This window comes from Lissotriton vulgaris, chromosome 3_2 (assembly GCF_964263255.1).
Source record: "Lissotriton vulgaris chromosome 3_2, aLisVul1.2, whole genome shotgun sequence".
In the NCBI taxonomy this organism is placed as follows: Eukaryota; Metazoa; Chordata; class Amphibia; order Caudata; family Salamandridae; genus Lissotriton; species Lissotriton vulgaris.
Genome location: NC_141690.1, coordinates 198,083,244 through 198,227,422, shown reverse-complemented (window position 1 = coordinate 198,227,422; position 144,179 = coordinate 198,083,244). Strand labels below are relative to the sequence as shown.

General features: G+C 44.6%; 1 protein-coding gene across 1 annotated transcript; it reads left to right on the top strand.

The window, feature by feature from the left end:
• The first annotated feature begins 73,749 nt into the window (after nucleotides 1-73,749).
• Nucleotides 73,750-143,355, top strand: LOC147725520 (uncharacterized). The gene is made up of 5 exons (XM_086964460.1): nucleotides 73,750-73,854; nucleotides 77,925-83,631; nucleotides 108,890-108,964; nucleotides 119,896-120,084; nucleotides 142,613-143,355. The coding sequence occupies exons 2-5, from the start codon at nucleotides 77,964-77,966 to the stop codon at nucleotides 143,353-143,355; spliced, it is 6,675 nt and encodes a 2,224-aa protein (XP_086820586.1). The 5' UTR covers nucleotides 73,750-73,854; nucleotides 77,925-77,963.
• Nucleotides 143,356-144,179: the final 824 nt, after the last annotated feature.

The window sequence follows — 144,179 nt, the reverse complement described above, 5'->3', positions numbered from 1 at the left end:
ATGTCATATTAATTTCTTCTATTGATACCCAAATATTTTGTGTAATTATAATTTTACTCAATGACAGTTAATGACATTCAAGAAGGTGTCAAGACAGGATGAGAAACATCTCCCATTCTCTTCTCAGTGCTGACGATATAAACTTTAAAGAGACAAACATTTGTTCACCTGATCATTTTTCTGGAATAGTTTTACAACTTCATAATTTGTGCTTTTGTAGGTGAACAGTTGTTTGCTTTTCCAACCTTTACGCTTTCTGCATTTTGCTCTTCTGCTATGGCAGAAAATGTCATCTGCAGTGCTGTAGATGGACCTCTTTTGTCTTTTCTCTATGCTGATATTTGGAGTTGACCAAGATCTGAAAACTGTGGGCCATATTTATGACCCGGGTTTGCTTCACTCTTGCAACACACAATGTGGTGCAAGAGCGACGCAAACCTTAAATCATATTTTTGTAGTCACGCAAAGTCAAATTTTGTGGCTTTTTTTTCATGTTTTTTATTAAGTTTCCAACTTGCATACAAGCAAAACATAAATCAATGTAGCACATAAATGCACAGTACGGACATTGAGCATATGTACATCTAGGTATCATGCTACGATGTAATGTCTACAGCAGGTCACAACAACATATTTACAGGTGTTTGTTAGATAAACACAGAGCTCCTCTATAACGTGGGTACATCATTGTGGCAGGCAGCCAACTGTAATACACATATTGTGGTTTCCTCCCCACCCACAGGGGCCAACGTCCAAATGTCCGGCCCGTTTACCCGAGCCAACACACACAGGTTTAGATCGGATGTTCCCCCAAATATTCCACCAGGGGCTCCCAGATGTCTTTGGGCGAGACGAGGCAGGCAGGAGTTCCGCATAGGTCGTTAACTGGTCCTTACAATAAATGAAGTCTGTTAGCCATTCCTTGAATTTGGGGGCACGCCCTCTGCCCCATCTGCACGCCACCCTCCGCTTAGCCAACAATAGACCCATTGCTGAAAGTTTTCTATATGGTTTTTGTATTTCAGTTGTGTTACCCAAGAGCGCCAGCAGGGGGGGACACAGGTAGGGAGTGCTGGTCATCTTGGGCAGTGCTGAGATCACCTCACGCCAGTAACCATGAACTTCGTGACATTGTCATGCAAGGTGTAAGAACCCCTTTCCCGCTTGTAGGTACCTTTCACATAAATCAACATTTCTTAATTTGTACTTGTAAAGCCGCACAGGTGTATAGTAGGTTCGGTGTATGAACTAAAGTGTATAATCTGTAAGCAACCGCTCGCTGTGATAGCTTCTGTCTGTGTGCAACAGTATGTCCAATGCCCATCTGCCAAAGGCAGCTCCAGATCCCAAGCCTCCCTAGCTCCATGTGTCGGCTGTGTCTTCTCCAATAGCGCGGCTCGGTATATGCTAGACACTGCGTGTGCTGGACCTGTCATTTTTAATAAGGGGTGTTCCTGAGGGAATGCCGGGACATTGGCCCTAAGTTCATGTTTCAATCTTATACATAGAAAAACCTCCAGGGGGGTGACATTATCCCAGTCAGGAGCTCCTGTCTCTCCATGTTTCTTCTGAGTTTAGGAGTAGTAGAGTTAGGACTCCTAACTTTAGGACTCCTAAATGCCTTCTGTGAATACCAAAAGTCTTAAAGTTAGGATTTTTCTCAGTTTAGGTGTCCTAACATTAGGAGTCCTAACTTTAAGACTTTTGGTATTCACAGAAGGCATTTAGGAGTCCTAAAGTTAGGAGCCCTAACTTCTGTGAATACCGAAATTAGTAAGTGCCCTATGTGAATACCATAATGGGTAAGTGCCTTCTGTGAATACCAAAATGGTAGTAAGTTTAGGATTTTGTCTTAAATTAGTTCTGTGAATCGGGCCTTAAGGCTGTATTTTCTCTCACGAGCTAGTTCCATATGTACCCAAATCCAACACATGGTTGTTTTGTATTTGTTTGCATCAATGTGTCATTGCTGGGGGCAGATCAGCACAAACACTGGTAGGTTTTGAATCAAAGTTCAAGTTACTGAGATAGCCTGACCAGGCTTTGCATCAAAAACGAATGCATATTGGAAGCAGGTGCAAACAAAAGGGATTCTGTTGACTTTTCCCAGACCCGGCTCATGGCATGTGTGCTGAAGATCACAGCACACATCCAGTGCAACGCGATCTTCTGAGTTTGAATGGTACTCTTCCAGTACAAATCAAATGCTAGACATCGCACACTCGCCTCTGAGCCATGGTGTGAGGCTTTGCATCACACAAGGCAGCCTGTTTGTGCACTAGTGCATGGGATGGTTGCAGCATACAGCCAATCTCTGTAGTTAAGTCACTATGCTGTTATTTCTGTGTCATGGAGCAAAGTTTAATGTTGTAGCAAATCCAAATAAACTCTGATGAAGGCATTACATAATATGAGCCAGGAACCAAACCAGAGCTAGTTCTAAATCACAATTAGGTGCAGATGTACTAAGGCTTTGCATTTTCCCTGTGTCGCCCAAGTTGATGCAAGACAATTCAAAGGTTTAAGATTTACAATGCCACAAAGGGGGTGTGATTTGCACCGCCTTGTATGACTTTTTAAAGAAATGTCATGCAACGCAGAGGCTTACATTGCATTGTGTTACTATTTGTAGTGAGAGGCTCTGCTTAATTGTAAAAGTGCTGGGGCTCTCGTCGAGAGACGACTGCAGCTTGCACCACACATTGCCCCTGCCAGCTGCCAATGACAGTACAAACGCAGCTACTAACCATCACACTCTTACAAGTGTGACAATTCGGACCATTCCAGGCCCCCAAAGCTGTAAGAATGACTTGTGAGGCAAATAAATGGCTGTTGTTGTGCTCCTGCCTAAATTAGTCAGACAGCGCCAACAGGTGGTAGACTGTCATAAGCCTATGTACTAACAATTAGGTGCAGAGAACTGGAAACTACAGGCTCAAATTAAGCACTGGTGGTAGGTGTTACATGCGTTGAGCATGGGGTTTCTGGTGCTCACACCCATGAAATTTGATGTAATCCCAAATTTAAGGTTATCAGTAAACCTGGAATTACGCCAAAATGGTACGCCAGTCTGACCATAGTTTAACAAGGAAAAATATGTTTATTTCTCCGTGTTACTGGCTCTTTGTATGCGTGATACATTCTGCATCGCACATAAGCATGGGCGGAAAATCCGTTACGCTCGCGGATTTTGCGGATTTTTGGGAAATTCGCAATCCGCGAGATTTGCGAATTTCCCGCAAAATCCGCAAATTCGCACACAGCGGATTTTTTTGGCGGCGCGCGGCGTTGGTGATACAATTTTTGCGGCGCGCGGCGTTTATCATCGTTTGCCGAGTTGTTTTTTCGATAGTTTGCGAGTGCTGCGCCATTTTGGATCTTGCTGTGTGATCCCGCGGGAATTGGCGAGCGCGATTACGTCATCGCAGCTTGCCAGCGATAGTTTGTCAACGCGAGTACGGCGAGATCACGTCTCGCGGTACTTCGCAATTGCGAGATTTGAGATGCGGCGAGCGAAAATATAAATTTGCAATTCTGCACAAGAAATCCACCAGCAAGCAGCATAAACCTTCTAGAAATGATGATTTTTATCTGAATAACTCCTTAGTTTGACATTTGCCTGCACTTTTTTAGCGAGGAGTCCATTTTGGGGAGGGGGGCAGGGGGGTGGGAGGAAGGAAGTGCCCCACAGTCTTCAACTTCCTGTTCCTGTTCAGCAGGCTCCTCCCAGTGCTTTGTCCATCTCCTGGTCACTTTTCATTTGGGTCTGGAGCTGGAAGGATTACTTTTTGTGGATGCTGCTGGATATTTGGATTTGAGGCCTTTTTGACTTTCTTTGGATCACTGTTGGATTAGAAATTTTACAAGTAAGTTTGTTTGGGGCATTACAGTTGCTGCAATTAAAATTTTGGAATTTTCGATTTTTGGGCTGTTTTGGGGCCTTTTGCCCAGGGGTACTCAGTGGTGGGTGGACTGAGTCTTTCTGTGGGTTGTCTTGAACTTAAACATCATGGAGGCCATGGATGAATTGGGATTGTGCTGATTTTTCAGTGATTTTCGTTTTTTGGGGCTGTACTTGTGGCCTTTTCACCAGGGGTATTTGAGTCTAGCATGGGCCTAGTCTTTCTGTAGGTTGTCTTGAATTTAAACATCATGGAGGGCACGGATGGAATGGGATTGTGCTGATTTTTCAGTGATTTTCGTTTTTTGGGCCTGTACTTGTGGCCTTTTCACCAGGGGTATTTGAGTCTAGCATGGGCCTAGTCTTTCTGTGGGCTGTCTTGAACTTAAACATCATGGAGGGCATGGATGGAATGGGATTGTACTGATTTTTCTGTGTTTTTCGATTTTTGACCTGTTGTTGGGGCCTTTTGACCAGGGGTAGTGAGTGGTGCATGGGCCTAGTCTTTCTGTGGGGTGTCTTGAATTTAAACATCATGGAGGGCATGGATGGCATGGGGATTGTGCTGATTTTTCTGTGTTTTTCGATTTTTTGGATTGCTCATGGGGACAGGCCATGTGGGTGGGGGCCATTTTGAGTGCTGGTACAGGCAGGCCCTGGCCATGTGCTAGGAGGCAAGTGGCCATTTTGAATGCAGGCTTTGTTGTTAGGCCTCCAACCATTTTGCCTACTTTTCAACCTTTATTTATGCCCAGGGGTAGTGAGTCTTGCATGGGCCTAGTCTTTCTGTGGGTTGTCTTGAATTTAAACATCATGGAGGCCATGGATGGAATGGGATTGTGCTGATTTTGCAGTGTTTTTCGATTTTTGGGGGTGTTCATGGGGAGGGACAGGCCATGTGGCTGGTGGCCATTTTGAGTGCAGCTACAGGCACTGGCCATGTGCTGGCAGGCAAGTGGCCATTTTGAATGCAGGCTTTGTTGTTAGGCCTCCAACCATTTTGCCTACTTTTCAACCTTTATTTATGCCCAGGGGTAGTGAGTCTTGCATGGGCCTAGTCTTTCTGTGGGTTGTCTTGAATTTAAACATCATGGAGGCCATGGATGGAATGGGATTGTGCAGATTTTTCAGTGATTTTCGTTTTTTGGGCCTGTACTTGTGGCCTTTTCACCAGGGGTATTTGAGTCTAGCATGGGCCTAGTCTTTCTGTGGGCTGTCTTGAACTTAAACATCATGGAGGGCATGGATGGAATGGGATTGTGCTGATTTTTCTGTGTTTTTCGATTTTTGACCTGTTGTTGGGGCCTTTTGACCAGGGGTAGTGAGTGGTGCATGGGCCTAGTCTTTCTGTGGGGTGTCTTGAATTTAAACATCATGGAGGGCATGGATGGCATGGGGATTGTGCTGATTTTTCTGTGTTTTTCGATTTTTTGGATTGTTCATGGGGACAGGCCATGTGGGTGGGGGCCATTTTGAGTGCTGGTACAGGCAGGCCCTGGCCATGTGCTAGGAGGCAAGTGGCCATTTTGAATGCAGGCTTTGTTGTTAGGCCTCCAACCATTTTGCCTACTTTTCAACCTTTATTTATGCCCAGGGGTAGTGAGTCTTGCATGGGCCTAGTCTTTCTGTGGGTTGTCTTGAATTTAAACATCATGGAGGCCATGGATGGAATGGGATTGTGCTGATTTTGCAGTGTTTTTCGATTTTTGGGGGTGTTCATGGGGAGGGACAGGCCATGTGGCTGGTGGCCATTTTGAGTGCAGCTACAGGCACTGGCCATGTGCTGGCAGGCAAGTGGCCATTTTGAATGCAGGCTTTGTTGTTAGGCCTCCAACCATTTTGCCTACTTTTCAACCTTTATTTATGCCCAGGGGTAGTGAGTCTTGCATGGGCCTAGTCTTTCTGTGGGTTGTCTTGAATTTAAACATCATGGAGGCCATGGATGGAATGGGATTGTGCAGATTTTTCAGTGATTTTCGTTTTTTGGGCCTGTACTTGTGGCCTTTTCACCAGGGGTATTTGAGTCTAGCATGGGCCTAGTCTTTCTGTGGGCTGTCTTGAACTTAAACATCATGGAGGGCATGGATGGAATGGGATTGTGCTGATTTTTCGGTGTTTTTCGATTTTTGACCTGTTGTTGGGGCCTTTTGACCAGGGGTAGTGAGTGGTGCATGGGCCTAGTCTTTCTGTGGGGTGTCTTGAATTTAAACATCATGGAGGGCATGGATGGCATGGGGATTGTGCTGATTTTTCTGTGTTTTTCGATTTTTTGGATTGTTCATGGGGACAGGCCATGTGGGTGGGGGCCATTTTGAGTGCTGGTACAGGCAGGCCCTGGCCATGTGCTAGGAGGCAAGTGGCCATTTTGAATGCAGGCTTTGTTGTTAGGCCTCCAACCATTTTGCCTACTTTCCAACCTTTATTTATGCCCAGGGGTAGTGAGTCTTGCATGGGCCTAGTCTTTCTGTGGTTTGTCTTGAATTTAAACATTATGGAGGGCATGGATGGATTGGGATTGGGCTGATTTTGCAGTGCTTTTCGATTTTTTTGTGCTCTATAACTGAACTGATGTTCCTCTGTCTTCCATTTTGTTTAGGTGCACAAGACTCAAGAGAACCACCAGTGCCAGGAAGAAGTCCTGCAGCGGTGTGTGTGTGCAGCATAACGTCACGCGACGTCACGTCTGGCCTCAGACAACTCTACAATTCGTGCAACTGCGGCCTGCTGTCTGACCTGCTCTGAAGAAGATGGCCCCAAAGAAAGGTCTCCGTAGCTCCTCTAGCAAGAAAGTTGCTAGTAAGGAGCAGAAGAAGCAAGTTACCAAGGAGGCTGGTGTGCCATCCGCCACGTTTTTTGGGAGAAAAAAAAAAAGTACGCCTGCAGCAGCAGGATCTGCTGGGGACCAAGCTGGGAGCAGCACCCCTGCTCCATTGGGTTCAGTGCCTCCACCACCATGCCAACTTAAGTCAAAGCCCTTGAGTGCTTCAGAGGCAGTCAGTGTACTTCTCCAATCACCATCGACCAGTGATGATGGCTCATCGCAAGAAAGTAGCAGCAATGTCCCTGAATCAACACAGGTTGTTGTAACTCATCTGACAAGTGTTGAACAACCACAGCCGCAACAACAACACCATGTGCAAGTACACGCCCAAGTACATGTGGAAGGAGAGGCAGCAAAAGGAGATGCGCAAGCAAAGGTGCATGGAGGTTCACAAGTGCCCACAATAGTTGTTCCTCCCGGAGTAGGGGCACATCAGGAAATCGACAATGAAGCCGAGGTATCATTGGAAGCCACTCCTCCTGATGATCATTCATTGTCTTCCACATCCCTAGCAAGGAAAAGATCAAGGGGGGTGTCTACATCTTCTTCAAGCCCACCTCGTTCTGATGCAAGTGATCTGTCTTGGGAACCACAACTGCGGTCTGACAGTGAGGCACACCATGATCTGACACCGGTACCTAAGCGTAAAAGGAAGGTCGTCCAAAAACTCAAACCTATGGAGTGTGATGAGGCTCAACAAGAAGTGACAGATACTGCTGGTGATGAAGCCTCTCACGATGACGACGAGCCAGTCATCACAAAGGTCACTGCAGCCCCACCGGGCATGCAGCAGAGAGACATTTTGACCCTATCCCGAGAAGCTGCTGAGCGTGATGATGATGTCGGCGAGGAGGCAATGGAAATGGAATCATTAGATTTGGAGTTAAGTAGTACACCAAAACCTACCGCTTCCATATTTCTTCCTCGCAAGAAGGTACCCACCTCGTCCTCGACCTCAATTCGTGGTGGTGAAAGTGCAAAACGTACTGAAGTTCGGCAATCCACATCCTCCACTTCATCTGGCATTAGCAGCAGGACCACCACCACCAGTATCGCCGCCTCCTCCGGCCCCCAAAGACATTTCAAGTCTCCAGTTTGGGACTTCTTTAGTGTTTGCCCAAAAAAGGAAAACGTAGCCATTTGTAGCATTTGTAAGCTTCGAGTTAGTCGTGGTAAGTTTGGTACCAACTATGGTACCGGAGGCCAGAGAGGTCATCTTAGGAGAACGCACGATGTCCAATGGTTTGCGCACCTACACGCGATCAAGGAAGCCCGAATTGCACGCAATGAAAGCGTTGATTTTTCATCTGATGATGACGAGGAGGAAGAAGACGATTCAAACACTTCACTTACACCCAGTTCCCCTGTCAGCAGCACACCCCATGGGAGCCACACTAAGAGTGTGGGAGAGAGTGAGACATCAATGCGGAAAAGTTCATCAGCGAGCGTAACTAGGTCGAAGAGATCATCATCATCCCGTAAATCCTTGGTCCAGGGCAACATTAAAAAGATGTTGTTTACAGAAGCGCAATATGAACGCAACCACCCAATGACCCGTCTGTATAACACTAAGCTGGCTAAAATGCTAGCTCTGGACCTTCTCCCTTTTTCTTTTGTAGAAGGGGTTGGTTTTCTAGAATTAGTGGCAGCGCTCTGCCCTAAATGGAAGGTTCCTAGCCGGTTCTATTTTGCCCGAGTTGCGGTTCCAGCACTACATGAAGATGTTCTGAAGGTGATTGGGGCAGCTTTGCAGAAGAGTGCTGTTCACACTATACATCTGACAACAGACATGTGGACCAGTGGCGCAGGCGCTGATTACATGTGCATCACTGCACACTGGGTCTCTTTTTCAGGGGCTAAAGCAAAGCTAAACACAGGTGTTGACACGAACATTGTTTTTAAAGCTGCTCGGAAACATGCAACACTAGCCATGTTTGGTTTGGAGAAACGTCACACAGCAGAAAACATTTTGGATGTCTTTAACACAAAGGTCCTTAACTGGCTGTCCCCACTAAAACGCAAGGTTGGTTATGTTTCCACGGACAATGGCGCCAATATAGTTAAGGCCATGAGGGACGGTTACTATTTCAGAGTGCCGTGTTTGGCGCACTGTATAAACCTGGTTGTCCAAAAATTCTTGGGTAATAAAGGCAGTGCAGCGTACAGTGTATTGGAGACCTGCCGAAAAATGTGCAAGCATTTCAGCCATTCTTTTAAGGCCCGGAAGCAGCTGAGGAGCCTGCTATATCAACGTCAAATGCCAGTGAAAGCACTCATCCAGGAGGTGGTAACACGTTGGAACTCAACCTTCTACATGCTTGAGCGTCTGTATGAGCAGTATACGGAACTCGATCAATATTTCCTTAAAGAGGGTACAGAGGAGCTGAGGATGGGTGGGCCGCAATGGAACATAGTTGAAAGCCTGACACGCATGCTTCGTCCTTTTGAGTTCTTCACGCGTGCAGTCAGCAAGGAGGACTCTAATTTGGGAAAAGCTATCCCATTGTTGTACATGCTGGAGGACCAACTGAAGGAGATGTGTTCTGTGTTTGGAAAAGATGACAAAAACCAAGACTCTTTGCTTCTGGCTGAGCAATTATTAGAGCTCCTACAAGGTGATGAACGTCTTAAAAAGATCCACTCAGAACAGCATTACATTTGTGCTACTATTCTGGATCCACGCTACAAAAAGGCGCTGGCAGGCCAAGCATTCTTTCCTTTTGATGATGAACATGTTCCAAAGTACAAACGTTGGCTAGCCTTGTCAGCCAAGAGGTTTGAAACAGAACGGCTGGAAATTGAAGGAAATGGCAGTACATCAGCAGGCCATCCCCAGTCAAAACAATCCACTTCTGCACCTGTGGCTGTGGCACAAGTGACCTCTCAGCCGTTAAAGACACCGGCAACCGGATCATCTGCACGAAACACAACAGAAACATTGGAGGCTGAAGAGGATTGGCTAGCTCTGCGTGGGTTTGGTTCTCAAAAGGTCAGAGGCACAGCAAGAGCTAAGCAAAGTGGAGGAACCTTGGATGAGGACCTTGAGTCGATGGTGAAGGACTATCTGAATGACTCAACAGAGGTCTATGTTAATTCTGACCCATTGGCGTATTGGCATGGGAAAAAAGAATTGTGGCCACAGCTCACCAACCTGGCTTTAAACTACTTGTCTTGCCCACTCGCAAGCGTGTCTTCTGAACGGGTTTTCAGTGCGGCTGGTGGGATTGTAACTCCCAAACGGAGCCGCCTCTCGCCCAAAAATGTGGAGAGGTTAACAATGATCAAGATGAATCAGCACCTCATACCACCAGATTTCAGAGTACGAGAGAGCGTGCCGGATGAAGAGGAGGTGGCCAGCAACATAGATGAGGGAATTTCTACTCTGTCAGGTGACACTGAGCTCACCCTGCCTGAATTCGCAGAGTATGATGACGAAGCCTTATTCTCATTCCTGGACCGTGATACCGAGCCCTGAAAATGAGACAACGAATCAATAACTTTCTTTTTCGTCCCTATTCACTTTTATTCCTGTGTGTCTGTCTTTCTTTGTTGTGCACAGTTAATATATTTCAAACTTTAATCAGATAATCACAAAATCAAGCCCATCAGCAGAACTGTCTTCGCTGGTTTGCTAATTGATTTGAAGTTGCCGCAGTCTGCATTCCTCAGGTTCACAAGTTCAGAAGAACATGCTCCTCTATCCTCCTCCTCCAGACTCCTATTTCCATCAAACCAGAGGGCTGGTTTACGCCCAATGAAGAAAGACTCAGCACTTGTGGGGGTGTTGTTGTACCTCTTTGCAGGTGAGTTGACGGCTCTGGGACCATTGTTGGGAAGCTCTAATACCGGATAAAAGTGGTTTGGACCAAATCCCAGGAAGAAATTTTTTTGTGTTTTTGATGACTTGCTTGCCTTTTAGGTGCTCTTAGGGAAAGTTCCGTCTGTTTGTGGGTGAGTTTGGTGGTCTGGGAGCATTGCTGGGACACTCTAATCTTGATTGCATTTGCTTTTCAGGAAATCCGTCGTGCCAACCCCGACTTATGGCCTAGCTACGCAGCGCGTTTGGACCGAAGGCCGAGAAATATTGCAAGTATGAGATTTTGCTTTTGGCCTGTTTGGGGGTGTTATGCTTCTTGGCGGGTGGGTTGGCGGGTCTTGGGGCATTCCTGGGAAGGTCTAATACCGGGTAGAAGTGGTTGGGACAAAATCCAGGCCGATTTTTTTTTGGCTATTTCTGACATTTTGCTCTATGTAGCGTTTTCGGGGGCCTGTTTGGGGGGCTTCCTGGTGTTTGTGGGTGAGTTTCGTGGTCTGGGAGCACTGCTGGGACACTCTAATCTTGATTGCATTTGCTTTTCAGGAAATCCGTCGTGGCAACCCCGACTTATGGCCTAGCTACGCAGTGCGTTTGGACCGAAGGCCCAGAAATATTGCAAGTATGAGATTTTGCTTTTGGCCTGTTTGGGGGTGTTATGCTTCTTGGCGGGTGGGTTGGCGGGTCTTGGGGCATTCCTGGGAAGGTCTAATACCGGGTAGAAGTGGTTGGGACAAAATCCAGGCCGATTTTTTTTTGGCTATTTCTGACATTTTGCTCTATGTAGCGTTTTCGGGGGCCTGTTTGGGGGGCTTCCTGGTGTTTGTGGGTGAGTTTCGTGGTCTGGGAGCACTGCTGGGACACTCTAATCTTGATTGCATTTGCTTTTCAGGAAATCCGTCGTGGCAACCCCGACTTATGGCCTAGCTAAGCAGTGCGTTTGGACCGAAGGCCCAGAAATATTGCAAGTATGAGATTTTGCTTTTGGCCTGTTTGGGGGTGTTATGCTTCTTGGCGGGTGGGTTGGCGGGTCTTGGGGCATTCCTGCGAAGGTCTAATACCGGGTAGAAGTGGTTGGGACAAAATCCTCGCGGAAAAGCCTTTTGGCACTTTTTGTAACTTAGCGTTCGTTAGGGTTAGCCCTAGCAGCAGGATTGCATGTGTTTCGGGGTGTTCTAGATTTTTCCAACTGAGTTCTGGGGTCTTAGAGCACTCGTGAGAATGTGCAATTTTGGTTGCAAGTCATTTGAAGAAAATCCATGGTGGGAAAGGGGGGATTTGGCATAGTTAAAGAAAGCCTTTGCCACTATTCTTAACTTAGGGTTCGTTAGGGTTAGCAGTATTTCTATTGCATGTGTTTGAGTGGGGGGGATTTCGAGTCTTGGAGCGATGCTGGCTATGGCTACTTTTGCTTGGTTGCTTGCAAGTGGTTTGAATGCAATCCACGGTGGGTAATGGGTAATTAGGAAGGGGGTACTTCGGCCTACTTTTACTTTCAAAGTAAGTTTTGTCACCAGTTTTCTGCTAGGCCTCGTTTTTTGAGATTTGATTGGGGGTCTTCTACATTTTTGCGACTGGCTTTAGTAAGGGTCTGGGTGGGAGCACTGCTAGGAAGATCTAATTTTGTTCTAAAACACAGTTTACAGTACACCTAGCTTGAGGGGCAAGATCCGCTACATTAATTTGCCCATACTTATTTATCCTTCAAAAGGTGACTCAGAGTACGCACTTTCAAAAATATTGTACTGTCTACTAGGAAAATCAAATTGTGACTTTTTGCACTCCACAGCCTACATACCTTATATTTATTTATCAGTGGTGTTGTAATATTATATCACTTCCTGTTTTTCGTTGAATAATTACAGGCCGGGTTTCAGTCTCTGCAATGGGGAAAAAAGGATGGAGTCAGGCTTCACAGTAGCGAGCCACAATTCAGCATCAGGCAGGCAGTGGACAGGGTGTCTTCTGGTGACCAACATCGATGGACGAAGCGTCGGCTGCAATGGAGGAGTGCCGCTAATAGGAGGATTTTTTTTCTGCAGGCAACTTACTTACCACTTCCAACAGGACCACTACAACCACATAGATACAGTATCCCTTGCCTTTTTCTCTGACTGTGACTGCATTTCTTGGATCTCTCTCTGCTTCTAAATTGATCCCTTAACACATCACTTAGTCCACTCCACTATCACATCTGCACCACACATAGTCATTTGTAAGTGCTCCTACGTAATTCGCAAGTCGCAGCACGCCCCAGGCCGTAGAGGACTGGGATGGCCCCAATGATGAAGCATGTCACCAAGGGGCAACCCTGGTGAGTGAGGGGACACCTAGAAAACAAGCAATTTCTCCTTTTCTATCTACTATACCTTCCAGACCAACCCCACTGAGTGTTGTTGTGAATGGATTTATAGTGACCAGCAAGGCTCTCGGATATCTGGCTAAGTACAGAGACCTTATGTTGAATATCGTTATCAATAATTCCACACAGGCCCTGTACTGTCGCATTCTTTCTTCCACAGTTGTCGAATGTACTACTTACTTTTCACTGACATGCATGCAGTAGTGCATGCACTTTCAAAGATTGATGGATAGGTTTGTACCCAAAGAATTGTTTATGTTCCATTGTTTGTCTATGCTGTGCTTTTTTTTACAGGGTGTCTTCTGGTGACCAACATCGATGGACGAAGCGTCGGCTGCAATGGAGGAGTGCCGCTAAAAGGAGGATTTTTTTTCTGCAGGCAACTTACTTACCACTTCCAACAGGACCACTACAACCACATAGATACAGTATCCCTTGCCTTTTTCTCTGACTGTGACTGCATTTCTTGGATCTCTCTCTGCTTCTAAATTGATCCCTTAACACATCACTTAGTCCACTCCACTATCACATCTGCACCACACATAGTCATTTGTAAGTGCTCCTACGTAATTCGCAAGTCGCAGCACGCCCCAGCCCGTAGAGGACTGGGATGGCCCCAATGATGAAGCATGTCACCAAGGGGCAACCCTGGTGAGTGAGGGGACACCTAGAAAAAAAGCAATTTCTCCTTTTCTATCTACTATACCTTCCAGACCAACCCCATTGAGTGTTGTTGTGAATGGATTTATAGTGACCAGCAAGGCTCTCAGGTATCTGGCTACAGAGACCTTATGTTGAATATAGTTATCAATATTTCCACCCACGCCCTGTACTGTCGCATTCTTTCTTCCACAGTTGTCGAAAGTACTACTTACTTTTAACTGACATGCATGCAGTAGTGTATGCACTTTCAAAGATTGATGGATAGGTTTGTACCCAAAGATTTGTTTATGTTCACATTTGTTTGTCCATGCTGTGCTACTTTTTCTTGTCTCCCAAAACCTTTCCCAAAAACCCCCGTACCCATCCATTTTTCAAACCCTAACCCTCTTCCCCCGGGCTGTGTGGTTTTGATTGATGTGTGACTAAATTACAGCAATAAATCCACACACTTGCTGGGGAGGATAAGGTGATAGCAACAGGCTGGTGAAGAAATCCGAGGATATATTCTTACTCTGCTTGACAAAGACCCATGGCTAATGTCAAAGAACTTCAACCGAATTAGTTATACTTTAACATTTGTTAGGCTACAATGTGGCACTGTTCTAGTGTACTTCTGTCACCTGCTATATTCTGTATTGTACCTTTGTATTGCTCAGGAGGACAAACCAGATTTCATTTTCTTTTTTTTCATAGGCAAGCAACTGCCACTGTGTCACACCACTAGTACCACCGCTATGAGGAAATTTTATCCGCCCAGGATTGCCAACCTTATTTGCTGTTTCCCGTGGAGCCAGCCCTGGGCCTAGCCCTACTTGCAAACAGAAATTACAGGTAAGATAGGCGTTTGGTTGGAGGTAGTATAATGGAGTATTAGGAGAGACGAGAGATTTGATTGACGGTAGTACTACTAAAGTCCTAGGACTTATCAGGAAAACAAACTTACTGTTATGTTAAACCCCCACCCACCAGACTCAAAAGCAGTAAAAAACAGGTATGGTCAGATAAAGTTTCAAAAAGTATATTTTTATAGCCCTAACAAAAGAATCTCCCGCAAGACCCTCCCTAACCCCAACGATTGTCCTTCAAAAGTCCCCAAAAATCACAACTCCCAATTCCCACCCCCCAAAAGTCTCTAAAAAAGGGGCAAGGGACACTATGGCAGGGTGCTGTTGGAATTAGCAGCCAGGGCATCATGCTCCTTGCGGAGGGTGGCAAGTTCGAAGCGGAGGCCCTCCACCACGTTCTTATAATTATGGACCTCCTGCTCCAGGTAGGACAGTCTGAGGGATAAGCGGCGCCGGTGTGCCTTGCAAATCCTGTGAGGGGCAGCTGCTTTCTTTGCTGCTGGGCGGTGGCGTTTGGCTTTGGTAGCCCGGCTCCGTACCGCTGGAGCACTGCGCTGGCTGGCAGCCCGCACGGAGGAGGATGCAGCTGTCCCAGTGGACGTTGTTGTTGTACCAGACTGCGTCTCCTCCTCCTCCAGGGCCACCAGCCGCCGATATTCAGCAACAGTGGCATCCAGCCTCCGTTGCCGGGCCATTCGAGCCAGCTCCTTCCTCCTTGATGGTGTCTTGGATTTGGAAGGAGCAACTACATGAAAAAAGAAAGACATAGTCTGTAACCAATGCTCCTTAAGATTAACACAAAATGCAGAAAGTTGTCACAGTACAAGTAGCAAATTGAAAGCACAGTGCATAACTATTGAGGACAGTATCTATGTAACCTCCGACTTCTTCATCCTTGCTCTAATATTAGTGGGAGTTTAAGGAACAAATTCTACGAGCACTATGGACTTCTATTACAGTCGACTATGACAGTACACCACTCTTATTCTTCTTCTTCTCTCTTGTTTAGGAAAATTGGTACGTTATCTTATGCAAGCCGGCATAATGCCAGCGCAGTGAACTTGCACCCGAGAAAAACAGACGCACACCATGGTGAGTGAGAGAGACTTGCATTACTGTACCGGTCCAGTACATGCAGGTGGTGAAGCTCTTACTTTTCTATTACGGGTGGCACTGAGAATACTCTGTTAAAAGGGCTACTGCTTAATTAATTTAGCTTTCACCCTACAGTGCAAATGAGCATTAGAAAAGGAAAATGAAGAAGCTAAATTATCTGATTATCTATCACTTCACATGGGATGTATTTGATGACATATGGGATGACTTTAGGTGCTTTGCTTATTATTGAGTGAACAGTGATACCCCCCACACATGAATGACGTACTACTACTAAACTAAAGTTATTAAGGGAGGTAGGGAGTGTCCACCGTAATAACTGGATATATGCTGTGCTTGCAGTTGCAATACAAACTACTGCTACTATTCATGGTAGTCTTTGGACAACGTTACAACTTCTTTTCCTTGCCTTTCCTACACTGGAACGGACGTGCGGTGCGGTGTTACATGCTCTTCAAAGTAACACTTAGTTCATCCAGTGACCGTCTACTCTCTCTAGATTCACATATGCTATCTAAGAGTCAGATAGTACCCTGAATGATCCAGGCATCCATCCATTCAAAGTATATTGCACACATACAGTTTCTGTCTCACCCACCCAGGCTGTTCTCCTTCCACCCATCCTTGCTTCATCATTCACCCAGCCATGCACCATACCATTTTCTTACCTTCCCAGCCACCTCGGGGACCAAGCAAACACATATCATTCTTCTTTGCCAGTCATCATTACATTTCTCGTGCTTCCACACTTACACCCTTCTTTCGCTTTTCGTTCATCCCATCCATCAAGTTCACCTCAGATCTGATTGGGATTCTTCTCGCCAAAAACTTCACAGCTAAGTCGAAGTACATTTAGAGGAGGCTACTACCTGCTTTTTTTATAATACACCCGTGCAGAAAGCACACTCTGCAGTCTTCAATCCCAATGACTAAGGAATGTATAGCTTACCTCTGCCCGCCACCACCGTGTGAACCCTCACAGGCATGTCCTTGTCCGGCACTTGCACCGCCTCCTCCCGAGAGTTGTCCTCCTCGTCCAATGCCACCACCACCTCCGCGCTGGCCCCGTCTCCAGATGTTCCACCTACAAAGTACATTTAATACTGTTAGAATACACCACTCACTATTATATAATATTTGGTCTAGGAGGAAGAAAGAAATGTGAAAAAAAGTGTACAATTTAATAATTTTTGACTGTGTACTCTAGAGTAAAAATGTCCCTTTTTCCAGGGAAGGCTGTTGTCTTGCTGCACTTTTTGGCACAACTGATGAATGTTTGCTTTTTACTTTTTAACACGCACCACTTTTTCTCCTAACAGACAGAACCTTGACTTCTAAGAACACGAGCAGGATCAAGTTCAAACCAGGTGAGAGCTCGGCTCGACCACAAGAAATGTGTCCAATTAATCGTCAGCACTAAGCACTTTTCCATTTTCAGTTACACGTTCACTTTTATGACAAACTTGAATTTAATAAATGTGTTTACTTTTAATAAAGCTTTTAAACTTAAATAGACTCTGTGGTTTTTGGTCCTCCAGACTAGAGTGGATGAGCTAAAGGTTTTCGAATTTTTGCAAGCATGAGTCCGTGCCTCTGCCATCGGTGACTTTGGGAGCTAAATTACTCTGCCACACTATCTAGTCAGTAAGGAGATTGGGGGTTCAACTACAAAGTCTGTTATCACTGAGGTATGTGGAAAGTCTAACAGTTACAGCACCTATTATAATTGATAAGCTAAGCGATGCATTATTTAGTGTCCATAGTTCTGTTTGTGCAGATTTGTCCCTGCAACAGTAGTAGAATGGATTGTCCTCCTATCCAAACCAAAAGTAAAGTAGTATCTTATTATTTCTTGGTGGTGGTCATTCACCTTTTTATTGTTGGCAATGGTCAAAGCATAAACATTTAGAATACTTGAAAAGACATTATGGACAATCCCAGAGGACTACACTCAGTGCATAGAGCTATTGCTGACTAGAATGGGAGTCCAATGGAAATGCCAAATGTGCAATCTTAGTTAGCTACACAAACAAACTAATAAGAATAATCTAGTAATACCACACGGAGTCATAGTCGAGGCAGGATAAGAATTTAGATCCTGTCTACAAGAAGATCAAAGACGATTTAGAAAAAATCGAATGAGGAACGCTAGGAAAAAATAAGTACTCTATATTAAAATTAAAACTTACTGGGGCCAGCAAAGGAGCCCTCGACTGCCCGGTCCTGGCCTGCATCGACAACAGCACCCTCCTCCTCCTCCTCCTGTGTCCTCCTCTTGCCCCTGGGGGAAGCTGATGTACAACATGAAAGAAAGAAAAACAGAAAACATGGATGATATTTCTCAACCAAATCAAACATTTAAAAAAGAACTAACAAAGTAACAAAATATTTTTGCGAAATAGCAAATAGGGAACGACTCCACGGGATATATTATTGACCAATCTCATGTGGTCGACTACGTCATTACTTTAGTATTGCTTGATTTGAGGACCGTCGAATTGGAAACTACCCTATGTAACTCACTAAACAAAGTACTAAAAAGGTTTGCCTAGGATTGGCAGGCAGCAGTCCGCAGCACGCAAAGTGACAGCCAAAGTCCATCGTGATTGAAGATCAGCGACAACACTAAAGTTTCCTACTACATTCACCAGTCATTAAAATACTCAAACTATTAATCCACCACCACTATTTCTTCTTATCGCCATGTGTACAAAGGAAGGACTGGACTTGAGTCTGTAGGGGCTGATTTAGATTTATTTTGCTCCATTGTTGCGTGACTTTTGTGACGCAGCGACAGCACAAAAGAGGCGCAATGGTGCGGCGTATATTAACAACGTGACGCATCTGGGAGATGCATCACGTTGTAAAGCCCTGCGCCAATAGGGGTGTTCCGGCGCAAGGGAGGGCGTTCCTGCGCAGGAACGCATCCTAAAACTGGCTGTGGGAAATCTACAAGATTTCAATCAGTCACTTTGAGGACAATGATGCGTGACTCAAACCCTGCGCCTGCTTGAAGCAGACGTACGGCTTGACGCAGCATTGGGGAGATAGGGCACCCCAGAGCATTGATGGAGCTGCACCATCGTTGCGACGCAACTCCAGCAATGCGCCGCCTTTACGGCACAGATGCGTAACGCTTTGGTGACGTTTTGGGCCCATGGCGCGCCGCATTGTAAATACGGCGCACCATGGGTGATGGTGGCGTGACGCACAATTACTGGCGCATCCCTGCAACTTTGCTGGGATGCGCCGGTAATTAAAAATCTGAACCTTAGTGTGTAGCATTACGCAGTTCTTTCAACTACACTCATACATAATTTCACAGGCCAATGAAATGAACACAAAATCTAAAACAAATAAGCATAGTAGCAACACTACTGAGAAGAAGGAGAGCAGTGTACCTGAAATGCACAGAAGATTTTGAAATAAAATGTACCTACAATGTAATGAGCAGCATTATTGCTCTTGGTAAAAAACAAAAATTTGCAATATAATAACACAGCAGGAGAAAACATAGTAGTAAAGACATAGCTACTACTACTCACCAAGCCCGGGGATCTCAAGGCCAAGGAGGTCGAGCAGATCTCGCTCACGGGTCAGGACATCCGTCCAGCGGTGGGTGGCCTGGTTGTAGGTGCGCCAGACCCGAGAGTGGTGGTAAATGGCCTGGCAGACCTTCTCCCACCGCTTCCGGCGCTCCCGGGCCCCGTACCCGGCACTGATCTTGCCGCCTCCCATGATGGTCCTGGGGAGGCGGCGCTGAACATAAAAAATGAGTTGGGCCACCTCCTCCGGGGTAAAGATCTCCCGTGGCATCACTAGCTCCCCCCTCAAACGCCCGCACGGGAGCCGGACACGGGGTGCGGGACCCTTCCCCTTCTCGGGATGCTTCCCGGCTCCCTTCACCATGGTCTGGGCGGAAAGGAATAAAGAAAATAGAATAGGGAAGAGAAGAAAAGAAAAGAGTTTACAAAAGTAGTTTAAAATTAACCAAAAGTAGCAGTAAACACAAAAATATAGGGCTAGAAAAATAGAGGGATAGATAATAAGTAAAATAGATAAAAAAAAACTTCAAACAAGCAAAGGATGGCAGAGATTGACAGAGGATACAAAGACCATGCCCAGAACCATAGCAATGAATGAGAAACAAGATGGCCGTGCCCGTTCACGACCGCGCGGGTAAGTTCGCGCGAGATTTTCCTTGCGAACACGCGCGAGACTGTACTGGCAAGCCGCGGACTTTGCGAGATTACACTTCGCGCCCGGAAACGGAAATACGTCAGGCAAACAAGATGGCTGCGCCCTTGAACGACCGCGAGGGTAACTTCGCGTCTTGCGCTACGAGCGGCTCGCAAAAACGCACAAAACCTTGCCAACTAACACGCCGCAAAAAAAACAAATTGCATATTCGCACGAATTTGCGGCTTCCGAATCCGATCTCGCGCGTGTTCGCACGCCGCGAACCCCGCGAAATTGCAGAAAAACGAGTTTTTCAAAACTGAAAGCACTCGGCAGGGGCAAGAGTTCAAACTCATCATTAGTAACAATTCCCGGTAGTGCTTCCTGACTGGGGCCCCTCCAGAATTCAGTTGCTAGTTGCAACAATTGTATGACCCTGCTCTGACCCTCACAGCAGGCTCATACAATAGCTACAAGTAGGCCACAAAGAAGGTCCTGGGGAAAAAAAATGCACTGCAACAGAAAGCAAAATTACAGATAAGGAAGCAGGTGCCAGACTGGAATTTTAAAACAGTGACACATTAATAAACTAACCCCAAATTAATTCATCTCAGTTGAAGCAGGGCTGGTGTGCTTGCTTTTCCCCCCCATAATCTACAGTAATGATGAACCAGAGGGTGGCATTGATGTAACAGAGGGTTGCAGTGGTGAAACAGAGGGTGCTGGGAACCTGTGATGATGAACCAGACGTAGAAACAACATAATTCGCGACCGTTGCGCGACGAAATGTAAGTTCGCAATTGCGAACTGGTACGAAACCCTCGCGAACTGGCAGAAATCCTTGCGAACACAAAAAAAAAAAATCTGCAAATTCGCAAGAATTCGCGGATTTTGCGGATTGCGAGTTCGCAAATCCGCAAAATTCGCGAACGCGAGATTCGCAAAATTCGCCCATGCTTAATCGCACACACAAAGGGGAAATTGACTCTTAAGACTGTTTTTGTGCAGGAAAGTATCCATTCCTGCATAGGAACAATCCTGCCCATAACACAGGCACCGCTACAAGGGTGCCTGCGTTTGCGCTATGCAACCTCAATGGGCCAGAGCAGGTAGAGAGCTGAATAACGCCATATCTTACTAGATAGGGTGCTCTAACACCCTCTCCTGTTTACGAGCATAGCGCATTACTTTGCTTTCTGCCCTGCGTTGCGTGAACATTTAGTAAATATGCCCACTTGTGTTCCACAGAGATGAGTAAACATCTTGAATGCCGCCTTTCAAGGACAAAATTTGCATTCCTCTTCAAAAAATATCTCTCTCTTGTGTAGCTTCCTCCTCACCCATTGTGTATGACTGCCCACTTCCAGAAGACCGCCATATCGCTCCAAACTCCTCCCCTTCTGTCCACTTCACTCCTCTGCATTAATACTCGCATGACCCACTTTTGTACAGCCTGCGTCTGGAATCCTGTCACCTCCTCTTCCGCAAAAGACTGAAAACTTTCCTTTTCCCCAAATAGCTACCCTCCCCCTCCCCTCCGGTCTCCACTAATTTCACAGCGCGGTGATGCCTCCGGGTCACCAGGCGCTCTATAAATCGCTAAATAAATAAATACAGCGGTTGACTGCTTTGTAGTTAGGCGTGCACTTTATAACTACCAATGGATACAAATATATGTGTCTTCACGCATAGATATATAAGGACATATTTATGTAGCTTTCATGCAGCACAGCAGGCCACCTTGTCACACTGCGCAATGTGAAAGGGCGGGAATGACCCGTATTTAACATACTATGATGCATTTCTGTCCTTTTCTTTCACCGGCGCCCTTTTAACTGCTAGTGCAAACACATAGCAGATGGATTATTTTTGTGCAGGAAGGGACACCTTCCTGCTCTAAAACAATTCTCCAAATAAACATATTTCTCCTCAGAGAAATAGAGATATTTCTCCTCCCCTGGGGAGGCCTAGCATGTTTAACCCCTTGCATGCTGGTGGCGGCTTCTGTCCGTCATGGCACACAGTGCTCGTGTGCTGATGACGGCCGGGGGCCGGGAGCCGTCAGGACCACGCCCGCGATCGGAATGAGCCGCACAGGAGCGGAATTCCGGCCGCGGGCAAGGTGTTAAACATTCCCAGGTTTACCAGTGTTAGTAAATATGTGACTGCACCAAAATACATTGGTGGTTGTGCTGGAACACCCACGCCCACCCATGGGACGCATCCCTGGGGCGGAGTAACGCAATGCAGTGATTTGCGCTGCGTTGCCTCACTCTGGATTTATCAAGCCATGCAGAGCCACGCAAGGCGGCCTTGCGTGGTGTGGTAAATCCAGTCTAGGTTTTGCATCGCCCTTGAGCCGCTTGCAGGGGCGACGCAAAACCTTCACGAATATGCCCCATCATGCATAATCTCTTCTATGTAGCCAGCAGGCGTGTAAATAGCAGTGGAGCCCAATATTTACCCAGCCGCTGTGTAAATGCAGCTCACTTTTTTTTTCTTTTTTTTGTTTTAAATCAAAAATGTATTAAAATGCGCAACTACTTGCACCAAAATCTTAGAACAGTGTGTTTAGTTATATTTTCATGTAGTCAATACATTTTGATCCTCAAAGGTCTGCTCGAACTCCAAATCCAGGATCCTTTGGTGGTTCAGTCAAAGAAGTTAGGCCTTTTTCAAAGGTGGTACCTTTGAAAAAGTGAGCTGCTGGCTTTAGGCAGCTCACTTTTTCAAAGGTACCACCTCTCTTCTATGTAAAGCACATTAATATCTTTCAAGTGCAGCAGGAATACTCTGAAAAAATGTTAAATAAATGAAACATACTCATGTCGGATTTTATGAGCAAGAGTAAATCATATGTTGGGTGTTTTATGCTGTGCACATAGATAATATGTTGTTGAGTGGTTAAAAAAATGGCAGGAATATTTTTGGGCCACGTGGTGAGGGGAGTCTATTTTATGGTTGTGGCAGCCTGTGACGCTGTCTGCAGGCACGGGCGACACTGTAGAATCTCTGTGGCTATAAAGTGTAAATATAGCGCTTTCCACATCAGACGGCAGCATCTTCCATCTAAGGGGTGAGCTGTGTCTCCAGAATTAGCCCTGGCAGAAGAAAGCGCCGCCTGCTCTCCCAGGAGTCGAGCTCTGGGTTCAAAGTGAGTTTAGCAGATGGGGTGGCTGCCAAGCGGGCCCTGATGCTGTTAGAGGGAGTGAAGGCGCTGCGGAGAGATTTATAGCTGGAACAGCAAACCTAATTCATCATTGTGTGTATTATATTTTACATCAAATGTACACTATTTGAGGCACTAACATTTTATGGGGAGAGAAGGCTTTGTAGACGTGAAGTAGGCAGCAATCACGTGGAAAAGACGGATCAAGTCTTCGTGTTGAACATGTGCCAACCTGTATGCGCATGTTTGCACTTCACATGACCACAGGAGGTGTGCCTAACTGGAGTACACGAGGGAATAAACACATCAACGTGGTCCTGGGTTAATTCAGTTGTATTGAAAAAAGAGAAGAAATAAACAAGCGCTGCAGTTATCTGTTCAGACAATTCACAACAAGCGTTGTCAATGCCAGTAGGTGTAAGCCAGACTTAATGTCGTTCCCAATATTGTTTTTAAACTATTCACAAAGGGGTGTTGGCTTTTGGAAAGTAGTAATCCTGGAGTGCCATTTTACATACCCTAACATGCTTGTGAATTGGCACCAAAACATGTAAAACGGGGAAAAACTATGAATATTTTCTGCTTTAAGTGGAAAAGTGGAATGTGTGATTTGTGTGGAACGATCTATTTTGCAGAATAAATCCGAATAGTTGGCTTAAACCAATAAAAAAGTGTCTCTGAAGGATTGGGCGCTTCCCAGTAGGCCTTCATTTAAAAAAGGATGACAGGGCATCTCTTTATAATTTGAAACACGCTGAAGACCAACGTATTTTGCAGCTATGCAAAATCTGACACATGTACTTGTTTCTCCTGACTCTAGACCAGAAGTCTTCAAACTTTTGTCAGCTGAGCCCCCACTTCTAAACCTTTGTACACATCGAGACCCCCCCACCACCACCACCTGACAAAAAAGGTCTGGAAGCTGGTACTCGGCATCATTAATGGCCATTCCCTCCTGTAGAGCCAAGGTCGTATAGGGTAGATAATATTAAAAAAGTAAGAGTCTTTAGTAAACTGAAGTTTTTCTAGTGCTTGTGCTTATTATAAAGTTCAACTGAAAAGTCCCCAAGAAAAAATTTGCACAGAAAATTACATTGGTGCTTTATTTTTCACATAAAACACAACATTTGGTATAGATTGGTGCACTTTTTATATTTCTTTAATTTACTGCTCTAAGATGGGTGTCTACGATAAAAAAAGATTCTTCATCATGACACATATATGTGCATACATTGTAACGCATACACACATATACGTCTCCATAGTGCAGAAGAGAAGATAAATCACGGGACAGAAGGATGAATGAATGGAGAGAAGGATAGATGGATTAATAGAATCTAAGAAAAAGAAAGACAAGATTTTTGGATGGAGAGAAAAATGAAAGCAAGGATGGGCCTAAGTTAAGAAGAATGTATGGATGGAGAGAATGGTGAATGGATATGTGGATGGATGGGTGCAATAACAGGAAGAAGGAAGGAAAGAAAGATGAAAAAAGATAAACATCAAGAGAAGGAAGGAAAGAAGAACCAAACACTGAAAGGAGGGAAAGGAGGCAATTTCATAATTCCCTCAGGTGGGTATAATCCCCTAAATGTTTGCCGCCTGACTTGCTTTCTCATTGCCATTGGAATTTAGTTCAAAGTGGGGAAGTATTATAATTTTTTTGCCTGCTCCCTTGGCTCATTGTATAGCCAGGTATCCATGAAACTCTATAATGCAAAATCAAATATGGTGAGAAAGGATAAGAATGAGCAGAGGATAGGAAGAGTTTAGGGAGGCTGACCTGGAATGATGTGTGCTTTTGAGGATATATTCCCATAGCTAGCATCTTCATTGAAAGAGACTATTTCGTTCAACTGTGTCCTGCCTTCTCAATCTACTCAGGACCATCTTCTTAATGGAACTGAAGGTCCACTCCAGTTCCAGTAAGGGATGAGGAAGTTATATTTTTCATTAACATTCATAATAGCGCTACTGGAGTCCCAAATAGCACCACTGATTCACAAAAAGCAGATTAAGAGCTCCAAACTGACTGCTATGGTTGCATGGACACAGCAGAAAAAGAATGCAATTCACAAACCTACAGCTTGGCACCCCTGACTCCACCTCTCCTATCCTTTCTGTGAGACGAGCTCCATCATTGTGGCAGAGATCCCTGTATGTATCAGTATACAAGATAGTAGTAGATGTGGGCGGAACCAGGGGGAGTTGTAGAAAAATGGCAAATAATGACTACTAAATAGAAGGGGTATAAGAAAATTTAAAGAGGGATTTGAGAGGAACATGCTATTGTAAAACACTTTGCCACAAATGAGTAAGACAATTGCAAGGCACAAAATACACTTCTAAAATGACTACAGCCCTAAAGGTGTCAAAACTTGGACCCCTGCCCCTCATGAAAGAAGGCACCTTAAAGACCATGAAGAGCATCCACTCCGGAGCACGCTCAGACCCCTGTACTCCCCCCCCCACAGATCTTCCACAGGGCCACCTCAGCCATCGTACTAAACTACGCCAGATGATCAACTGCTTCCTTAAGACCGCCACATTCCCCAATGACTGGACTCACGCGGAAGAAAACCCCCTCCTTAAGAAACCCTCTGCAGACTCGACTGACCTCAAGAACTTCAGGCCCATCTCACTGCTTCTATTCATAGCCAAAGTCATCGAAATGGCTGTCAACACCCAGCTAGCAAACTTCATCAAAGCTAACAAAATCCTGGAAATATCCCAATCCGGATTCCGCAGCAACCACAGCACCAAGACCACCCTTCTCACCGCCACCATCGACATCCATGCCCTCCTCGACCAGGGCCAAATGGCAGCCCTCATCCTCCTGGACCTTTCAGATGCCTTCAACACAGTCTTCCATCGCACACTAGCCACCAGACTACACAACATCGTATCCAAGGAAAGACCCTCGACTGGAAATCTTTCACCGGCAGAAAGCAGCGAGTCAGACTCTCACCCTACCTCTCAGCACAGACAGACACCATATGTGGAGTATCCCAGGGATCCTCCCTCAGCCCCATCCTCTTCAATATCTACAATGCACCCCCTCGCAAACATTGTCAGAATCCACGGGCTCAACATCGTCTCCTACGCCGATGACATGCAGCTCATCCTCTCCCTCACCAAGGAACCCAACATCACCAGGTACAACTGTAAAAAAGGGGTTCCAAAGACAACCAGTAACCAAAGACCCTTTTTATGTTGCCCGGCGGTATCGCCTCTATGACCCACCAATGTTAACCAATGAAGAAGCAGGCGCTGGAGACTGGAAGGCAGGAAACGAGGATTTTATTCTCTCCGGAGGAGAACACATCAATTCAGACAGCAAGTATCGTCACGAGGTGCTCTACCCACATCTCTGAGGCCTGGCCTCTTATACTAGGGTTTATGACCTTTATTGCACATAACACATTCTCGCAACACTTTAGTATTTGAAAGAACATCCTCGGAATCTCCCCTTCAGGCCCGTTCCCACATACATTTACAGTTGGATTCCCCACCCTGGTCACAACAGGTGATGGTTGTCGCACAGCAGGGCATTCCGCCGATTCACGGAATGCATGGGGTTGATCGGATCTCATAGGGTGGGGGCTTTGATCGGTTCGAGGGTCTTTTGATGGGGAGGGGAAGCTTCCTACTGTACGGGGTAATAAACAGTATCCGCAGGGCCAGGTGGCGGCCTGGGAACAAGGAAGACAAACGGGGACACAGGAAAAGGGGGTTTGCATCAAAAGGATCTGAGGCCATGAAAGGAATGAGGGGAGGTGTCGCGCTGGGAACAGGATGGGATTCCGTGATGAAGCTGCGCTGAAGAGGGGTTTATGACCCAAGGCATGAGAGAGCGGGGGTTGTCAGTGTGCGAGGGGATGCTTGCGAGGTTAAGGGAGAGAGAGACGCGCTGGCTATCAGCGAGGGGCAGGGAGGCCATGGTGCTCAAAATGGCTGCCGCTTACGCGCACGATTGGGCTCGAAAAGGGGGGGGCAAGATGGCGCCGATAATGTTCACCATGTTTGTATCAATTTTCCACAGTCCTCCCTTTAACATTTCCAAGACATCTTGCTGGCCTATTTCCTATCTATACCTATATGCAGCGATCATAAGTAAGGGAGAGGGGACTTAGGCAAAAGAACTGTACATAAACATCACATTATAAACATCATATTAAAAAATCTCATCATCTAGTAGGCGGGTTCATCGTTAAGCTGGTTGCAGAAAAAAGTCATCGTAATGCAATATCAGACTAGAATTACGTAGCGAGGGTGTTGGGTACAGATCATAGATACTTATAGTCATTTGGAATAAGAACTGGTAAGTTATTATATAAGTAAGTCCTTTTTGTATTCGGCGGGTGCATAGTTAGTCCAATGGTGATTGGGAGAGAAAGGAGATACAGTAAAAATATCAGAGTTCTCGTTGTCTTTTGTCGTCTTCGGTTGGCACTGTTAAGTACCTGGATTACAACTCGGTCTGTCAACAGAAATGTTCATGTGGGTCGAGTCGTTGGAGGTCTGCGGGCAGGGGTACATTTCGTTTTGTTTCGCCAGACCTCATAGGAGAAATGCGTTATGGTTTTGGAGCAGGTGCACCTTCTTCCGTAATGCAGAGCATAGATTTGCAATGGAAAATGCAATTGTTCCAGAATTGTGAGATCTGTTTGTTTCTTGAGTCTGTGTGGTGGGCATTTCCTGTCGCTTCCATCATCTTCGAGGCGTTCAGCAACGGGTAGAACCACATACTTCGTTCATCTTTTCTGTAGAGGCGACCCTTGGTGGAGTTCTAGGTCACCGTTCTAAGATTAACATAGTTCGTGGTCTACTTAGTCGGAGCTCCCTCCCTTCTGACGCAGGGAGTACTCTTCTCTGGGTAGCTCAGTAGGATTTTGGAGGAACTTGGGAGTTCGGGTGGAAAGGTGCGGGTGTGAACAGTCCTTATGGTAGGTCGGAGGAGGAGGGGATGGAGCAAGGCCAAGTCGGGAACAGATCAGGGGGGGGCGGAGAGTTTGCGACAGGTGGGTCCGTAACCACGTTCAGAGAGCGGGGACTTTTTGGCACACGTTGATCATAGAGCAGGGGCTTCAGGTCGGCCCTTTCCTTAGCTTTGTCTGAAACAGTGCCCCGTCCTGCGACTCCTCACTGCTGTGGTCTCGCCTCGGCCTCCGTCGTTGATGTCCCACAATCCGCAGTCAGGCCGCGTGCTCCCACATCCGGTCTCTTTCTCCTCCGACAGTGATACCCTTAAATGAGTTTTGAAAAGACAGTCTTTAGAGATATTGCAGAAGAAGGTAATTACATAAGTCTATTTCTCTCCCAACACCAAGCAACTGGGGTAAGCACTCGCTACATTCGAGATTTTTGCGGCTAACGTATAAACAATTGATGATGGGTTTGCCGGATTCCTTACAACCTCCTTTTGTTGGCTAATTCTTTGGCGCTTTGATGATTATTACGTTCATTTGTAATAGGTACGAGGTCTGGTACTCATTTATTGCATACGTCTATTATAGTAGATGTCAGTTCTTCTGGTAGAGACCCATTTCCCTAGTACGAGTCTTGCAAGGCTAGGCTGGTCTTCAGGGCCTTGTATTTTACAAAAAAGTGCAACGTGCTATTCACCACAGTCTGATAGGCATCCTTCTGAGGGGTGAACATAGGCTAAACAAGTCTGCATTACATAAAAACATCTTATTTTCAACAAGGCTTACTGCAACAAGTTCTTTCGATTTTCGATCTAATTTTCAACTTCGCACACACCTTTCTAACTTTCTATATAAATCCTCGCAACCTGGTTACTACAAAAACTCGGGGGGTTTGCGATAATTAGTAAACTTATCCTCGGGGAAGGTGGGATCTTATGGAAAACAATTGGGAACACAGTGAATTAGAGCAGGGGGCGTTTTTCAGGCTCTCGTTCAGGGCAGCTGACACCAAACTGGGGGCATTTTGGGAAGACAGGGGTGTCTTGATCATATCTTACTGTTTGGGGTATGGGGACAATTTGGAATGGGGATGGTCGCATTACTACAGACATATTTTATCATAGAAGCCACTGACAAATAGTTCCCTGGCTGTGGGTCAAATTTAGGGAACCTCAGTCGTCTTACCTGTCCCTTTCCTATTGGCCAATTTAAATTTCATTCATATTTAGCAGAAAAGGAGAGGTAGTAACGTGGTACCGATACAATTTCATTTAGGACAAATTTGTGCAAATACTTGTGGTATTTGGGGCCAATCGAGAGGTGCACCAGGTTCGTCAATTAGGTGCCAGTCGCTAGGACGAGGGAAAGTGTGGAGGGGTGAAAGAGTGAGAGAGAGAGAGAGAGAGAGAGAGAGAGAGAGAGAGAGAGAGAGAGAGAGAGAGAGAGAGAGAGAGAGAGAGAGAGAGACAATAGGCCAAACAGTACACGTGGGACATGGAGAATGACCGTGTATTGTTTGGGCTATTCAGTGCGTTACCCAACGTTAGACGTTTCGGGTCTGTGTTAGGACGTAGAAAGCATGCAGTTTTGGGACAGAAGAGCATTAGATCAGGTACAAAAAGGTCGTGCATTGGGTAGGGCGTCCTTTTTTTGTGTCGTCTTGCAGCAGTAGTCTGTTTTCATGCATCGGGCGTGACGTGGTTCCAGATCCCTTACGATACTCTAATCGGGATTCTAATGTAACCTGCAGAGGGAAAAAAAGGAGGGAAAGGGGGAGGTGGGGGGACAACATTCGGACACATCAAATGTACGGGCACGAAAGTCCTTTACTTACCGCATACTCGTACTTATCTCTTCGGGATATAATCCCTCAGGGCTTTGGTTTCCGTAAGTCAAGGGGGCGGGCAATGTGATAGGTGGTTCATGGGGAGGTTCGAGGATGGCATTAAGGATCGTGTGTAGAGAAACGCTTAAAAAAGGAATCAGAGGTGTCTAGCGTGAGGTACCCGGTTTTGTAGATGTATCCGGCCTTCGGGATCCTTAAATCATTCCCAAAGCTGTGAGGTTCTAAGGCATATCAGTTCTTCGTTTAACCCGGTACCTTAGTACCTTCGACCACCATATCTTAATAACATTTTATCAATCACCCCGCTTTACTTTACCCATTCTCAGAAGTCGAGGTCCTTCTTCATATGTTAGTCCCTGAGCTTAGTTGCATATTTTGGAGGCAACGTATCATACCTGGGATCCGATCATCAATCCGGGGCCGAACAACCATTTCTCGGATAACCTTGAAAAAAGAGCAGAACGGTTGCGCACAGAAAAACCCTCCCTCCGATACCCGCATTTACAAAAGTATGCGATGCCTATTCATAGTTTTTAAGACCTTTATTTGTATAATCATCCAGTACGTAAAATGTGAGAGCACAATCATACTTTGGCCTGACATGTCGTCGATGGAAGCACATACAGTAGGGGGTTATTTTGTAGCACAAGAACATGTAATAAGGCCTAATCTATTATTTGCAAGTAACTGAAAACATTTCATTGCGTGACAAGGGAATCAGGGGCATTTCAGTTCATAAATGGAAACACAGTCAAGCTCATCGGAATCACATTTCCTAGATGTAAACTGTGGGTGTGCGTCATAAGCGACGTTATGTACCAGTTACAATAAATATCCAAAATAAATCATTCATTGAAATCAACATTTTTACGGAACCCCTTCTCAAACGTTCGCCAAGTGAACCCTCCTCCCTTTCCCATCGAGTGCCCAATGGTTCGTATATATATCTTAGTACATCAAGTTTCATTAGTTAAGGAACACCACGAGGCGTCCGTTAGTTTCCATTGATACCGGCGCCATTTTGGGCGAGGCCGGTTTAGTCCGGAAGTAGCACCAGAGGAAAAAATATCCTCGACGATTGGCGGTTGGACCAGGGTCCCTTTCGGCAGTTCAAAAGAAACTGTGCTAACAGAGGGGCTGGTGGCGTGGACCGTCAATCAAGAGAGGGAGGGGGTAGAGTCTTTCTTACCGGGTCATGTTGATGTTCAGCCGGAACTTACTCGAGTTCGTTAGCCCATAATGTTCCTGGGTGGTTCAGACGGAAGCTGATGCAGGCACGAGAGCACCGCCATCTTGTTGCTGTGCCGTGGTTATTTCATTTGAGATCAATGCAGCTGTTCCTCACCGGAAGCCTGAAGGGGCCGAGGGTTCTCGGGACTTTGGTAGAATCTTCAAAGTCGAGGGGATGTTTGTCGATGGCGGGGGCTTGCGCCCAGGTGGGCAAGTGCCCGAGTTGCAATTTCGGACAAAGTTACTCCAGCGGCCTAGACCCGCCTTTCGAGGGCCCAGACGCCATTTTGAGACCCTGTGGCAGCCACCTTTGCCGTATCCATCGGGAGTGGAAGAAACTTCTTGTGATGGCGAAGGACAGAGCATCATGCTGCTGGAGCAGGACATTTTGGTTCGGGGCGCCAGAGTGTAGCGGTGGAGCCTTCATCTGGGGAGGTGAGGGAGGTTCGTCCGTGCCGCCTTCCTCTCCCGGCGCATCCTACACCGTCCCTTTGAATCAGGGGCGCACATGATGACCACCCTACACCCCTGATTCCGACTCTTGGGGGACCATTGTACATCCGGTGCTCCGTAAATATGCCCTTCGGACATTGTATGTCCTGTACTATGCAAGTATACCAGTCGGGCATTGTATGTCCTGTGTTGCGGAAATATACCAGCCGGGCATTATATTTCCTGTGCAGCGTAGGTATATGGCCGTCGCCCGGCTGGAGGACGTCGGCGCCGGACCAGGGCAGGGAAGCCTCCTACCTGTGGAGGTGGAAGAGGCTCGTCCGCGTCGCCTCTTCCTCCCTGCCCACCCTGCATCCGTTCGATGGAGGAATTCGTGATGGCCGGACCAGGAGATACAAGGGAGGGGGTCATTTTCATCCGCCCCCTCCCTACTCGCGGCCCGGGGGACGCCATCCCTGGAAGGGTAGTATGGAAAGACCATTTCATTGCCTGCTTGGTGGAGCCTCCAGGACCTTCTCGCCAGCGATCTCTTTTTGGCCCATGGTTGCTGGCAGGCCCCGCCCCACACGTGCTATGTGTTTCGGATGGGCGGGACCATCGAACTGTTACATTGGAGGACTTCCGGAGTGAGCATAATATGTTTTGTATTTTTCCTATTAGTAAAGTTTGTTTTAGAGAGAGTTCTACTAGTTATTCTATTTACCGTTAGTTGTGTGTTTTCTTTACCGTAATTAAATCCTAAGTTATATAATAGATGCTTGGCTTCCTTGAGTCTTTCTTCTGACGGGGGGTTGTTTACACTGGTCTGTAATTGTGTTTGCTTTTCAGAGTGGGGGAGCAACAGAGAGCAATCAGTCCCAGAACTCTAACATGTCGTTAAAATTGGTCTGACGAAATCTGTGCCATCGAGCATAATCAAACGGGGTGGTTCTATCTGTCCTGTCCGCACTAGTCTGATTGGTTTTTATTTCGCGTCTTTTCCCTTTCTGTCGGCCTGTCCTTTCTGTCGACCCTCCGTTCTTACCTATGCTCTGCAAAGTCGGGCATTGGGCTTTCCAGTGCCCGAGGCATTTACAGAAAGCACATTGGTTCTGTTTTAAATCTATTCGTCCTGTGCGCAGTGTCGGGGGATTACCTTCGGGTCGTTGTGTCCCGGGGTTGACTTGTCGGCACATCCCTCTACACCGTTCTCTTTCCAAGTCTACTCCTCGGGGCTGTGCCATCGCTGGCCCTTCCCTTTGCCTACTAGACGTTTGGAGGGTTGTCCGTCGTGTCCCTTCACCTTTTCTGAATTCGTCACCTTCCCTTCGTCGCGTGGCTTCTTTGCGCCACATACCGAGACTATCGAGCATAATAGGTGTTGTTTCATTCCTACGAAGGGCTATTTCTACCGTTTCTATTTTGTCAAGATCGAAGGATCCTCTCAGTGGCCACTGACTTTCTCGATCCTTTTTCGTATATTTATGCCACAGCTCACTATAGGCTATAGCGATCAATCCATGCTTCATGAACATGTCCTTATTAGGGGTGCCTTCCAGCGGAGCCGGATGGTTCATCTCTAATAAGCGGTCCGGGTTAAACAGGCTACTAACCAGTGGGGAGAAGACAGGCATGACGGATCACAATGGGATAATAGTCAGCACTACCTATCTTATCACTGCGTGCAAAGACTAGACAGAATATTTCTATTCTACGTTGTTTGCACGTAGTGAATACCTCATGAACCAATCTTGAGCAATCAATGTTAGGTCAAAAATAAAAAATCAATATGGTCAATGGGGAGAATGAGTAGGCTCGCAAAGGTTCGCGTCACCTACCCTTTCACTATCTGTAAAGAGGGGACCTATTTTTCCCTGTTTGCAGACAGAGAATCTCCAGAAAACAATCTATAACAGTTAATCAATGGGGGGAAGGGGCAATTGTTCAGTGGGGGAGAAAGATAGGTCCGACGGGTGCGTACCTATCCTTCGCTGTTTATAAAGGGAGAGCCTGTTGTTTCTCCGTTTGCAGACAGCGAATCTCCAATAAATTAACAAAAAGTAATACTAGTATTTTCTCAACAATTATCAATCAATTTCAATTATCTATCACTTTCGCAATTCGTCGTGTTTACACGACCTTACCCGGACCGCATGGACAGTTTCTTGTCTTCCGAATCCAGCGCCCGATCGTCCTCTTCTCTTCGTACTTCTCGTGGCACTCCTGATGGTTCCCAGTCAGGACCGCAGATCACTCGAGAGAGGTCTGTTCGGAACCAGTGAAGTTCGGATGATCGGCTGTCAGATGAGGGTCTATCGGACAGGGTACATTCCGATCGTTGCAGTCGTTCACTCTGTCGTCAGGACCTCTCCCACTGGATCCACGAGTCGCTGATGGGCCCCACGTTTGGGACGCCAATTGTAAAAAAGGGGTTCCAAAGACAACCAGTAACCAAAGACCCTTTTTATGTTGCCCGGCGGTATCGCCTCTATGACCCACCAATGTTAACCAATGAAGAAGCAGGCGCTGGAGACTGGAAGGCAGGAAACGAGGATTTTATTCTCTCCGGAGGAGAACACATCAATTCAGACAGCAAGTATCGTCACGAGGTGCTCTACCCACATCTCTGAGGCCTGGCCTCTTATACTAGGGTTTATGACCTTTATTGCACATAACACATTCTCGCAACACTTTAGTATTTGAAAGAACATCCTCGGAATCTCCCCTTCAGGCCCGTTCCCACATACATTTACAGTTGGATTCCCCACCCTGGTCACAACAGGTGATGGTTGTCGCACAGCAGGGCATTCCGCCGATTCACGGAATGCATGGGGTTGATCGGATCTCATAGGGTGGGGGCTTTGATCGGTTCGAGGGTCTTTTGATGGGGAGGGGAAGCTTCCTACTGTACGGGGTAATAAACAGTATCCGCAGGGCCAGGTGGCGGCCTGGGAACAAGGAAGACAAACGGGGACACAGGAAAAGGGGGTTTGCATCAAAAGGATCTGAGGCCATGAAAGGAATGAGGGGAGGTGTCGCGCTGGGAACAGGATGGGATTCCGTGATGAAGCTGCGCTGAAGAGGGGTTTATGACCCAAGGCATGAGAGAGCGGGGGTTGTCAGTGTGCGAGGGGATGCTTGCGAGGTTAAGGGAGAGAGAGACGCGCTGGCTATCAGCGAGGGGCAGGGAGGCCATGGTACTCAAAATGGCTGCCGCTTACGCGCACGAATGGGCTCGAAAAGGGGGGGGCAAGATGGCGCCGATAATGTTCACCATGTTTGTATCAATTTTCCACACAACTTCCAAGAAGGGATGAAAGCCGTTGCAACCTGAATGAAGAAGAGCTGCCTGAAACTCAACTCAGAGAAAAAAAGGAGTTCTCATCCTTATCACCCCCCCTCAGCATGGGACGACACATGGTGGCCCCCCGCCCTTGATACCCCCCACCCAGGCAGACCATGCACGAAACCGTGTCATCATGCTGGACTCAACGCTCAAAACGAACCGCCAGATTAATGCCGTATCCTCGGCCTGCTTCAACACCCTCCGCAAACTCGGAAAACATTCAAATGGATCCCATCCGAATCCAGAAAATGGTCACGCATGCCCGCATCACTAACAGAGTGGACTACGGCAACGCCCTCTACACCGGAATCAACAAAAAACTCCTCCGCAAGCTCCAGACAGTCCAGAATGCCGCAGCCAGGCTGATCCTAAACATCCCTCATCACAACCACATCAACCAACACCTGCGTGCTCTCCACTGGCTCCCCATCGAAAGAAGAATAACCTTCAAGCTCCTCATGCACACATACAAGGCACTCCACAACACCGGACCAGCATTCCTAAACAACTGCCTCTCCTTCCAAGTCCCCAAGAGAAACCTCAGATCAGCCAACCTCTCCCTGGCCACAATCCCACGCATCTACAAGACCAGAACGGGTGGAAAGTCCTTCTCCTACCTCGCAGCCAAGACCTGGAACAACATCCCCCTCCACCTCTGACAAAGCCCTACACTGCTCCAGTTCAGAAAGGACCTCAAGACCTGACTCTTCAGATGATTGCAGCACCAAACGGAGCTGCCCCCTCCCAGCACCTTGAGACCCTCACAGCTGAGCAGTTGTGCTTTACAAACCCCTGATTGATTGAATGATTGATTGATTGATTGATTGATTGATTTACTCAAAACAGGCTGAAATGTACTTCAGCCCAGCCTTGCAGTAAGTCAAGCACCATACTTGGCCAATCACCAATACTGCAACACACTATCATAGAAAACAATTGAGGACTTGAATTAAAATAATGCCCCATAAGAACTAAGGTTTTTTTGAAGTTTCATACAGTGAGAACTTGGCCCTAGGGCAATGGAGCACTTTAGAAGAGAACTAGATTACGTTACAATTTTTTTAGGCATGGGGAGAGTAAGGGATTTGCACAGAATTACATGATTTTGATTTGAACCAAGTTTCCGAGTTCCAAAGCTGGCAGCTCTAGTCACAAGGGAGCAGTAAATTACTTAAATTAGTTTAACTTTTAAGTTTATAAATATTGTGCATTGATTGATAAAATATATATGTAATCATTGAGTTTTTTGACAATAAAAAACGTAATTAAACTTTTGAAAACTTTAAAAAAGTTTGTGAATTAATCACATTTATAACTTTTAAACACATTTTTGAAATAATAACTTACAGTAAAAATGTTAGGGAGGTTAAATTAATGTTTTAAGTAATAATTATAATTGAAATTAATATAATTAATTATATCAGAACTTGCCAATTATTTTGAAACGAAATCCATTTGCAGGTGATCGGATATGGTATGGGTCCAATGGTCCATGGGCACAGTCACTACAATCCCCCAATTAAAAAGACCGAAAAACAAGATATGTGTGAGATATTTTATTACCACACATTTGGTACAGTCCGCTGATGCACAATAATGTGATATTACGGTATCACCACTGGAGAAACTCTACATTACATAATGGTGAAAATGTACAGTTAACACCAGATAAAGAGTGGTGTTAATTTATCACGCAAATGCATGCCGAAAAATAGAAGTAAAGGATTAAACTGCACATCGTTCTAGCACAAACTGTATTTCCACATTAAAGAATTACATAGACTGCAAACAGGGACCCTAGAACACTGTAACTACTAAAACCATGAATGTCATCTTGGAGGAAGGAGGCCACTGCCAGCCTTCCACCACCAAGGTGCCACCACCTATAGACAGTGTCAGTCATTCTTTAAAGAGGCCTGCATGCTTTACTGAACATATAGAAACAAGCCTACTACACATCCTTCCTCTTCCCACAATGCTGACATTTACAGTAAATGCAAATAGTTGTGTGAACTGTGTGAACTTTTTTTCTCTGATGGAAATATCAGTTCAGCAGTTGCACAAAGTAAATCCACGCAGCGATTTGATCTGTGTTGCAGTACTCGATATTTTTGAAGCCCTTCAAACCCAGCACAATGGCTTTGTGTGGCCTCAAAAATATGACTTAGAGGTTTGCGTCACACCTTCTCAGGTGTATACCTCAGCCCAACTCATTGCTCTCACTGCGGTCTCCCCTCCCTCACCTTCACTCTTGCAACACTTTGACACACTTGGTATTCTCGTTTCTCCCCCTGTTCACCCGACCCCGGTTTCTTCTGGTCCCACTCCTCCCGCTGCTGACTCCCTTCGCCCACCCTGTTCCCCCTTCGTCCCTGTCCCCACTGCAGCTTCTGCCTTATTGCTTAACACCCGCTCTGCTGTCAAACATCAAACAGCTCTCTTCAACCTCTTAACCACTGATTCCCCTGACCTCCTTTTTCTGACTGAAACCTGGTTCACTGCTGATTCCCTTCCCGACCTCTTAGCCATTCTCCCTGACACCCATTACGCCCTCCGGGCCGATCGCCCTGATAGTAAGGTGGGGGGAGGGGTGGCGATGATCATTCGGTCGACCTTCAAATTTCAACTCCTCAACTACCCCCCCATACCCAACGTGGACTACCTTGTGGCTCGCTCTCTTAATCTTTCTGCCCCCCTCACTGTTGTCCTTGTGTACCGCCCCCCTCAATCCATGCCTTCCTTTGTTGCCTCCCTTCAGGACCTTATGGCCACTCTTGTGGTCAACAATTCCTCTGTCCTTTTGCTCGGCGACTTTAATTATTGGCCGGGCGACCCCATGGAAGACCTCCCCTCCAAAGATTTTTCGGGCACTCTTCAATGTCTAAACCTTACTTCTCACGTCTCAGTCCCTACTCACACCCAGGGTCATATCTTGGACCAAATTTGGTCCTCACGTCCCATTGTTTCACCCCCCCTCATATCCCCATGCGTGTGGTCGGATCATTTTAACATCTCCTTCTCTATCCATCTGGGAGCGGTCGATAAGTCTCCCCGTCCGAAAAACATCTTAGCTCGCAATTGGAATCGGACCGACCTTGACTCCCTCTCGCTCACTTTGGCCTCCTCTGCCCCCAACCTCACTAATCTTCCTCTTGAATCCCAGGTTAATGCTATCGGCACATGGCTCTCCTCTTCGTGCGATCTAGTCGCCCCGCTTAGAAAGATCAAGGCGGTACGTCCATATGACGCGCACAAATGGTTCTCCCCAGAACTTAAAACACTTAAACTCGACCTTAGGCGGTCGGAACGCCACTGGAGACGGACCTATTGCCCCTCTTTGCGCGTCAAATACAAATCACTCCTTACTGAATATAAAAAAGCGATCCTAGCGGCTAAAACCGCATACTTCACCGAGAGAGTAGCTCTCGCGGCTAACAAACCCCGTGAAATCTTCTCTCTGGTCCACAACCTCGCCACCTCTGATCGCTCCACTCCTAGTTTAGTTCCCTCACAGTCCCTCTGTTCTTCACTTAACGACTTTTTTATCGACAAGATCGTGAAGATTAAAGCCAACATTCCCACAGTGCCTCAACCCCGTCCCACCTGCTCCCCTATCTGTCCCTCTTCCTCTTTCGCCCTTTTCCCTCCCATCTCCACCGATTTATTTTTAAAACTTTTGGTCAAAACCAAGTCCGGTTCTCCTGCGGATGGCGTGCCAGCACGCATTCTCAAAACTCTTTTCACCAATTGTCCTGCCCCCCCTCTTGCTCTTCTTAATTCTTCTTTGGCTCTTGGATCTGTCCCCTCTTCCTTCAAATCCGCTATAGTCCTTCCTATTCTAAAAAAAACTGGCCTAGATCCCTCTCTTCCTTCCAATTTCCGCCCCATTTCTCTTCTTCCCTACCTCGGCAAGATCCTTGAAGCTCATGTCACTTCCTGCCTCTCCACCTATATAGAGGAGAACGGCCTCCTTGCATCCCACCAGGCGGGATTCCGCCCGGGCCATTCCACGGAGATGGTGGTCCTCGCAGTCTTGGATGAGCTCAAGGGGAAGGCCGATTCTAACCTCCCCCAAGCCCTGGTCCTTCTCGATCTGTCCGCTGCGTTTGACACGGTTGACCATTCCATCCTTCTCGACCGTGTCAGCGCAGCGGGCATTCGGGGCACGGCCTTCTCCTGGCTGGCGTCCTTTCTGCGGGACAGGTCCCAAGCAGTCCATCTCCCCGGTTTTTCTGCTCCCCCCAGCCCTGTCACTTGCGGCGTTCCCCAAGGTTCTTCTCTCTCCCCCCTCCTTTTCAATCTTTACATTCACCCCCTCATCACCTCTCTCCTTGAGCTGGGGGTCTCGGTGTACAACTACGCAGATGACCTCCAGCTCGTCTTTGATCTTTCCTCTTCCCCTGATTCTCTTCCCAAGTTCTGCTCCATTTTAGTCTTCATCTCTGACTGGATGAGCGCTAACCATCTGAAGCTCAATCCAGACAAGACGGAACTTGTTCTCACTGGTGGCCCCTCCAACCCTTGGTCCCCTGCACATTGGCCCCTTTCTTTTGGCCCCCCTCCGGTGCCCGCTTCTTCTGTTCGCACTCTTGGTATTAAAGTCAGTCATGACTTATCCATGCACAGTCAGATCAGCTCCGTCGTGTCCTCTTGCTTTCTCTCTCTTCGTTTAATCCGGAAAATTTCACGCTTTTTTTCTACCGATGCACTTAAATCCATAGTCATGGCCCTTGTCATCTCCCGCCTTGACTATGGGAATGGCCTGTACGTGGGCATACCGGCTTACGAATCCCGCCGCCTACAGGCCATTCAAAATCAAGCTGCTCGTCTTATCCTTTCCCTCCCCAAATCTTCTCACATTACCCCGGTTCTCAAATCACTTCATTGGCTTCCAGTTCACTTTAGATCCTTTTTCAAATTGGCCTGTTTAGCTTTTCGGGCTCATTTCCGCTCTGCGCCCCTGTTCATCACTTCTCTTGTTTCTTCTCATGCCCCGGTCCGCACTCTCCGCTCTTCTTCTCTTTCTCTTCTTCATATTCCCCGCTTCCGTAAATCCAGAACGGGGGGCACTCGGTTCTCAGTCCTGGCCCCCCAGTTCTGGAACAGTCTTCCTCTCTCTATCCGTTCCATTCCCATCTACACTCACTTCCGCAAAGCTCTTAAAACTTTTCTTTTCTCTCAGGCATTCCCTTCCTAATCCTCCTTGGGTTCCCTCTGCTGAGCTCTGATTAGGTCCCCAGCGCCAGGAAGCCGTTCGGCCACCGGGCGCTTTATTAAATACTTTATTCATTCATTCATTCATTCATTCATGTACCACGTTGTGTGGTGCAGTCATGAGCAAAGCTCTCTTAAATATCCCCCACAATCTTCAGGCTACACACAGGTATTCGCAATGGGGTCATTCTGCCACTGAGATGTCTAATCAAACTAAAATGACACAAGAACTCCTTCCTGTGTTAAAATACATACCCTCTGTTGGTGATGCTTTGAAAAGCCATTGACTGGGTAAAAAAAGAAGGCTGTGTGCGGGGCAGGAAGCTGCAGAGCCTTGCATGGTGCCCCAAGGTGTGACATTCGCAAAGTGATGTTTTGAGTTCGCTCAGGTAACAGCTAGAGTCTAGCCAGTCATGAGAGAGGTAAATAGCAGCTGTAATTCTTTCAACATGAGTGTGTGGCTACACGGCCTCCACGAAAACATTTCCAAGATAATATGAACTCTAGTGCAATTTCACGTAATTGTTTCAGCCTTGTGCCTGGTTTAGATTTTCTTAACTAAAGCTGTGTTTTATTTCACTTGTCAGTGGTTTGTTTCACTTTGCTTACTGATGGTTATTTTTTTAATGAAAGTGCTTCAGCTCCCTTTTAGTTTTCGTTTTGCCACTCACTGGTTGGTCCAAGCAGTAATATTTTGTGTCCGAGCCTTGCAAGCTAATCTGAAGAGATGTGAAACATAAGTGGAATACGTATTTTGCTACAAACGCTACAGGCACAAATTATTGTTGAAATAATTATTTCCTATAAACACATAAAAGTATTACCTTAAAAACACAGGGGCATATTATCAAGGGGGTTTATCTCCGCTTTTTTGGCTTTAAAGGCCAAGAAAGCGGAGATAAAATTATCTCCCTATTACCAAGCTGTCGCTAACACCAGTTAGCGACAGCTAGTAGGAGATAGCGACCATCTTGGGCCCCACTTTGCATGTCAGTGATATTTATCACTAATGAGATGCAAAGTGGGCGTGCCAAGATGTTAGAGACTGAAAACAGTCGCTAACATCGCTATCTCCTATTACCAACTTTTGGAGATATTCGCGCTAAGCGGGAATATCTCCAAAAGCTAACACCTGCCCTGAGCAGTTCTTAGCCATGTTATCCAATGGGAGGTGGATAACATGGCTAAGAGCATTTGCTCGATAATGCATGAATATCGCTGACTTTTCAGCGATATTCATGCATTTCGGCCGTTTTTTATCGCATTTGCGATAAACCTTGTTAATAGCAAGGTTTATCTGCGATAAAAATCGCCGATGTGCGGCGATACTTTTTGTCTCTAAACAAGTTAGAGACAAAAATTATCGCTAGTTGTTGGTAATATGCCCCACAGCTCCTTGAGCCCCTGAGATAGCGCTGCACAACATTTAACACTATCTCATAGCTGGCCTAAAAATACCTTTCGTATTTGCTGGTGTGGAGAGGCGTTGCTCATGTGATTGCTGCATGCCACTGTAGATCTCAGGCCTTACCTTCTACAGGGAGCTGTTTCTCATCCCCCTTCTATCATCGCTATTCATATGTTCTTGGAAAAAATGCACTTAAAAAATTGATTGTGAATTCTCTGACAAATACAATAGGAAAAGATATCACATTGTGAACTCTGAAAACTGCAACCAAAAGTGGTTTTATCTGTAAACTCTCTGGCAATTACAAAGGGAAGGGGTTTTACATTGTGAATTCCTGTACAGATGCAACGGAAAAGTGTTTTATATTGAGAACCCTATGACAATTACAATAGGAAGAACTTCCCGCTGTGAACCCCATGATGATGATGATGGGCTGTATGTTATTTAACATTAAGATACATTCAGACATATATTTTTCTACTTCAGATGGCGCTAGAAATATCGTTTTTGTTTGCATTTGCAATTTTATGATTACTATTTAGTTGTGTGTCAACTAAAGAAATTATTCTTTTTAAAGGTAAATACACAAAACAATAATTTATTAAAAATTAGTACTCACATTGTGGAGTCCGTTAACGTTTATTTCACTCTTAATTTGCTTTAATTCAATCTTTTGGCTTTACTTTTCAGAACCACGCTATTCAATAAATAAATTCCTTTTAGAACAAAGTGTGAGTAATTTTTCCACTAAACTGTGGTAATGTCTTGCTTCAGTCATATATTTAAGACCAATGACCTTTTGAAACTGAATGTAAATAAAACATATGCATTGGTTCTAGAGAATCATCCTTAAACCTGGCTCTCTAGGCGGCAGTCTTTTCTCGTTGTCCATGCCCTGCTACCACCATAAAAATGCTGGTGTCACTATCAACCTTGACCTTGCATTTCTTCCACATGTCAACAAGATTGCTGGAACCTCGCTCCCTTTTTGAAGAGCTTAAAGGAAAAGGTTATCTGTCATCCTGCTTGGATTATAAGAATTAAGCCTTTCTTGCCCTATTTAAATATTTTATCTGTCCCTTCAGATTGTACAAAATGCAGCTGAAATGCCTGTTACTTATTTTACCTCTTTTAAATCCCTATTGGAAGTCCTTCACATGTTACCAGTGAGTAAACAATTTAGTTTACAACAGTTTACATGGTGCACAAGGCAGGTCGAGTTCTTCAGCTCTTGGATTCAGCCCCGCCTGCCCTCTCACATGCCTCGTTCCCTGCCCTCTTTCCCCTTTATTTTATTTATTTTAATAGTTTTTAGGTTTCGCCTGTCGAAAGCTGCGCAAGCACCGTTTTGCGCAGGTGAAATCTTTTGTTTTGCAGTATGGATGTTTGTCCAGCCTCTGTTTCCATTGGCTAGCTCCATAAATGGAGGCTAGCCATTGGAAAACAGAGGCGCCTGTCATTCTGCGAGGTGACTCGTGGGCGTTTCGGAGAATTTTTCTCATCCGGCCCCTTTTGTCACGTCAGTGCGGCGGGGGGCGGGGTTTATTTTGTTTGTAGTCCATGTTTCATTTGGTCATTCTGCGGCCGACCGCCGCCGGAGGAAGTCCAGGTCCAGGTGAGTGCTTTGATCGTTCCCGCCCCCCCCTCCCGCTGTCCTGTCCGTGCCTTTACCGCCCCCCTCCCGCTGTCCGTTTGCCTGTTCCCGTCCCCCCCTCCCGCTGTCCGTTTGCCCGTTCCCGCCCCCCCTCCCGCTATCCGTGTGCCCGTGCTTAATGCTTGCTCTACGAGTGACGAGGTCTCTGGTTTCATGCGCCTCACGGAGGCCCTCTGGGCGCTAGAGCAAGGCTGGTCTACGGTGTCTGCTCTTGGGACACATGCCTGCACGGAGTCCCCGCTGCTGTCGGCGTCTGGCGCAGTGCTGCCAGCCTCACGGCCCTTCCCGTGCTCTCCCTGCTTTGGTTTGACGGGTTAATCAGTCCGGTTTGTAATTAAAATGATATATGTTAATACAACCCGTTCTCTGCGCTTCCGGAGACCCGAAAGACGGTCACCTTGCAGTTCAAGCCTCGCCTGGCTTCGGGCCACAAATAGCTCTATTATAAACCCATTGAGAGCTGCAGGCGGGAACCACCGAGCCTGACACGGCCCGGGGCCTTCAGGAGCCATCTGTATCCGGGCGCCTCCCTCCACCGCCCGTGGGCGCAGTCTGGGGGATAGCAGAGGGTCGCCCACTCCGGCTCATCCTTTCAACCTCTCCGGTTCAACCTTTCACCCTCTCCAGCTCATCCTTTCACCCGCTCCGGCTCATCCTCCTCCCCTTTCCTACCCTTTCAGGCTCATCATTTCACCCTCTCCGGCTCATCCTTTCACCCTCTCCGACTCATCCTTTCACCCTCTCTCACTCATCCCTTCACCCTCTCCAGCTCAACCTTTCACCCTCTCCGTGTCCTGTACAGCTAGCGCCTCCAGCTCACCCTCTCTTCAGCATAGCTAGCGCCTCCAGCTCACCCTCTCTTCAGCATAGCTAGCGCCTCCAGCTCATCCTCTCTTCAGCATAGCTAGCGCCTCCAGCGTACCCTCTGCACAGCTTGCGCCTCCAGCTTCTCCTCGCAATCTCTTCAGCATAGGTAGTGCTAGCTTATCCTTACTCTTTCCCTCCAGCACAGCTGGTGCCTCTAGCTTAGCTAGCGCCAGTACTTCGGCTCATTGTCACACTCTCTCTCTAGCTCACACTTGCAGTTTCGAGAGTGCTTTCATCTCATTGTGGCACTCTGTAGCATAGCTAGCGCCTCCTGCTCAACCTCACACTCACACACCATTTAGGAATGGGACTGTCCTATCCAACCAAACCTTCCTGAGATATTTTGAAGATAACCTGGGTTCTGGGAGGGAGCAATGCAGCATGTAGATGACCTCTATCATCCTTGGCCAGCCACATCTTACCTTCTAATGACAGCACGGAGCTCTTCCCTTCCAGGACTGCAGGGTTCAGGTGCGTTGTGACCCTGAGCACCGTCTTCGGAGTAGGGCTCCCCTTCATGCGCACGTGTCCACTGGACCGCAATAGGTTTCCACGAGGATGGCCAATCTTGACATAAGTTTGACTACAGACACCGTCCCCTGCCAGGATCCCTGCTACTAACTAGCAGCAATGCTGGTAACCAGATTTCAAGGTGAAAAACTGTAACAGGTTCACCCCCACTTGGATAGTACACCTTTGTGCGTACTAAAATTGCATGAGGTTTGTTGTCCTCAAACTCACTCTTGGTCCTGAAGCAAGCCTATACATTTATGGTACAAAGGCTGAAACATGTAGACCATCATCAGGATATTATAGACCAATTTAATCCTAAAGCTATCTGCCCGATATCTTTTTAACCTTGTCCTAGGACCTTAGCATTAAAATACTTCACGTCCGGAGGAGGATCAGGGAGGCATTTTTAACCTGCACACTCGCTTCAAGTTTGTCAGGTGCGCTGGGACCCTGAGCACATCTTCTTGGGGGGTGCTGCATGGCTCGAGGAGTCCAAAGGCTCATTACTGTTGTGTTGTGTGAGGGTCCCCTGATGGGGCGAAGGGGGCGACCTACACTCTGTGGGTAACCTGGGGTACTAATAAACTGGCATGTGGCCTAGGCCTAGAAATGAACAGACGGACACTGGGGCTATGTTTGGTGGCTGGTCACGTCGTCGCCAACTGGCTTACGTACGCTCGTAGACCCCTTTTATTTACAGGGTCACGTGGGGCTACGCTGTGCACCTATTGCGCCACAAGCGTAGGTCAACTAGAACACAACATTCCTTTCCAACCATAAAACAAAACAAGAACAAAATGAAACAGTTGGGTAGTTGTGCATTACAGTGTCCAGGACGCCAATGTGTGAGGCACCTCAGTCCCGGGGACTTCAGCATACAATCTCGGCATATGCATTTCAACAAAAACTAAATAGTGGAACAGTTTTATGTGAAGTAATCCCGGAGACGGCAGGATGGCTCTGGATTCTTCCTCAGTCGGTATCGACATGGGCCCCTGCTCGGCGTGACACCAGCCCCCGCCGGGGATGGTGGTTGGTGGTCACCGGCCACGGGACTGTCTCCACTCTGTTCCACGACATCGCCCTCGGATGTGTTCTGATGAGGGTCTTCTCCTCCGGTGGAATCGATGGGCTCTTCTTCATGAGATCCACCTGAGGCTGACAAGGAGGGGAGAGTCTCCGGGCTGGCCGATTCCGGGTTCGCCGGGGACTCAGAGAAAGAGGTCGCCTCGGTCTCAGGATGAAAGATCTTGAAATGGGATTTGTTGCGAGTGACTACCTCTCGGCCACGGGCCGCTATCACTCGAGTTACTTTCACATTGACTACCCTCCAGGGTCGTGCCTCATATGTGAGTCTGAATTTTCCACTGGTGACGCGATTCTTGAGCAACACAAGATCTCCACAGGTAATCCGTGAAGCTTTGGCTCTCCGGCGTTGGCTGGACTGGGCGTAGGCTTTCCGCCGTCTTGCTTCAATCTGTCCTTCATTTGACGATGCCGGTTTCCAGTGAGGGTGATGGGGAATGGAATCCACGACCACTCTCCCCATGAGGACATGTCCTGGAGCGACCCCCGTAGTCGTGTGGGGTGTCTGCCGATAACTCCTTAGAAATGTGAAAATGGCCAATTCAACTGATTGTCCTTTCTCATGAGCTATTCGAATCACCTTGTTGAGAGTTCTCATGAAACGCTCTGCTTCTCCGTTTGCTTGTGGCCAGCGGGGCGTTATCCGGCGATGTCGTATCCCCAGGATACTCAGGTAGTTGGCAAATTCCTGTCCTTGAAACGGAGGGCCATTGTCAGTTCGTAGTTCTTTGATCAGACCATGGGCTGCTAATATTTTCACCAGCTTGGAGAGGACCTCTGCCGCACTGGTGGTCGATAGTATTTCCACTTCTGGAAACTTGGAGTGATCATCGATGGCCACCATGGTGTGCCGTCCGTCCGGAAGGCTACCAAAGTCTAAACTGACGCACTCCCACTGGTGTTGTGGCCGGGGCTCAACGACGACGGGGGCTTCTCGTGGTGTATCCCCCGTGACTTGGCAGGCAGCGCACGATCTCACCGTGGCCTCCACTAGATCGTCCATGAGGGGAAACCATACCTTGGTTCTTAGTCGGGATTTTGTTTTCACCATTCCCTGGTGGCCCACATGGGCGAGCTGTACCATTCGAGCCGTTAAAGCAGATGGTATTACCAGCCGGTGGCCTCGCAGTAGACATCCCGTGTCATCCTCGTTGAGCTCCTCTTGCACGTGGTATAGACTCTCCATGATGCGTTGTGCTTCCGGTGTCAGTATCTTCCATTCTTCCCTGGCTCAGCGCCAGTTTCCCCTCTGAAGCGCTGCTCGGGCTTTTTGCAGGCAATCATCCGCTTGGGTGGCTTCTGCAATGCTCTCCAGGGATACTGGCATTGGGCATGATCGGGCCGTGACGCACCTCATGTATGCTTCCGCGTCCGCCGCATCGTCCATCTCCTCCCTGGTCGCTGCTCGCGGGTGTCGTAATAGATAGTCTGCCGGATTTCATCATCCTGGTTGGTACTCCACTCGGCAGTTATAGTCTTGAAGTTGAAGCATCCATTTCTGTATGCGCGGGGGAGGTTTCGTGGATGTGCCTGAAAAGAGGGCTACCAGCGGCTTGTGGTCCGTAGCTACTACGAATGGCTTCCCATATACATACAGGTGGAAGTGCCGGCACCCCCAGTGGATGGCTATTGCTTCCTTCTCGATCTGCGAGTATCTTTGTTCAGTCTCTGTGAGAGAGCGACTCGCAAAGGCCACCGGGGTCCAGTCTTCATCGGCTCTTTGTCTTTGCATCGGGACTGCTCCAAGGCCCACTGGGCCCGCATCGACGGCGACCAGTGTCAGCTTTCGGGGGTCAAAGAAGGCCAGTGTGGTGGCATCTGAGAGGGCTTCTTTGATTTCATGAAATGCCTTGGCTTGTTCCGGTCCCCATTTCCACGGCGTGGTATCTTTGGTGAGGTCTCTCAGCGGCAGTGTGAGGTTGGCCAGGTCCCAGATGAACCTCCCGCAGTAGTTCACCATCCCCAGGAAGCTGCGGACTTCTGTGATAGTTGTGGGAGGGGCAGCGGCTTTGATGTCCTTCACCTTGTCGGGATCTGGGTTGACCCCTTCGGCTGAGAAGGTGTATCCAAAGAACTGTAGCTTCTGTTTCAGAAACTCGCACTTCTCGCGATGTAGAGTAAGGACCGCCTCTCTGAGTCTTCGGAACACTTGCGCTAGTCGGACGTTATGCTCCTGTACAGTGCTGGCATGGATCATGATGTCGTCACTGACGTTGATTACTCCGGGTATGTCTGTGATTAGTTCTTGTATCACATTATGGAATACTTCCGCTGGACACGCCAAAGCTTAGGCGAGTGTATGTCCGGAGTCCCACATGTGTTGAGAAGGTCGTGATGTTGCGCGACTCTTCGTCAAGCACTAACTGGTGATAACCAGATCGGATATCTAGCTTTGAGAACCAGCTTGCTCCCGCCATTTCACCTATGAGATCGTCAATGGTGGGCGTTATGTGGCGCTCCCTCTTGATGGCAGCGTTGGGGAGTTGCATGTCCACACAGATCCTGACGGCTCCTGGTTGCTTCGGTTTTCGTGTGACCACTATGGGTGAGACCCAAGGAGTGGGGCCTGTTACCTTTTCTATGATCCCCGCTTCTTCTAGCTTTTTAAGCTCCTCTTCCACAAGCGTTCTGAGATGAAACGCGATCCGGCGATGTCTTAGGGCTACCGGTTGGACAGTGGGGTTGATGTGGAGATGTACCTTGCTCCCCGTGAATTTTCCGATGCCTCTGAATATGTCGGACACACTCCGTGGTGAGTTGTTGGATGGACTCCTGGTGCACCCCAAACGCAAATGTGACGATTCCTAGGTCTTCTGCCGCCCGGCATCCGAGCAACATGCCTTGCCCATCCTCAGCTACAAAGATGTTGGCGGTGATTGAATGGTCTCCGTGCGAGATGGACGTTCTGAATTTCCCTCGAATTTTGAGAGGAGTGTCCTGTTCATACGCGAAGACGGTGATGGGTGACGGGCTCAGCGTCGGGGGTGGGTCCATCGTCTGGTATAGTGTGGCCGCCAGGAGGTTGATGGTCGCTCCGGTGTCTACCACGGCCATGAGTTCCTGTTCGCCCACCTGGATGCCGCATTGCGGTAATCGCCTGGCCCTGCTGACTGCCGTGCCAATCATGTGTACTCTGTGGACAACCCTTTCTTCCTCCTCGTCGTCGTCCATGTCGCTCTGACTGGGGTCCCCCTCTGGTATGGTGTTCACCACTTGTCTTGGTTTTTGATATTTCTTAGACCGACAGACTTTCTCGAAGTGGTTGAAACGACCACACCCGGAGCATCGCTTCCCTTTGGCCGGGCACTCTGCTGCCTGGTGGGGTGATCCTCCGCAGTATCCGCAGGTCTTTCCCGATGCACCTGCTGTGGCTCCTGTGCCCTTCTTGTTCCATTTCGTTGGAGACTTTACGGTCACTTTATTGACTGGTTCGGCTTTCACCGGGGCCTGGAAGGTCGCCTCCATAAGGGCCGCTCGGGCCTTCGATAACTCTTTGGTTCGACCTAGGGTCAATATGTCCGCTAGTTCAAGTTCAAGTTCGGTCATTTGTATAGCGCACTGCTCACCCAGAGGGTCTCAAGGCCCTTGGGGATGTGGTTCATTATTTGTCGAAGAGACAGGTTTTAAGTTCTTTTCTGAAGGAGATGTGGTTTTGGGTGAGGCGGAGGTGAGTGGGGAGTGAGTTCCAGGTATTGGCGGCGAGGAAGGAGAAGGATCTGCCACCCTTGGTGGATTTTCGGATGCGCGGGACAGCGGCGAGGGCTTGATTGGACGATCTTAGTTGGCGGGTGGGTTTGTAGAAGGCCAGTCGAGTGTTGAGGCATTCGGGTCCTAGATTGTAGAGGGCCTTGTGTGCGTGGGTGAGAAGGCGGAATGTAATTCTTTTGCTGATCGGAAGCCAGTGTAGGTCTTTTAGGTGTCCGGTGATGTGATCTTGGCGGGGGATGTCTAATATGAGTCTTGCTGATGCATTTTGGATGCGTGGAGTTTTTTCTGTAATTTTGCTGCGATTCCGGCGTATAGTGTGTTGCCATAATCTAGTTGACTCGTGACCAGTGCGTGGGTGACGGTCTTCCTTGTCTCGAGGGGGATCCAGCAGAAGATCTTTTTGAGAATACGGAGTATGTTGAAGCAGGAGGATGAGACTGCGTTGACTTGTCTGGACATTGAGAGAGAGGAGTCTAGGATGAAGCCAAGGTTACGTGCATGGTCTGTGGGTGTTGGTGCTGTGCCCAGAGCGGAAGGCCACAAGAGTCGTCCCAGGCAGAGGGGGAAGATCCTAGGATGAGCACCTCCGTTTTGTCTGAGTTGAGTTTTAGGCGGCTGTGTTTCATCCATTCGGCTACTTCTTTCATGCCTTCGTGAAGATTGGTTTTGGCGGTGTTAGGGTCTTTGGTGAGGGAAAGGATCAGCTGGGTGTCGTCAGTTGTTGGATTCAAGGAAGGCGGCGAGCTGGTTGTTGACGGCTTTCTCGATGACTTTGGCCGGGAATGGGAGGAGGGATATGGGTCGGTAGTTTTTAAGTTCTGAGGGGTCTGCTGTGGGTTTCTTCAGAAGGGCGCTGAGTTCGGCGTGTTTCCAGCTTTCTGGAAAAGTGGCAGAGTTGAACGAGCAGTTGATGACATCACGGAGATGGGGTGCGATGATGGAGTCTGCTTTGTTGAAGATGTGGTGGGGGCAGGGGTCGGTTGGTGAGCTAGAGTTCATAAGGCGGATGGTGTCTTCAGTGGTGATTGGGTTCCAGGCGCTAAGGTTGTTAGTTGGCGGAGTAGGATCTGAGGGGGGTGGGGAGGGTTGATCGCTGGGAGTATTCTCGAAGCTGTTGTGGATGTCGGCAATTTTGTTGTAGAAGAAGGAGGATAGCGCATTGCAGAGGTCTTGGGAGGGAGTGATGTCGTTTGATGCTGCGGTGGGATTGGTGAATTCTTTGACGATGTTGAAAAGTTCCTTGCTGTTGTGAGAGTTGTTGTCGAGACGATCCTTGAAAGCTGATTTCTTGGCGGACCGAATCAACTGGTGGTGTTTCCGGGTGGCTGACTTGAGGGTGGACATGTTGTCGGTGGTTGAGTTTTTTCTCCATGTTTTCTCCAAGGTGCGGAATAGCTTCTTGGATTTTTTAAGGTCCTCATTGAACCAGAGAGCAGTTTTGCTGGCTGATTCTATCTGGTGCTTTTTCAGGGGAGCTAATTCGTCAGCACTGTGGGTGATCCATTGCTTGAGATTGGTGGCCGCTTGGTTTGGGTCTGATGAGAGGGTGGGAGGGTTTTGGTTGAGTGATGTGAGGAGTTGGTCGGTGGTGATTTTGTTCCAGTTTCTCCAAGGAATAGGTTGTGGGTGGTTGTGGGTCAGGGTGGTTTTGTAGCTGAAGTGAATACAGCTGTGGTCCGTCCAGTGGAGAGCTGTGGTGCGATCAAAGGAGATGTGCTTGCTGGAGGTGACGATAGGGTCGAGCGTGTGTCCGGCTACATGGGTTGGGGTGTCAACAAGTTGTTTGAGTCCGAGATTGGCCAGGTTGTCCAGAAGGGTGGTGGTGTTGCTGTCGTGTTTGTTTTCAAGGTGGTAGTTGAAGTCTCCTAACAGAATGTAGTTCTCAGAAGCGAGAGCATGTGGGCTGACGAAGTCCGTGATGTCATCGCTGAATTGAGTGCGGGTACCTGGAGGCCTGTAGATGAGGGTGCCTCTGAGTGTGGTCCTAGGGTCGGTGTGGATCTGAAAGTGGAGATGTTCGGCGGTTGCAAGATTGTCGTCGGAGCTGGTCGTGATTTTGATGGTGTTCCTATGGATGATGGCGATGCCACCTCCTGTTTGATTGGTGCGGTCTTTACGGATGATCTTGTAAGCGCCAGGGATGGCTATGGCGACGTCGGGTGCTGATGATGTGTTCATCCATGTTTCTGTAAGGAAGGCGATGTCCGGTGACGTAGTGTCAAGTAGGTCCCAGAGTTCCGTTGCGTGTCTGTGGACTGAGCGGGTGTTAAGCAGGATGCACTTCAGGCGGTTGGAGTCGGAGCTGTGTGTGGAGGAAGTGGTTTTGGTGAGGGTCCTGGTGCAGTTGAACTTGCAGGAGAGGCAAGCGAATGGGCCGTGGGTACTTCCTGGGGTGGCTTCGCAGCAGTGTAGAGTGCGTCCGGGGTTGAGGGCGAGGAGAGTTGTGGCATCATATGTGGCTCTAGTGGGCTGGGTGCGGCGGGCAGTAGGGGGTCTGGAGCTGGGCGCGGTACAGGCGCGGACGGGCGTAGACGGGCTTACCTTTGGCGCACCTTCGGCACGCATAGGGCGCGACCGCTGCGCGCGGGAGCATCTGTCATCTAAGGAAGTTGGAGTGGGCGGGGGCGAGGGAGGCTCAGCTGGGAGGCGGGAGCGAGGAGGAGACACGGGCCAGGAGAGGGAACAACAACAACAAAATGGCTACGGAAGCAGGAAGCGAAATGGGGCACAGCCAAGGACCGACAATGTAAACAAATGCAAGTTCCAGCAATTATGTCCAAACAATGCGGCGCCAACGTTTACAAAAACAATCTACTTGCGCAGTAGCGAATTTCAAACAGGCAGGTTATGATATTTTTAGATTGGCAATGCGGCGCAGGAGGGCTCTAATAGCGCTTAGAAGCTACGATACCAAGCGCTGTGCGAGAAGCTTCAATTCCGGGATCAGCAGGGTAGCAGGCTGCAATGAGGCACACAGACAGGCAGCAAGCGTGGGAGCGTGGGTGAGCGACCGCTTCGGGGCAAGCCCAGGTGGTCCCCGATTCTTACAGGATGCGTTCTCTGAGTTTGGCCGATGCGCATCCCTGAATTATCTGTCCCCGTATTTCCTCAGTGACGTCCGCAAATCCACAGGTCGATGCGAGGTTCTTTAACCGTGCGTGGTACGTGTCCAACGATTCTTCTGGCAGCTGCTGCGCTTGTCTGAAGATGAACCTTTCATAGTCCTGATTGGCCATGGGTTCGAAATGCTTGTTCAAAGCTTCTATCAATGTGCGGTGGGTCTTCGGTGAAGCTTCTGCTAGAGTCTTTGCGATGTTGTGGACGTCTTTACCCCCAAGGTGCAGGACCATGGCCCTTTTCTGATCCTTGTGGACCTTGGTGGCTTCGAAGAAGATTAGCAACCTGTCGACCCAGTCCTTCCATTTTGGAGCCAGTGACGATGGCGAGCCTTCCACTAGAAAGGGCTCGATCGGTGGTATCGTGGCCATGGTCATGGTGGTATCGCGCTGAGCGTCAGACAGTGTCGGCGCTGGTGACCTTGCTGGGCACTCTCGGGTTCCTTTTTATGCACCTTGAGGATTGGATTGACCAATGTTTGTTGGGGGTGCGGAATGACTCCTTGTTTGGAGTGTAGGTGACCTTCTGCATAGGGCGGTGTTGTGCCTCCGTGTGGTGGAGACTTGGTGTTGTCTGGTTTTTTTTTGTTTGTTGCCAGTGCTTGTTGTACTGTGTGTTCTTTTCCTCTGAGAAGCGTTTTGCAGCTTCTGCCTGTGGCCTGGTGCTGCTCGTGGTGACTCTGCACAATGCTTTTCTACCCCCCCGCAGCAGAGGGTCTCCGGAGCCCTCTTCACGGGCAGCGCGGAGTTAAGGGGGCGTGGCTATGGCCTCGTGGCGGCAGCGCGCTTCAGCGCATCGGCCCTCTGCCGAGATGCGGCGCTGCCTGGGGTCGTCGGGGCTCCAGATACCCCGGAGGAGTCAGCCAAGGAGTGCGGGTGGGCAACCGGTAAGGCGGCGGCCCGTGCGTAGCAGCGCACGCACCGCCAGTAGGCACGGCGGCTCACCCTGCAAGCGTCAGTGTTTCCCGGTCGACGGTCCGGGCGGACACACCCCCAGCAGGCTCAGCGGCTCACCTTACGGGCACCAGTGTATTCCCGGTCGACGGTCCGGGCGAAATGCTGCACTGCTGCCGGGGCCCCGGGGCACGAGCGCCGCGAGCCGATGATAGAGCTTGTGGCCGCCCCGCAGTAGAAGACGTGCACACACACACACACAGCGAGGGTACGCCCACCCTCGTCGCCAGCTGCTGTGTCGTGTGGGGGTCCCCTGATGGGGCGAAGGGGGCGACCTACACTCTGTGGGTAACCTGGGGTACTAATAAACTGGCACGTGGCCTAGAAATAAACAGACGGACACTGGGGCTATGTTTGGTGGCTGGTCACGTCGTCGTCAACTGGCGTACGTACGCTCGTAGACCCCTTTTATTTACAGGGTCACGTGGGGCTACGCTGTGCGCCTATTGCGCCACAAGCGTAGATCAACTAGAACACAACAATTACAGAGCTAGCCTCGCATAGACGCGCTGGCGATGGACGCCAGTATGATCCGGGACGCTCCCATATTTTATTCCGCTGGTTATTAATTGTATTTTACTCATCAATAAAAGGCGCAGCACTTAATTGCACGTGCATGGAGCTTCCTGTCCATGCGCAGTAAACCACAGCTCCATAAATGTCTCCAACAATAACGGATCCACTCCGGAGAGATCAGAAGAAAGTCACGTTTATTGGTCTATAAATAGAGCCCTTTGCATTGGCAGATTGTTGGCCCCTCTTCATGCACACAGTGAACCTAGAACTGGTGCTTCAAAGCCCCCTGATTATTTTTATCTAATCTTACTGGTACTCGGGACATGAATATTGTGTTGTAACATAGAATTTCCTGCACGCAGTAGTTCTACATGACAAAAGAAATCTAGATCGTAGCAGAAAGCTCCCTGAAAGCACAATCAGAACACCCCCTCCTCGTGACCCGGGTCCTCCCAGCTCGGCCGCCTGATTCACTGCCCCTTGTCTGCAGTGTTCTGTAGTACAATCTGTGGGAGGCCTGCCTCTTGTGCTAATGCCACGCCAGGGGTGTAGTTTGTGTCCATGTCTCACCATTCCTCCTGCGTGGCCCGCTTCTTTCAGAGACCTACAGTGGTCTGTGAGCATCCTTCCTGTGTGCAGTGTGGCTGCAGTGTCCAGAAAGTACCATCCTCGCTGCGTGGGCTGCTTCTGTCTGAGACCTGCAGTTCTATAAGCATCCTTCCAGTGTGAAGTGTGGCTGCAGTGTCCAGAAAGTACCATCCTCGCTGCGTGGGCTGCTTCTGTCTGAGACCTGCAGTTCTATAAGCATCCTTCCAGTGTGAAGTGTGGCTGCAGTGTCCAGGAAGCACCCTCCTTCCAGCATGGCCCGCTTCTGTCAGAGACCTGCAGTGTTCTGTGAGCATCCTTCCTGTGTGCAGTGCGCTGCAGTGTGGCTGCAGTGTCCAGAAAGCACCGATCCCCAAGCCTGGCCCGCTTCTGTCTGAGACCTGCAGTTCTATAAGCATCCTTCCTGTGTGCAGTGCGGCTGCAGTGTGGCTACAGTGTCCAGAAAGTACCATCCTCGCGGCCTGGCCCGCTTCTGTCAGAGACTTGCAGTGTTCTGTGAGCATCCTTCCTGTGTGCAGTGTGGCTGCAGTGTCCAGAAAGTACCATCCCCACTTGTGCATTCTTCCACAAATGTGCACAGACACACACTTACACGAGTGCACATGCACGAACACACACGTACATTTTGGTTTATGATTGCATAGATGAGCAGGAGAATGAGTTGCTGACATTTGTTGCATATTGACACCAGCCCTTCAAGGCCTTTTGCACACTATCTCTCTTTCACACACTTACCCTCACACATGCACGCACCACTTTCAACACATTGCCACAGATACAAACATATGCATTCTGACATTCACTTGCTTTCACTCACACATGCAGTAAATATTGTTTCTGGTCCATGATTGCCTCAGAGGGCATGATGAAAAAATCCTTGCAGACCAACGAACTAGAGTGGCACATACATTGTCATGCCTTGTGGATCCATGCATATGCACACTCACTCACATGCGCACATTCATACACACTCGTGAACGTTCATTCACACAATGATCATGCATACACACCCGTGCACATGTGCATACTCACGTGCACACGCGCACACATACCTACAAACACACACACCATCACTCAGGGAGCTCCTAATTGTCAGCAAGCTCTTTAATAACTGCAACTTAAGGCAGGGTTTTTGGTCCTTCGATAAGAAGGAGGTTAGTCATTATTAATCGTTTTTACTGTTTGCGAGAGATTAAGCTAGTGCCATTTATTTATCTGTTTTCAAAACCAACACATAAATAAAAAAATTGTCATTTACAATGCCAATAGCTCTAACTTTTATAAAGGCGAAACCGTTGCATTGTAAATGCTTGTTTATAGTGCGAACATGACCCTTGCTGGTATCAGAGCGCTCTTCTCTTGCAGTCTTGGTTGTACCCATGTTCCATTGCACCCGGGTGGGCAGACTATGGCTGGTATTCTCAGCACACCAGAGGTAAAAGACAGGGTTCACGTGAATGTGTTGTGCAGCACTTTGAATTGAAGCCAGACCTCTTGACATTGACAACGCTTGTTGGTTAAGTGCTGATAGCCGGTTTTGAACCCTGGTTTATGAGGTCAACAATTTAACAGCAGCTGGTCCTTGGGCTCAGACACAAGTGTTAAGAACTACTGGAGGCGGTGTTTACATTTTTTGCACCTTGGAATGCAACTCCTGGATTCAGTCAAAAAAGTGTGTGTCAAGCCTTCTCATCAAGCTGTTAATTAGGGGGCGCTGCAGAGGGAGACGTGAATAATTTGGTCCAAGGTTCCATGTGTAACCCATTACTTTTTCGTGTTTCACCTCAAACTGGCGACTGTATGTCAGACACCACAGCCGTGTCCAGTTTCCTCTTCATAAGTGGATTGTTTTCTCTTCCAGTGGCAAAGGTGCCTCTGCCTTCAGCTGTCAGGAGAGAAATGTGCAAATAAGTGTTCTCAGTTACAAAGGTCAAATACTTTTCTGTCCATTCAGCCCCATTACACAGGAGGTCTTAATTGCTTCACAAAAAGCAAGGAGAATTACTCAAGGTCTTGTTTGATTTTTCTGACCCTCTGGGGAGAGAAGCTCATCTGAAAAATGTGCACACAGTTTGCAAGAATCTAATCTGTACCTATTCAATAAATAGTTGCTAAATCTAACTAAATATTAAATGTTATTTTCTAGCTACAACCCGAGGAAAAATTGCTACAGAAAAACCCTCCCCACACATACACATATAGACACGAAATCTCTCTCTCTCTCTCTCTCTCTCTCTCTCTCTCTCTCTATATATATATATATATATATATATATATATATATATATATATATATATATATATATATTACCTACTGGCGGTCGCCAGTAGGTATATATAGTTAGGATTTTTTCCCTATGGGATTTCTGAAAATTCTATGTCTAATAACTTTGGCGTTTGTGGACGGAATCGGCTGAAATTTTCAGGAAAATGGCACATTTTGTTTCTGAGCAGCTCCTGGAAATTTGGGGGGGGTTCGTCAAGGGGGGGCCGAGAAAAAAGGGGGGTCCCAAAACGCGTTTTTCCCATGTTAATTTCCATAGGGCGGTTGGACTCACTTTTAGCCCGAACGGCTGAATGGATTTCCACGAAACTTGGCAAAATTGTAGGGACTGTTAGCCCGATGTGCCTTTGCTAGGTCTCAATATATGTGCTTCAGTGGATTTTGAGAAATTAACGTTTAAATCAAGATATATATCTGTAACAGCGCTCCGGGCAGCGATCCGGTTAGCGAACTTTTCGCGTATCGGAACTTTGCGATGCGAAGCTGATTGGCTCTCCGGTGTCTGTCAACATTCTAAACAGTCCGGAGCGGCCGCCATCTTGTCTCTCGGTAGGATCGAGAGACAAGAGGAGGCCAAAACAAAGGGGGAAATGAAGGAAAGGGGGCAAGGTAGACCCCTTCTGACCCCCTAGGATTGATGAGGGGGATATTATAGAGCCACGCGGGGCCCCAAAAAAAAAAAAACAAATCCGATTTTTTTCGCCGTAGAGACGCGTCTTGGTAAGCGAACCGGGCAGCTAACCGGGCAGCTAACCGGGAAGCTAACCGGCAGTGTAACGGGAGTCTGAGGAGTAGCTGATTGGCTGTCAACATTGTAAACAGTCCGGAGCGGCCGCCATCTTGTCTCTCGGTAGGATCAAGAGACAAGAGGAGACCAAAACAAAGGGGGAAATGAAGGAAAGAGGGCAAGGTAGACCCCTTCTGACCCCATAGGATTGATGAGGGGGATATTATAAAACCACGCGGGGCCAAAAAAAAAAAAAAATCCTGAGGAGTAGCTGATTGGCTGTCAACATTGTAAACAGTCCAGAGCGGCCGCCATCTTGTCTCTCGGTAGGATCGAGAGACAAGAGGTGGAAAAAAAAAAGGTGTAAATGAATGAAAGGGGTAAGGCAGACCCCTCCTGAACCCCTAGGATTGATAAGGGGGCTATTGAAGTTCCCTGCGGGGCAAAAGAAAAAAAAAATTGCGATTTTTCGCGGTAAAGGTGCTTCCTGGTACGTTAACCGGCAGCGTAACGGGAGTCCGACATATTGTGTTTTTTGAACGTTTGTGATATGTGCACGTGTGGATTTTGTCTAATTAAGGTTAAAAAAATATATATATATCTTTAAGCGTGTTCTGGCGCGCTTACGTTTTGGGTTTGGTTTGCGCTGCAGAGACGATACGTCACGGTTATGCGATGCATCATGAGGCGTCTCACGGGCTACGTGATAGGTCACTTAATAAAGAATATATTTTACAGCTATAGATATTAGCTTTTAAAAAACCAATGAAATTCACAGAAAAAACCATAGGTTATAGACCATATATAGTTAGGAATTTGCATTTACAAAACCTTGAAAATTCACTGAAAAAACCATAGGTTATAGACCATATATAGTTAGGGATTAGCATTTAAAAAACCTTATTTTATTTGCACAAAACCATTGAAATTCCATATATAGTTAGTTGCACTAACTATATATCGCGGACCCGCAATCCACTGCTAATGATGTCACATATTACATCATTCATGACATGGTCAGTGACATCACTGATGACATCACTGATGACATCTCAAATGACATCACTGATGACATCACTGATGACATCTCAAATGACATCACTGATGACATCACTGACATCTCATTTGACATTACTGATTACATCACTGATGATATCATTTATGTGATAATACATCTTCAGACTCTAATATAACCTTAGATACACTCAGTGTAAACAGGCACTCACAGACTGTCAGACATCCATGGAGTTACTCACACACCTAGTCAGTCATGCAAATAATCAATCACATCTCCATTTCCTCAACTATACAGTTATACACACCTTACTTATTCAAACATATAGTAACACATATTTACTCTCTTATACAATCCTTGATACAAGTTCACAATGATTCATACAGCCACTCACACATTCACTGGCTCTTATGTTCAGTTATTTATATATGTCAACTCTCACATGGAGTGTGTTTTACATATGTACTTACTTTGACATGTAGCACTGAGATATCCATTCACTCACCAATATACTCATGCACACAGTCAACTGTCCATACAGCTGTTTCTACATGCACTTTTGAACCCGTACACCTAGGGAATCAACTGCTCACACATCTATGCACAGAGTTATACACCTCCCAGCCACCCACACACATACTCAGTCTCCCATACAAATACTTGGGCAACCATTCAATAACCCATATAGTTACTGATATAGCTACTGATTTAAACATGCAGCAGTTTACAGAACAACATAAATAATGATTGCCAAATTAAGACACTTTAATCACTAACCCATACACTCAGTGAGACACATTTAATCATTCTCTCATACAGTCAGTCATGCACCTACTAAATCCTTCATCCAGACACTTATACATCCACTCATTCTTCAATATGTAAGACATATTTTAACTTTACAGAAACATACAGTCACTGGGTGTTGTCATCAGTGATGTCATCAGTGATGTCATCAGTGATGTCATCAGTGATGTCATTTGAGATGTCATCAGTGATGTCATCAGTGATGTCACTGACCATGTCATGAATGATGTAATATGTGACATCATTAGCAGTGGATTGCGGGTCCGCGATATATAGTTAGTGCAACTAACTATATATGGAATTTCAATGGTTTTGTGCAAATAAAATAAGGTTTTTTAAATGCTAATCCCTAACTATATATGGTCTATAACCTATGGTTTTTTCAGTGAATATATATATACATGCGATCAAGGCTCGGAGGAGCCGAAACGTTATGGCGGCAGTTCACAACAATTGCACCTACTTCTGGTCCGTGTCTGCGTTGCTGCGAAGGGGACAGGATTGCCTTCGCCGAAGCTGTGGATTGTGTGAAATATATATATATATATATATATATATATATATATATATATATATATATACACATATATATATATACACATATATGTATAGTCTCTCTCTAACTCTCTCTCTCTCTCTCTCTCTCTCTCTCTCTCTCTATATATATATATATATATATATATATAATTTCTCAGTACAGCTCCAGTTGTGGCGAATGCATTTCGGCTTTTGCCTTCCTCAGCGCCCAACACCACATTACCTCTACGTCCCTCGTCCTCGACCCAGTCATAACACATGAGGTATTCCACCCGACAGGAAACGCTTTTTCAGACTCCACCCACCCTCCTGTCAGGTGCTATATTCAATCAATGACACTTGTAGAGCGCGCTACATACCCGTAGGGTCTCAAGGCGCTGGGGGGGGGGGGGGGGGTGCCGCTACTGCTCGAACAGCCAGGTCTTCAGCTTCTTCCTGAAGGAGAGGTGGTCTTGGGTCAGGCGCAGGTCGGTCGGGAGGGAGTTCCAGGTCTTGGCAGCCAGGTAGGAGAAGGACCTTCCTCCTGTAGTCGCTCTTTGGATGCGGGGGACGGCGGCGAGGGCGTGGTTGGCTGATCGGAGGTGGCGTTTGGGAGCGTAGAAGTTGACTCTGCTGTTGAGGTAGCTCGGGCCTTGGTCGTGTAGGGCTTTGTGTGCGTGGGTGAGGAGGCGGAAGGTGATTCTTTTGCTGACGGGGAGCCAGTGAAGGTCTCTCAGGTGTCCGGAGATGTGACTGGTTCGTGGGATGTCGAGGATGAGTCTGGCTGAGGCGTTCTGGATCCGCTGGAGTCTCTTCTGGAGCTTGGCGGTGGTACCGGCGTAGAGGGCGTTGCCGTAGTCCAGTCGGCTGGTGACGAGGGCCTGGGTGACGGTCTTCCTGGTCTCGGTGGGGATCCACCAGAAGATCTTCCGTAGCATGCGTAGGATGTTGAAGCACGTCGAGGAGACGTTGTTGACTTGCCTGGTCATGGAAAGGGAGGAGTCCAGGATGAAGCCCAGGTTGCGTGCATGGTCTGTCGGTTTGGGTGCGGTGCCCAGGGCGGGAGGCCACCAGGAGTCGTCCCAGGCGGAGGGTGAGGGGCCCAGGATGAGGACCTCCGTCTTGTCTGAGTTCAGTTTTAGGCGGCTGGTCGTCATCCACTCGGCTACCTCTTTCATCCCTTCGTGCAGGTTGGCTCTGGCGGCGGTGGGGTCGTTGGTCAGGGAGAGGATCAGCTGGGTGTCGTCGGCGTAGGAGATTATGCTGAGGTTGTGTTTGCGTACGATGGCCGCGAGGGGGCTCATGTAGACGTTGAAGAGGGTGGGGCTCAGAGATGATCCTTGAGGGACGCCGCAGATGACTTCGGAGGCCTCTGACTTGTACGGTGGTAGGCGGACTCTCTGTGTTCTTCCGTCGAGGAAGGAGATGATCCATTCCAGCGCCTTGTCCTGGATTCCGATGTTGCTGAGGCGCCGTACTAGGGTGCGGTGGCAGACCGTGTCGAAAGCCGCGGAGAGGTCTAGGAGGATGAGGGCCGCTGTTTCTCCATTGTCCATCAGGGCTCGGATGTCGTCGGTGGCGGCGATGAGGGCGGTCTCGGTGCTGTGATTGGCTCGGAAGCCGGACTGTGAGGGGTCGAGGGATCCGTTCGTCTCGAGGAAGGCGGCCATCTGCTTGTTGACGGTCTTCTCGATGACTTTGGCTGGAAACGGGAGGAGCGAGATGGGGCGGTAGTTCTTGAGGTCGGTGGGGTCCGCTGTTGGTTTCTTGAGTAGGGCGCTGAGTTCGGCGTGTTTCCAGCTGTCAGGGAAGATGGTGGTGTCGAAGGATGTGTTGATGATGTCTCGCAGGTGGGGTGCGATGACAGCGTCGGCCTTGTTGAAGACGTGGTGAGGGCATGGGTCGGTCGGTGATCCGGAGTGGATGGAGTTCATTGTGCGGATGGTGTCTTCGGTGCTGATCGGGGTCCAGGCGTGGAGGGTGGTGGTGGGGGGTGGTTGTTCGGTCATGGTGTGCGTTGGTTGGTTGTTGAAGCTGTTGTGTATGTCCGCGATCTTGTTGTGGAAGTATGAAGCGAGGGAGTTGCAGAGGTCTTGCGATGGGGTGATGTCGTTGTTTCCTGCGCTGGGGTTGGAAAGCTCTTTCACGATGTTGAAGAGTTCCTTGCAGTTGTGTGCGTTGTTGTCCAACCTGTCCTTGAATGCTGTTTTCTTGGCGGCGCGGGTCAGCTGGTGGTGTTTCCGGGTAGCAAGCTTGAAGGAGGTCCTGTTGTCCGGTGTCCGATCCCTTCTCCAGACTTTCTCGAGGGCTCGGCAGTTCTTCTTGGAGCTCTTGAGTACGTCGGTGAACCAAGGGGCCTTCTTGCTGCCGGGTCTGCTAGGCGGGGTCCTCAGTGGGGCGAGTTCGTCCGCGCAGTTGCTGATCCACTTCGTGAGGTTGTTGGCGGCCTGGCTGGGGTCCGCTGAGCTAGCAGGAGGGTGCTGGCTCAGGGAGGTGGTGAGCTGGTCTGCTGTGATCTTGTTCCAGCTTCTGCGGGCGGCCTGTTGTTGGTGGTGGTGGGTCGTCGTTCTCTTGAAGGTGAAGTGGACGCAGCTGTGGTCCGTCCATTGAAGCTCTGTGGCGTGGCTGAAGTCGATGTCTGTGCTGGAAGAGAAGACTGCGTCGAGTGTGTGTCCGGCGAGGTGGGTGGGGGTGGACACCAGTTGCTTGAGTCCCAGGTTGGCGAGGTTGTCGAGCAGGGTGCTGGTGTTGCGGTCGTTGTTGTTCTCCAGATGGAAGTTGAGGTCTCCCAGGAGGATGTAGTCAGCGGAGGGGAGGGCATGCAGGCTGACGAAGTCGGCGATGTCCTCGCTGAATTGTGTGCGTGGTCCAGGGGGTCGGTAGATCAGGGTGCCTCTGAGGGTGGTGTTCGGGTTGGTGTGGATCTGGAAATGCAGGTGTTCGGCGCTGGTCAGGGTGTTGTCGGTGCTGGTCGTGAGACGGATGGTGTTCCTGTGGATGATGGCGATGCCTCCTCCCATCTGGTTGGCGTTTCGGTCCCTCCGGACGATCTTGTAGCCCTCTGGGATAGCGATGGCGATGTCGGGAGCTGAAGAGGCGTTCATCCAGGTCTCCGTGAGGAAGGCAACGTCAGGGGCTGTGGCGTCTAGGAGGTTCCAGAGTTCGATGGCGTGTCTGTGGACGGAGCGGGTGTTGAGCAGGATGCACTTGAGGTGGGTGCTGCTGGTGTTCGGCTTGGCGGGTGCTGGTGCGAGGCTGGTCCGGGTGCAGGAGAACTTGCAGGCGTGGCAGCTGAAAGGTCCGTGGGTACGTCGCGGGGTGGCTTGATGGCATTCTGGGAGTCGGTCGGTGTTGAGTGCGGTGAGGGTGGCGGCGGAGTACGTCAGGCGGGTCGGTCGGGCTCCTCGTGGGCCAGGGGTCCTGGCACTGGGCGCGGTCCAGGCGCGGACGGGCGTAGACGGGCTTACCTTTGGCGCGCCTTCGGCGCACAATCGGCGCGCCCGCTGCGCGTGACCGCTGCGCGTTCGCACGGTCGCCATTTAAGGCGAAGTGCGCGGGTGGGCGGAGCAGCTGGGAGGCGGGAGCGGGGAGGGAACAGAGGAGAAAGGGGCGGGGCTTATGGCGGAGGCGGGAAGCGGGGAGGGGGATCGGCGAGGTAGGCGGGCAAGCAGGAAGGAGACAGGCACAATGGAGGACAAAACACGAGGAGAACACGGCACAGCAACAAAACAGGCAACAATTTAGGTCAAAAACGGGGGAAAAACAGTGAGAAAACGATCTAAGGCACAGAAGGAAAACAAGCACAAATTACAGTCAAAAACGGGCAAAAACCAAGGGGAGCGCTCAAGGCGGCAGCGAGGCCGGCGCTGAGTCAGAGGCAGGCACTGGGGGCACACGCAGCAGCTGGTGGCCGTGCGGCGCGGGGGTGTCCCACAAGTGGGTCACACTCACCTGCGTCGCACGGTCGCCATTTAAGGCCAAGTGCGCGGGTGGGCGGAGCAGCTGGGAGGCGGGAGCGGGGAGGGAACAGAAGAGAAAGGGGCGGGGCTTATGGCGGTGGCGGGAAGCGGGGAGGGGGATCGGCGAGGTAGGCGGGCAAGCAGGAAGGAGACAGGCACAATGGAGGACAAAACACGAGGAGAACACGGCACAGCAACAAAACAGGCAACAATTTAGGTCAAAAACGGGGGAAAAACAGTGAGAAAACGATCTAAGGCACAGAAGGAAAACAAGCACAAATTACAGTCAAAAACGGGCAAAAACCAAGGGGAGCGCTCAAGGCGGCAGCGAGGCCGGCGCTGAGTCAGAGGCAGGCACTGGGGGCACACGCAGCAGCTGGTGGCCGTGCGGCGCGGGGGTGTCCCACAAGTGGCAAATCCTGTTTTGTTTCCTGTCGGTCGGAATGCTGATGGGTTACGCTGGGGTGAGTGCTGGGCACTTACCTGCATCAGGAGTCCTGTGGTGTCTTCCTTGGCGGGGCCTTGGGGGAGCTCATGGACCGACGTGGGACCTTTTACAAAGCCGGGCTGCTGGGCTTCCTGGGCTTTCCTCCAGTCGGGGACCCTGGGTTGCGGGGCTTCTCGGGTCCCCGTGGATCTCCTGTCTTCGCCTCCGCTTTGGATCCAGGGCTGATCGCTGCTGGGAGGGGCAGTCGGCTGCCCGCGCGTCCCTCACTTGCCAATGTTTGTGGGCGGGACGCGCTTTCTTCCGCTTCGCTGCTGCCGGCCCCTGTTGGCGGGCGCCGGGTAGGCGGGGTTTCGGATTGCCGGAGTCCGGGTGCATCGGCCGGGTGTGGAGCCCGTGTGGGGAAGCGGGACGCTTCCGGTTGCGCCTTCATTTGCTCCGTCTGGCATGGTCGGGAGCCCGGGTGGGCTCCGGGTTCCCTGACGTTCACCTGAGTGCCGGGATGGCGCGTCCTGATGACGTCATCGGAGCGTTTCAGCTGGAGTACCGTTTCTGCTTTCCTCATTGGCCTTTGCTTGGCGGCTGCTTTCTGCCCCTCCGTTTGGATTTCGAAGTGGCTGCAGCTGCGGGGGTGAGTGTTTTGGTTCCTATATATTGTCCTGGAGTTCAGTTTGGAGTGTGACGCCTTGGTGTTGCTGTGTTTGGAACGTTTTGCTGTGTTTCCTGCTTTTGCTGTCGTTACTTGTCATGGGGAAGCACCACAGGAAGAGGAAACATGTCTCTCCTGTTCGGTACTCTTCCTCCTCCTCGTCCTCCTCCGACTGTGAGGATTCTGCGCCTGCTGGTCGGCGTGCTGGTCAGAGGGGCGCTGGACGCCTGAAGCGCCTGCTGTTGGAGACTCTGTCCAGTCTCAAGGCTTCCAAGAAGGGTGCAGGGGGTCGCTCTGGGGAGGCTGCACCCCTGTATTCGGATATTTCTTCCGCTGCTTCCTCTGATGAGTCTACCTTGGGGGCGTTGGATCTACAGGGCAAGTACATCTCGAGGGAGTTGATGCCTGATCTGCTTTGCCATGTGCGGGAGAATATGGGGTTCCCGGTGGAGCCTGTGCCCAGTACCTCCCAGGATACTGTGTTGCCGCAGTTTCGGAAGCCTGCATCCTCTTCTATGCCTGTGCACCCGTTTGTCATGGATGTCCTCCTTAAGGAATGGAAGGACCCGGACCATATTTCTGTGCCCAGGTTCATGTCTAAACTGTATCCTTTGCAGGATCTGGAGGTTGCCCTGCCTGATTCGGTGCAGGTGGATTCGGTGGTTGCTTCCCTGGTTGGTCGTCCCTCCATGGCTGAGGATAATATACTGCAGGATGGAGTTGACAAGAAGATTGACTCTGCTCTTAAGAAGTCCTATGCTGGCTCTCACCTGGCTCTGCGGTCGGGAGTCTATGGGGCTTATGTGGCGCAGTCCTTGCTGGCTGACTTCAAGTCTTTGTTTTCTGCTATGCAGGAGGGGATCAGCTGTCCTGATTTGCTGGAGTCGATGGAGCGTCAATCAGAGTTCCTTTCGGACATCGCTTTTGACTCTGTCAGGGCTTCTGCATTTCTTGTGGTTCCTCGGTGGCTGCCCGTCGGAACTTGCTGCTGAGAGGATGGAAGACTGATGCTGCGCAGCGTTCTATGGCTTTGAGGTTACCATTCTCTGGTACTCAGCTTTTTGGGGACGCCCTGGAGACCAAGCTGCATAAAGTCTTCAAGGAGAGGAAGCATTCATTGTCGTTCCGTCAGCCTGCTTCTCAGAAGGGGTCGTCCTTCTCAAATGCCAGGTCCTTTCGCCAGCCTTCCAGGTTCCAGCAATCCTCGTTTAAGGGCCAGCGGGGGGCTCGCAGGTCCTTTCCTCGGAGGTTCCAGAAGAAGCCCCAGCCGGAGGGGGGGTCGGGGGCTGCTCGCTCCTGACTATTCCGTTCCAGTGCCCGCTCTCGCTGGGGGTCAGTCCGCGGTTGGTGGGAGACTGCGGCTGTTCCTCCAGGCTTGGCTGGTGACGACATCGGACCAGTGGGTGCTGGATGTTCTTTCACGGGGCTACCGGATGGAGTTCCTGTCCCCTCCTACTCCCTCGGGGTTGGTGGTGACCCCTGTACCTGCAGACCCTGCTCGCCGGAGGGCGTTGCTGGAGGGGGTTGGGTCACTGTTCGACAAGAGGGCGATTGTCCCGGTTCCGTGCCTGGAGCAGGGACTGGGGATTTATTCTATTGTCTTTGTGGTTCCGAAGATCACGGGAGGGTTCCGTGTTGTCATCAATCTTCGGGCCTTGAACTTGTTTGTTCAGAAGATTCCTTTAAAAATGGAGACGCTGCAGAAGGTGATCCCCCTGATCCAGGAGGGTTGGGTGTTCACGTCGCTGGATCTCCAGGATGCTTACCTGCATGTCCCGATGGCGTTGGAGGATCAGAAGTTCCTTCGCTTCTGCCTGGATGGTCGTCATTGGCAGTTCTGCGTCCTTCCTTTCGGTCTCCGGTCCGCCCCCAGGGTGTTCACCAAGGTGGCTACTCCCTTGGTGGCCCATCTCCATCTCCTGGGGGTGTCCGTGTTTCCTTACTTGGACGATTGGCTGCTCCAAGCTCCATCTTCGGAGGTCATGTCTGTCCACCTTTCATTGACCATGCGTACGCTCGAGGACCATGGCTTCCTGGTCAATCTGCCAAAAAGTCACCTGGACCCGTCTACTCGGCGGACCTTCATTGGGGCTGTGTTCGACTCTGTGATGGGCAAGGTTTTTCTCCCGGAGTCCCGGCTTATGCGTCTACAATCCTTGCTGAGGACGTTGCTTTCCAGGAGGTCTGCTCCTCTCCTGCAGTGGTTGGTGGTCCAGGGTCATATGTCTGCCACTGTGTTCACGGTGCCCTGGGCCAGGGTCCATCTTCGGCCGCTGCTGTGGCATGTTCAGCGTTGGGTGCCCTTTCCTGTCCTGGACTTCTCGATTCCTGTTCCGGTGACCCCAGGGTTGGTGTCTGCTCTCCAATGGTGGCTGGATCCCTCCAATCTGTCGAGGGGCATGTGGTTCCATCCTCCGCCCCCTTTGGTTTTGACGACGGATGCCAGCGCCTCCGGTTGGGGGGCGACTCTGGGTCCTTGGGCGATCCAGGCGCGTTGGCTTCCTTCGGAGTTGCACCGGTCTTCGAATTGGAGGGAACTGTCGGCGGTGGAGAGGGCCCTTCGCCTGTTCAAGGATCGTCTTCTGGGTTGCAACGTGTTGGTGAGGTCGGACAACACGGTGACTGTGGCCTACATCAACCACCAGGGCAGTACCCGCTGCCTTTCCCTGAACTTGGTGGCCTGTGCCATTGCGAGTTGGGCCGAGTGTCATCTGGTGGCCCTGTCTGCTCAACACATCAAGGGTGTGGACAACGTGGTGGCGGACTCCTTGAGTCGGAGGTTCCCGTCCTCTATCACCATGTGCCTGTCCCCTCGGATTTTCAGGTCTCTGTGCCTGAGGTTCGGGACTCCGGTGCTGGATCTCTTTGCCTCGCTGAAGGACGCCCTGCTTCCCCTGTTCTGCTCCAGGACTCCGGAGGAGGGGGCTTGGGGAGTGGATGCCTTGACTGTCCTCTGGCCTCCTTGGTTACTCTATGCCTTCCCCCCCTTTCCTCTGATCCCTGCTTTCTTGTTGAAGGTTCAGCGGGTGGGGGCTCAGGTGGTGGCTGTTCTGCCTTATTGGCCTCGCCGCTCTTGGTTCCCGCTTCTGCTGCGGCTGGCGGTGGGCCCTCCCTGGATCCTGCCCCGCTACCCGTCTCCTCTGAGTTGCCAGTCGTCCTCGCTGTTGGTACCTCTCACCTTGGCGGTCTGGAGGTTGAACGGCTGTCTCTTGGGGTCCGGGGTTTGCCCGATCACCTCATCACTGTGATGCAGGCTTCCCGTAGGAAGTCCACGCTTTCCTCATATTCTAAGCACTGGGTTTCCTTCTCTTCTTGGTGTGCTTCCATGGGCCTGTCCCCTGCCTCTTGTGCGGTTTCCTCTATTCTTCAGTTTTTTCTGGATGGGTTTCACAAACACTTTGCTTTGTCCACTTTGAAGGGTCGGTGGGCTGCGATCCGGGCATTTCGGGATCCTGATTCTCTTTTGCCTTCGGATGGCTTGTTGGTTTCCCGTTTGTTTCGGAGCTTTTCTCTTTCTGCTCCTGTGGTACGTTCCCCGGTTCCTCCCTGGGATCTTTCGTTGGTTTTGGGTGCCTTGCAGTCGCCCCCATTTGAGCCTCTGGAGTCTGTGGACTTGAAGTTCCTGTCCTTCAAGGTGGCCTTTTTGGTCGCTGTTACATCGGCTCGGAGGTTGGGCGAGCTTACAGCGTTGCGCTGTTCTCCCCCCTTCTTGAGGTTTCTGGACGACGTGGTGGTCCTTGCTTTGGACCCCGGGTTTCTACCTAAGATTCGTTCCAAGTTTCATTCCTCCCAGGAATTGATTCTTCCTTCTCTCTGTCCTTCTCCCTCTTCGCCCTCTGACGTCTTGCTCCATTCTTTGGATGTCAGACGGGCTTTGTCTATTTATGTTGCTCGTTCTGCTGCCTTTCGGTCCTCTGACTCCCTCTTTGTTACCTTTGGTCTGGCTGGTAGGGGTAAAGCTGCCTCTCGGCTTACTTTGGGTCGTTGGATCAAGGAGGTGATTTCCTTGGCTTACCAGGGCTCTGGTTTGCCTTGCCCTTCTGGTGTTCAGGCTAGATCTACCAGGGGTGTGTCTGCCTCTTGGGCGGCTTTCCATGGGGTCCCCCTGGATGAAATCTGTCGGGCGGGGACCTGGGCGTCCGAGTCCACTTTTGTGCGGCATTATCGCCTGAATTGTGCTCTTTCGGGCCGCCTGAATTTTGGCTCTGGGGTGCTGCGTGCGGTGGGGGTTCCTCCACTTGTTTGATTTGGTTTCTTAATAAACTATGTCTTGCTGCACGCCTTTGTGTCTGTTCTTGTTTCTGGTTGTGGTGTGCCAAAGGCCGTTGGGGTTGCTTTGGTATGCCTCATGTGTTATGACTGGGTCGAGGACGAGGGACGTAGAGGTAATGCCTGGATTACTTGAGGTAATCCCCATTACTCTTAGTCCTACTCGTCCTCGACCCAGTCATACAACCCGCCCGCCCTCCCTTGCCGGGCCTTTGGTGCTTGGTACATCAGGATTTGCTTCTGGTGGTGAGGTGTAATATAGCACCTGACAGGAGGGTGGGTGGAGTCTGAAAAAGCGTTTCCTGTTTTGTTTCCTGTCGGGTGGAATACCTCATGTGTTATGACTGGGTCGAGGACGAGTAGGACTAAGAGTAATGGGGATTACCTCAAGTAATCCAGGCAATAGTAATCACGGTGAGCTCTTCCCTGCTGCCTCTAAAATAGCTGACGTGGGTCCGCCCCTCCCCCGTGCAATGCTGCTCACCTGTTGCAGATCACTTGTGTTCTTCGAACTGCAACTCCCAAGATGCCTTTGTTGAAATCCTCAAGCCTCTTCTCGGGTCCCCTTGTACCGTCACAGCCCCCAGTGCAGGAAGTCCTGACTCAAGGAGTTCTTTTACCCACAACAAAGTCCAAAGTGCAGGGGCTAAATGCAAGATGCAGATTGCCACAAAGAGAGGTACAATACCTCAACTGCTCGGGACTTCCTGGTAAAGGGGCGGGTAACGGACACCTTTCATCACTGAAATAACCAAAAAGTGCTGTGAAGCGTGCCAGTTAGAGTCCGGACCCAATGTGTGACGGGGGCTTCTGTAATGCGCTGCTGACCAGCGCAGAAAATGTCAACAAAACCTCCCTCCAAAAGAAGAAGCAGAAGCTCTGAGAGAAACAGGTCGGACAGGCTTTAATTTCTCAGTACAGCTCCAGTGGCGGCCGAGTGCATTTCGGCTTTTGCCTTCCTCAGCGCCCAACACCAGAATAGTAATCACGGTGAGTTCTTCCCTGCTGCCTCTAAAATAGCTGACGTGGGTCCGCTCCTCCCCCGTGCAATGCTGCTCACCTGTTGCAGATCGCTTGTGTTCTTCGAACTGCAACTCCCAAGATGCCTTTGTTGTAACAGCAACTCGGGTTGGTGAAAATAGGGGGAGAGTTAATGCTCAAAGTCACTGCTGCGGAGCCCAATGAAGCAGGACACGATGACACACCAAACTGCCCCGAAATACTCAAGCCTCTCCTCGGGTCCCCTCGTACCGTCACAGCCCCCAGTGCAGGCAGTCCAATGTACAGGGGCTAAATGCGAATGCAGCTTGTCACATATATATAGTCTCTCTCTCTCTCTTTCTCTCTCTCTCTCTATATATATATATATATATATATATATATATATATATATATATATATATATATATATATATATACATTACCTACTGGCGGTCGCCAGTAGGTAGTTATAGTTAGGATAATTTTCAATGTTAAATCTCAACATTCTATTTTGAATAACTTTGGCGCCGGTTGACGAATCTGCCTGAAATTTTCAGGAAAATGGTCTCATGGCGGTCCGGTCCTTCCCTGAAAGTTTGGGGGGGATTCGTCAAGCGGGGGCCGAGATAAAAGGGGGGTCCCAAAACGCGTTTTCCCCATGTTAATTTCCATAGGGCGGTCGATTTCACTTTTAGCTCGAACGGCTGAATGGATTTCCACCAAACTTGGCAAAATTGTAGGGACTGGTAGCCCGATGTGCCTTTGCTATGTCTCAAGATATGTGCTTCAGTGGATTTTGAGAAATTAACGTTCAAAAAAATATATATATCTATAGGCGCTCTCCGGTGCGCGCACCGGTGAGCGCTCCCGGCGCGACACGCGACTTGCGCGCAGAAAGCTGATTGGCTCTCAGTTGTCTGTAAACATTCTAAACAGTCCGGAGCGGCCGCCATCTTGTCTATCGGTAAAATCTAGTCATAAGAGGTGGCAAAAACAAAGGGTGGAATTGACCATAAGGGGGCAGGGTAGACCCCCCCTGACCCCCTAGGTTTGATATGGGGGCCATTAAAGGGCCCCGCGGGGCCTCAAATTTTTTTTTTTTTTTTTCGATTTTCGCGGGGGAAGCGCCTGGTGCGCGCACCGGGGAGCGTATCGAGGAGGGTACTATGGAAAAATAATCACTTCAAAAATTGTATGTTTATGAATTGTTTTTTTTTTTATTTTTTTATTTTATGTAAGTACCTACATGTAGGTACTAATGAAGAGACTTAAATTTAATGTTCACCATCTTCTTTGTAGACATCTTGCATGTTGTTATTGTATTTTTTGTGGTATATGGAATTCATAATATAGTCTGTCTGGAAAGGAGAAACAGATCTTTTAAGCACTCCCTGAGAATTTCTAGGGGATCATGAGTAGTCTATCCTGTTCACTTATGAAAATGAGGTGTAAAATATTCATATGAGATAATATAGTGGGAGAAAGGTAGTAACTATGAGTAAACTTACTATGTAACAGAAAAATAGTTGAACAGTATACTATAAGTCTCACTTTATATTTTAAACATTTTTGGTAATACTTCATGAATTACATATAAAAAAGAATATTGTCTGAAACAATTGAAATTATTAAAGATAAATTTATTCCTCTGATTCTTTTTCATAATTTAATAAAATTTCTAACATAATATTGTCCGGAATTTCCTCATAATTATATGTACATGATTCAATTTCTTCCAAACATTCTATAAACTGTTCATCCAAAGAGTCATCCATGAAATCAACTTCTTTTTTTTCATCTTCTGGTTTTTCCACCTTTACTTTGATAGAAGTATCATTTGCCTTATTTTCTCCTTCCATTTTCTTTCTGAAAATTGCATATAAATTAACTATATTAGTAGAGCTAGTATACCAGAGAAGCCTAACTCAATCCATAACTATTACAGAGAAGTCTATCTCTATCTCTAACTATTAAAGAGGGATAGCATATCACTAACAGAATATTTTTTAAGAAATAAACTTAACGTGTACAATATACTTCCATAATTAGAAGTTACCTTAGAGAAATTAGTTGAAGTTGTCAGTGAAATTTGTTTTCAAGTGTACTTCAGGAAGCAGTAGTCAAAATGGCTGTGTTTCCCTCTCTTCTTTTATATATATTGTTGTACTTAACCAATCAAACGTCAGGAAATAATCGTAGAAAATGAGAGATACTTTTTAATTGGTTGTAAATTCTAACATTACAAGTGTGTTTTTGTCATGTAATTTACCTCAGGATATTTAGACAGGCCTGTAGCCTAAATGTCTCAATGGAATTTCACCAAATTTGGGCAAATGGTAGGGACTGCTATGTAGTAGGGCGTATTCTATATTTGATGAAAGTGTCTCCATTGGGTTTTCCGTAAATTACTTTCCCACCTTTTTTTAACGAGCGCTTAGGGGTGCGCGCTCCTTTACGCGCACTGGCAGCGTTACGGGAGTCCTCCATTTTGTGTTTCGGAACAATCGAGACACAAGATGGAGGGTAAACAATGTTCGGAATGGATAGAAGGGGGAACTGTAGAGACTTCTTGACCCTCTAGGTTTTCTGAGGGGGGCTTAGGAGGCTCATAAACGTTAAAAAAAAAAAAAAAATTCTTTAATTTTTCGCGGGGGTAGCGCCTGGTGCGCGCACCTTTAAGCGTACCCGAAAGCGTACTTTGGTGAAAAATAGTGAAAAAAGTTAGAAAAAAATAAACGCTTTGAATGATCAGAGTTAGGGTAGCTCTGAAAAGAGCTTTTGGGTTCTGTGGTTGATTTAGGTACCTACAAGTAGGTTCCAATACACATTCTTAAATTCAGGAGGAATATTCTATTCCCCTCATCTGAGAAGTGCACTCCATCTCCTCTGTAGATGTCTTGCATGTTGTAACGCAAGTTATTATTGTATAATGAACCCATTCCATAGTCTCTCATGTAAGCAGAAACAGATTTATTTACATGTTTCCGTGCTTTCTCAAATTGTGGACCAAATTGGTTGGACCAGTTCCATTTCTGTCTTTGGCATATATTGGAATATACCAAGGCAGTGTGGGGAAAAAGTATCATCAATTGATGAAAGGTGTCCTTTAATAGCATTTCCAGACCTACCCCAGTTAATGTGCCTAGATCGTTTCCACCACAGTGCACAATTATAAGGTCAGGTTCTGGCAGATGCAAAAAGGTTTTCACCAATGGTATCAATTGGTGACATTTTAATCCTCTGTGGCCAATCCACTTGATTTCCACATTTGATAAATCAAGGTTATGAAAATTTCTGCTAGCTGCATACCTTTGAGCCCAGTGGATGTAGCTATGTCCAATAACCCAAACAGAGTACATGATGTGAGAAGGTTCTGGTCCAGTCAGATGAAGTGTGGGAATGAAATGGCAGTTGGAACAGTAGGAGTTCACAAAAAAATAATTGTGGAGTTTCTGTGCTCTTGAATCACTAGCAATGATTGGTGGATTCAGATAGTTGAAAACTGAAAGTTAGGGTGTATGGTTATGTTGTGTGAAAGAAGCAATTTGAATGGTTTAAAAAAAGTCACCAAAAGCAAAAATACCCTGTATAGGCTGCTGTATTGACAGGTCAAACATCCTTGCTGAGTTAATTTGCAACATTGTAAGATAAACTTTTGAACCTTAGAGTTCAGTTAGGAGGGAGTTGCTATGGTAACAGATAGAAAGGTTTGAGAGGGGGATGGGTGTTGGTTTGAAAATAGTGAGGGAAGAGTTTTCATTGGTTGAATTAAGGCATATGTGTACAAAGATAGAGATTTTCTATGCCAGTCTTGGTTTCAGTGTATTGAGAGCACACCTTCTCCTCTGCTAAAGAAAAATTGGTGTGTGTGTCTGACACTGTTTTCAATCTCCAAAAGCATTTCTAAAGGTAAGTAATGATTCATTTAATTTAGATAGAGATTTATTTTCTCTATGGAGAATATTTGGAAGCAGATAGTTATGTTTTAGAAGTGAAATTGTATGTTAGTATATAAGTCCTGCGCAGTGTTTTTTACATGTTATTTAAAAATCGATTTTGGGTGCAAATGAATGGTATTTTTATTTGGCCTTTTTTATGATTGCCATGTGCAGTTGATGCATGACTTTAAACATGGGTAATAAGTGATGCACTGGTGGCGCCAGGCTTTTATAAATGAGGCCCTGACTTTGTTTGATGATATTGAGTGGTTGTAGTTAGGTTCTGTGCAGTGTTTCTTACATGTTATTGAAAAATCGATTTTTGGGTGCAATTGATTGGTATATGTATTTGGCCCTTATTTATGAATGCCATGTGCAGCTGATGCATGACTTTAAACATGGGTAATAAGTGACGCACTGGTGGCGCAAGGCTTTCATAAATAAGGCCCTGACTTTGTTTGATGATATTGAGTGGTTGTACTTAGGTTCTGTGCAGTGTTCCTTACATGTTATTCAAAAATCGATTTTTGGGTGCAATTGATTGGTATATGTATTTGGCCCTTATTTATGATTGCCATGTGAAACTGATGCATGATTTTAAACATGGGTAATAAGTGACGCACTGGTGGCGCAAGGCTTTCATAAATAAGGCCCTGACTTTGTTTGATGATATTGATTGGTTGTACTTAGGTTCTGCGCCGTGTTTCTTACATGTTATTGAAAAATCGATTTTTGGGTGCAATTGATTAGTATATGTATTTTGCCCTAATTTATGATTGCCATGTGCAACTGATGCATGACTTTAAACATGGGTAATAAGTGACGCACTGGTGGCGCAAGGCTTTCATAAATAAGGCCTGACTTTGTTTGATGATATTGAGTGGTTGTACTTAGGTTCTGTGCAGTGTTCCTTACATGTTATTCAAAAATCGATTTTTGGGTGCAATTGATTGGTATATGTATTTGGCCCTTATTTATGATTGCCATGTGCAGCTGATGCATGACTTTAAACATGGGTAATAAGTGACGCACTGGTGGCGCAAGGCTTTCATAAATAAGGCTCTGACTTTGTTTGATGATATTGATTGGTTGTACATAGGTTCTGTGCAGTGTTCCTTACATGTTATTCAAAAATCGATTTTTGGGTGCAATTGATTGGTATATGTATTTGGCCCTTATTTATGATTGCCATGTGCAACTGATGCATGACTTTAAACATGGGTAATAAGTGACGCACTGGTGGCGCAAGGCTTTCATAAATAAGGCCTGACTTTGTTTGATGATATTGAGTGGTTGTACTTAGGTTCTGTGCAGTGTTCCTTACATGTTATTCAAAAATCGATTTTTGGGTGCAATTGATTGGTATATGTATTTGGCCCTTATTTATGATTGCCATGTGAAACTGATGCATGATTTTAAACATGGGTAATAAGTGACGCACTGGTGGCGCAAGGCTTTCATAAATAAGGCCCTGACTTTGTTTGATGATATTGAGTGGTTGTACTTAGGTTTTGCGCAGTGTTTCTTACATGTTATTCAAAAATCGATTTTTGGGTGCAATTGATTGGTATATGTATTTGGCCCTTATTTATGATTGCCATGTGCAACTGATGCATGACTTTAAACATGGGTAATAAGTGACGCACTGGTGGCGCAAGGCTTTCATAAATAAGGCCTGACTTTGTTTGATGATATTGAGTGGTTGTACTTAGGTTCTGTGCAGTGTTCCTTACATGTTATTCAAAAATCGATTTTTGGGTGCAATTGATTGGTATATGTATTTTGCCCTAATTTATGATTGCCATGTGCAGCTGATGCATGACTTTAAACATGGGTAATACGTGACGCACTGGTGGCGCAAGGCTTTCATAAATAAGGCCTGACTTTGTTTGATGATATTGAGTGGTTGTACTTAGGTTCTGTGCAGTGTTCCTTACATGTTATTCAAAAATCGATTTTTGGGTGCAATTGATTGGTATATGTATTTGGCCCTTATTTATGATTGCCATGTGCAACTGATGCATGACTTTAAACATGGGTAATAAGTGACGCACTGGTGGCGCAAGGCTTTCATAAATAAGGCCTGACTTTGTTTGATGATATTGAGTGGTTGTACTTAGGTTCTGTGCAGTGTTCCTTACATGTTATTCAAAAATCGATTTTTGGGTGCAATTGATTGGTATATGTATTTGGCCCTTATTTATGATTGCCATGTGCAGCTGATGCATGACTTTAAACATGGGTAATAAGTGACGCACTGGTGGCGCAAGGCTTTCATAAATAAGGCTCTGACTTTGTTTGATGATATTGATTGGTTGTACATAGGTTCTGCACAGTGTTTCTTACATGTTATTCAAAAATCGATTTTTGGGTGCAATTGATTGGTATATGTATTTGGCCCTTATTTATGATTGCCATGTGCAGCTGATGCATGACTTTAAACATGGGTAATAAGTGACGCACTGGTGGCGCAAGGCTTTCATAAATAAGGCCTGACTTTGTTTGATGATATTGAGTGGTTGTACTTAGGTTCTGTGCAGTGTTCCTTACATGTTATTCAAAAATCGATTTTTGGGTGCAATTGATTGGTATATGTATTTGGCCCTTATTTATGATTGCCATGTGAAACTGATGCATGATTTTAAACATGGGTAATAAGTGACGCACTGGTGGCGCAAGGCTTTCATAAATAAGGCCCTGACTTTGTTTGATGATATTGATTGGTTGTACTTAGGTTCTGCGCCGTGTTTCTTACATGTTATTGAAAAATCGATTTTTGGGTGCAATTGATTGGTATATGTATTTTGCCCTAATTTATGATTGCCATGTGCAACTGATGCATGACTTTAAACATGGGTAATAAGTGACGCACTGGTGGCGCAAGGCTTTCATAAATAAGGCCCTGACTTTGTTTGATGATATTGAGTGGTTGTACTTAGGTTCAGCGCCGTGTTTCTTACATGTTATTGAAAAATCGATTTTTGGGTGCAATTGATTGGTATATGTATTTGGCCCTTATTTATGATTGCCATGTGCAACTGATGCATGATTTTAAACATGGGTAATAAGTGACCCACTGGTGGCGCAAGGCTTTCATAAATAAGGCCCTGACTTTGTTTGATGATATTGAGTGGTTGTACTTAGGTTCTGCGCCGTGTTTCTTACATGTTATTGAAAAATCGATTTTTGGGTGCAATTGATTGGTATATGTATTTGGCCCTTATTTATGATTGCCATGTGCAGCTGATGCATGACTTTAAACATGGGTAATAAGTGACGCACTGGTGGCGCAAGGCTTTCATAAATAAGTCCCTGACTTTGTTTGATGATATTGATTGGTTGTACATAGGTTCTGCGCCGTGTTTCTTACATGTTATTGAAAAATCGATTTTTGGGTGCAATTGATTGGTATATGTATTTGGCCCTTATTTATGATTGCCATGTGCAACTGATGCATGACTTTAAACATGGGTAATAAGTGACACACTGGTGGCGCAAGGCTTTCATAAATAAGGCCCTGACTTTGTTTGATGATATTGATTGGTTGTACATAGGTTCTGCACAGTGTTTCTTACATGTTATTCAAAAATCGATTTTTGGGTGCAATTGATTGGTATATGTATTTGGCCCTTATTTATGATTGCCATGTGCAGCCGATGCAAAACTTTAAACATGGGTAATAAGTGACGCACTGGTGGCGCAAGGCCTTTATAAATCAGACCCTGACTTTGTTTGATGATATTGAGTGGTTGTACTTAGGTTTTGCGCAGTGTTTCTTACATGTTATTGAAAAATCGATTTTTGGGTGCAATTGATTGGTATTTGCATTTGGCCCTTATTTATGAATGCCATGTGCAGCTGATGCTTGACTTTAAACATGGGTAATAAGTGACGCACTGGTGGCGCAAGGCCTTTAAAAATAAAGCCATGTGTTGCTATTGTATAAACTTAAATATGTTGCAATTTATTGTTTATATTGTTTGCTTTTTAACATTACTTTGTTGTTTGCTAATAGTGGTCTTTCATGTGTTTTTTTAACAGAACAACAGATTCAAATCAACTTCTGAAAAGGAAGCAAAAATGCCTTCAAGGCAAAGAAATATCAAAAATACCATACGGAAAAGGAGAACATCAACAACAGAGTTTATGGAATCCTCTTCAACAACTACTTCAAAAAACACCAGAAAAGCTTCTGGTAAGCCAATTAAGTCTTTTCTTCGCAACATATGTCGTAGGAAAAAAAATGAAATTGCTAATGTGAATATACAGAAAAAGTCAACAAATCTAAAAAGGAAAGAGAAGCCCACAAAAAATGTTTCCATTGGACCAGGAGAGAAGAGAATGGTTAGCAATAGAAGGGTAAATGTTTTTAGGGACATTCGTAGGCGAATGTTTCGCAATAGGGTAGTTTTAAATTTGCTAAAAAATGAAAAGAAAAGTAAACTAAAAGCTGCTTTTTACAAGAAAAAGAAAAGTGTAGAAAAGATTGTTGATCAGGCTTTTGAAGTTAAGAAAAAATTATTTATTTTAATAATCAATAGAATTAGGATACTTAATAAGGCAATGGATGTTTTCAAATCGAACAGTAGATGGAAAAGAATTATTAATCGGAGTAATTTTTGTGAAGTATTTTCTGGTGAATGGATGCATAGTTCAAGTTCTGAGCCTTTTTTTAATGAGGAGAGTTACTTTCAGGAAAATGATTTGGTGCATGCAGTTGACACCAGTGGTCGTGCATATGAGGTGAAAGATAGTTGTGTGATGGAAAAAGAGAAACTTGTATCTAGAGATGCAGAAGAGGTCTTAGCTGATGAAGTTTTAGGGAGACGTACTAAGGGTCCAGTGTACACATGGAAATGCAGTAGTATTTGTAGTGTGCGACAGGAATCAATTGATTTGCTTCGAAATTTCTTACGTACATATAGTAAAAAAAGTCTCAAACAAAAAATGAAGATCCTGCAAGAGTTAGATCCTTGCAGAGTGAGAGAAAGCACAGGTTTGCAAGGGCATTCACTAGCATGTCTTTCTAGAAAAGTTTGTCGGAGTGTTTTTCATCATTTTAGGATGTTAGCAGTGCATCATAATAACGTAAGGAAATTAGTGAGGAAGTTGTATTATGCAAAAAGTCCTGCACTTAAGCTTAAACAGTTAAATAGTGCTCTTTTGCATGGATCTGAAGTGGATGTGAAGACTATTTGTGAAGAAATTGAGTTTTGTTATTTTGGGAACAAAGAGGACAGTGTAGAAATAGATATAGTAATGGATGGTAATGCAGAAGATAATGGACAAATTTCAAGTATTGAAAAGTTTGATGAGGAAATTATCAAGTTTAAGGTGAAATCAAGTGAGAGGCCTAATGTAACTTGTGTGTGTTGTCGACGGACTCATTATAAAATTCAGACTAGGTTAGTTGATTTATATGCAAAAAGTGAATTGGAAAATAATAGTGAATGGGAGGATTTTGTAAGTTATTTGTTGGTGGAGAATTCTTTTGATTTGAGTTTGGATCAGCGTATTTGCACTTATTGTTTGAAAAAATTAAATGAAAATAGAATGCCTGCAAGAGCAGTTTATAATAATCTTCAGTTGATAGATATTCCTTCTGAATTGATGGATCTAAATACTTATGAATCTATTTTGATTCAATGTGTCCATCCTTTTCAGGCTATTGTTCGCATGGAGCCTAAGACAGGGAAATTGCCTCCATCAGATTTACTGAGAGGATTAAAGGGAAGAGTTGTTTATTTGCCTCTAGATGTAAAGAAAAATATTAATACAATTGGTGTAGAAAGAGTAGAAGAAGATCCTTTAGTTATTCTAGTTAATGGGGTTCCAACAAAGAGTAAGAAAATTTGGCAAGATTTAGTGGATGTTAAAAAAGTCAAGAAGGCAACGTTGTATTTAGTTAAAAACAATGAGTACTACAAACATGTAAGTGTTGGAGTAGAGGAAACAGCTACAGAAGAAGATAGTGATTCTTCAGTTGGTCAAATTGAAAAAGTTGATGTGTCTAGAACTGAAGAAATATATGAACATTATACTGTTCATCCTTTGCATTCCAAAGAAGTAATGGGAAATGCAATTGACTTGTTTCAAATGAAGGCAGCAAAAGGAAGTCCCATTAGTGTATGGGAAGAAAGTTTGGAAGCTCGTTGTTTTCCACAATTATTTCCAACAGGTTGTGGTGGACGATATGATGATCGACCAGTTCAAATTCCTGCAGCTGAATACCGGACTCTAAGATTATATGCAGAAGATCCAAGGTTTCGTCAATGCATTCCATATTTATTTCATCTACTGTTTGAAAGTGATTTGTCTGGGCTTTCTTATGCAGTTAATCATATATTAAAAAGTGGACCTCATTTGCAAAATGTATGTGCAAGGGACTTTATGGAGAAAGTTAATCTGCAAGACAGTATTTTGGAATCTCAGCTAATCAATCTCATGGCATGTCAACGTGGAACCAACGAGTATTGGTTTCGTCGTCATGGAGAATTGAAATGTATGCTAAGAAACTTAGGAACTCCTACATGGTTCCTCACTCTTAGCTGTGCTGAGTATGCCTGGGACGATTTACTTCAATTTCTACGAGAGGCAAATGAAAACATACCAAATATAGAATTGAAAACACCAGGAGAACTGTGTTCTTTAGATCCAGTGAATGTTTGCAGATATTTTAATCATAGATTTGAAGCTATGATGTCTTTTATTACCAACAAAAAAAATCCTCCCCTTGGAGAGGTTTTGGATTTCTTTTGGAGGAAGGAATATCAAGCGAGAGGTGCTCCTCATATACATATGTTGTTGTGGATTAAAGATGCACCCAAATTTGGATCAGATTCAGATGAAACAGTGATGAGTTTCATTGAAGAGTATTCAACATGTGCTGTTCCAAAATCTACTGAAGAAAACAATTTAAGGCAACAAGTTTTACGTTTTCAATCTCATCGTTGTGGAAAGTACTGTCGTCGAAAATTTAAAAACAAGGAAAAGTACTACACGAAATGTCGTTTTGCATTTCCTCGACCAGTGATTTCTAAAGGAAGAGTAAATAATTTGATGTCATCTCTACGACATACTGTGACGAGAAAATCTCCCAAAAACACATATAATTTGAAAAGAAATGAAGAATCTAAGTACATCAACGATTACAACCCAGTGATTTTGTCCATGTGGAATGCTAACATGGATATTCAGTTCGTTGCTGACAACTCTATTGCTGTGGCTCGATATGTGACATCTTACATCACCAAAAAAGAAAAGACAGAACTGAAGGAAATGTGGGAGGACATTTCACATGAAAAGAGTCTAAGCAAGAAATTATACAGTTTCAGTCTGAAGATGTTGTCGCATCGAGAAATTGGAGCATATGAATGTTCTGATCGGTTATCATCAGCAAGTCTCTATGCCAAATCAAGAACAATCATTTGGGTGAGTCTTGGTCTTGCTGCAACACGAAACCGAGTTTTGAAATCTGTACAAGAAATTGAATATTTGGCGGAAAAAGAACCAAACAGTACAGATATTTTGAAGACAAATATGTTGGATACATACTATCCAAATAGAAGTACTCACCTTGAGAACACATGTTTGTATGAAGTTCTTCAAAACTACAGTTATAAGAGGAACATCACAGAAGATATCAATAATGGAAAATATGCACTCATTGGCTATGAAGGATGTCTAGTGAAGCAGAAAAAAGGCCATTTGATTAATCATCGAAAATTGAGTTGTGAAGTTCCAGACAAAAGAGAATTTTACTATTTAGCTCTTTTGCAACTCTTTAAGCCATGGCGTACAGAAGAGGAACTACTTGGAGATTTTCTCTGTTATGAAGACTCTTTTAATGCAACTAAGGATACCATAGAATGTCCTATTTTTCTAAATTATCTGCAAATGTTGAATGAAGAAATGGAGCAAGAAACCACAATTGCTGAAGAGATAGCTAGAAACAGTTCTCAAGATAGTCAGAGTTCTACTTCATTGAGCCAGGATCCACTAGGAGGACCAATTATCCAAAATGAAGCTGCCACTGCCATGGATGAGGTGGAAAGAGCTATGGAACAAGCTCAAGAGGATGGAGTTAACTTAGAAGATTTGGTAACGCAACTAAACATTGAGCAGAAAAAGATATATGATGAAGTCACAGAGCAGATTGAACATGGATTCAGACATGAGAAAAAAGAGTGCTCATGTATATTATTTGACCCTGTCCGACTGTATGTAAGTGGAGAAGCGGGGACAGGAAAAAGTTTTCTAATTAAAGCCGTTGCAAGTTATCTGCAGAAAAGGACTGATTCACCACTGTCTTGTGTTGTAACTGCTCCAACTGGTCTGGCAGCACATAACATTAAAGGGATTACTCTACATCGTTTATTGATGCTGCCAGTTGAACATGATAATAAATTGCATTACAACAAGCTATCTGGAGATGCGTGTTCTGAAGTTTCAAGAGTCTTGAAGAAAATGAAACTTCTTATCATAGATGAAGTAAGCATGGTCTCAAATCTAATGCTTGCTTTTGTGCATTTGAGAATGCAAGAAATTCTTAAAACAGACTATGATGTGTTATTTGGAGGAAAACACATTATTGTTTTTGGAGATCTATTGCAGTTGACTCCAGTAAAAGGACAACCAGTGTTTAAAATGCTCACGCATGAAGATACCAGGAAGTCCCTTGGAAGCATTGGAAATGTTAATATATGGCTAAATTTTAAATATGCTGAACTGCTTCAAAATATGCGACAGGCCAAGGATGAAGATTATAAAAATATTCTACAAGATGTAAGAATTGGAAAAATGACTGAGAAAGGGAAAAAAGCTTTGCATAGTCGATTAATTTCAAATTTGTATGCAAATGAAAACATTCTTCCAGAGAATATTTTTAAAAAAATGACTGAGAAGAAATCTGGGATATGTTTGATGCCAACTCTGCAAGAATGTTCCATCTTCAATCAAAAAATGTTAGACTTAGAAAATGAAGAGATTGTGAAACTGGAAGCAATAGATAAAATAGAGCATATGGGTGCAACAATTGTTTTGTCAGAAAATTTGAAAACTAAATTGCATTCATTGGAGAAAAGTATTTCAAAAACAGCTGGTTTTGAAAAGACTCTGAATGTGTGTTTAAATTGTCGTATCATTTTGAGAAGGAATTTAAATGTTGAAAGCGGTCTGGTAAATGGAGCAATGGGTTATGTTGTTGATTTTGTGAATTACAGAAATAGAGATGGAATTGAATTTTTAAAAATAAAATTTGATGGCATTGAACAAGTACAACAAATAAGTCGTTGTTCTGCTAGATTTTTACTTGTAAAAGACTTATATGTTCGCCGAAAACAGTTTCCTGTTTGTTTGGCGTATGCGGTGACAATTCATAAATCTCAAGGTTTAAGTGTAGATAGTGCATTGGTGAACATTGGAAGATCTGTGTTTAAAGAGGGTATGGCATATGTGGCATTATCTCGAGTCAGAACTTTATCAGGATTGTACTTGATTGCGTGTGATGAGACAAAGATTTCTGCCGATCTAGATTGTGTTAAAGAATACAATAGGTTAAGAAGAGAGTATGCTCCACATTTGCCTCAATATCCTCTGTTTGAAAAACGTGTGGTAGGCCGAAAAAGAAGAAATGAGGATAATTGTAGTGAGGTAGTTGCAAAAAGACAAAAAGTAGAGAAAACTGTAATTGAAAACAGGAAGAAAAAGAATTGTGGAGAAAATGTTGTTGGATTTCAGTTTGAAAACAGTTCTGGTGTCAACTGCTATGCTAATGTAGTGGTTAATGTTGTTTTTTTTCTTAAAAGTTTACAAGAACAGATTGTTGAAAATCGGGATCAAAGATTGTGTGGTTTATTGAATTCTGTGTTTCAGAAATGTAGCAGTGTTACAGCACAAATAGAAAGTGTAACAGAAATTCGAAATATTTTAGATTTGTGTTCTGGTCAAGATAAATTTTCACAGAACATTCAGCAGGATTGTCAGGAATTTTTAATGTATATGTTTGGTGTTTTGGAAGATGAAGGTGTAGATGTAGATAATCTTTTCAGTCTTTCTTATCAATGGCAGCATGACTGCCACAATTGTAGTTTATCAAGTACTACTACAATAGGCACTGAAAGATTTATATATTTGACTTTACCAGACTGTAAATCAGTGTCTTTTAAAAATCTAGTTAAAGCAGCAGATCATAATATGGTGTGTACCCAATGTAACTGTACAATGCTGTCCACATTATTTATACAAAGGTATGGGCAGTATATTATTTTAGTTTTCCAACGATGTAGACCTGATGGAACTAAATTGACAACTTCTATCAAAAATTTTGTGGCTTCTCAGTTATCAATTTCTGGAAGGACCTTTACAACTGAAGCTATTATTTATCATGATGGATCTTCGACCACCTCAGGACATTATACATGCTACTTAAAATCTGAAAATGGATGGAGTTACTGCAATGATTCTCATTTAACTTATAAACAACGTTTGCCTTATGACTCTACAAATTCTTATCTAGTGTTTTTAAAACCAAAGTTTTAGTAAAGGGAATTGGCCTTTGAAGACGGGAATAGTTAATAAAAGTTAGTTAGTTAGTTAGTTAATCTAATATTTGAAATTATTTATCTCATGTAGATACTTTAAGTGGATCTCAAAGTAAAAAATACTGATATATCTGACACAAATTGGCCGTGAGGAAAATGTAAGATATGATGTTGTTAGAAGTTGATGAAATCGAAGTTATAGAGCACAGCAGACTTTTTTTCACCAAAAGGACCTTCACTATCTGCAATCTCATGTAGATACTTTAAGTGGATCTCAAAGTAAAAAATACTGATATATCTGACACAAATTGGCCGTGAGGAAAGTGTAACATATGATGTTGTTAGATCTTTTTTCATAGGAAGTCGATGAAATGGAAGTTATAGAGCACAGCAGACTTTTTTCCACCAAAAGGACCTTCACTATCTGCAATTTGGTCTCACGGAAAAGTAAGTGAATCAAAGATTAGTGTACTTATATGAGATGTATGTTTGAATGGGTTTTTTTAAACACAATCTTTTAGATTGTGTTTTTTTTTTCCCGCTGTTATATGATGAAGACTTTGATCTCACTAATTTAAGTGAAATTCAATATATTCTGAGAACAGCAAAAATAAATAATGTAACATATTGTAGAAGTTATTGTGTAGTTTGCATTGTGTAATTTATATTGTGTTCACATTGTCTTATACTCATTTTCTTTTTCACCCTTATTTACCTCTCTTTACTAATTTACACTCTTTTTTCATCGCTGTTTCTTTAGTGCACTTCATTCACAACTTCTTAATCTAATAGGAACTGTCTGCATTTCCTCTGTTCCTTCCACCACTTTTTATCTTTTTCATATTCTCACAGTACCACTGCTTTAGTTTCCTAACCCTCTCTTTCTTTTTCTCCTTTTTTTTTCTTTCGCATCCATTGTACTGTAGTTCACTTAGTTCTTCCTTTTGTCTTTCTGTGTACTTACTCTCTCACTCCTGTTTTATCCATCGTTCTATACTAACTTCATTCCTTTCATCCCTTCACTCTGTTACTTTACTTCACTCACTCTCAATCATCTTCTATTCCTCTTTTTTATTTATAGTTTCTCAATCAGACTTCTCTCCTTTTCACTCATTTTTCTTTTATTTTCTTATCTTTACTGATTTTGATTTGATATCTTACATTCTTTTAGTATCTTATTTACCTTTAGGAATTTGTTCTCTTTCTATTTCTTTTTCCTTTTTTTTTCTCTTTCTACATTACTTTCTTTCTGTTTTTGTATCCTTCACTATTGCATCATTTCTTAGTAAACTTTTGTAGATTTTTAAACCTCATGAACTGTTGTTTCTATTTTATTATATATTTTTAAGAAATTATAACGTGTTTTTTCTTTTATCTTTCATAGATACAAGTTTGCATTGATTATATGGTAAGTGTGTTTACAAAATCTTTTTTGTTATCACCTTTTGTTTTATTTTCACTATTTTTCTGTCACCCTACCGCACCCCTATTTCCTTACTTTGCTTCCCTCACTTATTCTTTTGTTCCATGTTTACTTCCGACCACATTCAATTTCTTTCAGTACTTCTGCCTATGCACACTCCTTCACTTACCTTTTTTACTGGTTCACTTAGTCCCTTTGTGACAGTCCTTCTTTTACTCTCTCTCTTGTTTGTCTCTATTACTCCCCATGTGTTACCCTTATTCACTTACATGTACCCTCTTTCACCCCTTTTTACTTATATTCACTGATATTTACTTTCCCTCAATCACTGCTATTCTTTTCCTCTGATTCCGTCACTACCTGACATTCCCATACTTAACTGTCCTTCTTTTTACTTTCAACATCCATTTACAATCTCCCTTAACCTCTGCTTTAGTCTTCTTCCTATTTCTTCTTTCTTTTGCTCCCTTATTCATTTTTCTTTTCTCAGTTACTTCCTTTTACACTTTTTATCTGTCTTACTATCTATTACACAGTCCCTCCTTCATTTTTTTTTCTTTTTTTTTGTTAGTGCGCTGACGGTACGCGCACCGGTGCGCGCACCGAAAGCGAAATATAAAAAAAAATATTTTAAATTAAAAATATTATCTCAATATACATTATAGTGTTCATTTTTACAAAAACATACTTTAGCAATTCACTAAAAAACACATAGGTATGAGTCTATATAAAAAGTTAGGAATTAGCATTAAAAAAACCTATGAAATTCACTGAAAAAACCAAAGGTTTCACACCAGTTATAGTTAGGAATTAGCATTTAAAAAACCTATGAAATTCACTGAAAAAACCATAGGTTTCACACCAGTTATAGTTAGGAATTAGCATTTAAAAAACCTATTAAATTCACTGAAAAAACCATAGGTTTCACACCAGTTATAGTTAGCTGGAAATTTTACTGATATAAAACCATTGAAATTCCCACGTTATAGTTAGTCGGACTCACTATAACTTGCGCGTGCAATGCACTGCTGATGACATCACATATTACATCACTCATGACATGGTCAGTGACATCACTCATGACACCATCCTTGTGACATAGTGACAGACCTCCTTTCACTATAATGTAACCCTTGAGACACATATTCAAAAATAGAAACTGAAATTTTTAAAAAAATGGAGATACCTATATCAGTTACAACAAGCAATTCAGTAATTCCACTATCTATATACACATCCACTCATTCACCAATAGTTTTATATAGTCACTCATACATATACTCACTCATCATATGAAGTGATACACCTATACATCCTGTTACACACCGACATTCATCCAAAAGTTACTCACACACATATTCACACGTGCAGATAAACTATTGGACATCCATTTATTTGAATATAGAGTTATACACACACTTCCACCTTACTTCTATTTAAAATTACACATATTTATTCTCTTAAACAATCACTTATAGAAACACATACTTATTTAAACAGGAACTCTTACAATCTCTTACTCTCACATATACTCACTTATATACATCAATATTCATATATACTAGATTAAAACATATGTAGTTACTGATAAAGACACTAGTGAGACAGTCATTCACTCACTAACAAACACATATAGACACTCATTCACCCATACAGTCCTGTACATATGCTGTCTTCAAAACATAGAAACAGAGAGTCAGTCACTCATGCATCTATGTGCTAAGTAATACCCCCACCAAACCATATAGACACTCATACTGATACTAAGAGAAACATCTAATAACCCATATACATACGCATGTAGCTACTTACCAACACATGTAGCCACTTATACACAAAGTAAAACACTAATATATATATTTAAATATTTAAACATTACTCACTAATATTTACTTTTTCAGAAAGGCACATATTCACTGGATGGTGTCATCAGTGATGTCATGAGTGATGTCACTGACCATGTCATGAGTGATGTAATATGTGATGTCATCAGCAGTGCATTGCACGCGCAAGTTATAGTGAGTCCGACTAACTATAACGTGGGAATTTCAATGGTTTTATATCAGTAAAATTTCCAGCTAACTATAACTGGTGTGAAACCTATGGTTTTTTCAGTGAATTTAATAGGTTTTTTAAATGCTAATTCCTAACTATAACTGGTGTGAAACCTATGGTTTTTTCAGTGAATATATATATACATATGTATATATACCCACAATACTTCGCCACCACGATCATCAGGAAGGACGAAGGCAGACCCAGGTATCGGTGCATTAAGATTTTATTGTCAGATGCCCTACACCACCGTTTCGGCCTTGCAGAGGCCTTGATCACATGATACGCTAATGGAGAGTTTTTCCAAAATCTAAAGTGCTAGTGCTCAAAACACGTGATAACACATCCAAAGGTAATCATAGACATAGACAACCAATTACAGACTTTGTTGTCGGCATAAACTGCTGCAATGTAATTTGTGCCAAGATGCATAATAAATAAATAAATATGTAAAGAACAGCTATAGCATAAATATAATACGATATAAATGCTAAAAACAAAGCTAAAAATTCATATAAAACCAATGTACATGAACCAAAAGTTAGCTGCAAAATTGCGATTCTAGATTTTCTGTCAAAAATAAAATTGGTCACTATATGAAGCTCAATTGCACGTAACTAAAATCAAGGTAAACTACTGATTCATATTAGTTACAGCAAAATGGTTAGGGCAACAATCTTCCATTGTAAGAATATACACAAACGTCCTGCCCAAGTGGGCCATGAGATTTACCTATGGAAAAAAGTGCATAGTACTAGTGCATAAACTACAAGTGCTGACACTATTCCAAATCATAGCCGTGATTGGATATGTAAATGCTAAAAAATAAATCCTAAAATAATATTAAAGTTAAAAACATATTGGGAGGTGGCAGAACAACTGTTATCAATCGTATGATGCGGGCGGATTTGAATCTGTTAGAGGCAGGTGAAAAAATCCTCGTTTGAGTTCAACCCCTGGGGTGCCTTACTGTCCGATATAAATGATGTATCTAGTTTCCATTTGTCTTAGTAGTTGTTCACAATTACTGCCCCTTCTCAATGGCAAGACTGCATCTATAACAAAGTACTTCAGATGTAGCAAGTTATTGTCATGTATCTCTTTGAAGTGCCTTGCCACCGGATATGCGGCGTCATTGTTGATGATGGCTCTAATGTGTTGGAGCTCTAAATAGATAGATAGATAGATAGATAGATAGATAGATAGATAGATAGATAGATAGATAGATAGATAGATAGATAGATAGATAGATAGATAGATAGATAGATAGATAGATATACGTCATGGCAGTCAAAATGAATGTGGCCCATGTACACGTTATTTAGAGGAATTGTACTGATAAACACACATCTTCTTACAACAAAGAAAAGATCCAGTTCCAGCTTATGGCCACTGTCACAGTACAGCAAAACTGGCATGGGAAAATACTGTTTACTGCCTCTACTGCCTCGCAGATGGAATATTACAATTTCTTTACACAGGGACGCACCTCTCCTAATAGTCACTCTTCAGTATGATTCTAACTTATTGCACAATGTAACCCCTTGCATTGTCATTTCGATTAAATATCTTTTCTTAAAACAAATGCATATGAAATATATGCATATGAAATAAATTCCATAGAACAAACATTATATGCAGATGTGCAGAGTGTAATATACGAAAGGTCCCTCTGGAACAAGAGTTTCATCATCACGGATGAAACCCACTGTGTAGAACATTACCATAATCTTGCGACCATTAGGTTTATTCCCCAAGGGGGGACCAAATTACGCATCAGGGTTATTTGAAATATGTGGCAAGAAAGGCAAATTATGTAGCGTAATCCATGACAACATTGTTTTGATACCTTCACGCCAGAAACAACAATGTTTTTGCAAAATTTGCAATTTATGCACCAATTAATGGGGCAATTGTGTAAATCCATAATTAATTGCTGCAGCCGACGAATTGCACAATTCCACGGGCTATTCCCATTCTCCAGTGTTTTATCAACCATCTGTTGAAAGATAAAAAAAAAGCAAAACTTTCATATTCCAATCAGTGCCTTTTGCTAGCTGCATCTTGAAGCAAACAGCTTAAAGAACCTTTCACAATTACAGACAGGATGTGTTTTTAACAATGCAGTTTATAGTTTTTTTCCTAAAATTCTGTATCCTTATCTACAATATTAAGTATTGCTCTCTCTTTTTACTTCATGATTGTTGAAATAACTGTGGAGTTGGAATTTGGCCTATGTGGGCGGATCTGACACGTGCTCTAATAATGGTGTAGTGAATGTGTAGCTGAACTTAAGCACAAGTGGTTGCACAAAAGTGTGCTTATTGAGCAGTCGCATATGAAAGTACCTAACATCATCTTTTAGTATTTTGGTAATATTTAGTCGATAGGACCGCCAAACCTGTGAGAGCATGGTTGCCCGCTCCCACACCGCCAAAGTCATAATCGCATCCACAGTTTCATTTGTCTCTGGAATTAGGGCTGCTTGTCAGTTATTCTTAGTCGTGCTGGAATCTAGCTCCGAAGCTTGATTGGTTGGGCTGTAAAAGAGCATTGGCAAATAACTGTGTGCGTTATCCCCCGATACGCATGCGCGGACACAACACTAACGTCCGCGCATGCGCACTCCGATTCTGGTGCACCACGCACGCGCGAATGCTTTCCACACGCATGCTCGAGCGCTGTCCACGCATCAGAACGCACCTGGGCGCATTAGCGAGCACCATGACTCGGCATTCCGAGTCTCTCTACCATTTCCTCCACCTTGCAGGTGCGAACAATTACCCAATCAACCACAGTATATAAACTCAGCAGCAATGGCCATTACTCTACGGTTCTGCGAAGGCGGCACTACAGTTCCAGAGCAGGCTCTGCCCAGAAAAGCTGTGAGTATGATGAACAACCACTACCACTGGTAAGCGCTACTTTTCTCCCCTACAGGTCTCCTAATCTAAGTGGCTAAAAACCTCTCTTCCCTACAGGGTCAACCCCTTGCCACTTCACAACCTTGGAGCAGAATACTGCTTAAACTAGCGTAAGAAAGAACTCTTGCGCTTCCTTTCTTTTTTCCTAATCACTCATGCACTATGGCTGTGAATACCATTTTTTAGCCACCCAACCCCCGAACTTCAAGTGTGAATCTCACCCTAATGGTACCACCAATACCATTACACTGTAGCCGCCTATAGCCTGCACCCCCATCGCTATAGTGTCGGCTGCCAGATGTATAACGCAATACAATAAGTGACTCTCTTTTTCCCTTGTATGTTTTGTCCTTGTCTATATATGTTACATGTACAGGTGTTTTTGAGAAGGGAATCCCCCTCTCACACATAGATAAACACTTTAGGGCGTGTATACACATAGTCTGAATTACACACCCACTAGTTTAATCACACACACTTATTTTAATTCCGTCCTGAAGAAAGCCAGCATATTCATAAGGCACTGGCTGAAACCTGTTGACCCATCAAAGGATGTGGGAGGTCGTAACTCGCCTCTAACATCCAACAGCCTTATTTTTAACCGCTGACGGTGGCCCAGGTATTAAAGTTTAATTTCACCTTCGGGTACTGGGACCCCCGCCAAGCCGTTTTAAAGTCACATTCATAACACTCTTCACCGCACACTCAGCGACATACCTGCACCGCTGTAATCAGGCGTCGAAGCACACCCGGGACACGCTAGGTGTCACTGGGTGGGCCCGATGATGAAGCATGCCACCAATTAGGTTGGTGGGTGAGGGCTTCATGAGCACACTCACCAGGTGCTCCTACCCCCTGACGAAACATACTTGAGTCACTTAACTGTTGTTAAACTTCCCAAACATAAGCTAGTCTCTTTTTGATTTACTATAGGCCCAAGATTTTGACACAACGGCGTCCAAAAAGTGACGCAGTGAAATCTCATAGATTTCACTGCGTCACCTCTACGACCCTTTTTTGCGTCAATACGCCCCTTTTGCATATAGTACACCTGACGTAGGTATAATGTGGCGCAGGGGTTTACAAAGTGACGCATCTACCTAGATGCGTCACTTTGTAAATATGACTGAATAAGGTGCATTTTTTACAGCACTGGTGCGTCACAAAAAGTGACGCACCGGTGGCATAAAAGTGACGCATGGTCTCATAAATGAGACCTTCAGCCTTCTACTCATGCGTCATATTTAATTTATGGCGTATTATGTTGCAAGTACTTACAGATACGTCAGTATTTCAGACGTATCTGTAAGCGCAAAAGTGATGCATTGCTAAAGTGTGTCACAAAAATGATGCAACTCCAGCAATGCATATTTTCTTACCCTTCCACACCCCCGTTCCTTTTCTACATTTTCTTTGAATATCCACATTCCCCATGTTCACTCTCCTTCTCCTCACTCTCCTTCCCCACACTCACCTCCTTACAGTTCCCCTACTTCACTTCCTTTCTCCTCTCATACCTTTCTGTGCTTTCTTACTCATTTTCCTCTCCTTTATCAATGCACTCCACTTCACTTACTCTTTTTCATTTTTTTAAGAACATACAGCCAGATTCATCAAGCTAAATTGCGCTCGGAAAGGGCCAGATTCTCAGAATGCGAGTGCAATTTTTGCATTTGGGATTCATCATCCCAAATGCAAAAATCGCTATTTGCGAAATCGCATATTTGCGAGGAATTGGATTTAAGGAATCTCTATTAGAGATTCCTTAAATGCAATTCATTAACCAATTTGAAATTGCGAATTCGCAATATTTGGTCGCTATTTACCACGAAGTCTGACTTCGTGGTAAATAGCGAAAAAATCGAAAAAAGCACTTTAGTGCATTTTTCTCTGTTGCATGTTACACACACACATGTCCTTTGGACATGTGTGTGCGCAACACCTGTGTAAATTTGCATTTCAGGGGTGCTACAGGGTGTCCTTTGGACATCCCTGGCACCCTTGAAATCGTTATCCTATTTGCGATTAGCTAATTGCTAATCGCAAATAAGGAATTCTCCCCATTCATTCCTATGGGCCTTTAGGCCCATAGGAATGAATGGGGGGTTATTCCTTATTTGCGATTAGCAATTTGCTAATCGCAAATTAGGAATGTGTAGGAATCGCAATTTATTTAGCGATTCCTACTTGAATCCCGTTTTGCAAGTCCTTAATAGTGATTCCTTAATAATCGCTATTAAGGACTCGCAAAACGGCTCTTTCATGAATCTAGCTGATAGCTCTTTGATGAGAATTGGAGGTAGTTCTGAAAAGAAGTTTTTTTTTTCTTCTTTTTTCTTTTTTTAGATCAAAAACAAAAACAGGGAATAGAAACTGCTCAACAGGAGCAAAAAAAACCAAACAAATTTCGGGCTGGGAACGGCAGCGATGGTTCTCCAATGCTCGAACCATGAGCAGAACACTTTGTTCCCCATAGCAAAGTAGCTGATCACAGTCTCTGCATTTAACCTCATCGCTGCTACGGAGATTTTCCTCCTGTGCTGGATCCTTAGAAATAGGTGTGGTCATGACGGAACGGTTCCGTCATGAGCACAGCTCAACCGATGCTCATGACGGAACCGTTCCGTCATTAGCATCGAAGGGGTTAAGGACGCCTTTATTAAAAGCAGGCTGAATATTCGGAACCAGCTCTTGCGATCGCCCCCTCACCGATGTTGTTGGTCCTCCGGTTGATGTAGAGGCCCCATCACTGGGAACCTCTCGTGCCAGAGCCCTGACACTTTCCCGGGCAAAATTCTGGGGGTGCCTCCTCTCCACATGGCGAATCATTGTGGAGTTCCAAAAAGAATATTTCTTAGTGGGGTCACCCCGTGACAGGTCTGTGTGACAGATCCTGCACTCCACTTTTGGAGCATTTACCTTCTTCTGGTCATCAGGAATTGAAAAAACTTCCAAAACTTCCAAATAAACTGTTCTTTAACTTTCGGCTGAGGAACCTCTTCATCAAGGAATTTATTGGAGTCATCTTCACTGCTGGATGGTCTGGCAGCCATGATAATCCAAGATATCCAACAAAGAACCGAAAGCAAAAAGGCAGGTCTTCCAGTCACAAAAGTGAAAGAAGAAGTGAAGGAAATGGGTGGGAATTTCATTCTTTGTAAAAAAAAACTGTTAGCAACCAATGAAAAGAGTTATTTTAAAGTCACATGACTTGACGCGCTTACGCTGCGCACACCGAAGCGCTTCCGGGGGCCCTTACGCGGCGCAAACGTAGGCGCTTCCGGGGGCGCATACGCGGCGCGAACGTAGGCGCCTTCCGGTGGCGCTTACGCGGCTCGCCTAAGTGACGTTTCGATAGTTTCACAGAAATGCAAAATCATTTTCATTTCTTAAATCGAAAATACTGCTTTTATAAGTTTGGTACTAAATGTCTTGCGTTATTATTTACTTTTTATACATATTTTTTTACACGAACGCAGAAATAGCACTCTGGGTGCACTCTCCGGAGAGCTTACCGGTGCGCCCACCCAGAGCGCCCCAGGAAAAAATGATAAAAAAATAAATAAATAATTTCAAAAATATTATTAAAACATGTTTTTAATTAATAATTAATACTTATACAAAACAGCAAATAAAAAAATAAAAAATTGTAGGTTACAAACTCGATATAGAAAGGAATTAGCTTTTAAAAAACCTTTGAAATTCAGTGAAAAAAACAGAGGTTTCACAATCGTTATAGTTAGGAATTAGCATTTAAAAAACCTTTGAAATTCACTGAAAAAACCATAGGTTTAACACCAGTTATAGTTAGCTGGACATTTTACTCATACAAAACCATTGAAATTCCCACGTTATAGTTAGTTGGACTCACTATAACTCCCACACCCGCAATCCACTGCTGATGATGTCACATATTACAACATTCATGACATGGTCAGTGACATCACTGATGACATCACTGAATACATCTCAAATGACATCACTGATGACAACATCCAGTGTCTGTGTGTTTCTGTAAAGTTTAAATATGTTTTACATATTGAAGAATGAGTGGATCTATAAGTGTCTGGATGAAGGATTTAGTAGGTGCGTGACTGACTGTATGAGTGAGTGATTAAATGTGTCTTACTAAATGCATGGGTTAGTGACTAAACTGTCTGAATGTGTGCATCAGTAGGTCTCTTGTTGTGTAAGCTGCTGCATGTGTTGATCAGTAGCTATATGAGTGGCTATATGGGTTATTGATTGGTTGCCCAAGTATTTGTATGTGAGGCTGAGTGTGTGTGTGGGTGGCTGGGAGGTGTGTGAGTATGTGCATAGATTATTATTATTATTATTATTATGTTTCTTATATAGCGCCTGAATCGACCCCCGAAGGGGTATCTCCGCGCTTGCCTTGGGAACCCGTCCTGGCTTTTTTCCCTGTGAAATAGCCCCTACAGGGCATCCCCAAGGTGAAAGCCAGGCATCCCGCCGCGGGGGGCCGTTGTGGAGATTAAGCAAGCTTAATGGCCAGAGTTGCAGAGTGTGAACCCATGATTAGGTCAGGCACCGAAGCGAGAATTATCGAGTCCATAGACATTTGAGCTCAAGACCCTGCCGTGTCGGGTATTGAACCCTGGTCCTGACCTCTGCTTCAGGGTCTGCCTGCTCTAACCAGTGAGCCACACTTCTCCACATGTGTGAGCAGTTGATTCACTTGGTGTATGGGTTCAAGAGTGCATGTGGAAACAGCTGTACGGGCGGTTGACTATGTGCATGGGTGTGTTGGTGAGTGAAAGGATATCTAAGTGCTACATGTCCAAGTAAGTACATATGTAAAACACAGTGCATGTGAGAGTTGACATATATAAATGACTATACATGAGAACCTGTGATTGTGTAAGTGACTGTATGTGTACTTGTTTCAGTGATTGTAAAAGAGAGTGTGTTACTATATATTTGAATAAGTAAGGTTTGGTGTGTATAACTTTGTAGTTGAGGAAATGGGAGTGTGATTGATTCTCTGCATAACTGACTAAGAGTTTGAGTAAGTCTGTGAATGAGTGTCAGTGTGTAAGTGTCTGTATAGGTATATGACTGGATATGATAGTGTTCTATTGATGAGTGTCCGTATGTATGAGTGATTGTATGGGTGAATGAGTGGATGTGTGTGTAGACCTAGCAATCAGTGAGTGCGTATGTAGTTACTGGTATTGGTGAGTCAATAATTTCAGGAATGGTAGTTTATATTTAACACTGGGTGTATCAAAGGTTAGATTAGAGTGTGAGGAGGTGCCTCGTATTATCACATGGATGATGTCATCAGTGATGTCATTTGAGATGTCATCAGTGATGTCATCAGTGATGTCATTTGAGATGTCATCAGTGATGTCACTGACCATGTCATGAATGATGTAATATGTGACATCATCAGCAGTGGATTTAAATGTCCAGCTAACTATAAGTGGTGTTAAACCTATGGTTTTTTCAGTGAATATATATATATATATATATACCCACAATACTTCGCCACCACGATCATCAGGAAGGACGAAGGCAGACCCAGGTATCGGTGCATTAAGATTTTATTGTCAGATGCCCTGCACCAACGCCATTACACGTTTTGGCCTCGCAGAGGCCTTGATCACATGATACGCTAATGGAGAGTTTTTAGCTTTTTCAAAATCTAAAGTGCTAGTGCTCAAAACATGTGATAACACACCCAAAGGGAATCATAGACATAGACAACCAATTAAAGACATTGTTGTTGGCATAAACTGCTGCAATGTAATTTGTGCTAAGATGCATTCCAGTATTGTGATAAATATCATAGTGCAAATAACGCAAGATCCATAAACATTTATCTATACTACTATTATAAAGAGAGAACACAAACCTTTGAGCCAGGTAAACTACAAAAGTAATGCACCAATCACTACACCCAATACGCCATTTGAAAGGGGAAATGTGGCAGAAGGACATAGGCTATAGATATGTACACCATATACATTAAAAAAGCAAAAACGCCAAGAGTGGTAAAGTAGTCCCTTGGGGGCGTGGTCGTGGGCGTCTCAAACAACAAATGTGGGCGTTTACAGGGCCGGGCCAAGTGCAAATAACAAACATAGGCCAAGCGACTTCACACACACTTACATATGCACACAGAGCGGAAATGCGCTTTCACTGAATTTAGAACGCACAATATGCAGACAGAGCAGAAATGCGCTTTCAATGAATTTCTAACAAACATTTGCAAATCCCAACACATACAGCGGAAATGCGCTTTCAATGAATTTAAATTCGCATATACAGCGCGGTAACACCAATATACAAAAACAGCAGATGTGCGCACTATAAGATATATACACACATTCGTTGCAGTTACCCAGACAACATTGATGCCTTCGCATAAAAAACCGGGCGGGCCTTCCATCGACGAGGAGTGTCAAATGACGCCACACAGGGGGCAGGATTAATCGCATACTACACCAATCACAACGCACTAAAGAAACACACACGACTTCGGTTTACCAAAAAGAAAGTCTTTAACCATTGGCCATTGACCAACGACGTCACAGGGGGGTAAACACGAACAAAAAAAGCCAACATTTCTTAACGGAGAAACGCAACCGACTGCGCATTTACGAGACTTTCCTCAAATCTTGCGGACAAGATAAAACGCTTACAATAAGACATACGAATAACGAAAATAACACAACTGCCCATAATCACTCGAGCACTGCCAGGACTTCACCACACAATTGACAAAACGAAAGGGAAACTTCTTTGAAGGGATACAAAAACGAACACACGGAAAGAGCCTTCGAAAGAAAAAAATACATTAAACAGTTGACACAATACTTTCCTCACATCTTGCGGACAACATAAAACGCGGAAAACAATACATACGAATTAAAAAAATAACACAAGTGGGCCAAATCAGTTGAACAGGGCCAGGACTTGCACAGACAACTCTTCTGCGGGGCGGGCGGGGGCCTTGAAGCAGCCTTTTTCTCCCGGACAACGTCGGGACGGGCTGCTAGTAAATAAATAAATACCTAAAGAACAGCTATAGCATAAATAGAATACAATATAAATGCTATAAAACAGAGCTAAAAATTCATATAAAACCAATGTACATGACCCAAAAGTTAGCAGCAAAATTGCGGTTCTAAACTTTCTGTTAAAAATAAAATTGGTCACTATATGAAGCTCAATTGCACATAACTAAAATCAAGGTAAACTGCTGATTCGTATTATTTACAGCAAAATGGTTAGGGCAACAATCTTCCATTGTAAGAATATACACAAACGTCCTGCCCAAGTGGGCCATGAGATTTACCTATGGAAAAAAGTGCATAGTGCTAGTGCATAAAATACAAGTGCTTACACTATTCCAAATCATAGCCGTGATTGGACGTGCAATACTAAAAAAGAAATCCTAAGATAATATTAAGTTAAAAACATATTGGGAGGTGGCAGAACAACTGTTCTAAACCGTATGATGCGGGCGGATTTGAATCTGTTATAGGCTGGTGAAAAAATCCTCGCTTGAGTTCAACCCCTGGGGTGCCTTACTGTCCGATATAAATGATGTATCTAGTTTCCATTTGTCTTAGTTGTTGTTAACCCCTTCGATGCTGATGACGAGCTCAGCTCGTCATCACCCACGGGTGGCGTGTGCTGATGACGAGCTGAGCTCGTCATGTAGCGCGGCAATTTAAAAATTGCCGCACAGCGCAAAAAACGCCGCAGCAGCGATGCGGTTAACGATTACCGCCCCTTCTCAATGGCAAGACTGCATCAATGACAAAGTACTTCAGATATAGCAAGTTATTGTCATGTATCTCTTTGAAGTGCCTTGCCACCGGATAGGCGGCGTCATTGTTGATGATGGCTCTAATGTGTTGGAGCTATAGATAGATAGATAGATAGATAGATAGATAGATAGATAGATAGATAGATAGATAGATAGATAGATAGATAGATAGATAGATAGATAGATAGATAGATAGATAGATTTATGTCATGGCAGTCAAAATGAATGTGGCCCATGTACACGTTATTTAGAGGAATTGTACTAATAAACACACATCTTCTTACAACAAAGAAAAGATCCAATTCCAGCTTATTGCCACTGCCACAGTACAGCAAAACTGGCAAGGGAAAATACTGTTTACTGCCTCTACTGCCTCGCAGATGGAATATTACAATTTCTTTACACAGGGACGCACCTCTCCTAATAGCCACTCTTCAGTGTGATTTTAACTTATTGCACAATGTAACCCCTTGCATTGTCATTTCATTTAAATATCTTTTCTTAAAACAAATGCATATGAAATATATGCATATGAAATAAATTCCATAGAACAAACATTATATGCAGATGTGCAGAGTGTAATATACGAAAGGTCCCTCTGGAACAAGAGTTTCATCATCACGGATGAAACCCACTGTGTAGAACATTACCATAATCTGGCGACCATTAGGTTTATTCCCCAAGGGGGGACCAAATTATGCATCAGGGTTATTTGAAATATGTGGCAAGAAAGGCAAATTATGTAGCGTAATCCATGACAACATTGTTTTGATACCTTCACGCCAGAAACAACAATGTTTTTGCAAAATTTGCAATTTATGCACCAATTAATGGGGCAATTGTGTAAGTCCATCATTAAATGCTGCAGCCGACGAATTGCACAATTCCACGGGCTATTCCCATTCTCCAGTGTTTTATCAACCATCTGTTGAAAGATAAAAAAAAGAAAAACTTTCATATTCCAATCAGTGCCTTTTGCTAGCTGCATCTTGAAGCAAACAGCTTAAAGAACCTTTCACAATTACAGACAGAATGTGTTTTTAACAATGCAGTTTATAGTTTTTTTCCCAACATTCTGTATCCTTATCGACAATATTAAGTATTGCTCTCTCTTTTTACTGCATGATTGTTGAAATGACTGTGGAGTTGTAATTTGGCCTATAAGGCACATATGACACCTATAAGTGTTGTGGGCGGATCTGGCACGTGCTCTAATAATGGTGTAGTGAATGTGTAGCTGAACTTAAGCACAAGTGGTTGTACACAAGTGTGCTTATTGATGCAGTCGCATATGAAAGTACCTAACATCATCTTTTAGTATTTTAGTCATATTTAATCTATAGGACCGCCATGGTGATAGCATGGTTGCAGGGGCGGCTCTAGGCTCATGGCGGCCCTGGGCAGGGAGCGTAGGTAGGCGGCCCCAGAAGAGGGGGTCCGGGCGGGGCAGAGCATGGAGGCCAGAGAAGAGGGGTGGTCAGGGTGTTTTGGAAGTGGAACAGAGCAGGAGGTCGTCAAATCCCTGCCAGGGGCCACCACGCAAATATGTATCCATCCTCAGAGGATTATTATATTAAGGATATATATTGGCGTGATGGCCCCTGGGGTTTGGTGGCCCTGTGCAGGTGCACAGCTTGCACATGCCTAAGGCCGCCCCTGATGGTTGCCCGCTCCCACACCGTCAAAGTCGTAATCACGTCCACAGTTTCATTCGTCTCTGGAATTCGGGCTGCTTGTCAGTGCATGTGAGAGTTGACATATATAAATGACTATACATCAGAACCTGGGCTGCTTGACAGAGCTTGATTGGTTGGGCTGTAAAAGAGCATTGGCAGGTGTGCAAGGTTTTGGAGTAAGGGATGGTGAAGCGTGAGATCAACCACAAGTGATGTAGTTTGGCATTAGCTGCAGAGTTTATGTTATGTAAGAGAGGTACAGTGCTGAGGCTGACTCAATGTGTAATGCATATTGCGTCAGAGATGACATATTTAGCCACAAGGAACTCTTGTAAGGATTGAAGGGCTGATGACATTTGGTTATCGATATGTAGATTAAGGAGTTGTCTGGCAACTGAATTCTGATTTCCTTGTAGTCTGGAAACCAGATAGAGAGGTGCTTTAGGGTATACTCACTTGGCATAGCCGAGATGGGAAAGTACTAAGGCTAGAGTGGTCTTTAGTCTATGAGGGAAACTGACAAACAAGCATGCTTGGTAGATCTATAATCACTCCAAATTTCCTTAATTTTGTTTAGGGATTTGGAGTGATCATATTTTTGTTACCGGGTGGTGGAGGGGTATTACTTGATACATTTCCCACAAGTGGGTAACTCAGTCTTTGCTCTGTTTACCTTAATAGAATTTGGGGCTTATCTACAAGGCACGGCGTTATAATTATCGCCTCCTTAGCGTCTGTTTTCGGACGAAAAGCAGCGATAATTCTAACGCTCTATCAGCATGGACACGCTAACGCGTGAATCCATGCCTTTGTGCATATTTTCCTAGTGCCTCGCCTCGCATCGCTAATGAGATGCGAGGTAAGCGTTCCCGACTGAAACTCAGCAGGAATAAACACTAACAGGGCTACTCTCTATTATCTAGTAATTTGCTAACACGTTTATCGGCATTAAATGTAGCGCTAACCAGGTATTTCGCAGGTTCCATTACGCCTGATAAAATCACGACTTAGCAATGTTTTGCATGGGAGGTGGATCAAAAGGCTAGCTCCACCTCTCCCTATTAACAAGGTTTTCTCTAACTGTTGGTTATATCGTTGGTATTCCTATCGCCGCTTTTGCTGGGATTTCTATCCCCTCGGCGATGAGCGTTCTAAATATTGCGCGGACCGGGCGATAGAATCCAGCTTTAGGCGGCGTTAGAATTCTGCACGCTATATGGGGCCAGCGATAATTATCGCTGCCGCTTGCTGATATGCCCTGTAGTTAGTATCCAGTGGTCAACTGCTTGGAGACATTGTCCAAGGTTGAGGTCTAGTCAGTTTTTGGTTCATCAAGCTCATAGTAACTGTTGTGGTTGAAAGAGATGATAAGTCAGGGAAATGAGGCAGCTCTCAGTTTCGAAGAGTACCATGTTATGCAATATTGTCAACTGTCTATAGCAATTTGTTATGAGATACATCATCATAATAATAAAGACCACTGAGAGGAAGAACATACACCAGCATCCCCATCGTACATTACTCTTATAACATACATCATCTGCCCATCCTCAAAAGTATCTATACAGGCTAACAGCCACTCAATCTACCTCTCCACCCCTCTCTCTCCCAGCCCATTTGACCCGCTATAGGCATGTGCTCACGATGAAGTCGAGGTCTCCGTCACAACCATCTGGAGACCAGCCCTGCAAATGAGTTCAGGAAGACGAGCGGCCAAGAAATCCACCCCTCGGACCCTTGTCATTTAGGTTTCAAAGCCTTTCACACTTTATGAAATTTCGTCTGCAAATCATGAATAATAGATGAATGCTTCTTCATAGCATAAATGGATCAAATCTTATCCCACCACACATGCATACGCGGCACATCAGGTTGCTTCCATACCTGCGCTAAGGTCAATCGAGCAGCAATCAGAAGTTGAGAAATGAGTTTACCCCTAGGTGTTAATAGGAAAATAAAGTCATCTCCAGGATCACCCAACAATATGACTAGCGGATTGAGTGGGAGTTTAGTGCCCGTGATCTGCCGTATGTGTGTCTGCATATCCCCCCAATATCTCTGACTATTCGGGCAAGACCATCACATATGTATAAATGTGCTTCTCTCTCCACAACCCTTGCAGCAGACCTCCAAAATCCCAACGTTGGCATGTACCCGCGTGGGAGAAAGATATCATTGAGTCAATAGCTTAAAGGCATTCTCCTTGTAAGCCACACTAAGGGGGGACTTCGCCGCCCAATGCCGGATGTTGGCTCATTGAAATGTCCCTTTGCAAATTTCACTCCCATTGGGCCATATACTTATGCTTATGCAGTAAATGGAGGTCTAACAAGCAGCGTTGGAGCCACATGATGCCTTAATGTGTGACTTTGTTAGCTAATAAGCTTTCCAATGGTGTCTTCTTCCTCGCAGCCATTGGGACAACTTCACGTGAACCAACGCAGTATAATAGTGGTGTGATCCTATAGTGCTCCTGAGTGTCAAGATGCCATTGCTTCGAAGGTCCGCATTAGTGACGAGGCCCCCGTCCAAATATACCTCCTCTAAAAAATGTGGTGTCCCAGCATCCCAAGCGGCAAACCACAGGTCCTGGTAGAAAATCAGGATTATAAGTGATAGGGGACAAGGAGAAAATCAGGATTATGAGTGATAGGGGTCCTGGTAGAAAATCAGGATTATGAGTGATAGGGGACAAGGAGAAGGGAAAAGTGGTTGAATCCTTTACTCCTAACCACCTGTTGGCAATAGTCCAGAAGAACTACTGTGGAAGGCAGGGGTGAGACGGTTTGCTTCCTTGCTCTCTGGGGTATTAACAATAAGCTGTGGAGTGGTATTTTCGAGTATCACACTTCGATATGTAACCATCCCTTCAGCAATCCCCCTGAATGCCATTCCAGTGCAGGGCAAATCTGTGCCGCATGGACACAGGTGTGAATATTTGGGAGGCCCAGTCCCCCTTGGGCTATTGACTTCAATAGTGTAGCTCGTGGGACTCTGGAAAAGTCTTTCCTTCATTCAAAAGAGAGCAACGTTTGTTGTATATCATCTAGGATACAATTGTGATGATGCAACAGGAGACACTGCACCATGTAGAAAAGGCAAATTCATACTTGTACTCAAGCCAGGAAATCTCTAACTTCCCGCACTGATGAAGATCTTCAAATTAATGCCTGCAAAACAGGGGGAATATTGGCTCTATAGAGCTGGGTCGATTTCTGCATCAAATGTATGCCTAAAGACCGGATGGGTCCCCGGACCACCTGAGGCCATTGCCCTCTATCACCTTATGAGCCTCCTGATGTTGCCCCACTACACTGATTCCCTTGGACTTTGGCAAATTAACCTGAAACCCTGAAGCCACAGTAAAGGCCACCAACTCCTCCTTAAAGGCAGGGAGGGAGTTTGTGTGGTCTGTTAGAAAACATATAATGTAATTTACGTTCAATGCCAGTTTAAATTCTTGAGCCCCACCTGTAGCCCGTGAATGACGGGATTACGCTATATCCTCTGTGTCAGGGGTTCCATGGAAAGTGCAAACATTGAGAGGGAAATGGGACATCCCTGGCGGGTAGCACAGGAGAGGTGTAACTTCAAAGACAGTTCTCCGTTAATCGTCTCTGGCGGTTGATAGTTCGCCATAATACATTTGAACATGTTGAGCTGAGTTCTCTGTAAAACTTTGCGCAGAAAACCCCAGTTGACCCTATTGAAGGTCTTCTCCACATCTTGCGAGATAAGGGCCATCGATTGCTTTTGCCTCTCCGCAGCCTCCAAGATGGTCGCCAGTCTAGTGTTGTCCCTAGCATGTCGCCCCTCTATGAACCCGCTCTGTTGCTGAGAAATATTTTGAGGCCAAAATTTTGCTATACTAGTCAGGAAAATTGTGGTAAATAATTTTAACATCAATATTCAATAAAACAATTGGCCAGTATGAGGGACAGAGCAACAAATCCTGATCGGGCTTCAAAATGAGCGTTAGCCTGGATTCCAGTATATATATTGTGTAACCATCCCTGTATGGAGAATATGATTAAAGGCTGTAGCCAGCGGTGCCACCAACAGACCTATGTAGGTCTTGTAAAATGATGCCGGGGGTGCGTCAGGTCCAGGCAGCTATCTCATCAGGGAGACGTTTTATCACCGCTAAGACCTCCAGTTCAGTTATCTGCTCCTCCAACCCTTAACAATTGTCCCTCAACAAAGGACATTCAAAAACCTCCAAGTATTCATCCTGAACATACGGGTTCAGACCTGGTTCTTAAAACAGGGAGTGATAATATTCTCCAAACACAGAAAGTTTGTCCAGGGTTTTTGTGTGGGCCTTTCCCTTCCGCGTCTTTTAATTCCTGAATCAAATTTCAAGTGAGGAGTTGGCGGAGCTTGTAGACCAAAAGACTATTGGCCTTATAGCCATTTTTATAAAATTTCTGTTTAACGTACAAAAGTTTTTTAGCTGCCTCTTGCATCACCACCTGCTCCAATTCACTCCTGCCCTTCCTAGAGTCCTGTATTTACGTGGGGAAGTGTCACGTTTATGTTGGGCCTCAAAACCCTCTCAAAAGTAGCGGTATGCTATCAACTCATCCAATATAATCGCTGTTGCAGACTTTCCAAATTATATCCCAGCTGACCTCAGGTGTGGAGTTTTCCTGAAAATAATGGGTAAGAGCTTCCCAAATATAGTCCCTCACCACCTGATCTCTGAGGACCACCTCACTGACCTGTCATTGCCTATTAAGTGGGGGGAGTAACATCTCCATAGTGAAACTACTTTATAAAAATATATTTTTATTGAATTTCTTTCGGTAATAACACAACTATTGGACAATTCATGAACATTTGTCTATTCAGGTTCTCAGTTTGTTCCCTTTACATGTACATTCTTCAGTATTTTTTACAATCCTTTGCTCCTTTTCCCAGCTTCTTGCTACGGTAGTCCCCTCTTTCTCTCCCTTCCCATCCGCTCTGTCTATGTCTCAGTCCCATTTACGGCTTGGTGGGTTCATCCATAAAATCCAATCATAATGTCACATCCAGTTTCCCCAAACCTTTCTGAATTTGCCTGGGCATCCTCTAATTTTATATGTCACCCTTTCCTCTGCCATACATTGGTCAATCCCTATGTTCCACTCCTATAGTGTTGGTGCATCCTGTGCACCCAAATGTTGTGCTACGTCTCTCTTCGCCACCACTAATCCCAGAGCACTGAACAGTAGTTGATTTCCTTGGTATGTCTACTTCACTGTTTATTCCTAGTAGGAGGAATTTCGGGTCTAGGGGGAGGGAAACCTGGAGCACCTCATTAAGTTCTCTAAAAATCTTATCCCAGTATCTTGGGGCATGTCCATAGTGTGTGATAAAAATCTCCCATCTCCCCCTGGCACCTCAATCAGTTTGGATTTCCGGCTCGTCCTATTTTATGGAGCTTGGCCCTATCGCAGTAGATCCTGTGTAGTATCTTATATTTGGTAAGTCGTTGTCGTACCCTGATTGCCACCTCTCTGGGATGCATAAGAGCAGCTTCCCAGTCTACGTTCTCCATTTCTCCCACTTCCTCTTCCCATTAAACTCGGAGTTAACCTAGGCATGTTGTTTGAAGTGTTGGGTGGTCTGGAGTTGATATTCCGTGAGGAATGTGGGAAAGGATTTTAGAGCCCCTTTATCTATGATGTCTCCCACTGTCGAGATTGCAACTATGTCCCATTGTCTGAAGCCTTTCAATTTCCCTATTTCTCTCAGCCAATTCCCTTTCCAGAGTGGTGTTGCTTTAGTCACCTTATGGTCCCATCCTAGGGTCATAGTAACCCTTTCGCACGCTTCCAGTGTGGTTTGTGTGGCTGGGAGGAGGCTGTATTTCCCTGATCCCTCATAGAGGTAGTGGGTGAACGTGCGCTGTGACAGTGTTTCTCTTTCTAACTTATATGTGGGGTGATCCCCAGCTGCATGTATTCAGTCATTTATGGGTATTAGATGTTCGGCCCAATAGTCTGCTTCTATGTCAGGTACTGCGAGACCCCCATTGAATGGGTTTCTCTGTTGTGTGCGTAACATTATTTGTGGGTGTTTACCCAGCCAAAGCAGCGAACGCAGCTCAGCCTCTATACCTCTGAAAACTGTCTGCTGGAGATGTTCTGTAGGGCATAGAGGAACTCTGGCAGTGAGATCATTTTAAACATTGCAGCCCTTCCCATTATCGTGAGTGGGAGTGTTTTCCATTTTTCAACGTCCTATTTAAACTTATGTGTTATTCGTGAAACGTTGTGTTCTTAACAGAGGTTCTTATCTGTTGTGAGAAAAAATCCCCAGGTGTTTAAAGGCTTCCTCTACTGTCTTCACGTCCTACGGTGGGGAGGCCAGTGTTTCAGAGATCTGGGACTGTATGTCAACGACTTGTACCAATTTTCCTTGTAGCCTGAGTGTCTACCATATTCGACAATGGTCTGGAAGACAGTGTGGATCGAGCTTTCGGGTTTGGTTATGTATAGCAAGATGTCGTCTGCATATAGAGATATTTTTTCTTCTCTTGTGTCCTCTGCTGTGATCCTAAAGCCCTGAATTTTGGAGTTCTGTTGAATCCAACACGCCAGTATCTCTATCGCTAGTGCAAACGGCACAGGAGATAGGGGGCATCCCTGCCTAGTCTCCCTACCAATTAGGAACTTCTGCGATGTCCTACCGTTCACTCTCACCATTACTCTAGGAAGATTATACAGCAGAGCCACCCATTTTCAGAATTTTGGTCCAAGACCAAATCTGACCAGAGTGGCCTTCTCAGTGTCTAGTGATAGGAATGTATGACATTACAACGCATGCTATTACAACGCATGCCATTACAACGCATTTTTCACAACGCAAAAACCATTACAACGAGTGCTATTACAACGCATACCATTACTACGCAATGTAATTAGAAACCATTAAAAGTACCATTACAACGAAAAACAATACTACGCATACCATTACAATGCATAAAAAAAAAAATTTTTTAAATTTTGTAAAATAACTCCTGGCACAGGATGCCGGGAAAATAGGGGTTTTGGGTGGGGAAGTGTATTGAAATGTGTAACGCAACTGAGCACATGTTTTTAAAATCACGGACATTTTTAAATAAATTAATACTCATGTATTAAAATTAATACTCGAGTATTAATTGAGTACCATTCAACATTTTTTTAAAACAATTTCAACATCAGAAACGAAATGAAGTTAATTTTAAAACTGTTAAAAAACAAAGAATACTAAGTCATCAGGAAAATAATCAATAAACCATAAAAAGAGCCACCATATTAAGACCTTCGTGAAGAACAAGTCCCACAACAGTTTTCATGACGAGAACAATAACCCACAGAAAACAAAATGGAGGAGTAAATACTGACGAACATATTAAACAGTAACTTTAATATAATTAAATTAAAATAGAGGTTCTCACATCAAACAAATCCCAAATAAACACAAAAAAATGGAATATCTTCATGAAAAAAATGGTGACAGACACAAAAAACTATAAATAAAGCTAAGCCACCATTTTGAAGCCAGTGGTCAACAGACTACGAGCGAGAGCAGACAGATTTTACGCAAACTCTAAAGTTCACAGAAAAACGAAGACACTGCAATTGCCAAACAACAATTCTCCAAAAAACAAGTAAGTATAACACATTTAACTAAGAATATTATCTCGAAACAAATTAATATTCAAACATTTTTAAAATAGAATCATTATTTTTCACAGTTTTGTTCACACTTGAAAATCGAAAAACCAACGAACAGAATATTGACAAGCAATTAAAGCAATTAGAAGTAAGTACATTTGTAAAAAAAACATTAAAAGGAGTATGTCACACAAAGTGTAAATTACTTAAAAAAATAACTCAAGAAAAGCAAAGATATGAAGCACAGTTGTATTTTTTTACAACTCTTGATAAAACAGTGTGTTTTAAAATTGAAAAGAACAATGCCAAAACTAAATCTTTTTTCAGAAAAATGTAAACATATTATCAAAGCTAAACCATGTCACGTTTTCATAATTTCAGCAAACTAAAATATTTGTGGAACAAATCTTTTAAAAAAAGAGATTGAATAAAGAACACAAACAAACTATAACAACATCTCTTTCCAAGGTAGTGCATGATAATTCAGAAACAATAAGGTAAATCAGTAATGAATACATTTTTATAACATTTTTGGAAAATTATCAGAATTAATTTTGCAACTGTTTCGGAAGTAAAATCTATTAAACGTGGAATAAAAAATCGAAAAAAAATGTATGTCAAAATTTCTTAAAGCATGACATCCATGACCTAATGAAAAAATATTATATGCTAAAAATAGAGAATTAATAAAATGAAAATAAACACTCTTTTTACATATATCCCACTACAAATATCAACTCCAAAAAACGAAAAACAACCAGCTGAAGACCATCTTCTTCTGAAAACGAGACCATCTACAATACAACTAAAAATAAATACTAAAGGTAAATAGTATTCAAAAATGTAATAAGAATAAATTAATCACTTTTAACTCCTCATAGATTTACATCGTAAATAAGCACAAAAAACTTATATTATCTTTTTCATTTTGTTACAGCTAATCAAATTCGAAGGTCAACAAAGCAACAAGAGGATCAACAAACTACATCTCCAGAAAGCAACTTAAAAAAAGGTAAAAGTGCTGGATAATGTAGGAGTATTAATTAATATTCTAACTCCAGGGGGATGTAAAAGTAGGGTAAGTGCTGGATAGTGTAGGAGTATCAATTACTATTCTAACTCCAGGGGGTGTAAAGGTAGGGTAAGTGCTGGATAGTGTAGGAGTATTAATTGCTATTCTAACTCCAGGGGGGTGTAAAAGTAGGGTAAGTGCTGGATAGTGTAGGAGTATTTATTACTATTCTAACTCCAGGGGGATGTAAAAGTAGGGTAAGTGCTGGATAGTGTAGGAGTATTAATTAATATTCTAACTCCAGGTGGGTGTAAAAGTAGGGAAAGTGCTGGATAGTGTAGGAGTATTAATTACTATTCTAAGTCCAGGGGGGGTTTAAAAAAACAAAACCTTAACATTTCTAATATTCTTTTTCAAAATTTTCTTTACATTTCAGATAATGTCCACAGATAAGACAGCCAAATGTATAACTTCAAGGAAAGGAAACCGACTGTTGAAACATGCAGGGTACATTTTGTGCAAGGAGAGAATAACAGAACTAAGAAGACATTGGAGGCGTGTGCAATATTACTCAAGCCATTGCAAAGGCAGAGCAGTTACTCTGGGTGACACAGTTATTAAAGCATCTGAACATAACCACTTTGCCTCTGCAATGGAAATTGAGGTAAGAGAGACAATAAATGAAATAAAGGAAATTACAAGCACCTCCAATGACTCCTTTGGTTCTATTTTGAGGGAGGTTGCTCAGCATGTCCCTAGTCGTGTTGCTAGCAGTATGCCTATCATACCTAATCTGAGGAGAATAATTCAAAGACAACAACAGGCAAGTAACCCACAAAGAATTACACCTCAAACCTACTCTGATATTCAATATCCTCCTGAACTCTCTGTTTCTTTATCTAACTAACCTTTCATCCTACATGACAACCAAAACCCTCAAAAACAAATAATTATCTTTACCACACCCCGTAATCTAGCCAAGTTAGAGAATAGTGAAATTTGGATGATGGATGGGACATTTAAAAGCACGCCCCATCCATTCACCCAAATATACACTATTCATGCAAAAATTAACAATACTGTAGTCCCCTTAGTTTACAGTTGGCTACCTAATAAACAATCCACAACGTACACTGAACTTTTGACAGTGATTAAATCAAAAACATCAAACAGAAGTCCTAGGAAAATAATTATTGATTTTGAATTAGTAATGATAAATGTTATTACAAAAACGTACACGGATACCCAAATTCAGGGATGTTTTTTCCATTTTTCCCAGGCATTTTGGCGTAAAATACAAAAAACAAACCTAGTTGTGGATTACGCATCAGCTAGCAGACTGCAATTCGAATTAAAAAAACTAACTGCACTTTACTTCGCTCCTCTTGATAGTGTAGACGAGTACAACACTGCAATTACAGAATCAGACTTTTACACAACAAACAACGAAAAATTGGCATCCTTACTAAATTATTTTGAAGACACATGGATTGGGCATCTAAGCAGGTCGGGTCGCAGGAGGAAGCCACGTTTCCATGTGGAGTGGTGGAACTGCTACACAAGCTGCTTAGAAGGAGGAGCAAAGACAAACAATGCCATAGAGGGATGGCACAACTCCTTCAACCACACAATTGGATAACCTCACCCTAATTTTTATCATTTTTGGGAAACTTTGAGGAAGGAGCAAAGTTTCCAAGAAATGAGAATGTCACAGGCAATAAGTGGTAGTCTAAACCCACGCATTTCTAAAAGATCAAAAGAAATGTCTGAAAGACTATTGGGTGCATTACAACAATTTACGTTGTGTGTGGCTTCACACTACCTGGATAATGTTGCTCACATACTACATTACTAACTCTACCTACTCCATTACTTTCCTGTTTTACCCTAAATTAAATAAACAATTAATTTAAATTGTCATTTAAAAAAAAAATTGAAAAAAAGATAAGTCGGGTCACCTTACCTTAGATGTCTTCTTTTTTCTTTTCTTTTCTTTAATAATCCAAACCATATCCATTCTTTTTTTAATCCAAACAAAAATCCAGCAAAAAAAAAAAGTCAATCGGTAATTCTTCTTTTTTAGTTACCTTCACCAAAAAAGAAAAAAAGATCCATTCCAATAACTTGGTAATCCATTGCAAAAAAAGAGACCTTTGGAAAAAGATCGATTCACCAAAATCCAACAAAAATAAAAAAATCTTCTCCAAATCCAAACGATCGTGAAGTGGAATTTAATAACAAACAACGATCCTTCTTCTTTCTTTAATTAAAAATCTAAACCTTCAAAATCCACATTTAAATCAATCCCAAAAACATAGAAGGCTTCCTCGATTCCAAAAATGTAAAAAAAAACAATCCATTTTCCCAAGAATTATTCCAATCCTCCGAAATCGATCTTCTTCTTTCATCGTTCTTTTACAAACAGATTTATTTTTCGAATAATTACTTACAAAAACAAGTAATTACAGTGTAATAAACTTTTAAATTTATATAAAACAATCATATAATTTTTCAAACAAATAACACGTGACCCGACAACGGCATACTCTAACAACAAGATCGGCGACATGCTAAAAACCTAACAACAACAGATATATTTAACTTATCTAAACCTCCCTCTTGTATCCTTGCTATAAATGGCACTCTCAACAACATTCACATTATAAATAAAGTTTTAAAAGTTTCCTACCTTAGCGCAGGTCTCCTTGCTTCTGCTCTGTCCAGCGACGCTCCTCAATTTGGCTGCAATGAATCACGTCTACGCGTATACGTCATCCGGAGCTATGAAAAAAGAAAAAGGACAATTTATTTACTATTTATTTTTAATACTTATATATGTTTAAAAAATATATTTCTTACTTATTAAAATACATCAAAATACTTATATATATATATTTTTTTAATTTAAAAATGTATACTTTAATAAAACAAACATTTTTAAAAAAAAGCATAAATGGTCTCGCATTCAAATTATTATGTTTTTCATATATATTATTAACTGTACTACTTATAATTTAAACATGTAAATAATTTGTAAATGATGTTCTTACCTTTATGATGCTCCCATTTGCTTCTTTTCCATTCCGCATTACACTTCAAATGAGTTCATAAATGATACACACGGAAAACATATCGACAACTATGGAAATAAATGAAGGACAAAACATTACAATGTAAAAGCATGAGAAAATATCTTAAATTAATTTTATAAAATATTTTTACTATGTCAATTATTTTTTTTAATTAATAAAAAATAAAGAACAACATTAGAAAAATATAATTAATTTGTTTAAAATATTAAAAAAGTAAAACAATTTGAATTAGATTATTTTGCAGATAAAGTATTTTTTTAAATTACAATACATACTTTTATGTGGTTATAAAAGTAGGGTAAGTGTTGGATAGTTTAGGTGTATTATTTACTAATCTAACTCAAGTTGGGTGTAATATTATGGTAACTGCTGGATATTGTAGGAGTATTAATTACTATTTTAACTCCAGGGGGGTGTAAAATTAGGGTAAGTGCTGGATAGTGTAGGAGTATTAATTACTATTCTAACACCAAGGGGGGGTAAAATTATTGTAAGTGTAGGAGTATTAATTACTATTCTAACTCTAGAGGGATGTAAAATTAGTTTTAAGTGCTGGATAGTGTAGGAGTATTAATTACAATTCTAACTCCAGGGGTGTGTAATAGAAAATTAAGTGCTGGATAGTGTAGGAGTATTGATTACTATTCTAACTCCAGGGGGGTTAAAAAGTAGTGTAAGTGCTGGATAGTCTAGGAGTATTAATTGCTATTCTAACTCCAGGTGGGTGTAAAATTAGGGTAAGTGATGGATAGTGTTGTAGTATTAATTACTATTCTAACTCCAGGGGATGTAAAAGTAGGGTAAGTGCTGGATAGTATAGGAATATTAATTACTATTCTAACACCAGGGGGGTGTAAAAGTAGGATAAGTGCTGGATAGTATAGGAGTATTAATTTCTATTCTAACTCCAGGGAGGTGTAAAAGTAGGGAAAGTGCTGGATAGTGTAGTAGTATTAATTACTATTCTAACTCCAGGGGTGTGTAATAGTAGGGTAAGTATTGGATAGTGTAGGAGTATTAATTAGTATTCTAACTCCAGGGGGGTGAACTCCAAGGGGGTAGAAAATTAGGGTAAGTGCTGGATAGTGTAGGAGAATTAATTACTATTTTAACTCCAAGGGTGTGTAATAGTAGGGTAAGTGCTGGATAGTGTAGGAGTATTAATTAGTATTCTAACTCCAGGGGGATGTAAAAGTAGTGTAAGTGCTGGATAGTGTAGTAGTATTAATTACTATTCTAACTCCAGGGGTGTGTAATAGTAGGGTAAGTATTGGATAGTGTAGGAGTATTAATTAGTATTCTAACTCCAGGGGGGTGTAAAAGTAGGGAAAGTGCTGGATAGTGTAGGAGTATTAATTACTATTCTAACTCCAAGGGGGTATAAAATTAGGGTAAGTGCTGGATAGTGTAGGAGAATTAATTACTATTTTAACTCCAAGGGTGTGTAATAGTAGGGTAAGTGCTGGATAGTGTAGGAGTATTAATTAGTATTCTAACTCCAGGGGGATGTAAAAGTAGTGTAAGTGCTGGATAATGTAGGAGTATTAATTACTATTCTAACTCCATGGGGTTGTAAAAGTAAGGTAATTGCTGGATAGTTTAGGGGATTTGTCAAATTAGGGTATTAGGAGTATTATGAGTATTAATAACTATTAACTCCTGTGGGGTGTAAATAATATTTATATTAAAAAAAAAAAATCAATTTAATATAGGATAATAAATTATTTAATTATTATTATTTTTTAAATAAAAAAAACGTACTCATACTTACGCTGTAATAGCATGCGTTGTAATAGCATCTGCGTTGTAATAGCATGCGTTGTAATTGCATGCATTGTTCTAGATCTTACGTTGTTAAAGATTTGCTGTAAAGGTAGTGCATTGAAAAAGTTGTGTTGTAATGGTTGTTCCCCAGTGATAGGAATATGTGTGGGGTGTCTCGCTTGCTAGCTGCCGTTATCCAATTATGTGTTCTCCTGAGATTCCACCTAGTCTCCCTACCGGGCATGAAGCCCGATTGGTCACAATGGAGCAGTGATGGTATGACGCTTCTTAGTCTTGTGGCCAAGATGGTCATTAGGACCTTCACTTCAACATTTAGGAGGGAGATTGGACATCTGTTCCTCTCCTTATCCTCCTTATGTATGGTCACAATTGTGGCAAGTGGGAGCTCTGGAGGGAGTATCCCATCCTCAAAGGCATCTTGAAAGAGGTTGAGCAGGTGGGTACTCAGGAGATCTGAACATCTCTTGTATATTCCTCAGGCAGGCCATTAGGCCGCGGGGTTTACCCTGTGCGGAGTTTCTTTACTGCCCCTTTGACCTCCAGCAGGGTCAAGTCCTTGTCTAGTGCCTCTCTGTCTGTCTCTTCTAAAGATGGGGTCTTTATTCTGTCAAATAGGTCTCTATTTCGGGGATATCAGATAAGGGTTTATCTTTATAGAAGTCTTTATAGTATGTGACAAACTCTGTAGCAATCTGTTCATCTGTTATGTGTTCCTGTTCGTGGCCATCTACTATGGACAGAACCCACCTGTTTTCTATTTATTTTTTGCCAAGACAGGCCTAGAGTTTCCCAGCTTTGTCTCCTGCATCGAATAGTCGATGGAGAGTTGCTAAATGCTGATCCCTAGCCGCGTTGTGCGGTAGGTCGCTATACTCCTGTCTAAGTGTCTCCATTCACCGAGTGAGCTGCGTGTCGTGTCTTGTGATTGTCTGCTCTTCTAGCGTCAGGAGTTGGTTTTTTATTGTCATTTTCCGTTCTACTTCTTTTTTCCATTCCCACGCTATGCCGCTTTGCACCCTATCTCTTAAGACCGCTTTGTATGCCTCCCAGAGTGTGACCCTTGATTCAACCGTTTTCTTTAAAGAAGAGCTCAGTGTCGGCCCTTAGAATGCGGATAATGGATTTGTTTTTTAGGTCCCAGGCCGTGAGCCTAGATTGTGGTTGCTGTTTCTGATTACTGTTCCCCAGCTTAATCCACAGTGGTGAGTGATCAGACAGTCCTCTGGCTAGGTATTCTATTTCTTGGACCTCCCCCACTTCACCCTTTGGAATAAGGATGTTGTCTAGCCTCGAATACACCTTGTGGGCCCAGGAAAAGTATGAGTATTGTTTGGCCTGTGGTTTCTGTGCCCGCCATACATCTACCAATCCCATTGTGTTTGCAAATTGCGCCAGTGCTGTAGGTGGGGTCCTCGGTGGCCTGCCTCCGGTGCGGTCTAGGGACTTGTCCATCATGTCGTTGACGTGCCCTCCTATCTTATGTAGTGAGGCCAGGGCTTCCACAAGGATTTCTGTGATTTTGTATAGTGTGCGTGTCTGCAATCACGGTTTACACATGAATACATCAAGAAAAATTGAGAGGTCAATTCTGGGGAGGTCCTGAGGAAGGTGGCGTTTTTCCACCGAAACGCGCGTCGACCCAGTGCGGAATCTCATGCCTGGCATTTGAGATTCATCCTTTGGCAGAGATTTTTTTGTCATCAAAAGCTCGTCCTTGTACAGATTTTTGAGGGAATTCAGTGAGAGGAGTGAGATAGTGACAGTATGATTGTTGTGTGAGTGCTTTGTATCCAGGGGACCATACTCTTTATGAATTGTTAGTTTTCTATAGTTTTGTTATTATGTATATACTGTATGGTGAATTTTTCTTGATGTATTCACATGTGTAAACCATGAAATGATGCTAAAAAGTTATGAAAAGCATTATAAACTTTTTTGATATATATACAATACTAAATGAGCTGTCTTTTAAAAAAAGTAAAAGAATGATAAAAAAATGTTTTAAAAAAAAAGTAAATATCTTGTTGAAATAATAAATAAGTAAAATTAACTTTTTGTGGTTGTCACCAATGTACTTCTGTAATAGATCATAAAGTAATAGAAGTATAATAGTGTTGAATTACTGTGGTCAATGAGGGAAATCTTACTGCTTTGTGTTTTTTCATTCCCCTCTTTCCCTGACCTACTTTAATTTTGAGGGCGTTCCATTACTCTGCTATTGCCATGAAGGACCAAAACATTATAGCAGGCCTATTTATCTGCTCTCCTAATCCCTCAATTGGTCCTCCAAATAATACCACAGCCTGCTATTAAAAAGGATAGCCAACCCAGTGGAGAAGTGTGGCTCAATGATTAGAGCGGCAGACCCTGATGCAGAAGTCTAGCCTGAGACCAGGGTTCAATTGACCGCCTCGGCGGGTCTTGGGCTCAAAATTCCACGGACCTGATCATTCTCGCCTCGGTGCCTATTCCAATCATGGAGTCCCACTCTGCAACTCTGGGCAATAGCTTGCTTAATCTCCACAACGGCCCCCACAACGCTAACGATGCCTGGCCTCCACCTTAGGGGTGCCCTGGAGTGGACGCCTCACAGGGAAAGCCAGGATGGGTTCTACAGCGGTATTCGTACAAGCGCCTTGAGACCCTTGCGGGTGAGTAGTGCGCTATACACATATCAATTTACATTACATTACATTACCCTATTGTTATAGTTCTATAGGGCGCATGATACTGAGCTGGAAACCAATAGAATTTCAGGCGGTTGATGTCTTTGCACAATAAATGTGTTTCCTGTAGCATAATGATATCAACATCCTTACCATACAGCCACTAAAAAGGGGCCCGCTTTTTAAGAAGGTAATTGAGGGCTTGAGTACTCAACGGAATTATGGTTAGGGTGCGCATCGAAGGGTGGTATGTAGCTCTGCCATAACCCTCAATCTCCAGGATGGGCTTGAGGTACAGATGCTACAGGGTCTGGGTGAACCTGAGGATGTCTGGTAGTTGGATGCTCATCCATCCCCTCAGGATATGGTGCTGCAGAACCTAGAATCTCTATCTCGTGAGAGACAAACAACAAATATAACTGCTGCCACACTGGATGCCTATAATGTATGTGATATGTGGTCAGCATATAACAAACAATAAGAAGAAAAAAGAAGAAAAAAGGAAAATAAATATTTGTAAGAGAAAGTCACCAAAATGCAGCTGAGCTGGCTGCAATAAGGGCAAGCTCTTGTAAAGGATAGCCAGCCCACACTAGCATATCAAAGTTCATAATTGAAGTGCAGGAATCAGTAACAGCCCAAGGCCTCGTCTGAGCACGGGTAATCCCCTAGGCCGGTCCGGAGGCCTCTCCCCAGGAGCAGACAAAAGGTTTCATCAACCCATCCAGGCCATGAATCCCGGGGGACATCAGTCCATCCTAGTCCTGTACAGATGAATCTGAACATTCCTCATGGTACTGCAGATGATGCTGGTTTCTCCTATCCCGTCGGACTTCTTAGTTCTCGGTGTGTGCCAGGCCTCCTGCACGCAAGTCACAGCTTCAGAGCTGGCAGCGTCTTGTGGGAACGTCAGTGCCGAGAGACCTAAGATCTCCCTCGCCTCTTGCAGCTCTTTGATCATATGTTAAGTGTCTTTATACTAGAAACAGAGGCGAAAGGGATGGACCCAGGGGTCCTGGATCCCTTCATTCTTAAGTTGAGATATAATGTCCTTAAATTCTTGCCAATTGTTGTGCCGCGAGACCCTGGAAAATCACTAACAAGCTCCCCCGGAACACCACAGGCTCCTGCCAACAGTCCACCGCCATAATAGCCTCCTTATCCTTAAAAAAGAGAGCCCGGTGAGAACATCAGGTGGCAGCCTACATTTTTGCTGAAAGGCCGATGTGTGCGATCCAAATGAAGACTAGCCAGGACCTGATCCAGCAGTAAGTGCTTAAATAAGTCTAACCCAAAGCTCTCATGGTCCAGAGTCTCAACCTCTATTGGAATGCCATGGATACAGACATTATTTCACCGTGAAAAACTTTCCGAGTCTTCCAGCTTGTCCATTAATTCTTTTTGTTTGGATTCTAACAATGCTATTGCATCTTCGTGGCCATATCAGCTTCCACCTACTACATACATGCCTCTGACTGGTGCACCTGTGAACCCATGTACCCCATCGCTTTGTAATGGCCTGCTTTGATGATGAGAAGTCCTTGCAGAACTCCTGCAGCAGGGAGAGGATATCGCCCTTGGTGGCCAGAGCTTGCAGTGCTGGATTCTCATTGTGCTGAGAACATTGGCCAGAAACACAAAGGCACCTCCCCATCTGTTCGTCTGTCTTTACGCTGCTGGTGAAGCATGTCCTGAACAGTGGGAATTTTAAACCGGCTTCCCGTAAGCCGGGGGCATAGTGGCCTCCAGACTCCATATACTCTACAGCATCAAAACAAAGATCACCTTATGAAGCGAGGGCCACAGCCATACACACATGTTGACAGGTCCAGAAGGGTCACCTTCGGCACCACAGGCTCCCCCAACCACCACCACTCAGGAAGACTCCAGCCAGGCTCAGCCAGATCCCTCCCCGCTATGGGACTCACCGCTATGCAAGTCTGAAGACCGCCGTAATGTCTGCCAGTCTCTTGCCAAGATCTCCAATGTGGGGTCCAAGGCCTGAGTTAGCGTCTTGGATGCAAGTTGGGGATTGAGATGAACCACCATTCACCGCAGTAAGGGAAAATTGGCGCCGACCTTTCACATCTCTCCCAGGCCTTCACTTCAAGCCGCCATTTTAAGAGCAGACTCCCTTGTGAAGGGGCCTACTCCCCAACAGGACTTATAGGCCTCCGTCAATCGTGGCCACCCACCGCGCCCAGCGACTCAGGGGGGCAGCGCCCACTCCTCCTATGTCCACACAGCGCCGGCTCCTCTCTCAGGCCCCTAAGGCAGTGCTACATTATTCAGTTCAACAGGGCAGCAGGAGCACCATCACTCCCGGGACCCTTGAAGTTAGAGAGATAGTCCATGATATGCCGTATATATGTGTATATCCCTACCTAGCACTACCTTTACTCTGAAAGTGAGTAGTACTCTCTTGGTCCCACTTTGGTTCTCCTTTTTGATTTTATATTTTACACTTTTAAGAAGACTTCGGTTTAGTCTGGTTACTTATTTGCATATATTACTTACACAATATTATTCTAAGAAATGCTGTACATGCTGCTTGTTTTTAGAAAGTGTTTCCTGCTAAATAATCAGTACACTTCGTACAAGGATAGAACAAAACAAGATATCCTAATGCTTGCGTTGTCCGCTCGTAGACAGCTTCTAACATCTGGACACACCATTACAACAAAGCTGAACCTTTAACACCTTAGTATTATTATATAAACAGTGCACTGTCCCCTAACGGGTCACAGGGGGCACTACAGCCATAACGGTTCTGAAACGAATGCCATGTTCGAAATGCGCTCTGCTAATGCTGATCTTCCATCCGAACCTGTCCAGTGGAATTGTCAATCCAACTCCAGACCAAGTCATCCAGAATGGGTTTCAGGATAACCCAAGAGATCGGGCAGAGGGTACACCCACTATGCTCTCAGTGTAGGGTAGTACTAGGTGGGGTTATTTAGATATATTTAGAAATTAGACTACCTTGGCTGGACTGTTTATTATTTTTACCATGTTCATAATGCTGGTTACATTGCTTTGTTTTATTTGTCTAATAATCACAGCTTGTTCTCTCTATGCAAGATTACGATTGTTTCAACAAATGTATTGAAAATGTGAAAATGTCCTCCTTATCTTTCTTACGTTTGCCGAGGGCATTCATGAGTAAACAACAAAAGGGATAAGATCTGTTTCCATGATTCTCTTTGGGATCAGAGTGTCATGTTCGAGGTTGCCAAAATCACATGCAATGCCAGAAGGATAGGGGTTTGGGTGAGGTACTGTGAGCTAGCCAGGGATTGGCCAAAAGTCTCTGATGGTGTAGATGGACTCAGTCCTTGCACTGTGAAGTCATATTGTCCTAATACGCAGTCCTTATTCTGCTGCACAGGTCGCCACAGGCCAGCAGGTGATGCAGCAACATTCACAGAGGGGAGGAAGGCCACCACCAGTCGTTCATACCGCGCCCTGGCTTCAGCGGAAACTGGCAGCCGCCATGTTGACCATAAGCCGTCCGGCCCGTCCATGGTCCACACTGGCCTCCGCAGCATCTACTTTAGCTACTGGGAGACTCAACCATGTGAGTCACTGCTCTAGTCCTGCCGAGAAGCGGCTTAACTACTGCCAATAGGTAGCTCGGCACTGGAGCACAAGCGCAGCTCATTTTGCTGGGTCCGTGCCCTGACCAAGCCCCCATATCTATACCAATTTAAGATGATGTGTGTTGTGAATGAATGATGAGTAGTCATGTAGTTTCTTGAAGCTCCTTTATTCAAGTAAGATGGTAACAGGATAAACAGGAGAAACCCCCACCAGGAGCAGGATGGTTGCTGCTCAGCCCACTCTCTTCAACTGTCATTCCCCACACACACCAGGCACACTAACATTCTACTCACTCTGTCATCCAGCATTCAACATTCCTTTCAGACATCACATTCATACTGGCTGAGCAGCTAACAAGGAGATGACCCAAGGTACAACATATCCCCTTTCCTTCAATAGCAATAAAACACAATAATATACTACATAGCAATTTAAAAACAGTTTAAATTAGACTATACTATTGCAATAATTTATACAGCAGTTTAAGTATGACTCATTTATTTATAGAGATATTAGCAGCAATTTTAGTAAGTCTGTTTTAATATATTAGTATTAATTCTTGCAACAATTTAAACAACTGCTGACTTATTTATAGTGATATACAGCTATTTGAGTAATATTGTCATATCTTTAAATGATTTAAGCAGCAATTTATATAAGTCTGTTATACGTAAAATTATTCATGCAGCTATTTAGTAAGACTGCTATACTACATTATTTTTTACAGCTATTTAAGTAAGACTGTAATGTTTCAATGATATATACAGCAATTCAAGTAAGTCTGTGTTACTTTTAATGATTTGTACAACAATTTAAGCAATTAAATATTTTACTTACGTGGTACAAATTTAGTGGTACAGATTTAGCAAGATTAGCTCCTGATTGGGGTTATCTTGTAATTGCTGGTACTTTAAGTTTAGATGTTATTTTCTTCTGTATGGTAGTTGAGAGCTGGTCTCTATATGTTTTCAGTGCGGGGTGTGCGCACACCCTTTTCACTGTTTTCACCCTACGTAATCTTTGTGCTTAGTATCAGCTTTGCCTTTTTATCTATCTGTACTCACTTTTATTGTGCTATACCTACTCTGCACTTGATTATTATATACGCATTTTGGTATTATTGCATTTTACCATCTCTGTATTTCCCAAGGGAAGGGGATGTGTCTTGCTATATTTTCTCATTTTCTCTTTTGCACTCTTTCCTTGCTGCTTATCTTTTACTCAGTCTTCCTTTCTCTTATCTTTGGTATTCTGGTCTTATTTTCAAAATATTTTGCAAGTTTTATCTTTTGCAATGGGGGATATCCTATTACCATTATTCCTTTTATCCTATTACCATCCCATCCTCGTCGCCAAAATGTTGTGAATGAATGATGAGTAGTCATGTAGTTTCTTGAAGCTCCTTCATTAAAGTAAGATGGTAACAGGATAAACAGGAGAAAACCCCACCAGGAGCAGGATGGCTGCTGCTCAGCCCACTCTCTTCAACTGTCATTCCCCACACACACCAGGCACACTAACATTCTACTCACTCTGTCATCCAGCATTCAACATTCTACGCAGACATCACATTCATACTGGCTGAGAAGCTAACAAGGAGATGACCCAAGGTACAACAATGTGCAGTTTAAAAAGCAGAGAAAGGTTCTACTAGTAGCTGTGCAGCAACAGTATTTGGCTTGATTGCAGGTTTGATGTCATCCCATGTGGCAACCAGGGCATCTTCCGTACCATAACCGGGTCAGAATCCAATTTTGAATATATATGTCAATAATGAGGAGGTTCATTTGAGTCGCTGATTTGTTTGTTTACAATAGGTTTGATAGAGGAGTTCTTGAGTTTATTCAATAATTTCAATACAATAGAGAGGTTGACTGCAGCTCTGTGGATGGTGATTTGTTCAGTAGAATGTATTCAAAATCGAGGGGCGTGGCCAAGCCGGCAACTAAAATGGCCACCTGACTCGAAAGCTCCGGAGCCGTCGCATCCCAAATACCACCAGCCAGCACATTTATGCTGTGAGATGACCATCCGTAACACAGTGAAGACGCCGGTGATGTGAGGAATGCGTTGGCCCCAACAGCGGTGATGGGAGGTGCCTGTACGGCGGAGTTCTCAGTGCAGCGCAGTCAAGCCTAACGCGGCCCTCGGAGGCCCTGAGTTGACAGGGGACTCGGGTGAGTCTGAGGGTGGGACTTGGAGCGTACAGAAGTGCTGACAGACTTCGCACTGGCAACAACTCGCTGGGTGGCGGCACCGGCTAAAAAGTGACCCCGATAACCTTTCTGCTTGCATCTGAGCCTAAGCCCGGCTGAAAACATGTGGCTCGCATATCGCTGCTGCAGTGGAAATGGCACATATATCCTCCACATGATGGCGGTAAGGGCCGCATCGCGTGGAACAAATAGTGGAAGAGAAAATTAAGCACGCACTGCTCCACGGCACCCGGCGATGTGCTAGAATCAGTGCTCACTCCGAGGCATACACGAGGCATGTGCTGATTTCCATACAATGCGCCCCAGTCAGTGGCTTTTCCTTTATACCTGCTCGTAGGCCCCTGTGGACTGCCACCATGTTTGACTGCCTCACTGCATTGCCATCTGCTCATTGATTACCGGCCCAGCAGGGGTATCACTCAGTAATATTGAACTGGTTTGATCGCGACCTCCACGCACAGCCTAATCCCATCTGAAGGGCTACGAAGGTTTGGCCTATAGCCGGTGCACCAATGCTGACTGCCTTCCATAACGCACATAGCAGACCCTATAGAAGGCAATAACCTGCCAGAGCCTCTCTCCTTCCACTGTGCATCCAATATGGGCTGTACAGACCCAAAGCAGTGATAATTGAACTTTGAGGGGGAGAAGACCCCCAGGCGTAAGGACACTGATGGGGCCACTGACCCAGAGCAGGGACCGCTTGAGGGAGCAGTGGCAATTATGGCCGAGCTCAGGGCGGGTTTTTCAATCTATAGACATCTGCTTGGACACTCTTACCAGCCGCTTAGATGATATTAATGGATGCCTAGAAGCACAGGACACCCAGATCGACAAAGCTGAGCAATGAATCTCCGACCTGGAGTAGAGTGCTCCTTCTATACAGAAAAGACTGGATAGGACAGAAGGCCTACTCAAACAACTTGCAACGAAGACAGAAGACCTAGAAGCACGCTCAAGCAGAAATAACCTGTTTGTAGCTGGAATTGCTGAATCGACTAACACAGGCCCCATGCCCAGGTTCATAAAAACCATTCTGTCTGAAGTGTTTGAAAGGAAATCTTTTTTGGCCACATTCGCTGTTGAGCAGGCACATCGATCGCTGGGCCCTCCACCGCCACCTGGAGCGACCCCTAGGATAATCATCGCCAGAACTCCTCAATTAAAACGACCGGGACACTGCTCTTCGTCTGTCCGGGAGCACGCGGTTCACTCATTTATCAGCGCTCCAATATCACTCTGTTCTCTGACTTTACACCCATGGTACAAGAAGCACGCTGCAAATACACTGACATGAAACACTCGCTTCAGAAAGCAAATATTAGATATGCTATGCTATATCCCACCAGACTCCGGGCGCAGATTGGAAACAAATTGCATATTTTTGACAAGCGTGACGCAGCTACCAGATTTGGGAAAAGCCACCATCAGACAATGCAACGACAAGACAAAGTTGGCCGGCTAAATCCCGGCGCTTGAGGTTATTCGGAATCAGCAGACATGTCAGGACCATGGAACTTTGCTTCTTCTTCCAGGCTAGTGACATATGGCCTGTCGTATCTGAACTGCAAATGTCAATGGCCTTACATGAGATCAGGCTGAATTCGTCTTCTCAGCTCTTTCTGTGATAGCACAGACATGACCTTTAGCTGTAGATCATGGCCGAGTGGACATCTTTGTTAGCAGTGACTATCCTGATTCGTGATGGCTCCGTTGGAGCGTTGCTTTTCCCCTCAGGATAATTTCCTATCCTCTTTCCAATACCTTCTCCCCTCCCTTCCCCTCCCTTTCCCCTTTTGTTCATTGTGGAGGGGTTGCAATGGGTTGTTCATTCTCGTTTGTTTTTCTTCAGTCGTTTCATTTGTTTAGAGCATACTATTATGTACGGCATGACAAGCCACGGTCCACTTCCATCAGTTGCCTTCAACTGGATATTAGTGATAAAATGAGTGCAAGGGAATTCACCACTACTGACTTACATATTAGATGCTTGTCCTGGAATGTGAGGGGACTCTTGTGTCCAAAAAAGAGTAGATAGATGTTGGCCTATTCAACGAGACACTCCATTCAGATAGCTTTCATTCAAGAGACGCACTACATGCCCCTTCCAACTCACTCGGGGTGTGTATCCTAGTTCACCGCTCTCTTCTCTTTCAAACCATTTCAGTGGTGACGGACCCAGAAGGTAGATTCCTATTAGTTCTGGGATCTCTTGGGGGTATGCCTGTACAACTTGCTAACATATACCCTCCAAATGTGGACACACCCGATTTTTTCTCCACAGTAGCTTCACACATTGACCCACTCAACTCGGACACTATACTAATGGGAGGGGATTTTGATCTCACGTTGGACCCTACCACTGATACTACTGGACCAGGCAGTGTCACAAAACCGCAGGCCACTAGGGACCTTCTCGCATTACTATGGTCAGCATTGTTAGCGGACCTTGGTGCATTAACCACCCTGGGTCTCAAAACTACTTCTTTTACTCAACCCCACATGGAACTTGGTCCCGAATCAACCATCGGTATCTCTCGCCACAGCTTCTGTTAGAGGTACAGAAGGTTGAATATTTTACCCACACTATTTCTGATCATTCCCCAGTTTTGTTGATAGTAGCTTTTCCAGCGATCCCCAAACAACGTCCCTTATGGAGGTTCCCTGAAAACGCTCTACTAGACTTCGTATTCTGAAGTGAAGTGGGGGATGCTTTTGCAGAATTCTTTGAATTGAACAAAGGGTCCGTAGAGTCGGCCCTTATACTCTGGGACGCCTTCAAGGCATTTATCCGGGGTGTTTGTATTTCGAAGCGTGCCGGAGTCTTGTACTCCATCCGGAACGAGTTGAAAATGATTGAGCAGAAACTAAAAGATATTACTATCATGCAAACCACCCCGACATTTAAAGTGCTACGAGATCGCTCTGCCTTAAGGACTGAATTCACTGATGCTGCTGAACGTGAAGTCAAATATATGGGAAAATATGCCAGGGCATGAGTGTACGAGGAGGGGAGAGACGCGGTAGAACACTTGCACACCTTCCTAGACCACAGTACCAGTCTACGTTTGTGACGCAATGAGACACTGAGTCAGGCGACTCACTGATGAAAGGGACGGACATTAATATGGCTTTTCTTGATTACTATACCAAACTATTTCAGACAAGATGCCCGCCCACGGGCAACTTGTCTGAAGGCCCTTCATGATTATTTACAAGAGATAGCTATGGTATGGCTTGAAGAGGGACCGCAGGAATTTTTATCTGCCCCAATTGACGCAGATGAAATAAAACAGGCAATAAAGGATCTAGGTAGCAGTCGCTCCCCGAGGTCTGATGGACTTTCTTGGGATTTTTACAAAGCTTATCAAGACGAACTTGCTCCCCGCCTCCTAGAAGTATATGACGAAGCATTACAGAGTGGGTCCCTCTCGCCAACAATGCGCAAGGCTATTGTCACATTGCTGTCTAAACTAGACAAACCCGGCCATAAGTGCCAGTCCTATAGGCCATTATCTCTACTCAACCACGACTATAAAATCCTAGCTAAAATACTTGCTACCCGACTGGCATTGCTAGTTGACACTATACTATGCCCCTTTTAGGCAGGTTTTATTCCGGGACGATTTACGACGCTAAATTTACGCACTGTTTTTTCAGTGATAAATCAAATGGAGCCTACCTTACCGGTGCCAGCAGTGATGCTGGACACAAAGAAGGCCTTTGATTCTTTAGAATGGCCCTTTCTATATGCCGTTATGCAAAAACTGGGTGTTCCCATTTGTTTTTTAAATTTGGTTCACTTATATTCTTTTCCGGTTGCCCAATTGAAGGTAAACGGTATGATCACATCACAATTTGGTTTAACTCGGGGCACCAGGCAGGGATGCCCGCTTTCACCCCTACTATTTATAATAGCTATGGATCGTCATATTCAGGAAAGACATTAACATCGTGGATTGCAACTACATTCAGGCCCACTCATTGCATCTTTTGACACAGATGACATGATGTTGTTTTCTGCGCAAACCTGCTGTGAATCGGCCTCCTCTTTTATGGGAGATAGTCAGTTTTGGAGTGCACTCAGGCTTGGTCATTAACTGGACCAAATCTGAAATATTTCCATTGACCCCTGCCAGTACTCCAGGTGATCTTGAATTTCCTTTGTGACGGTGCACTGATCTCCCTAAATGTTTGGCCATCTATTTACACTGTAGCGCCCCTGAGGTTATCGGCTTAAACGTTGGACCTGCAATTGATCATCTCGAAACACAAATTAATAAATGGATGAAACTTCCGCTTTCTATTGCAGGTAGGATTGCCATTATAAAGATGGAGGTACTACCACATTTTTTATATCTTTTTAAAAAATATCCTATAACTTTAACAGTGGCTTTTTTTAATACACTCCGTTCGCTCCTAATACACCTAATCTGGGCAGGTAAACGACCACCAATTAACTGGACCACATTAACCATGCCGTTTGAACGGGGGGCTTCGGGGTCCCTGACTTCTATCTATTCTATTTGGTAGCCCAAGTCCACTTTACGTACTTCTGGTACTACCCAGATGCCAGACTGCAATATCTCAAACCTGACAGATCACAGATGCATCCCCACTCACTATCGACGTTTTTACCCCAGGGACTTCCACAATGCCCCACAGAAATTCAGACAATCCCCATGAAATGTTGGGCATGGACTAAGTTACAGAGGTACCTGCACTACACATCACTATACTTCCCACATTTACCATTGGCAGATAACCCTTCAATGCCCCCTACTATGGAAACGCTCACTAAGAGAACACTACTTAAACACAGACTAGTTAAAATGGGCAACCTGTTTCGCGACTCCAGACCATGTTCGACCACCGAGTTGGCTGCACATGGAGCTGCCACGCACATAGACAACTTCTTGCTCCACAGAACGCGTAGGTCTTTATTTTATTTTTTTGGTAATCAACTTTATTAAAGTTTGATCAAACCACAAATTCATATTGGCATCAAAGTCAAGCATAGTATCATAGTGTACAGCAACATGTGAAAAGACAGAGACTTGCGAATCAATTTTCAGGGTAAAATCATACATAGTTTCATGCACCCACCCATCAAGACAACAAGTTGAACCATTTGCCCCATATCTTTCCGAAGAGTTTGGGGCAGCCCGGGCTTCATAGAGGGGCTCCTGCGTCCCACACCAATCCACCCCCTCTCTCCACTTCTGCACAGTTGGGGGCTTGGCCTGGGACCATAGTACCGATATATCTCGCTTCGCCACCGCTGTCCTAAGGAAACTCTTGTCGGCCCGCGAGCCGTGCAGGCCATCAAACATGCCTAGAATCAGGCCCAATGGGTCAAGGGGAATGGTCCAACCCCGGGTCTGTGAGAGCTCCAACTCCACACCTGCCCAGAATGGAGCAAGGACAGGGCACTGCCATACCATATGATAGTAGTCTGCGGGGGCATGGTCGCAACGCGTGCAGGTCGGGGAAGGGCACAGCTGGGCTTTGTATAAGCGCACTGGAGTAAGGTAAGCCACCTGTAAGTAGTAGAATTGGACTAAACGCAGCTTGGATGAGGTCATCAGGGTCTTGGGGACCATGAGGGCATCCCTCCAATCCGATTCCTCCAAGGGGCCCACCCAACCCTCCCAACGGACTCGCAGCGTGTCTAAGGTTGCAGGGCTGTTGTTCACAAGGGAACGATATATATGGGAAACCCCACCCCTACCCAGATTCCCCATCAACAGGTCTTTATTAAAGACTTTACCAGACAAGTCATCTGAACCAGATGACTTTCCGCCACTCACACTTGTCATAACCTCGACAGATAGCGCTTACTTAGTTTCACGCATTTACGATTTATCTCTTTCCCTTCACCCGCCTAAAGGTACTAAAGCACGCACATCCTGGGAGCAGGATTTAAATATCACTATTACAGACGATATATGATGTTATTGTTGTTCCCAGATGTGATACATCTCTAGTAATTACAGACACAAATTGTTGCATTTTAAATATCTTCATAGGGTTTACGTTACTCCAAAATTATTATCAAAAATTAACCCAGCGGCGTCAAACGCATGTATGAGAAGTGACACTCCTGAGGCATATTTTTCGCATCTGGCTTGGTACTGTACTCCTGTAAGCGCATACTGGGAGGACATTTTTAGACACCTGTCCATTATGATGGAATACACCATACCCCCTAACCGTTGACGGCCCTTTTGGGATATGTCAAGCCACTCAAGAGAAGCATTAGATGATTCCCTGCTATTGCCTTTTTAATAGCCAAGCAACAGGTTTCATTACATTGGGGCAGAACAAAAACACCATCAGTGCTGGCATGGCTTTGTGACCTCACGTACTGTGATACCATGAGTGACATATATGCCACACTACTACCCGTCACCCTATGCGATATTTGGCAACCTCTCAAAAGCTTTTTTGCAAGCCCACTTCATGGACAATGACTAACATAGATTAGCCTACATATGGGAAATATGCACCTGTTGACAAGGCTGTTACATAAGTGTTGCTGGAACTACCTCTACATTGAGTACTATGCAAGAGATGTAACAGTAGTGGTATTATGATAATGGACCGGGTCATCGCTGTACAGTGACTATTACCAGGAATTTCTTTTGTAAATTGCTCCTCTGTATTTAGTTCCTCTTTATTTTTTGTCTTTTCTTCCTTTTCTGTAGAATGACAGGGAATGTTTTCTATTTGTCATAATAACGCTAATGGGCCAGCAATTTGCGGGGCACCTGCTTCTTAATCACAACTTGGTTGTAATGTTTCTTGAAAATTGCAATAAATAAAATACAAAAAAAAAAGAATGTATTCAAAATAGGTGCCAGGCGTAAGTGCTGGTGAGCCAGCTGAGAGACAAACATTGATGGGATTGGGGAAAAAAATAAAAGAGGGTTGAATTAGAGAATGTGTTGGATGTGCTGAGAGGTCATAATTGAGGTTTATACACTGGCTTTTGAGTCAAGTTATTTTTCCCTTTCATTGGCTGTTGAGGTCAGGTGGTCTGGGAGAGTCATCAGATATAGAGAGTGAATGACTGGTGATAGTGAAAGCCTTTTTAAAAAACAAAACCTTGGTACATGAACAACTTTTGTTAAAAAATGTCTTTGCTACAAACTCTGTCCCATCTTTCGAATTTGAGATTTTTTTTTTACAGAATTAGTTATGGAGCCAGTAAAAACGACGACACTTTTATTTTCTTCGTGTTTTGCACCAGTTAGATAATATGGCTGAGGGAGTTGATCAAAGCACGAGAACTACTTCATCATTAAACATCAAAGATAACTGAGTGAAGAAAACAATGGACCAGACCAGAAGGATTTGCACAAGTTTTGAGCAATTCTGAACCAGCGCTGGAAACCAAAACATTTTAAAAAAAATCCTTATCTCCATGTAGTATTTTCCTTTCTGCATGAGAAACCAAATTATTCTTCCCTGGCTTTTTCCGTTTTTTTCTTTTGATTTGCTATTTGTGATGTTTTTAGTCTGGCATTAAACCAACATATTTATACGTTATTCGTGAATGAGTGAAGACGAAAAGTTTGGAGGCCTATCCACAAATCTCCCCCATTTATTAACAAACAATAAGCAAAAAAAAAATCTTAGATTCTTAACCCCTTCGATGCGTGTGACAAGGTCAACTCGTCATGGGCGTTACCTGCGCTGTGCGTGTGACGAGTTGACCTTGTCACGTAACGCGGGATTTTGAAAATCGCAGCGCTCAGCGGGAAAACCGCCAGCGCGCATGCGGTTAAGAAACGGCTTAAAAGCCTAGGAATAAAAGAGAAAGCACGTGCATGTATTCCAATAAATATTTTATAACACTAGTCTCAGGAAAAGTCAACCTCACCCAAGAAAGGAGTCTGTGTGCTGCTGTGCTGGGTCCGCTGCTGTGGACCTGAGGTGCACTAGCTCCCAGAAGAAGCACCATTGCAAAGTAGAAGACAGCAACTCTTGAGACTTGTTTAGGCAGAGTAAAGGGGTTTGTGATGCATTCCAGCAACATGGAAGGCTGATACTATATCTCATAAATTGCTGGCAGAGAGACTATAGGAGTGTGGCATCTGGGGTATGGCCCTGAAATGGCTAAGGAACTTCCTTATGGACAGATGCCAAACTACCACTTTAGGCTCTTTCGCATCACAAAAGTACCTGCTAGATAAGGGCGTCCCACAGGGCTCGTGTTTGAGCCCTACACTCTTTAACGTTTATATGGCCCCCTTAGCGAAAATTGTGCAACCTTTTGGCTTCGAGATTGTATCATATGCCGATGATATTCTACTGCTATTCTCGATCGGCTCAAACCACATGGATGAGAAAATTCGGTTCTCAAGAGGAATGTTGGCTATCTCGGAGTGGATGAGAAAACGGTGTCTCCAGCTTAACCCTGAAAAAACGGAGCTGATGCTCCTGATTGAGCGAGGTGGAATTGCAAAATTTTGCATTATCCTTGTGAAGCCATACTTCAATAACTATAATTCGTACTAATTGAATGCTAGGTGTGACTAACCAACATAGAATAAGAAATGCACCTACACGAATACACGCGGGAAATTAATTTTGCTCATGTTGCAATCATAATCAACTAATTATGAGATTTTGTCAGGTTCCAAACTAATGAGCAGCTTTAAGATAACGGAATGCGGCATAAATGTGCTTTTGTTTATGTGTTATTGTGACAAAACACGAGGTTAAAGTGAGTATATCGCGTTTTAAGTGTGGCTATTCGCTAGGTAACTTTTAACAGGGAAAACCTTAGAAAGGGGGGAGGTAAACAGAAGGGTTAAATCACTTAAAATTAATGTTTATTTGTGTTTGTTTCTATGATAGTTCCCATTTTGACTTTTGAGGCCTAAAAGAAAATTGAGTCACTCGATTATTGTTGCCACAAAAGAAATGCGCATGCGCAAGTCTGAATGCGAGCTGCATGTGTCTGAAGTGACTACGGTTCAAGGACATGTTAGACTGGAGGTGCAGATGGCTGCCAAAAGGATGAGCACAATGGTACAGAACGTGGGAATACAGACTAAAGTTACAAGTAGGGAACAGGACTAGGCCGGACTCTGGCTAAACAATGGACCCATTAGAACACTGCGGACGGGAGGAAAAATTAATTTGTGATGACAAAATGATGTTCATCCACACCAAAATTGTCCAATCAGGACTCGAATTCAGATTGAAAGTTACACTTTTAGATAGATAGAGCTAGTGAAAAAGGTATAAAAAGTGCTGTTTTTACTGAAGAGAAACTCCTTTTTCCGATTTCTACCCGAGATGCTGCTGGGATGCTGATTTTCCTGATTTGTAAGATTTTCAATAACTCTTAATTCTTTCCACAGGGAGATGCACTTTAGATTAAGAGTTTAATTAGGGATGTTAGGAGAATAGATGATTATTTGGGAACTATCTGTCTTTTGCTAATACTTGATACTTGAGTTTTTCTTAAATAAATGATTCTAACTGTCCTAAAATTAAACCTTATTTTAAATGTCGTTTTTTGAAATAAAGAAATAGATAAAATAAATAATCTTAGACATGCTGAATTTGCTCTTAATAAAAATTAGATAAATGGAGACATTAAGCTGGTCTTGAGTTTTCCTATGCCTAATTTTTTACTAGCAGATCCATTGATCTCAATGGTGGTGTGTCTAAATAAAATGTCGTATTAAATGAAAACCATGGTAAATGTATTTTAAACTGCAGGTGTAAATAGTATAAATATTTAATTTTTAGTTTTAGATACTCCACTATGATACAGCTGCTCTTCCTTTGAATTTCACCGATCCATGAAGTAGAGTGTAAGTGGTTTTGGATGATCCACAGTGTTATGGGCCCCACTGTTTGAGAATATGTCAGAAGTTGCATTTCAGGGAAAGGTGACATGGATTTAGAAACTATTTCCGGAGGAGCGCTGCATCAGTAATTAGCTTGGTAGCAGAGCATTGGTTGCTATAGAATTAGCTAGGATTATGTATAAAGGATTACATAAGAGTTTTGATGTACAGAATTATGACTAACATCTGTTGAGTTCGTATTGCGTTATATTTAGTCCTGAAAAGGCTTCCTAGTATTGCGTGAAGCTGGTGCCTCTGTCTGCAGGCAGAGGAAGTGTGACAAGTGAAGTCGGACATCGCATAGTCTGTTTAAAAAAAGTAGTATCATCGTATACTGTGGTGGTATCGTCGTATATCACTGTTTAGGGACACTACGTGTAAAAGGATAAATGTATAGCGAGGACAGTCTATAAAATCTTGGCCTTCAAGTACAGGGATCATTGCGTATACTGGTTTAAAACTTATCGCTGAGAGAGTAATAGAGCTTAACCCGAGCTTGTAAGAAGGGTAAAGGCAGAGGCAAGCGCTGCTTTATCGGCAAGTGTAGAGTGGTAGAGTAGAGGTAAGTGCTGTCTACCGGAAGTACAGAATACTTGTATAATTGAGAAAACTATCACTTTGTTTAGCAAAACAGACAAATGGAGTTGTTTTAGTGTAAGTTACTAATTGATGTAGTCAAATATCTTGTAAATACGGCTTCTCGAAAAATCCTGTAAAGGAGGGGTCAGTCGGCGCTGCAGAAGTGACGTCAAAAGTGTCGTGCTGGGATTGGTCCTCGTGACCAAGACAGAGTAGGAGCTGATAGGTTCATCACGAAAAAGCAGCAGTATTATTGGTTAAGCACTAAGAAGACGTATCTGGTTCTAATTGGTGCATTAGTGTAAACCGCGTTGTGATAGGTTGGTGTTACGGAACAGCAACAGGGAAGTACGCGAAGACAGGGAATTTATCGAAAATTACTTACTATTACGGAGAGGAAAGAAAGAAACCTTCATGGTTTAAGAAGTTGAAAAGTATGTTTGTAAAGGATAGAGAAATTACCACAAGAGAGGGAAAAATACTTCGCCACCAAAAACGCCTGCTTCCTATATGTTGTCGAAATATGGTTACCATACGTGTGTTTGGTTAGAGAACTGGGTAAGGTATACTAAAAATGATGGTGTATTAGCTTTCCCGGAAGGAGGATCACTCAATTTGGCGGTTTTGAGAAATTTGAGAGAAAAGATGATGAATCTTGACCCGAGACCTAGACCTACTCAATTTGAAGCTCTAGCTGAATGGGAGGATGAGATTCATGAGTTGGAAAGTGAAAGATTGCTAGGACATATCAGACCCCGAGGTAGATTTAGAAATCTATGGGGAGAGACACATGAGACTAGAATGCGTAGATAGAGAAATGCAAAGATGTGTGATGGCATGTATCCAGAGTAGTGGATGATTATGAAGGACGGAAATGTACAGAAAAGAGAAATAATATAGAAACAGGGAATCAAAGCTATGGTGAAAGTGAAACGGAGGATGCTGTACTAGAGGAAATATTAAATAGAAGACAACCACCATATCAACCAGGTTCTTTATGGACTACACCTAATGCTTCAACGGTAGATGAGAGGATTAATGAAACCCCAAAACAATTTTCTAATTTTAATGATGTACCCGAAAGAGTAGAAGTGAGATATCCAAGTACCTCAAGAACAGATCCAAGATTTACTGGTACCCCCAAGCAAAGTAATGAGCGAGGAAATGTAAATAGTGTGGAAAGGCGAGTTGAAGAACAAGTCAGTACTTCTGAATATATAAAATCTACAAATGCATTGACAGAACAGATACCGGAACTGACGAAAAACATGGAAGCAGTAACAGTTCCAGTAACGATAGGACCTGTAATTCCAGTGTTTGAGAATCAAAGAATAAAAGAGCCAAGTTTGACAATTCCTTTACAACAGAGTTTACAGAAATTAAAAGGAAACATTTATCCTGATTTGTCAGAAATTAGACGTACCAATAATGTAAATCCACCTGAATTGACTTTCAATCAGAGTATACCCTATAAATATGCGACCGGAGCAGAATCTGACTCCGCCACACCTGAAAGGAGCATAGAAAAAATAGACTTAACACAAACATCTGTAGGACCATCAGAGCAGGAATTAAGTGATTGGATCAAAACCTTGAAATTAAAGGGGCATGAATCTAAAGTACTGGATGTAGCAAAATTAAAAGGAGATATGGAATAATTAATTATTGGGACAATTGGAACAGATAGATTAAAAACGTACCAAGATGATGAACTTATGTTCATGTGTAAAAGTATAACATGGAAAGCGAAGTCAGTGCATGATCAGCTGGTAAATTTGGCAAATGAATTCGAAATAGAATTTGCAAAGAATAAATCGTTGCAGAAATCCTATAGAGTAGACTTTTCAGAAAAGGACATTGAAAACATGAACACTGCAGGAAGGTTAACTCAAATAAAAGAATTAATTGTTGTGTTACGGAAATGGGGAGATGTGAATAAATGGAGAATGAGATGGGCAAAGAAGAAAGAGGAGACCAGTGACAAATCAACATTAGCGTTTCCAGTTAGGGAAAAGGAGACAATTGCGAATGAGTTCCCTTTGAGAGAAGTACCAGGAGGAGGATATGTACATGTTCCATGGAGTAGACAGGATATATTATCATTTACGAATGATTTCCCTAGATTGAGAGAAAAACCAGTAGAATGGTATCGACAAGTAGATAGATTTGTGAAAGTTTCAAAGGTATTATGGGTTGATCTGGATGGATTGTTTGACATAGTTGTGCCAGCAGATTTATGGACTGAGTGTAAAATCACTGTAGATTGGCCAAAAGAGGAGTATCCTCGAGACAAGGTAACAGGTGCTCCGTCACCTGATGTGATGAGAAAATATGAACAAGTAATTGTATTTTTGAAGAATAAAATTCCACCAAAAGAGACAGATTGGGTGAAAATAGACAGAACCACACAGGAACCAAAGGAATCTGTACACTCATTTTATGAAAGACTGTTGTTAGTTTTCAAACAATACAGTGGATATGAGGAGTTGACTGAAAAGGACGAGTCATTTTATTTATAGATTTGTGTATGGATTAAGACCAGAAATTGGAAACATGATACGACATAATATGATAGGTTGGCAGTCAGGTACTTTAGACGAAGTTTAGAGAAAAGCAAAATATTGTAGTGAAGAGATCAATGCTAAACAAAAGAAGCTGAAGGAAAAAGCTATGTGGGCACAAGTTAAAGTAGCAGAACACCAAGTGGCACAAAATGGAAAATAAAAATAGTGATGTGAGTCAAGGGAAACCGAAAGGAAATTTCCCCAAAACAAAATTAGTAGGGAATATAGATGAACTTAAGAAGAAGTTTCAGGGTCATAATTGCGGGCATTGGATAGGGCATTGGAAGAAAGAGTGTAAGTATCCACCAAGAGTTAATCCAGAAAATGCATCATTGAATCCACAGGTGCAGAATGAGGTCATTCAACAGCAACCGCAACAACAGCAGATAGTTAATCAGCAAAGTCAGGTGCCACAGCCGCCACTTCCACACAGTGTAAACCAATAGAGATACAGTGCAGAAACAGGATTCAGCGGAGTTGAGCAGGTAAATAAATCACCTAGAGTGAATGTGAGTCCTCAGTATTGGTTGCAAGAAGAAGGTGGGAGTGAGTCGGATGAAAGTTTCTGACGATGTCTGAGTGAGGAAGAAGAGTGTGTGCTTGGAGCCACTCTTGAGGTAGATCAGTCTGGTCCATTTGTAAGTGGAAATGGTGAATGACGTGGAAATAACTTTCCTAGTGGACACTGGTGCTACCAGTTCTACTGTCAGATCAGTGGAAGTCCAAAATCTTCCTCTCTCAGGAGACTCCATCCAAGTTGTAGGTGTTGCCAATAGACAGATTAAAACATCCTTAACACAACCAGTTGAAGTAGAGATTGGAAATTTAAAAAACAAGCAACAATTTGTGGTGTGTGATACTAGTCCTGTAAATTTGTTAGGACAAGATATTTTGTGTAAGATGAACTGTGCCATATACTGTTCACCAGATGGCATAGAATTGCAAACCCCAGATGAAGATAGTATGTACAAGATGACCATGCTTATGATTGAGGCAGAACAAAACAAATTGTTTCCTGTGTTTGATCGAGAAAAGGTACCGGATTAATTGAAAAAGGTAGTAACAGAGAAGGTGTGGGATTTCACAGGTGAAGATATTGGACTAATGAAAGATGTAGATCCGGTAAAAGTCTCAATAAAGGAAGGTGCAAGTGCCGAACTCAGCGCTCTACTCAAGAAACCCACAGCGGACCCCACCGAACTCAAGAATTACCGCCCCATCTCGCTCCTCCCGTTTCCAGCCAAAGTCATCGAGAAGACCGTCAACAAGCAGCTGGCCGCCTTCCTTGAGACGAATGGATCCCTCGACCCCTCACAGTCTGGCTTCCGAGCCAACCACAGCACCGAGACCGCCCTCATCGCCGCCACCGATGACATCCGAGCCCTGATGGAAAAACGGAGAAACAGCGGCCCTCATCCTACTAGACCTCTCCGCGGCATTCGACACTGTCTGCCACCGCACCCTAGTACAGCGCCTCAGCAACGTCGGAATCCAGGAGAAGGCCCTGGAATGGATCATCTCCTTCCTCGACGGAAGAACACAGAGAGTCCGCCTACCACCGTACAAGTCAGAGGCCACCGAAGTCATCTGCGGCGTCCCTCAAGGATCCTCGTTGAGCCCCACCCTCTTCAACGTCTACATGAGCCCCCTCGCAGCCATCGCACGCCAACACAACCTCAACATAATCTCCTACGACGACGACACCCAGCTGATCCTCTCCCTCACCAACGACCCCGCCGCCGCCAGAGCCAATCTGCACGGAGGGATGAAAGAGGTAGCCGAGTGGATGACGACCAGCCGCCTGAAACTGAACTCAGACAAGACGGAGGTCCTCATCCTAGGCTCTTTGCCCTCCGCCTGGGACGACTCCTGGTGGCCTCCCGCCCTGGGCACCGCACCCAAACCGACAGACCACGCACGCAACCTGGGCTTCATCCTGGACTCCTCCCTCTCCATGACCAGGCAAGTCAACACCGTCTCCTCGGCGTGCTTCAACATCCTACACATGCTACGGAAGATCTTCTGGTGGATCCCCACCGAGACCAGGAAGACCGTCACCCAGGCCCTCGTCACCAGTCGACTGGACTACGGCAACGCCCTCTACGCCGGTACCACCGCCAAGCTCCAGAAGAGACTCCAGCGGATCCAGAACGCCTCAGCCAGACTCATCCTCGACATCCCACGAACCAGCCACATCTCCGGACATCTCAGAGACCTGCATTGGCTCCCCGTCAACAAAAGACTCACCTTCCGCCTCCTCACCCACGCACACAAAGCCCTACACGACCAAGGCCCGAGCTACCTCAACAACCGAATCAACTTCTACGCTCCCAAACGCCACCTCCGTTCAGCCAACCACGCCCTCGCCGCCGTCCCCCGCATCCGAAGAGCGACAACAGGAGGAAGGTCCTTCTCCTACCTGGCCGCCAAGACCTGGAACTCCCTCCCGACCGACCTGCGCCTGACCCAAGACCACCTCTCCTTCAGGAAGAAGCTGAAGACCTGGCTGTTCGAGCAGTAACGGCACCCCACTCCCCCCAGCGCCTTGAGACCCTACGGGTAAGTAGTGCGCTCTATAAATGTCTTTGATTGATTGATTGATTGACCCGAATATTCCTCAGTTTAAAATGACTGCAGAAATAATTGAAGGAATAACCCCAGTGATAGATAAAATGATTGAACAAGGCATACTAAGAGAGATAGAGAGTAGTCCTTGTAATTTGCCAATAATGGGACTGAAAAAGCCAAATGGAACCTTTAGAATAGTACAAGATTTGAGAAAGGTTTATAAAATAGTTGTGCCATGTTGTCTGATTGTGCCAAATCCAGCAGTAATTTAATATCAAATTCCCCATGATGCAGAATGGTACACTGTGATTGATCTGTGTAATGCTTTCTTTACAGTTCCATTGTACCCAGAAAGCCAGCCAATTTTTGTGTTCCGATTTGGGAACCGTATTTTGGCATGGTGCCGAATTCCTCAGGGGTATACTGAAAGCCCATCTATCTTTAATCAATTGCTAAAGAAATCATTACAGAGTTTGAACATGCCTGGAGAGTCTGTATTGGTTCAATATATCGACGATCTCCTTGTGGCATCAAAGACAAAAGATGCATGTGTAACGGATACCATTGCATTGTTGAATCATTTGGCTGAAGAGGGACATAAAGTGTCTCTGTCAAAGTTACAATTTTGTCAAAAGAAAGTAAAGTACTTAGGACATAAAATTGCCAAAGGAATTAGACAAGTGTGGCTCAATGATTGGAGTGGCAGACCCTGATGCAGAGGTCTAGCCCGGGACCAGGGTTCAATTCCCCGCCTCGGCGGGTCTTGGGCTCAAAATTCCACGGACCTGATAAATCTCGCCTCGGTGCCTATTCCAATCATGGAGTCCCACTCTGCAACTCTGGGCAATAGCTTGCTTAATCTCCACAACGGCCCCCACAACGCTAAGGATGCCTGGCCTCCTCCTTGGGGGTGCCCAGGAGTGGACACCTCACAGGGAAAGCCAGGATGGGTTCCACAGCGGTATTCGTACAAGCGCCTTGAGACCCTTGCGGGTGAGTAGTGCGCTATACAAGTATCAATTATTATTATTATAATTATTATAATTATTATAATTATAATTATTATTATTATTATTATTATTATTATTATATTATATTATTAACTACGGAAAGAATCAAAATGATACAAGGAATGCAGCCGCCAAAAACCAAAAGACAAGTGAGAATGTTCCTAGGAATGGTGGGTTATTGCAAACAATGGATTAGTGGATTTTCATTAATTGCGAAACCACTACAGAGTTTAACAAGAGCAGATATCAGAGACCCTATAATTCTGACTAAAACTGAAATGGAAGCATTTGAACAGCTGAAAACAAGTTTATGTGAAGCACCAGCTTTAGGGATGCCCGATTACGAAAAGGAATTCGAACTGTATTGTAGTGAACGCGAAGGATGTACATTGTCAGTACTGATTCAGAGACATGGAAAACTGAGAAAACCTATTGCATATTTCTCAGCTGTTTTGGACCCTGTTGCAAAAGCATTGCCAGGTTGTCTGAAAGCAGGAGCAGCCACAAGCGTTAGTCTAGAACAAAGTGAAGGAATAGTGATGGGATTTCCTGTAAGAGTGTATGTACCTCACTCTGTGGAGATTCTCCTCACTAGAACGAAAACACAGTAAATGACCAACAATAGGATGACCAAATATGAATAGGTAATTTTTGGAGCAGAAAATTTAACAATTTCTAGATGCGTGAATGTGAATCCTTCCACATTGTTGCCTGACACAATGGAAACAGAAGTGAAAAATGAAGTTGATCACAAATGCTTAGATGTTCTTGAATATTGTACCAAACCAAGAGCAGACATTAAAGATGAGCCATTGCCTGAATCTGATTATGTGATGTTAGTAGATGGTTCATGTCTGAGAACAGATGAGGGTATTTTGAGTGCAGCGTATGCCGTCTGTACGGTGGCAGATGTACTGGAATTTTCTTGTTTGAAAGGAATTCGTTTTGCTCAGATAGCAGAGTTGATTGCCCTGATTCGAGCATGTGAGTTGGGAAAAGAAATCAAAGTGACCATAGTGACTGATAGTCAGTATGGTTTTGGAGTTGTTCATGACTATGGATAGCTGTGGTCCCAAAGAAGTTATTTGACTTCTACAAGAACACCCATACGTAATTCTGAATTTGTGCGAATGTAGCTTGATGCCATCCAACTGCCAGACAAATTGACTGTGGTAAAATGTGCAGCACACAAAAAGGGGGATGACTATATCACCCGAGGTAACAGGTATGTAGACTCAATTGCAAAATACTGTGCCAAAAATCTTGCCTTTATCAATAAGGAAAGGGAGAAAGAACATGTTCCAAGTCCTTTAATGCTAACAACTGTAGTTGAAACTTGGCAGGAAGTGAGGCAAATGCAGGAAGAAGCTGATGAGGAAGAGAAAAATGTCTGGTTAAAAGCAGGATGTAGACAAAGAGAGGAAGATGAGATCTGGGTTTACAAAGATGAAAGACCAGTAATGCCTGATAGCATGAACTCAAATATGGCCCGAATGTACCATGGTCAAGCACATATTGGAAGAGATGCCATGCTTCGCTTATTCAGACAGACGTGGTATAATCCCAGGTTTAGGTTGATAGCTGAGAGCGTGTGTCAGAGATGCTTGGTTGGTCAACAATTTCATCCAAACGGGGAGGAGCCAAGCAGGCGACCAAAATGGTCGTGTGAAGACTCGGCTCCGCTGATCTTCGCTCCTAACAACGATATCCTGCTTTAAAATGCCACCTCCGGAATGATGCTGTTAAGGGACGACTACACCTACTCTCCTGATCCCTCTACATGCCCGGAATCTGAAGTTATTTCGCCCGGAAGAATGGGGCCTGGTCGAGATTGAAGCCGGGACCTCGCGTAAATGTGGTAACCGGACCTGAAGTGAACAACATCGGGGTCGAGTGGGGTGATGCCCCGGTCCGGGGCTCAAATTTGACCACCGACGTGTGCTAATGAACTTGATGCTTCCGAGGATAAGTGTGGAAAATCGCTTAATTTTCCTCCTGGAGGTCATGTACGCGTTCTACACACAGAGTCCCAGGGGGAAGGCCGAAACCGTGTGCTAAACTTTCGAGACTGTGATGTAATCCTACAAACTGCACGTAATGGTCCCCCATTGAAATATGAAAATGTGTCCCTCTCCTTTTTTCCGGACTTCACTCAGTTGGTTCAGAGACAACGTAAGAGTTTTCTTGCCGTGAAAAAAAGATTGAGAGACAAAAGGTTAAAATTCGCAATGCTGTTCCCGGCCCGGCTACGAATTAAACTTAATGGAAAGACCTGTTTTTTTGATAACCCTGAGATGGCATCAGACTGGTTGGACAGTGTGATAGCCTCTGAGGCGGAGGGCCGAGACCGGGGAGATATGGAGGACCAGGAGTAATGTATATTGATTGTGTTTGGTCTCAATGACGCTGGGGTGTGGTTCCAGGGGGGGGGGAAGAGGGGGAAATGCAAATAATCCTTCGTTGATTCGTCATGTCCCAATCTATGTTGTATATATTTATTTGAAATCGGGACGGAGGGCTGGTGTTCGTGGGCGTGGTGAAGCAGTGGGCGGGTCTGTGCCCTCCTTTGAATTTTTTACCTCTATTTAGTTGTAGATTAGTATAGATTGTTTGGGGCGACAGGCACACTGCTAGTTGAGGATGCGTGTAAGCGATATGCAAGGGTGCAGGGTGGGGAGTGGGAAGAGGGGGGCTGAAGGCTATCCTGAAATGTGGAATGACAATCTTTCAGTTTTTGGTTTCATTTTTGTGTCATCGATTGTCATACTATTGGCGACTTATTCTTGTATTTTTTGGTTTGAGTTTATGGTTAATGGCATCAATGTAATGTATCTGATAAGCATGCAGTGGACACAAGAGGAACATTTGTCTTTTTCATATGACGATGGGGGTAGTGAACTCAAGGTTTTAAGATGGAACGTGAATGGGTTGGAGGATAAAATAAAACGCAGTGTGGTGCTTCAATATCTTAAACGTCGGCACCGGACGTGGTCTTGCTGCAAGAAACACACTTAGTCGGAAACTCCTGTAGGGCAATACATAGAATGGGCTATAAGATGGTAGCTCATGCAGGATTCACATCGGGCTCTAGGGGGGTTGGTATCCTTGTCCGGCGGGCCCTCCCATTGGTCATAGATACTGTGTGGGAGGATGACAAGGGCAGCTACATTGGGATTTCAGGTCGCTGTGAGGGGCGTGTGCTCACTCTGGTTTCGGCCTATATCCCCCCTGGTTTGCAGTCTACTTCTTTTTTGATCTGGGGAAAATGCTGTTGGAATTGCCGGAAGGGCTGCTGATCCTGGGAGGTGATTTCAATGCTGTTGTTTCGGGGCTCTGAGATAGATATCCCCCACGAGAGATGGGACATACCCAGAGGTGGATGCCAGATTTCCTTGATGCCATGGGTTTTGTAGATGGTTGGAGATTGTACCACCCAGAGAAGAAACAGTATACATTTCATTCGGGTGCACACAGCAGCTTTTCCAGGCTGGACTATTGATTGGTCCCCGCGGCTCAGGCATCTTTATATAATTGAAGCAGTACACCTTGCTAGGGGTATCTCCGATCACTCTCCGCTATGGATCAGGTTTTCTTTTGCCCCGAATTCTGCTGGTAGGATAGCGCCTATTAAACCCTGGTATATGTGAAATCCCAAACTACGAAAAGATCTTATAAAAGCATTGGATAATTATTTTACAGACAATGAGGGATCAGTGTCTTCATCACTATCTCTCTGGGAAGCCTTTAAAACGGTTATTAGGGGACACGCCTTATCATTGATAGCTGGAGTTAAAAAGGAGCGTAATAAGGAAATTGTGGAAGCTGAAAAGGAGATTAGTAATCTTGAAAAGGAGTTGGAACTGAGAGTGACGCAGGCTAATTTACATATCCTGAGCCTTAAGCAACGTGACTATAAATCATTGGTCACTGATATGGCTAAGACACTTGGTAGGGAGCAGCAAGGGAGGATCTACGATCTAGGGGATAAGGCTGGGAAACTTATTGCTTGGCTAGACAAAAGGGAAGATGCCGGACGCATTGTTCCGGAACTTATTTTAGAGGGAGGAGAACCGATTACTGACCCACAGAGTGTAGTTGATACCTTTGCGGAATATTTTCCAACAATCTACTCCTCGGTCTCAGATAGACCTGAGGAGGACTCCCGGCTGTTGCTCCGAGATATACGACTCCCCTGTCTGTCCAAAGAGGACGGGAATTTTATGAATAGGGAGCTCACTGTGGATGAGATTGCCAAAGCCATCCGTTCTTTGAACTCGGGTAAGGCGTTAGGACCTAATGGACTCCCGATCAAGCTTTACAAGCTTAGGCCAGACAAATTAGATAAACACCTAAAAACTATGTTTGAGGAAGCCCGTGAAGAGGGAGTTCTGCCTATAGACCAGAGAGTAGCATCGATAGTGGTGATACATAAATGGGGGTAAACCGAAAAATAGATGTGCTTCGTACCGGCCTATTTCCTTACTAAATGCAGAACCTAAAATATTGGCTAAGCTTCTTGCAAATAGGTTAGTAAAAGTAATTGGTGGACTTGTTCACCAGGACCAATCAGATTTTATCCCCCATAGGAATACGGCTCTGAACCTACGCAGATTGCACGGCGTCATAGCAATAGCGCATACTTTGCGGGAACCGGCTGTGGTCGCCTCGCTCGACGCGACCATGGCCTTTGATACCGTTGAATGGTCCTACCTGTGGGCGGTCTTAGCTAAATTTGGATTTGGTTCTGATTTCTTTGGATGGGTGCGTGTGTTATATTCTGAGCCACTTGCCCAGGTCGTGGTTAATGGTAGGGTTTCTGAATTGGTTCGTTTGAGTCGGGGCACTCGCTAGGGTTGCCCCCTCTCCCCTCTTCTTTTTTCATTGTCACTGGAACCCCTAGCGGCTTGGATTCAATGGGAACCATCGATCCGAGGTATAAGGTGGACCCCTGGCTGGGAAGACAGGATCTCCTTGTATGCAGATGATATCTTGCTTTATCTGACTGCTCCTCGGAAATCCCTTATGGTGGTGTGTGACGTTTTAGCCTACTTCGGTAAAACTTCTGGTCTTTCCATTAAATGGGGAAAGTCTTTGTTATATGTTCTCAGTGGAGATACTCTGATTCCACCTAACAACTGCCCTATTCAGATTGCTACGACTGGATTCCGGTATCTGGGTATATTTATTACACTCGATCCGGCAGCCAGATATAGTGAAAATCTCCTACCCCCACTGCAAAGACTTAGGAGTGACTCGGCACACTGGC

Bases quoted from the DNA above. Each gene is read 5' to 3' on its own strand.
- LOC147725520 (XM_086964460.1), top strand. From the start codon at position 77,964: ATGCCTTCAAGGCAAAGAAATATCAAAAATACCATACGGAAAAGGAGA. The intron at 108,965-119,895 runs GTAAAAGTGCTG...TCTGCTGCACAG, and splicing joins AGAAAGCAACTTAAAAAAAG to GTCGCCACAGGCCAGCAGGT. The intron at 120,085-142,612 runs GTGAGTCACTGC...ATTATTTTACAG, and splicing joins CTACTGGGAGACTCAACCAT to ACAATGAGGGATCAGTGTCT.